We start from the raw sequence: 144,179 nt of genomic DNA on the forward strand, positions 1-144,179 counted from the left end.
TGATTTCTTCTTCTCCATTTGCTACTTAGACCTTAAAGGGGTGGTGTAATGCCATAGGAGTACATTTCAACCAATCAATGGCTGATTTATTGACAAAACTATGAGTGCTTGCACTGTCCACAAGGATAAAAACATGCTTCCCATTGATACTGCCTTGAATGCGAAGGGTACTGGGGCTACGGGAACTCGTCCAAGCATCCAAGGAGATTGAGCAAAGCGAAGTGGGAGATGGGTGGGATGTTAAATCAAGTATCTACGAGGGAGCACCGCCCGGGTCAAAGGGAAAACCATCCTCCAGGTCATAGAATTGCTCATGATCAACATCCTCCGTGGGCTCAATTTGATCAATGGCCAGGTCATCCTCTTCATTGTGCCAATCTTCCATGACATACATGCTGTGAACTTTGACCTTAGCTGTCTTGTACCCGCATTTGGAGGCATGATCAGCAGTGTACTTATCTCCACATTTCATTTAAAGCATAGGCCCTTTTTTTTCCGTTCCTTCACAACATCTGGAGAGATGAACTATTGACTACTGGATCCATGGGAAGGTGATGCAATGGACTATTTATTTTCAGCATACCTATTTTCAACAATAGAGCCCAATGCTATCCCAAAAGTACCCATTTTTCTTTCAGCATGGAAGGCGGGGTAAGTGGATACTTTGGGGCTGTTATTAGGCATAGAAGAGCCTCAAAAACCACCTCCGTTATGGGGCTAATCATGAAGGGATGTGGGGAAGTCAAACACCTTGCTGAAAATGCTCATTCTTACGGTACTTTCTTGCATATCTCTCAGCCAGTTCGATTGCATCAAACAGTGTAGTGGGTTTTTGGGCCATGACATCAGCCGATAGACTTGGTTCCAACCCATAGATGTTTTGTGCAATTTAGTGTCATCACTGATGCTTTCCACATACATGGTCAAGTTCATGAACTGATTGGTGTAGTCACGTACAGTGAGATTACATTGGTCAAGAGTGTACCATTGTCTTGCGAACCGTTCTTTTTCCACAAGGGACACAGAAACTTGGACCATATGCATTTTGAAATCTTCCCAATCAATGAACTGTTGATTCTCCTCATTGATATAGTGCAACCAAGTGTGGGCAAAACCTTCCAAATGGAGAGAAGCAAAAAGTATTTTTTGATCATCAGTGCAGGGGTAGATGTTGAAGTAGGACTCCAACTTGGACGTCCATTCTTCTAGGTCAGATGGTGAGGGGGATTGCCCATTGTACTTTGTGAGAATGACCTTGTCACGTAGATCATAGGGGCCATGTTGCCCATGAAATCCTTGATATCCATGCATCCCATGGTGGCCATACATGCCTTACTATCCATACATCCCTTGTGGTGCATTTAGCCCATGTTTTCCATTATAGCCATGCTGTCCATGAATGCCAGGCTAGCCATTTGTACCATATTGTCCTTGATGGGGCTAATTCATATGTGGTGCATGGGGGCTCCTAGGTAGAGCGGGTGAAATTCGACCCAAGGTGGGAGAAGGCCTCAAGGATGGGGGAATTCAATAGGGGCTCATCATGCATATGAGAGGGTTCCCCGATCTCATAAGTAGAAGGGGAAATTCCCTTAGCACCAAGTATACCCTGTGGCCATGCGACGGTTCCTAATGCGGAGGGTGCATAGACTCATATTTAGAGTCATTGGTCTTCTCTTGGGACGAAGCGGTCGCTAGCTGAGCAACAAGGACAGTGACCTATTCCAAGATTTGTTGGATCTTTGAGTTTGAGATAGCCATGTGCTCGATCACTTCATCAAACTTGGACATCATCTGGAGATGGTTGGTGACCATATCATTGTGGCGTTCCATATGACGGAGCTCATGTTGGCAAAGGGTATGATTAAGAAGGGCATATGGGTCCGTTTCGGGCATTTTCTCCTATATGTCACCATGGTAATCTTGCGCTGAGCTTGGTTCCTCATTCATGGAGGTCCTGGAGTCTCTAATATCCCTCTGGAGTTCCTCTTGGGCCTTGATTTTGCCTTTCTGGCCAGCCATCTGGGTGCAGTCCACAGGACCTGCTGTCAGTAAAAAGGGCGTAACTCTTAGTAGGAAACTCTGATTGCTAAGGTTTTAGGCTCAAGTCGAAGGGGACAATTGCCTCTTTGAGATGAGCTATTAACCTTTATGACAGAAAATGATCAGAATTTTCTGTAGGGGTTTTACAGTGCCTCGGTCTGCAACCTGCCCACAGTGACCCTAGTGCACAAAAATGGGCATAATTTTCACAGCGTAACTGCGATTGGGGAGATTTTTTATTCAAATCGGAGGGGACGAAGCCCTCTTTGAGATGAGCTATAGGATTGACCCCCAAATTCAAGAAATAATTTTCTGCAATGGGATCTTTGTGACAGTCCTGCAGGACGGTGACCAAAAACACTACCTCTCCCTTAGTGTCAATGTCTTACATGGATAGAGCATAGATCAAGGGGCCTGATCTGCCACATCAATAGCATCTTGAGCATACTGAACATAATCTTGAGCATCATTACATACCCATCAACTTTGCCATGCATGCATAAGCACATTCACTGCCATACATCTCCATTGACTGCATGCACCTCAAGTGGCATACATGGGTGCCATTATCATTGCGAGATATCCAAGAGGGATTATTGGGGCAGGGAAGTGGGGCTTATGGAAGTACTTGCACCTAAAAACCAGGGAGCTAAGATGTGGGCAAAGTTCCCCCCGGGCCGAGTTGTGCACCCCTTCAAGGTCTTAAGTGGTAAGGGAGGGTCACCTCTCTTTTGTCTTACCACCTCGCCTGGCATTGGCCTTTTTCCTCAGCCAGAGTATACATGGAAGACATTTTTAATTAGCAATTAGCATGAGATGCATTGGAAAGAAGACATTGGTCCTTTTCATGAGATGTAAGAAATGATAAAGGTTGGGGTAGGGGTTACCTTGGTAGTCCAGTGACTCACTGGCTGCTACTTACCCAATTTAAAATGGCTAATATTCATCCAAGATCATAAGACAAGGTAGGGATTAATGTCAGCCATTACAATGAAATCCGAGAAGAGCTATGATGCTTGTATGCAATCTTAAATCTCTCCAACAATGGATTAAGTTCAGCAAGTGGCTAAATTGAGAGATTAAGATCAGAATGGCATACCTCTTTAATGCTTGTGTCGACCGTTGAAGCCCGAATCATCATGATGCTGCTTGCTCCATTGATCAAGTTCGATTGTTGGTTGGCCATCCGTGGAAGAGTGCTTCAGCATTTGAGTGCTCTTGATGATGAAGAAGGCTCCCAAGCTTATCCCCGAGCTTGAGCTTCAAGCATGGGAAGCTTCAAGTGAAGCTTTCATGGCTGCCCACAAAGCTCCCATGCATGCTAAGCTCAATGGCTTCATCCAGGCAAGAGGAATCCTTTATGGGCTGAAGGGCTTGTGGGGTTGAGCTCTCCAGGTTAGAGAAAGCTTCACTTAGAAGAATCCATGGCTGCCCCAAACTGTTTCAAACAGTCCCAGCTACTGTCCACCATGGAAGATGATTCCCGGGTGAAGATGCCAAGGGGAAGATGAAGGGGTATGTTGAATTAGTGCCCAAGAGTGATGGGGAAGGTAGCAAAGCAGGAGGAGAAGATCACGAGGGCTGGGGGAAGAGAAAGGGGTATGCTGAATTAGTGCCCAAGAGTGCTGAGGAAGGTAGCAAAGCAGGAAGAGAAGGTCAGGAGGGCTGGGGGAGGGGCAAGCAGGGTAGGGAACAACAGCACAAAATGCGCCGCGATTTTTGGGTTGTTCCCTAGGCCCTCTACCTGGGAGTGCCCCTCCACAAGGGTGCTGCCCTTGGTCAGGGGGAAGTTGGGAAGGCTCCTAGACCCTCAGATGGGGACTTCCATGGCTGCTCCAGAGGGAAAGAGAAGATCTTCACTGCTGTGTGACTATGGCAGCTTGCTTGGGAGGAGAGAGAAAGGGGCTGGAGCAAAAACTACTAACTCAGGTTTTGCCCTCTCCCAACTCCTGGGACCCTAAACTTGGCTTGGAACCCTTAACATTTGCATGAAAAGAAGTGACGACCTGCTATTTTAACTGTTTTACCTCCAGATATATCTGAGTCTCTAGCCATAGCTCCTGCTTGCTCCAAAAAGCTGAAGTTAACTCCAGTCCTTCTTGCTGTACCTGTACTTGTAAGCTGAGTAACTAGGGTTTTTGGGATTTGAAAAGGGAGAAAGGGGAAAGAGGAGAAGGACCAAATCCTGAAGCTTTGATATCGCTTGTAATGAAAGAAGATGAGGGGAGAGAGAAGGAGAGCTGAGGAGAGAGAAAGAGAACAAGAAGAAGAAGGAAGAAGACTAGAAGAGGAGAGAGAAAGAGAAAAGAGGAGGGAAGGGAGAAGGAAGCCATGGAAGCTAGAGATGAAGGTGAAGAGTGTGATCTTGATAATAACTGGTTGCCCTTATCTGGGGCTCTTACACCTTAAATACCCCGGTTAGTGTGACGGGGTGTCTAAACCCTAGTCGCTGTGTATCCCGCTTGTTACACAAATCATACTCTTTGATAGAATCCACAAGCTTTTCCAATCGACTGGGAAATGGGGGCATGACCACTTTTATCTTCTCTTTTTCTTCCAAGAGTGGCAACATTTGTGCTTCTTCTTCATGAGGAGGTACTTCTGTATCCTCTATTTCCAAGACCTCAGGTCCTATCTCTACAACTGGCTTTGTAGCTCTCTGTGGCTCTGTAGTGCTCTGTACTTTCTTATTTTGGATTGCATTGTTCTGCTTTTCTCGAGGGAGGTTGAACTTCACAATCTTGGCAAAAGGAACATTCTCTTTTGGAACTACAGCTTCTCTTTTCTTTGCTCGTGTTCTACTTTTCTCGAGGGAGGTTGAACTTCACAGTCTTGGCAAAAGGAACGTTCTCTTTTGAAACTAGGGGTTCTCTTTTCTCTGCTCGTGTTATTGCACCCACTTCTAATTCCACCAAATTGGAAGCAGGTTCTTGGGTCTTTTGTTGGGTATCAGAAGTAGATTTCATAGGGGATGGACTTGGATAATCTTTTGTTGTATGGCCTTCTCCTTTGCATCGACTACATAAGGACTTGTAATCCACAAGTTTTCTAGGGTTCGAGAAATTTGGTGAGATATGACCCTTTTCTCCACATATGTAATATTCCAGCTATGATCTCTGACCACCGCCAAGACCACCGCCAAACTGTCGTCCTCTATAACTTTGAGAGGGAAACCTCCTTGGATCGAAATTAGGACCAAACTCCCTAGTCTTTGGTCCAATGTCTTGCATTGTCATTTTGGATTCTAGCAAGTTGAATCTTGTGCCTTCATCTTTCTTTCTTCGTTTCTGTATCTCTTTCAGAGAGGAAATATCCTCTGTATGGATTTTCCTCAAATATTATAAACAGAAGGCTCCAAGAATGGTTGGTTTTTGGGTACACTCAATGACTAAATGTCCCGCTTGATGGAACTTTCCACACCATGTATTAGAACACATCACATCTCTCCCACCTCCCATAGGAGTGGATATATTGGTGGTATTTACATTCAATGTTTGTAGCTATTCTATAATCACATCCACAAGCTCTTTCTTAATACTTGCGACTAAGTTGGATGGGTAGTCCTTCAAATTTTTACCTCCTGGAGTACTTATAGTAGGGTTTTGGGAAGCTTCTATTATTACTACATACACTCGTTGGGTTGATCCAAAGGGTTCTCTCTTCTGGTTTTGATTCAACATGCCTATTGAGACTTGGGATTGTTGATTCTAGTTGGTAGGGTTCCACTGTTGTTGAGTCACCATTGGAGGAACTGTTTGAGGCCACTATTGTTGTGGTTGAACCATCATTTGAGGCAGTGTCGTCTGCAGTGGCCACTATGGATTAGGTGATTGTACTGCGACACTATTTGCATCTAGGGATAGGGGTAGGAAACTGTCCGTGGGACTGCATTTGGTGGGTATACCATTCCTAGCATGGGAGGAGGTAAGACTCCTCTTCCTAGAGTCATTGACAGCCTTGCTTCAACTTCATCATATAGTATTGTACCTTTCACTACAACTTGCAAATTGATTGGTCTTCTCAATTCCACGAACTTGTGAACTTCTCGTTGTAGGCCTCTGAGGAACACTCCTTTCAGGATGCCTTCATCCAAATGATGGTTGGTCCATCTTTCAGGATGGATTCCATTCACGATACATAAGCTTCTACCCTTTCTCGAGAGGACTAACTTAGGTTCATGAACTCCTCTCACATCCTCTCTTCAAAACCTTCACACCTGAATTTAGTGAGGAAGGCCAACTTCAGGTCGTCCCATGTGCCAAAAGTTCATGTTGCTTGTCTCTCATACCATTGAAACGACGTGCCCTTGAAAGTGGCAAGGAAGACTGCTAACCAATGCTTGGGGGTTCTGGCATTGTTAGCCACACATGCTACCATAAACTCTGCTACATGAAGATTGAGGTCTTCATTGTACTCTCCCTTAAAAATTGGCAATGGGACTACATTTGTTGTCCTATCATCAATATTTCTAGGACGAATCTGACTAGGAAGGGGACCTTGAGTCTCCATAGGGACTTTTGTAAAGAGTTCTTTTAAGGCGTCAAAGGAGGCTTCTACTGCAAGCTCGTTCTTAGCGTTGATTCTTGCCTTCTCTCTTCTCATGAACCTCTAGAATCGTTCTAGTACTTGCCTCTTGATTGGGTCATTCATCAGGGGGTTGGCTCCAACCAGTTGGTCTGTACTCAACGGAACAGAATCAGAGGGGCTTTAGTCTCTGGAGGACTCTCTAGCCAGCATTTCTTCTACTTCCTTCTTTTCAACATCTTTGAATTCAGCTTTCAAACCACTACAGAGGGAGAGATATTCCGTTCTGAAAGTATCAAAACTCATTCTTCTTAGGATCGTTGTTGTGCCATCATCATAATAATGCCAGCGTTTGATGATTTCAACAGTGTACGTTGTGAAGAACACTCTATCTACCAACTTCCAGTGGGTCTCTAATTGAACAAATAGGAGATTGTCAGTGCACCATGCATCCCACGTGTCTTGCTGTTGAGTATCCACGAACAAATTCCAACTCTTTTCTTTCTTGTTTTCGTCAACCTCCATTGACCACGAATCTTGAAGCTTCTTCACGATCTTCCACTTGATGATGTTTGAAAACTTCTCAATGAATGCCAAATCTTCCATGGATGGTCATGCTCTCTATTTCTACACTTCAGTTTGTTCCCAAACAATTTGCTACCAAGATGCACATCTTTGTTGCTTCAACTGAAAGAGGAAATAGTCTACCACATAGAGCTTGCATCATGATAGTAATATGTTTCTGCCATTGTGGGATGAAATTCTTGTAGAAAGTGGCTTTGGCAATAAGAATATCCAACTCTTCAGTGGAAGAAGGAAACTTTGCAAGCATCCATTAAATTCTCCTCTTCTTGGTAGTGCCATTTCCTTCATTTTCAGCCTCTTCTTATGCTTGTGGATGGCAAGTTTCCATGGCTACACACTAAAAACATGGAGCCCTAAGAGAGACACCAAGAAAAAGGGGTTTCTACTACAAGAAAATCTATCTTGTAACATTAACAAGCTTTTTTTTCATTCTTTTGAGAACCACAACAAGAAAAGAACAAATCTTCATGCAACATCATAGTAGATATCTCCCATGGATTTGATAGAATCAACCATAATATTCAGCATCTTCATAGAATCCATCAATAGGACAAGAAATACAAAAGAAAGACACCACTTTTGAATGGAAATAATCACATAGCATTTATCTTCATTATCTTCATGGTTTTCTTCTCATAATCTCTCATAGAAGGAATACATTGTTTTGATAGAATTGGCTATCTCTAACTCTCTCTCTCTCTCTCACAATCAATAGTACATCATCTCATCACTACAATGCTCAATAATGAATCTCAATAATCCTTATTAGGTCATGGATACACCTCCGAAGAGGGATGGGAGGTATGAAAGGGCACGAGAGACATCATAGTATCCTGTGAGATTTGGCTTCTATCACTGTTCTTCTATAACCTTCTATGAATCTTCATCGGCTACTTCTCCACTTCAATTAGCTTGAATAGAGCTTCCATGCATCCTTTTCTAAAAAATAACACTTTCCAAAACATCCATACATCCAACATAACACTCAACAAAAACAAACAGCACAAACCACAGAATAACAGGACAATAGAAGAACAAAACTACAGAAGCTATAGAGCCTTACAAAAGATCAACAAAGACCATAAAAACCACAAAAACCAAACCAAAACCAATTCAACATTTCATAAACCTTTAAACAAAACCTCAACCATCTCTCAAAACATCCATTCAACCATCTCAACTACCAAAACAGAAACACAACAGAATAAAACAAAATAAAATTAGAACTTACAGAACCAAACAAAGAGAATCACAGAACCCTTTAAAACAACATATCCTCATCAAAAACCAACAAAAACCCTTCAAACATACTCAAACCATTCCAAACACTTCAAAACATATTCAAATTCAAACAATCAATCACCCAAAAAAACCATTCAACAACAAAAACAACAAAAACAAATCATTTCCACACTCAACATGAAGTCATGAGCTACCACTAAGCTAGACTTGAGCTGAGCAATGATGAAGAGGAGATCAAAGAATAGAGAAGGGAGTTGAACCATGCTCACCATGGCTCTGATACTATGCTAAAATGTATGGATCTAGAGCATGGCTATCGCAGATGGAACACAAAGACAATGTTCATGATGACATAGATTGGAGAGACCAACTTTTACTCAAGTGAATTAGGTTCCAAGATCGGGGTGTTCACTATATATATATTCTCTCTATAACGTGCATTCATGGACTATTTATAAATATCCTAATCTGTGAATTTTTTTTGAATAAAAAACAACCCTTTTCTATTCAATCTGTAAGTAACTCCTTTATATGACACCCTTCTGTATATAGAAAATGTATAAAAATGGTGTTTTAAAAACCCCTTATTTTGAACTCACGTTATATATACATATATTCATGAGTGACCCCCCTGAGGTTCCAAGATGGAAGCTTGGAATCATAAACACAATCTTGAGTGTGACACTGAGTATAACTGAAAGGAGAAAGTACAATTGTATTCCATCATTGAATGATGAGAAGGTACATCACTTTATAGGCTCATGATGGTTCCCTTTTTCTCCACTGTGCTTATGGGATTCATGCATCCTATATTTTAGGTATCATCTCTAGTAAACCATTTAAGTCTTGCCCTATTACTCCATACAAAGAGGCTGTCACATAGGTGTAATTGCATAACTCTCAACACCCCTCCTCAATCACAACTTGCAAGAAAGCACTAAGTATATTATAGAGGTTATTATGAGTAGAACCTTGCTAAGTGTGGGTATGCCACAAACATGGTAAACACTAGAGGATGTCCTCGCATAAAAGGCTAAGTGTGGGTACCAAAAAAATGGCTAACATCCAAGGGCTATTACAAGGCCTCACTAAGTGTGTAGGAGCTATTATGGATAGGCTACATGAAGAGTTTTACAAGGCATGTGACAAGAGCATTAATGGCAAGTGTAAAAATTTTACGGCGCAACGAACAAAATCTGAGAAAGAGATAGAGAGTACACAACATATAATAGGATAATAAAGAAATTCTTTAGCTCCAAACAACTGATACAAAGATGGTTCTTTCCACCCATGTACTTCCCTTGTGAAGCTTAGATGGCGATGTAGACAGAAGATAGGTAAAGAGCTTAAGGCTAGCTGGAACAACTCTTGCTGGGTGAAAGATAGATGATATATGGTTGTGAAGGGGTTTAGCTTTTATAGCGCACAAAGGCGGTTAGGTTGGCCTGACTGACCTACCATATAAGCCTCCACTAGTTGGCTAGGGAATATTTCCTTTATAGTCAGACCAAAGATTAGACCCTACAACTTGATGCAATGTGCCTCAAGTTGCTACCAGCTTCACTACTTTATCTAACCCAAAGATTAGACCCACAATGGTCACCTTTTTGCCATCCAATCACATATATCTCATCCATCATACAAGTTAGGACTCAACCAATATCCAAGCTCACATATGGCTTCTCCTCATAATGGGGGCCTTACAACTTTGAGCACCATGGATCATTGGTGGCACCTTATGAGGGTGGAGCATTGAGCATATCTAACACCCCCCCTCAATGTCCACTCGCAAGTGAACTATCTCCTCAGCCGAATGCCGAGTCTCTAAAGATGAACTTGAAGCATATTCTTTGTAAGTCTTTTGATGAAGATATCCACTCCATTCTCCTCTGTTGTAGACCAGTTCCACTATCCCGTCCTTGATCAAATCATGCACATAGTGATATTGGATCTCTATATGTTTGGTGTGCGCATGAAACACTGGATTTTTGGCACAGGCAATGCAACTCTGATTGTCACATCTCAACACAGTTCGTTCTTCATCCTACACTCCCATGTGCCATAGGATCCTTCTCAACCATACTACTTCATATGTAGCAAAATAAGCTACATTGTACTCTACTTCGGTAGAAGACAATGCCACCATTGGCTACTTCTTACTAATCCAAGAGAAAATTCTTGAACCAAATGAGAAACAATAACCAAAACTAACTTCTTGGAATCACTATCTCCTACCCAATCTGTGTCATAGTTCCTCACAAGAGAAGTTCTCGAACTATATATGATAGCATAGCCAAGAGTTTCCTTCAAGTATCTGAGCACCTGCATCCCAACTTTCCAATGACTCTCATGAGGTTTGTTTGAGAACCTACTCAAAACACCAACAACAAAATGGATATTTAGTTTGGTGTTACACAAGTCCCAATGTCTGCTAGTGTTGATGTATCCTCAATGGATAACTTTGCATTCACCTCCATAGGTGTAGCTATCTCCTTGCACTTGGTCATGCCAAATTCCTTCAAGATCTCCCAAACATACTTCTTTTGAGAGATGAAGAACTTTCCTGGCTCTTGCCAAACTTAAAACCCCACACAATAGTGCAACAAGCCCAAGTCTGTCAATTCAAACTTAGAACTCAAAGCCTTTCAAGTTTGTTGATCATATCTTCATAGTCACCTGTAATAAGAGGTCGTCCACATATAGAACAATCACTACAAAATTTTCATCATCTGTGTAAACATACAAATTAGCATCTAAGGCACATCTTTTGAAGTTTAAGCTTAAAAAGAATTTATCTATTTGATGGTACCATGCTTTGGGGGCTTGTTTTAGCCCATACAATGCCTTCTTCAGCTTACACACTTTGTTCTCAGAATGGGAGGCCTCAAACCCAGTGGATGAGCCATGTAAACCTCCTCCTTGAGGTCACCATTTAAGAAAATTGACTTAACATCCATTTGGTAAATTGGCCATTGCAAGTACTGTGCGAATAGTGGTCATTCTGGCAGTTGGGAAAAATGACTCTTGAAAATCAAACCCTTCAACTTGTGAAAATCCATGTGCAACTAGTCTAGCTTTGTACTTTTCTAAGGTACCATTAGCCTTTTACTTTACCTTCTAGATCCACTTGGTGCCAATAACCTTCCACTTTGCTGGCCAGATCCACTAGCTCCCACGTACCATTCTTCATTATGCTATCATACTCGGCTTGTATAGTTGTCTTCCATGCCGGATCTGCAAGTGCTTCTTCTAATTTAGTTGGCTCCTTTATTTCACTCATAATCTCAGCCATCAAGGTCATTTGACTATGTGAGCAAAAGCCCTCCTTTGCTCCTCTATTCTCTGAGACCTCCTTGGTCCTTGTCTGCCTTCTCCTCATCAGATGTAGGCGTAGAATTACTGTGGTCATAGAGCTACTTCACCCAACGTGGCAATGGATTTTCTTGTGGAGTGATGTCAAGTTGATGAACTTTTTCCTCATCATCTGAAGATGATGATTTCTCCTCCTTAAGGATAGGAACAACTTTCGGGACAAATTCATAGTGGACTACTTATTCACTTGATGATAAAGTGGAAGAACTTGCCTTCTCCTCCTCCACTATATGTGGTTGCTCCTTGAATACCACATCATGGCTCGTGATGATCTTCCTTGTCTCTTGGTCATATGATTTGTAAGCCTTCTGCTTATCACTATAACCCAAGAAGATACATTTTCTGCTTTTTGGTTTTAACTTGTTTCTCTTCTCATTTGGAACATGTGCATAACATTCACATCCAAAAATTCTAAAATGTGAGACAGATGGTTTCTTACCAATGTAAGTCTCATGAGGTGTTTTTCCCTTGAGAGCCTTTGTGTAGCTCCGATTTAGAATGTAGACTACAGTATTAATAGCTTCAGCCCAAAAATGGTTAGGCAATCCCTTTCCCTTGCCCTTTAGGATGCATCTTGCCATCTCCAAAAATGGTTAGGCAATCCCTTGCCCTTTAGGATGCATCTTGCCATCTCCAAATTGTGTGATTCCTACATTCCACAACGCCGTTTTGCTGAGGTGTGTGAGGCATCATCAATTGATGCTTTATCCCTTTGCTCATGCAAAAATCTTCAAACTCCTCAACTCACCACCACCACTTGTTCTAAATTTATTTACACTTTTCCCTCTTTCATTCTCAACAAGCTTTAGTCCTTCTTTACTTACCAAAATCTTGAGCTTTATCACAAGGGAAGTACACCCACATATTCCTACTATAGTCGTCGACAATAATATAAAATAAGATCCCCCCAAGGCATGTGTAGGCATCTTACCGCACAAGTCAGCATGCACCAACTCTAGAGGAGCACGTGCTCTATTCTTGCTTTCCTGTGGAAATGCCTTTCTCTCTTGTTTGCCTATCATACAAGCTTCACATGGTTCCTTCAATTCAATCACTGTAGGTAGGTGAGCAACCATATCTTGCTTGTGCATCTCCTTCAACACCACAAATCCAATGTGTCCGAACCTTTCATGCCAAATCTTACTTGTGTCTACTCCAACGGTGGCTATAATAGCACTTAGCTCATACAGGTTGTTCCTTCTTTCTCCTTTGCCAACAACTTTACTAGCATTTTCGAGAATTTCTGCACCTGTCTTCTTGAACCTCACTTCATGGCCAAGATCAGTTATGATAGCAACTGATAATAGATTTCTCCTAATTTTGGAAACATACAATACATTTGAAAGTTTTTTGACTTCACCATTTGTAGCAAGAAAAGAAATGGCACCTGTGCCTGCAACAGGGCATTTTGCATCAATTCCAACAGTCACAATGATGGATTCTTGTAGAGGTTTCATAGAACTATATAGACCTTTCTTGTTGGTCATGTGACGGGAGGCCCCACTATCCAACACCCATGAGTCAGTGGTAGATTCTTCTTGTGCCGAGGAGCACACTTCCTCAATGGTTGCCATGAATAACTCCAACTCTGCTTCAGCTTCTGTATTGGCTATCTCTTTCCCTTTACTTTTAAGGGTACCATTCTGTTCATTTGCCTTCTTGACATGACAATCTATGATTTCATGTCCTTTCTTCTTGCAGTAGAAGCACTCTCCTTGAAACTTCTTCCTATTGCCCTTTTTCTTTTTGTCACCATCATTTTTGCTGGAGGAACCAGCTTTGCCTTTTGCATTGGTAGAGAAAGTAGCATCTCCATTATTGTTTCGTTCTCAAGCTTTCAGCCTCAACTCCTCCATCAATAATGCACAAAACTTCTCAAAAGTCAAAGCTTGAGGTCTCACTTGAGTATTAAGGGCAGTTACTAGTGCATCAAACTTTTGTGGACAAATCCAAAGACACCTTTGAGCTAGCTCATTGCTAGTCTTTTGTATCCCAGCTCCAACCATCTCGTCGTGTAGATTCTTAATTCAAGTGATGAATGCTCCAGCCATCTCTCCTTAAGCAAACTTCTCCGTTGCTAGTTGATTCTCCAAGATTTGAATCCTCGTTTGGTTTCACATTTCATACTTGACTTCTCAGTACATTCCAAGCCTTTGATGCTTTGGGTTTGTATGTTGAATCAAAGTCAGAACATTGTCACAATAGCTTGTAACCAAGGCACACAATGCATATGCATTCCTTCGTTTCCAAGCTTGTAGAAGATTTACATTCCGAGGAATCATCACACTAGAATTTGATGGGTTGGGAGTAGGCTCTTGTTCTGCGTCAATCCCCATCACAGTCTCCAAAAGCTCATATGAATCAAGGATAATTGCAATTTTGAACTTCCACAAGGTGTAGTTTGTACCATCTAGCTTGCCTTCACTGTAGGTTGGTGGACGAATCCTTAGTGTTTGAATAGCCGATATAACAACACCACCTCCTGCACCACTTCCTGATGTGCCAAACCCACTTCCGAAAGACAACATCGTTTCTCTTTCCTATTGAAGCCTTTGCCTCTTGTGCACTCTTTGATCCCTAGAGCACCCTAGGCTCTGATACCATGTAAAAATTACATGGCGCAACGAACAAAATCTGAGAAAGAGATAGAGAGTACACAATATATAAGAGGAGAATTAAAATTTTCTTTAGCTCCAAACAATTGATAAAAAGATGGCTCTATCCACCTGTGTGCTTCCACTGTGAAGCTTAGATGGCGATCTAGACAGAAGATAGGTGAAGAGATGAAGGCTACCTCGAACAACTCTGATTGGGTGAAAGATATATGATAGATAGTTGTGAAGGGGTTTAGCTTTTACAGCGTGCGAAGGCGGTTAGGTTGGCATGACCGGCCTACCATATGAGCCTCCAGTAGTCGGCCAGGGAAAGATTCCATTTACCCTCAGGCCAGGGGCGCTACCCGTGGAACCTTGGTAGGGGGGCCGCATGCCCCCTTGGGAACCCCAAGCGAGGGGCCACTTCTATGGCCTCGGACCACAAAACAGGGACCCTGGATAACTCCCTTACCCTGCAACTCAATGCAATGTGCCTCGAGTTGCTACCAGTTTAACTACTCTGTCTAACTCAAATATTAGACCAATAACAATCACATTTTTTCCATCCAATAACATAGACCTCATATGACATACAAGTTATGACTCCACCAATATCTAGGCTCACATATGGCTTCTCCTCATAATGGGGGCCTTATATCTTTGAGCACCATGGATCTTTGGTAGCACCTTATGAGGGTGGGGCATTGAGCATATCTAACAGCAAGTACATATAATAAAAAGTTCTTGTGAAAAAATGGAGATAAGGACCGATATGTCTTTGCGGTTTTTTTCATTAGATATGCAATGGTAGGCATAACGAATCTTCTTTTCTTTGTATTCTTCTTTGATGTAGTCTATTTTTCTTTATTTGATGCTCTTCTTGTCTTCATGGTTTTCTTTTTCTTAGTATTTTTCTTTCTCATGTGTCTAGTCTTCTTCTTCATTATGGTCATTATGGTCTTTTTGGTCTTCTTCTTCATTAACTTTGTCTTTTTCTTTATGATCTTTCTGGTCTTCTTCTATATTAAATTTCCTTGCATTAGTTTTCATGTCTGTCTACCTCAAGAAAAAATATCACAATTTTTTAGATTTGCATGATGACTGAGGGAGATGGAATGTCTTCAGAATCTTAAAATGAAATCATTGATTGCACTCGGATGTAGGTTGCTACATTTCTTTCTACAGATATAATAAAAGCATCTTCTATGTAATACAATTTGACAAGGAGAATCCTATTACTCTTCATAACAACCATCTTCATAAAGGACTTGATTTTGGTCATTCCCGTAACTGAGAATGGGCTTCAAATTCTGTGTTTGCACCACCGTAGAAGAGTTATACTTCAATGTATCAATAGAAACAATAAGATTAGTGTTTATCAACATTGAATGAGTATAAACAAGATACTATGCTGAAGCTTGGTGTTGGATGCTTGATCTTGACATCTTCAAATCTTCCAATAAATCTCCTAGATGATTTGAGTGGTGAATCTCGCTAGAAAATGAGCTGGGATTCAGCTTAGAGAGTGTGTCAAACCCTTAGAGGATCTTGATGACACTTCTTTGATGCTTTGGAGCTTGTAGCTTATGGCTGCTACAATAGGGTTTCAACCAGTTGACTAGTTTTTTCTTGATTATAGCAACTACAGTAAAGCATTTGCCATAAGAGTTGGTGGGGGAGAAGCTTACATAACAAGCTTCAAATGATGTATGGCTGCAAATTGAATTGTGGCGTGTGTGAGTGGAAAAAGTTGTATGATTGGGATAGGGCATAGATCTGGTACTAAGGATGCTCAGAAAGATGAATCGTGTAAAGAGAGATCTAGAAGCTCCAAGGAGGTAGGGTGTAGGTTCGCTATGGGTGCCCTAAGGTGGAAAATGAAAATGAAGTTGAATATAAAGTCATGAGATACCACTGAGCTGGAGCAATGATGAAGAGAAGTTGGAAGAGTAGAGAAGGGAGATGAGCCATACTCACCATGGCTCTGATACTGTAACGTGTCCACCTGTTGTCTTCAAGACACGTCTTAGCAGTCCATGGGAAAGGATGTCTAGAAAGCTCCACCCGGAACTCCCATGGAATGTTACGGGGTTTGCGATCTAGGACTTTCCGCGTCTGCCACATAGCGGAAGTATTTTGGCCATTTCCACTTAGGACCGACCTGAATCAGGGTTTTTCCTATTGGTCATTTCCTAAACGGCAACTAGCATCGAACCCAAGCGAACTACTTTACGCAGAAACGCCAGGTCTGAAGTAGATTCACGCTGCACTTGGTTCAAGGAGAATGAGAAATGAGAGGGATGCAAGGCTCGACCTCTTTGCCATAAGGCATAGTCCCATTCTGTTCCCCTAAAACAGCGTAAATCGAGATTATTATAACTTAGATTCTAGGTCAGCGCCCTCTCTGTTCGTGTTCTTTGAACGATCTTCTTGCTGTCCATCATGATTGAGAAAAGTTCCCGGCCAACCGGAACCACCCATCCGTAGGACGGATCCATGGCCACATCCTCCGCACTTTCCTCAGGTTGTTTAGTTATTTAATTACCTAACACATTTAGTTGGACATGTATCAATCAGCTTCCTTAATTAGCCTAGTTCCTTCATGTAATCATAGCACTTGACATAGAAAAACAATGTCAAACAAGTTCCTTTTCAACAAGTTATCATATTTATCTTTGAAATACATAAAGTCCAGCCTGTAGGCTTATCCATAATTCACCCGAAGGCTATCCAGCAATCCACAGGGATTACTAATCCAAGATTCTGCCCGTAGACTAGTATGCGGGCCTCGAGATCCAATCCTGAGTCACGTTGGCCTCTTGTGCAAGGCCCGGAAGGCGAGGGATTTACGACCAAAGCCCCCCTGGCACCCAAGCGTCCTCCTACTCCAAGTAGCACTCAACGGAGAGATCTCTTGTGGTGGGTTCAGTCCATCTTTTCGGTGCGGTTAACGGCCCCCTTGGTTAGGGTCACGCAGGCAGTCGGGGGTAGCTGAAGCTTCCTCTCCCTTCAATCATTTAATTCTTTGAGCAAACAAAGCAAAAGAGTGCTCTTAAAACTGTTACAAGCACAATCATTTCTATTGGTCGTTATTTTTGGCCAACTACTAAGGAGCGAATCCTTCTTTCCGAATGCATCCAGCACTCGATCTGGGGTCAATTGCGACTAGGCAAGATTCCCGAGGGTTTGTTTGTTGACCCTTATCCTTGGGTTAGGGCCGTACCCTATTAACCCGATTTAACCAATACCTTAAGTGCTATTAGCAGTAAATATGTTATTTCAATTTACTAATTGGTCCTTTGCTTCCAAGTAATTTATCTAATCCCCGTATCTTGGTCACTTTACCCAAGAAAGGTACTATATCAGGACAATTATTCATCTTCTCGCAAGATAAACTTGGGTAAGAATCTGCCCAATCTCATTCCGAGGAATTGGCCATTCCCTTGTGATCAAATCACAAGATCATGCGACTCTGCAACTTGTTGCACAAGTGTCACATCAAAACTATGGGACTATTTACCCATCGAATGGATCTTATAATCATGGAATCATGATTAGATATAACAATCCGTTCCTGATTTCATTAGGCCAACATTGTCGGTCCTAGGGTTCCGATTTCAAATCGAATTTGATCTTTTTAGCAAGCAATTCTTAGGGTGAAAACCCTAGATCATTTCTCGCAAGTATGTCCTACTGTCCCTACATTCCATGAATGTGGGCAAGTCTTTAGGGTAATGGAGTTTCAGCTTTGGTAATACGAGCATCTAGGTCACCTCCTCAACGTGTTAAATTCTAGTTAGCTCTTTGGGATATGTTACATTGAATTAACCCTTCCTAAATGACTTTCTTGCGGTTTTTAGGTGTTTAGGTTTAAACCAATTTAACTTGTCTAATCTTGAAGATAATTACGCTACCATTTCTGTAACCACATGATTCATTGTCTACGTATAAGTTGTTTTATAAACCCTAACTTTTCGGGTTAAGATCAAAGCATAGGTCTAAGTGTTGCAGGTAAAGACAGAGAGTTTGGATGATGAGATTTGCATTCCTTCAATCACATTACCAAGTATATAGAGAGGTGAAATAGCCCTAATCCCATTTCAATATCCTAAGGAGCAACCCAAAGAAGAACTCGGTTCTAGTGAAATATTAAATGAGGACACTACTCCCTTGAAGGAGTTGGATTTGTATCCAGAAGCAGTCAGTGGGACCTTCATCCATGAAGTAGAAGGTGAAAGACAGTTGACTTTTGTGGATGTAGATGGCTCTGAACACCACCTAAAGGTGGTAGTAGCTTGCCAGAAGAGGAACTATCGATTCTGCATAACTTATTGAAAGAGAACTTGGACATGTTTGTGTGGTCTTATAAAAATTTTAAGGGGATTGATCCCACAATATGTCAGCACCACATTGATCTAGAGCCTGATGCCAAGCTTGTATGGCAATGACAGAGGCAAATGAACCCAAACTACTCTACCTTGGTAAAAGCAGAGTTGCTGAAGCTTCTGGAAGCCGAGTTCATTTATCCAGTGGCTAATAGTGAATGGGTTTCACCCATTGTGGTCGTACCCAAGAAGAACGGCAAACTTTGAATATGTATAGACTTCTGAAAGTTGAATTCAAAGATGAAGAAGAATCACTTTCCTATCCCTTTTACTGACCAATTGTTGGAGACAGTGGCATGCCATGAGCTTTACTCTCTCCTGGATGGATTCAGTGGTTATGACCAAGTGCAAATAGCAAAAGAAGATCAGTCCAAGATAACCTTTACAACAGAGTGGGGGACCTATGCCTACAGAGTGATGTCATTTGGGCTCTGCAATGCCCCTGCTACCTTCCAGCGAGTCATGATGGCTGCATTTCAAAATCATCTGCACGACTTCATTGAGGTATACTTGGATGATTCTGTGTTTATAGTTTGATCCTTAAACATTGGGGACATTTCCTCAACCCCAAAAAATGTATATTAGGGATAGCAATAGACCCTACAAAGATTGAGAAGATTACAGCCTTGATATCACCAACCAACCTCAAAAAGTTGAGGGGATTTCTAGGCCATGTGGGCTACTATAGAAGGTTCATAGCCCATTTTGCAACAAAGGCAACCCCCCTGCGTAAGCTTCTAAGGAAGGATTCAAAGTTCATTTGGATAGAGGATTGTGATCAGGCCTTCGACACTCCGAAACATTGCTTGATTGAGTTACCTATCTTGCAACCTCATGGTTGGACGAAGGATTTCCATGTGCACACTGATGCATCGATTGAAGGCTTAGGCACAGTCTTATGCCAAAAAGGCTCCTCGAAGTTGGATCAGCCCATCTACTATGCAAGACAAAAAGTCACTGATAGAGAGCATAATTATACAGTGACCGAGTTGGAATGCTTGGCAATGGTGTTTTCCATAGAGAAGTTTCGCCACTACTTGCTGTCAACTCACTTCAAAATTTATATGGATCATGAGGCCCTATTCTTCCTGATGAACAAAGCATATGTGAAGGGAAGAATGATGAGATGGCTCCTTCTATTCCAGGAGTTTGACTTCAAGGTAATCACCAAACCTGGTCGCTCCCATATTCTGGCTGATCATCTATCGCGTATCCCACAGACTGCAAAAGACGAGCAGGATGATCCAGACCTCCCTGATGATGCATCCTTGTTTCTGGTCAGCACTGTCACCCCCTAGTATGCAAACACCACCAACATACTAGAAACCCAATAGTATCCTTGTGGCATCTCTAGTTGGGACAGGAAGAAGCTTTTGTTCGAATCATCCCCCCCTACACCTTGTTAGGCGGCACACTATACAAGAAAGGCAAAGATGAAGTGCTCAGAAGATGTGTTGCACAAGATGAGATTGAGATTATTCTTAAGGCTTGCCATGACGAGCCATGTGGAGGCCACTTTGTAAGAGAAGCAACAGCCAAAAAGACTCTGCTCGCAGGATAGTGGTGGCCAACCCTCCACAAGGATGCCTATGACTATTGTAAGTGATGTGATGCTTGTCAACGAATGGGGAAACCCACCAAGACTAGTGCCGTGCCATTGCAACCTATCCTTCCCTTGAAGCCATTCAAGAAGTGGGGCATCCACTTTGTAGGTTCAATCGATCCCCCCACAAGACAAAAGCAGAACAGATACATCTTGGTATGTACGGATTATGTCACCAAGTGGGGTGAAGCTAAAGCTCCGAAGTGGGATGATGGTAATAGTGTGGCCTTGTTCTTGTACGAGAATATCATCACTTGTTTTGGCAATCCCCTAGAGCTTGTCAGTGTGACAGAGGCACCCACTTCCTTAACAAAATCATGGAAGAGTTGATAAAGCTGTATATGATCCGCCCTATCAGAAGTCCACTCCTTATTATCCCAAAGCCAACGGCCAAGTTGAAGTCACCAATCGCATCCTCTACTCGATCTTGATAGGGACGATTGTCGCACATCACTGTGATTGGGATGATCGACTCATAGAGACCCTCTGGGCATACAGAACCTCCCATAAGGTAGCTACAAGATAGACCCCCTGATGTATGAAACAAAATCCGTCTTTCCTATTGAACTCGAGCTACTCTCTCTACGTGTGGCCATCAATGATTGCTTGGGAGATGTCGAGTCCATGGCAACACCATCTATTGCACTTGGAGTGTCTTGATGAGATCCATAGGTGGCCCTACAATGCATGGAAACCACACAAACTCACAGAAAGGTTTTCCATGACAGCTTCATAAGCACAATAGTTCAAAGAAGATGATCTCGTCCTGGCCTATGACCCAAGATTTGGAAAGTTTCCAGGCAAGCTTCAACAACGTCGGATGGGTCCTTATAAGATATTTTCCATCAATCTGAATGGCTTAGTCCAAGTCCAGATAGTTGATGCCTCTCATGATCCCTTCCTGATCAATGGCTATCGCCTGAAGAAGTACTTGCCTCCCTGGGGATCTTAACAATCACAGTCAACCCACACTTCCCTTTTTGGGTGTCACATTGTCCTTCTGCTTGTGCTATTGATAGCCATTATGTTCTTCTTTACGAGGCGACATCCTTTTGCTAGCCCCTCCCAGACACCTCCCATATCTACTATGTTTTCCTCTTTTTTGATCTAGTAGTGATAGTGAGGATGGTCCTGACACTTAGTATTTCTACCATTCTCCTTATTTTTAAAAAAAAAAGAAAAAAAAGATATATTGATCATGGGAGGAAATGACTTAGGTCCATGTCATGCCGACCTATTCTTCGAGAAAAGGTGGAAACACCCTCGGGAGTAGGAAAGGCAAAAAAAAAAAAAAAACAAACTGCTATGGGAGAAAAGGAAGCAATTCCCTATCATAGCAGGCCTTGTTCCAAGAAAAGGTGGTAAAAACCCTTGGACAGAAAGTTGGCTGTGGAAAATGTGAAAACATCCTGTAGTCCAGAACAGTTGAATCACTAGTCGAACCTTTTGAGACACAACTTTCCAGAGCCACCTCCCTTGGTGCGCTGTATCAGCCGTCTCATTCGAAGGACTAATTCCCTACAACAAATTGCCTTTTCCAAAGACAACATGCTCTACAGATATAATCAAGTATAAGATCTATTGGCTACCTCCTTGGATATACCTTTTCATCGTCACCTTGTCAACTACCAACCAACGATCTTCATTGACAACCCATTGAGTGATGTGAGCTTTCATCCTAACCGGATCGGGATGTGAGTATAGTCTGCCCTCTGTATCTATCAGTGAGCGTGAGATAGAGGGTGGGGTGAGTAACCAGTCATTTCCCTTCAATTCAAATGAGAGGTGCGATGTGTGAATAGAGTGTTGCCTTGGGCTTCTCAATGCACAAAGCACAATCTATTCTTGTGCACTGCATTATAAAGCTCCCTGGCCTTCCTTCTTGCACTGTATATTGACACAGTACGGGATGCATAGTTGCACCATCAAATGCGTACAAGGCATATAACCTCTGCACAAGTGACTGTGAGGCTAACATCAATGGGTTTTAAGAACAGGTTGCCCTTCTATATCTATCAACAGAGAGTGAGATAGAGGGGGGGTTGAGTGTGATTGGTGTGTCCTCACAATAATCATTGAGAGGTGAGATTGAGGGACGTTACGACACTTGGCGCAAGGTATGTTTTCCTTTCCCTATACACCCACAGGATTGGTCTCTACGATCACCACAGGACACATCATCCTCTTTTGTACACTGCACAACAAAGCTCCTTCCTACTTGCACCTATGTGTTAGATGGGGTTAGACGCACTAATGCACCATCAACTGTGCACCCTGACATACTCCTTCTGCACCATTTCCCTTGTCGATTCCTAAATAGGGTGTGAGATTTGCGTTTCCATCAATATTACTTTGAGTGATGTAAGTTATGGGGGGAGTGATTGTTCTCTCATCCCATCTGAGTGCCCCTGAGCTGAGTGACTATCCTTCATCAATGACACCTACCCCGATGGGCTTTATCAACCATCTACCTCCCTGGATGTTGTTGCATGGTCCCTGCCATGCTTGCTGAACCCTGGAGGGAGCCGTGGTTGTAAACGCCCCGAACAACGTAGTATGCTTAACAATTATGATATTCGCTTGTTTTCGAGATTTAATATAAAAGAGAATGAACACTTAAAGCTGAAAATGAAAATTGCTCACAAAATTACAGCCATGAAAATGTAAAAGTAATGGAGACAAAATTGAGGGTTGAAGATGGGCAACCCCCCCCCCCCCCCCCCCCGAAGGAATGTATTTCTGCTCAACCCAAGTCCCTTAGGGAAGAGCTCAGTTACAATCAACCTGAGAGTGAGAAGTAGTAATTCTCACTCTCACAAGATCATGCAAAGATGTACAAACACACATGCATTATCTATTATGCAATGATAAGAACTGATTTCTCTACAATATGAGAGAAGAAAAAGGGAAATTCAGCCTTTCTCCATCGTGATCAGCAGTACATGGATAGGGCTTACTTCTTGTAGCTAAAATGGAAGAAAGAGCTCGAGAAGGAGGTGCTGTAATGAATTTACAGGCTTGATGTCTTGTAAAAAAAAAACAGTGATAGAAGAGGGAATATGGAGGAATTTGATAATGGAGAAGTGGGGGATGATGATGGGGATGGATGGGGCTAGTTTCTGGCTATTTGTGGGTGCTGTTCATGAGTTTACAGCAAAGAAAAATGATGATGAATGAAGAAAAACGAGCTCTTATTTATAGGAGAGGGGAGAGCTAGTACAAAAGGGGAAAGTGGAGTAGCACAAGACAAGTGTCCAGCCACATGTCATGAGATGTGACAAGTGGTGGGACACTTGGAAACTTGTGTGACAAGTGTCTTGACACTTGTCTCTTCTCTATGGCCTTCCTTTTTGGGTTGAATACTGTCAAGAATAGAAACAACCAAATTTACTAAGCACAGTCAGAGTACAGAACTTACTATTTTTAGAATGACATCCCTATTTTTTAGGACAAGCATTTTTAGGCTAATTCGAGGCTCCTAAAATTTAGGGACCTCCTAAAATTTAGGGATCTCCTAAAATTTAGGGACCCCCCCAATATGGGTATCATATGAAAGCTTTTTCCGTGTACATCTCAATGGTATCCGAATCTTCATGTGACTTTCCTATGTAAAGAAATGTGCATTTCAAGCTTTCAGCCCACACATGCACATTATACAAGCATTTCATGATCATGCCATCTTGTTGATTGTAACTGTCTGTTCCGGTGGATCTAGCCCACACTTCAAGGCATCAATCCTTTCTGTGTGCGAGTCTAACCCTGATATGCGTGAGTTCTAGTCACAGGTGCCCAATCGGGTCATATAGGTGGAAGTGTGAACTATCTTTTCTCTAACCCACCGCGTGGGTCCACCATAACCTGTGACCACTCATCAGTGGCTAGCTCCAATGCACTTTTCTTTATATCTAATTAGTGCAAAGGAGATAAATTTAATAAATCATTATATAGACAAATTAATGCAAAAGGATACAAATTCTGTTTCTATAGAGTTGTGACAGCCCTCTGGCTTTTATTCAGCTGTCCTCAGCTGAAAAGCTTCTTGATATTGCTGTAGAATATTTGGGTAATCCTTCATGAATTTTTCATCTACCCACTGTGCATCTGTTGTGGGTAGATTCTTGAATTTTAGTAAGAATTTTCGTGTCACAAGGCCACTTCTCGTGGTTCGATCCTTGAGAAACAAAATCTTTTCAGGTTCCAAGAGTTGCTCTGTTTCTTCAACTTCTGGGGGATCTTCAGTAATGGGTTCCTTTGGTTCTGGTCCTATGTAAGGTTTTAGCAAACTTACATGAAAAGCATTGTGTATTTTCCAATAAGTAGGAAGCCCAAGTCGATAAGAAACTTCATTTATTTTCTCAATCACTTTGAAGGGTCCAAAGTATCTACTGGAGAGCTTTGGAAAAGATGAATTTTGACCAGAACCTTGTTTGAGCCTGCTTTTATCAAACTTTAGCAAGACATATTGACCTTTTTCAAAAGCCAAATGTCTTCTTCGTTTATCTGCTTGCTTCTTTTGTCGCTCTTGGGCCACTTTGATAGTGGCTCGAACTTGATCCATTGTTGTTTTTAAATCTGAAGCAAACTCATCAGCAGCAAAAATCTTATCTTTAGTGCGAATAATTGGAGGAGGAATCACTTTACCCTGTACTATTTCATTTGGAGCTTTCCCTATGGATGAGTGCACTGTATTGTTGTAAGCAAACTCCAATAATGGAAGATATTTCTCCCATTGTGACTTATGTTCACTAACATAAGCTTTCAACATATCCAAAAGAGTGAGATTCATCACCTCTGTTTGGCCGTCAGTTTGAGGATGAAAAGCTGAAGAGAACTTTAAAGTGGTTCCCAAATTCTCAAATAAAGCATGCCAAAAGTTACTTGTGAATTTGGAGTCTCTATCTGAAATGATCTCAGAAGGCATACCATGTAATCTGAAGATATGTTGAATGAAAAGTCTTGCAGCTTGTGCGGATTTCAATGTTTTATGACATGGAATAAAATGTGATTGTTTGCTGAATCTATCAATTATGACCCAAATCATATCATGACCTTGAGGTGTTCTTGGAATACCTGAGATGAAATCCATTGTGATAGATTCCCATGGATCTTTGGGCACTGGAAGAGGTTGTAACAATCCTGGAATCTTCTGCCTATCATATTTGGATTTTTGGCATACCAGACAAGCCTCAATGAAGTTATGTGTATCTTTTCGTAATGTTGGCCAATAAAAGTAGCGCTCAATTGCACTTAGAGTGGCTGCCCTCCCTCTATGCCCTGCATAAGGGGGTTCATGACTTTCTTTAAGCACCTTTTGTCGAATAGGAAGAGTGACACAAAGGCGATTGTTCATGAGAAGGTAACCGTCTTTGATGGAATAATCTGGATGAGAATCTCCTTGCTGTAAATTTGACCAAATTGCTGCAAAATCAGTATCTTCATCATAAGTATTCTTCATCGTTTGAAAATCTTCATGATGAGCCACTGTAATAGTTGCAATGCGAGGCACTCTAGAAAGTGCATCAGCAACTACATTTTGTTTCCCTGGAGTGTACATAATTTGAAAATGAAACATAGACAAGAAATTTTCCCATCTTGCATGTTTCTCCTGCAAATGCTTTTGAGTCTTGAAATACTTCAAGCTTTGATGATCGGTTTTAATAAGGAATTCATTGCCTAAAAGATAATGTTTCCATATCTTTAAAGCATGAACCACTGCTAAGAGCTCCTTTTCATAAATGTCATACCTTTTCTCCACATCATTTAGACGGCGGCTTTCAAAGGCTACGGCATGGCCTTCTTGATTTAGCACTGCACCAATACAATCACCGCAAGCATCTGCTTCCACCACAAATGGTTTTACCAGATCTGGAATGATAAGAACAGGTCCAGAAGTAAGAGCTGCTTTTAGCCTTGTGAATGCTGCCTTCTCTTTTTCCTTCCATTGGAAAGAGATCTTCTTCTTTGTAAGGTCATGAAGTGGAGAAGCCATATGTGCAAAATGCTTGATGAAGCGGCGGTAATAAGAACATAAGCCAAGAAACGATCGCACCTCATGTACATCACGAAGATGAGGCCATTCTTGGATTATCCTGATCTTTTCAGGATCCATCTGAATCCCTTCAGAAGAGATGACATGCCCAAGGTAATTTATTAGTGTTGATGATGCTCCTCTTCATTCTTGCTAAAGACAAGAATATCATCAAAGAAAGTACCGACATATTGTCGATGCTCTCTAAAGATGCGCTCCATCATTCGATTAAAGGTGGCTGGTGCATTGGTTAATCCGAAAGGAACCACCAAGAATTCATAAAGACCGTATGAAGTGCGGAAAGCAGTTTTGTGTACATCTTGTGGTATTACCCTAATTTGATGATAACCACTCTTTAGATCAATGCGACTGAAAACCTTTGAGCCTCCTAGACGATCCAAAATGTCGTCAATTCTAGGAATAGGAAACCGATTCTTCACAGTGATTTTGTTGAGGGCTCGATAATCAATGCACATCCTGAATGTGCCATCTTTCTTTTGAACAAGAAGAACTGGTGAACAAAATGGTGAGCTACTTGGCCTAATTAGCCCACGGTTGAGTAGGTCTTCGACTTGCTTTCTGATTTCTTCTTGTTGAGGACAGCTCACACGGTATGGTGCTATATTAGGAGGAGAACTGCCCGGGATAATATCAATATGATGGTCTTCTGGCCTTTCTGGGGGAAGCTGATAAGGAAGATCTTCCGAAAAACAATCTTTATACTTTTCCAAGAGCTGAAGTTGCTCTTGGTTTTCAGCATTCATATTATCTTTTACATCAGTGACATAAAGCAGACAACATTGAACACAATCCTTAATTGCTCTAGAGACTTGCATATGGCTTACCATAGGTATGGTGTCTCCAGAAACTCCAGCTTGGATCTCGTACTTCTTGCCTTTGTTGTTGAGTTCTACCTTCTTTTTCTGAGAGAAGATGGTTGAATCTACTCTATGATTCCAGGGCATGCCAAGAATCACATCGCAACCATCAAGGTCTCCGATACAGAAGGTATCTTCGTCACTGTAGCCTTGAATTTGAAACTTGAGCTTGCCAATGTAGGGTATCACAGTCTTTACTGTGTCACCTTCATCAGCATTTAAAGCTTGGCGAACTTCTGCCGGAGTGTCCATCTCTTCATTCTTTAATCCAAGCTCTTTAGCTAATTGCAAGGAAATGATATTTTCATTCGCCCCAAGATCTATCAAGAATAGTGCTTGCTTACCTTGTAACTGTCCCCAAGCTTTTAATAATTTGCGCGTCTCTGGAGTGTGAGTTGTGTTTGCAACTACATCACTGATAGCATTGATTTTCACTGGCGACTTAGGCTTGTTGTCAGAAACCTTGCTTTGTCCCTTGTTTGGACATTGCTTCGCTATGTGGCCTGTTTGTCCACATTTAAAGCACTTTCCTTCTTTCATGAAGCGTTGCTTTTCTTCTTCGGAAAGTTGCTTTGCTTGTGGGTATAGATTGGAGCGAAATTGAGGAGCATTAGGAGGTGCATAGGGCTTAATCTTCTTTTGATTTGATGGCTGCTTTTGCGACTGTTTTTGTCCTTCATTTGGGGCTGAATACTCCTCATCATCAGCTACTCTCTTCTTATCATTCTTTTGGAATGATTTGTTGCCATTGTGCTCCATTTCCCATGTCTCAGCATGGTCAATGAGTTCCCTAAGACTAGAACAATGATAATGATTAAGAGCAGTACGAAGTTTAAAATGCAAACCTCCTTGAAACTTCCTAAGCTTTTCCGAACTGCTAATCTTCTTGAAATGTTGGACCTTCAAAAGTAGCTCCCAAAATCTCTTGGTATAGTCACCAAGTGACTCATTTTTCCTTTGCCAAAGCCGATCCCATTCCATTTTTACATCTCTTTTGAAATGAACAGGAAGAAATTGGCTTTGTATTAGGCGAACAAAGGACCGCCATGATTTTGGGGCAGCATGATCATATTCCAACCCCGTCCACCAAGTATGGGCTAAGTCGGTTAAATGTAAAGCTGCAAACTTAATCTTTTCTTTTTCTTTATACTTGTCACGACCATACAAAATTTGAAATTGACGAATAAACTTCAGAAGAAGATCAGGATTTCGGGAACCATCATACATACTGAACTTGATCTTCTTTTCAAGTTGAGATAGTGACTTAGTCTTCTTCTTCTTCTTATGCCTTCGTCCATGCTCGGATCTTGAGGTTGAAGATGATGAAGTGCTTGATGGGGACGGAGATGGAGACGAGGGTAAAGAATGTCGACGCCTTTGACGATGATGAGGTCTTCCACGAGAAGGGTGTGACTCTTCATTACTAGAAGAGGATCCATCAGAATAGGCGCCAGATGACTTTGAAGAAGAGGATGAGCTTCAACGCGATCTCTTTCTTTGTCTTGAAGTAGAATGGGACTGCCTCTTAGAAGTAGTTGGACTTCTTGATCGGCTCCTTTCATTGGTATGGCTTTGTCTCCTTGAAGTAGAGGGGCTTCTTTCCTTGAATTCTTTGGGATTCTCAACTTTTTCTAGTTTGAGAAGTTGCTCACGAATTTGCTGATTCTCCTCTCTAAGACTTTGAATGGCTTGAAGGATAGCACTCGATTGATCCATTGAGACTAAAGAAAAAAAATATATGCTCAAGCACTCAATGCAAGGGCTGAAAACAAACAAACTTATAGTTGTAAGCACTACCAGTGTTGGGGGTGAGGACCGAGCCAAAGCTCTGATACCACTGTAAACGCCCCGAACAACGTAGTATGCTTAACAATTATGATATTCGCTTGTTTTCGAGATTTAATATAAAAGAGAATGAACACTTAAAGCTGAAAATGAAAATTGCTCACAAAATTACAGCCATGAAAATGTAAAAGTAATGGAGACAAAATTGAGGGTTGAAGATGGGCAACCCCCCCCCCCCCCCCCCCCCGAAGGAATGTATTTCTGCTCAACCCAAGTCCCTTAGGGAAGAGCTCAGTTACAATCAACCTGAGAGTGAGAAGTAGTAATTCTCACTCTCACAAGATCATGCAAAGATGTACAAACACACATGCATTATCTATTATGCAATGATAAGAACTGATTTCTCTACAATATGAGAGAAGAAAAAGGGAAATTCAGCCTTTCTCCATCGTTGATCAGCAGTACATGGATAGGGCTTACTTCTTGTAGCTAAAATGGAAGAAAGAGCTCGAGAAGGAGGTGCTGTAATGAATTTACAGGCTTGCTGTCTTGTAAAAAAAAATAGTGATAGAAGAGGGAATATGGAGGAATTTGATAATGGAGAAGTGGGGGATGATGATGGGGATGGATGGGGCCAGTTTCTGGCTATCTGTGGGTGCTGTTCATGAGTTTACAGCAAAGAAAAATGATGATGAATGAAGAAAAACGAGCTCTTATTTATAGGAGAGGGGAGAGCTAGTACAAAAGGGGAAAGTGGAGTAGCACAAGACAAGTGTCCAGCCACATGTCATGAGATGTGACAAGTGGTGGGACACTTGGAAACTTGTGTGACAAGTGTCTTGACACTTGTCTCTTCTCTATGGCCTTCCTTTTTGGGTTGAATACTGTCAAGAATAGAAACAACCAAATTTACTAAGCACAGTCAGAGTACAGAACTTACTATTTTTAGAATGACATCCCTATTTTTTAGGACTAGCATTTTTAGGCTAATTAGAGGCTCCTAAAATTTAGGGACCTCCTAAAATTTAGGGATCTCCTAAAATTTAGGGACCCCCCCAATATGGGTATCATATGAAATCTTTTTCCGTGTACATCGCAAAAATGGTATCCGAATCTTCATGTGACTTTCCTATGCAAAGAAATGTGCATTTCAAGCTTTCAGCCCACACATGCACATTATACAAGCATTTCATGATCATGCCATCTTGTTGATTATAACCGTCTGTTCTGGTGGATCTAGCCCACACTTCAAGGCATCAATCCTTTCTGTGTGCGAGTCTAACCCTGATATGCGTGAGTTCTAGTCACAGGCGCCCAATCGGGTCATATAGGTGGAAGTGTGAACTATCTTTTCTCTAACCCACCGCGTGGGTCCACCATAACCTGTGACCACTCATCAGTGGCCAGCTCCAATGCACTTTTCTTTATATCTAATTAGTGCAAAGGAAATAAATTTAATAAATCATTATATAGACAAATTAATGCAAAAGGATACAAATTCTGTTTCTATAGAGTTGTGACAGTGGTACCTCCTGTGGCCGACTTCCATCCTTCTGTAGAGCAGTGACGGTTCTTTTGACCATACGTGAAACGGGCCAAGTTTTTCTAACCTTATCCTTATGATTGCAAGTGTATGTTATGTGTTAAGTGTGGGGATATTAGAGTCTAGTCGATTGACAAGTCCTAGGCTATGTTGATGAATCTAACCCTATCTGTTTAGGTTTTTAGTGTGGGGACGCATCCATACACGTCTATGATGCATACCCCCTGCATATGCCTCAATTTGATCATGCATCTATGCCATGACTCAATTTTACGCCCACCCATCCACTTTCAACCCACCCTTGGGGTCGTTCCTTCTCTATTTTTCTTTATCCCTTGTTTTGAAGGTTTTCATGTGAACGAATCCTACGTTCACTGAAACCCAAATCCAACTTTACAGCCCTCTTTGTCCCTTTGAATTGAACATTTTTCCTTTTTACCACCCCCTGTTCTGCTCGACGGTTCTTGAGTTATTAATTTTTGACCCATTTTTCGTCAATTGGATGTGTTTTCATGTGAACACCTCCTTTTTGCTTCGGAACAACAATCTGACATGACAGCCTTACCCTACACCTTTCCTTTGCAAATTTTCCTTTTTACCACCCATCATTTCGATGAATGATTCATCGATTATGAAATTTTGCATGTTTTCACGACATTTTCGTCTGTATCTTTACATTTTTCCATGTAAACATGCCCTATTTTCACCAACATTCCAGCTCAAATTGATAGTCGTGTCCAGACCACTGCAGCTACCGCCACCTCGCCCACTGCTGCCGCCTCTGCCTCTGTCGCCACCACTGCCTGCTCCACCGCTACCATTACCTCCTTGGCCCTCCTCTCCTCCACCTTCCACCCCCCTCCTAAGCCCCCCCTTCCCGCCCTGTCCCTCCCCCCCTTACTAAGCCGCCCTTCCCCCTATAACCCTTACCCTCTCCCCACACCCCCTTCCTAAGCCCCCTTCCCTCCCGTCAACCCACCTCCTCCTAAGCCCCCCTTCCCACCTTTCCCCCATTCAACCTCGTAGACACACCCTTCTATCCATCCCTCCATTCCAACTGTTGACGTGTGTTTGCGTGGTTCGTGCGTGATTACGCGTGTGTTCGTGCGTGGTTCGTGGGGGATTGTGTGTCGTTTTCCATGCGTGGTCGATGTGCTCATGGTCTTCCCAGGTGTTCACATGTGAGGACATGCGTCGGACTTGTTCATGGGTGTATGAGGTCATTGTTGTTCACACGCACGTACCCGGATATTCATTTTTTAATCCCAAAAATCCTTTCAAAATCATTAAATCCATTTAAAAAAATTTGAAATTTTTAAAAAATCATTAAAAAATTCCAATTTTTTTAAAAAAAATTGGAAAAATTTTCCCACATTCTAAAAATTTTTCTTAATGAAAAATGCCATTAAATAATTTTTGAAAAATCAAAATTGGCCAAAATCATTCAAAAAATGAGAGAAATTCATAAAAATTCCAGAAAAATACATAAAATTGAGGAAACAATTTTCCAAAAAAATCCAAAAAATCATTTTTATATTCTTTCACATTTTGGATAAATTTTTGGAATGGAAAATGTCAATATGTTTTTTTGGCACATATTTTTTTCCAGAAAATCTTATAAACATATACTTATAATTTAAAATCCTTTGAGAATTCAAAACCATGATTGACAATTTCCTAAAAAGTTGAAACAAAATGGTTTTCAATCTTCGTGTTGGGACACATCTGTTTCTTGGTTTTTTTTTTTTTTTTTAACAAAACATATCAAACAAAACCACACAACCATCCCATCATATTTCTGCAAATTCTTTCCATTTAATGTTTTAAAACAAAAAACACAAAAATAAAACATCTTCATACTATACCGTCATGGTATGAAAAAGTAAAATAAAATAAAAACAGCCAAACCAAACAAATCAAAACATACAAAATAGAATCCAAAACATCCATCTTTTCATTTATTTTGGTCATGGTATCATTTTTTTGTTTGGTCCAGGTGTTAGTTGGTTTTTGTTTTTTCTGTATGGCAAGACGACTATTGTTAGTCGACCTTCTGTCAGTTTTTTGTGGATTTTCGTAGATTGCGCATTCCATATTTGAGGATGTGGTATTAGACTTTGCAAATAGACCCACACATCACCATGTTTTTTCTCTCTCCCTCTCTCATGTTACACCATAACACACATTTAATTGTAATAAAAATCAACTAACCGTTGCACACACCAAATTAACAGAATGCACATCATAAAACTATAAATAAAATAAATCATACGTTAATTGTAAAAGGAACCCTGCTATTGCACAGGCACCTTTGCACTATAACCCACTTAATTTTTATAAATTAACAACCATTCACAAGTGCACATGCACACGCGTTACAAACACATTTAAATTGTAATTAAACTGAACCCCCCAAAGTCACGCATGCATGCACTCAAGTGCCACACATCATCTAATTATAAAAATGAACTGCATTAGTAGAGACCCACTCAAGTTAAGTCGTGTCTAGTCAGAGCGGGGCTCGGCTACGTTTTCGACTCACCATGTATTAACTGATTAAATTAACAAAATGAACTATGCTTAATTGATCATTTAAAAAATGAGTCGTTAGTTTCACCCACCCACTTCACCGCACTATAGGCCATTGTTACGTGGGATTTGGGATTATTAGTCTAGTTGATCAGTGTTCTTTCTATTTTCGGTCATAGTTTTTGGTTTAGTCATAACTTTTTGAGTCTGTGTTTGGGTTACAGTATGCGTGACACTTTTGTTTTTTGTTGTTGCTGTCTACGAGGATCAGGATGCTTGATTGTTTGCATATCATGAAGCTTTCGATCGCATATGTGCGTACGTCATGTCAATTTTTCTGTAGGATGTGGTTTGCTTGGGATGGTCTGGTCCAGTCCAGTCAGTCTTGTAAAAAATCTTTCTCCTGTCGATGGTCTCAGTGGTGGTTTTGTTTGTGGATTTTGCAGGTTTTCTCTTTTTATTCCTGGTTTTGTGTGTGTATGGGTTTTTGATATAGTCTGAATGGCACCTTCTTCTCCCCCCCCCCCCCCCCCCCCCCATTGTGGTACAGCATGTTCACCTTGCAGTCCATGATTATTCTCTCCTTTTAGAGGTAGATTGCATCCGATATGCAAGCCTCCGCCCATTTGTTGCCCTCACATTGCCGCTTGTGGATGAGAAGCTTTGTTACTCCTTCTTGGCTTCTTATAAAAATCAATGTGGTTTGGTTTATAACCGCACCTTTTGTTTATCTATAGCTAATATCAATGAAGCACTGTGCTTGCCCATTTCTACTTCATTTGTGCCCAGTGGTAACTAATTACTTACTGCTGAGGAGATTGCCACTCTCTTGAAGAAGGAAACTTCTACCCCCTTGGTTCTCAACCAGCTTATTAACAGTTCATGGGAATCTATTGCCCATATCTCTTCCCACGTATGGAAGCAGGTATATCAGCTCCTCCAGGATCGGGCAAATCTGTATCTAAGTATCTATCCAAGGAATTGTTCACAACTTTCTATGAAGATTCTAGAGGGTACTAAGTTCAATTGGGCAGGCTTTCTACTATCCAAAATGGATCAACATTTTCAACAAGTACGAAAGGGTCAACTCAGTAATGTCTCCAATGGTACCTTCTTACAACACATTATCACTTTTGCACCTCCTCTTGGTGGCGTACTAGTGCCTAATCTTGCTCCTTTACCGGTGCAGCCTCCACCATCCCTTCTCCTCCGTCCATGCAACCTAATTCAGAAGATGAAGAGTCCCTGTTGTTTTTTTCGATAGAAGTGCCTTCGTATGAAGGGTCCTTCTAGTCCTCTTATATTAGATTCCCATGTACAAGCATCTGTTCCTGCTATTTCTGGCAAGGCCCTTCCTTCATTCCTCTCTTATACCAATTTATTTGTAGCACAAAGGGAAGGACAACTAGATTCGTGGATCCCTTCATCTTTACAAACCATATTATCTGGACCCATGGTTCCACACATGGTTTCAAGTGTCCAGTCTACTTTGGAAACCTCCCTCAGTTCTTGTCTTCAGACACTGTACACAAGTGTTTACACTTCCATGCAAGACAAGGTGGATTCCTTAACCAGTCAATTGAGTAAGGCACTGGAGGATCTGTCTTGAGAAAGGGCTACACTCAGTGATATCCATAAACAAATGATTGTTGCCACAGCCTTAATGGATTCACAGAAGGCAACCCATTAAAGAGCTGAAATCTAAGGTCGCTAAATTGGGGGAGGAGAATGCATCTCTGATGCTTGAGAAATATTTTGCCCTTGAGAAAATGGTCACTTTGGCCAGCAAACTTGGTATTAGTGAGCGTCAGTTGTAGCACTCTTGGGAAACTGCAGAGTCCCAAAAGAAACTTATTGAAAAACTTCACCAAAAGGTGGATGTTCTTTCTATTCCTCCTCCAGCTCATGTATCTTCTTTTTTGTCTTTCAAAGAGGAGCTTGATTAATTGCAACATAAAGCTAAATTGTGTGATGGATTTTTTGCTAAAGTGGACTACCTTCAGCACCGTATGGATTGCATGCAACAAGATTTTATTCACTATACTAACTTGGTGTCACCTCCTCCATCCTTTTGGATCAAATATAATCAGCAAAGGTTTTCCTTGTATATTTCTTTAAGCAACGTGGATTTGGAAGAGGATGGATGGTCAAATCTGTGGTCTGTGGATCTCTTGAGGGCGGTATTTGATAGTTTCATGGATGAGCTGGTTTCCCATGAGGTCCAGTTGTTATCTTTCATGTATCTTACAGGCCATTTCCAAATCCCTGATGAGGAGGACTTGAATATTTATGTGGGTGATGTTGTAACGTGTCCACTTGTATCTTCAGGACATGTCTTAGTAGTCCATCAGAAAGGATGTCTAGAAAGCTCCACCGGCACTCCCATGGAATGTTACGGGGTTTGCTCTCTAGGGCTTTCCGCGTCTGCCACGTAGCGAAAGTATTTCGGCCGTTCCCACTTAGGATCGACCTGAATTAGGGTTTTCCTTATTGGTCATTTCCTAACATCAACTAGCGTCAGACCCAAGCGAACTACTTTACGCAGAAATGCTCAGTCCAAAGCGGATTCATGCTGCACTTGGTTCAAGGAGAATGGAAAACGAGAGGGATGCAAAGCTCAACCTCTCTGCCATAAGGCATAGTCCCATTCCGTTCCCCTAAAACAACGTAAATCGGGTTTAATCATAACTCTAGGTCAATGCTTTTGTTGTTTGTGTTCTTTGACGATCTTCCTGCTATCCATCGTGATTTGAGAAAAGTTCCTGGCCAACTGGGACCACCCATCCGTAGGACGGACCTATGGCCCATCCTCCGCACTTTCCTCGGTTGTTTTAGTTATTTAATTATCTAACACATTAGTTGGACATGTAACAACCAGCTTTTTTAATTAACCCGTTAGGCACTAGTTCCTTCACGTAATATTATCACTTGACATAGAAAAACAATATCAGACAAGTTCCTTATTAACAGGTTATCATATTTATCTTTGAAATACAAAGAGTCCAGCCCGTAGGCTTATTCACAATCCACCTGGAAGGTTATCTAGCAATCCACAGGGATCACTAATCCAAGTTTTCGCCCATAGACTAGTATGCGGGCCTCGAGATCCAATCCCGAGTCACGTTAGCCTCTTGTGCAGGACTCGAAAGGCAAGGAATTTACGGCCAAAGCCCCCCTGGCACCCAAGCGTCCTCCTGCTCCAAGTAGCGCTCAACAAAGAGACCTCTCGCGGCGGGTTCGGTCCACTTTCCCAGTGCGGTCAACAACCCCCTTGGTCAGGGTCAGGCAGGCAGTCGGGGGTAACTTAAGCTGCCTCTCCCTTCATGCCTTTAACCTGAAGTATAGATATCCATTTATCTTTTAATTCATTGATCAAACAAAGCCGAACAGTGCTCTAGAATCTATAGCAAGCTTAAACATTTCCATTGATCGTTTTTGTTGTTGGCAAACTGCTAAGGAATGAATCCTTCCTTTCGAATGCACCCAGCACTCGATCCAGGATGACTTGCAACTTGAAAAGATTCCCTATATCCTGGGTTAGGGCATACCCTATTAACCCAACTTGGTCAAACCTTAATTTTATCGATTGGTCTTTAGTTTCCAAACAATCTTCCTTACTCAAGAAGGATACTAAATTAGGATGATTATTCATCCTCTTGCAAGGTAACTTGCGTAAGGACATGCCAACTTCATTGCGAGAACTTGGCCATTCCCTTGTGATCCAATCACAAGATCATATGACTTTGCACTTGTTGCGCAAGTGCTGCATCGAACTATGAGACTATGGAGTCATGAAACAATCTGTTTCAGGTTTTTTTAAGCTGACATCGTTAGACCTAGGGTTTCCAAGCTTCATCTTTGTAAGATTCTCAGGGACAAACCCTAGTTCCTTTTATGATTACAATGCACTGTCCCTACATTCAGTGAATGTGGGCAAGTATTTAAGGTATAGGCATTTCTTGGAATTTAACTCATTCCCAACGAGTATTTCGCAGCTTAGGTGTTTTAAGTTTATGTCAATTTGGTTAACTCTAGAAGATAATTTTGAGATTACTTCCACATGATTTGTTGTCTATGCGTAAATTGATTTTTCAATCCTAAACTTAATCAATTTTGAGGTTAGGTTAATTCCAAATAATCTTCCTACACTTTGCGAACAAAATTCATGCTAAACAAGCAACCTTTTACTTGATAATTTATGCTATTGACAAACGATATTTTCCTAGAGTTTATGCATCGTAAGAATCATTTCATGCTTGCACTTTCCATGATGATTCATTGTAAAGAGGATATGGATTAATAGTACGAGATGTAGTTTACACTTTTAGGCTTAATCGAAGTATACTATTTCAATGGATAATAATCTAGCTTATAATTCATTTCAATGCATAAAGCTATTTGCTAGAAATGCATTTATGCTTTCTTTATTTTGCATGTTCCATTAAATGTATTAATGACTAAGTTCCCTCGTCGTGAAAAATAGGATAAAAATATATCCTATTTCTAACAATTAACCTTGCATGATTGAATTACAACAATATCAAATAAAAATTAGGAAGGAAAACTTGGGTCTGGGGTGAGATATCCACGTGGATGCCCGGAGATGACCCTCCCGCGGTTGCGCTTTGGATTTTCTTAGTAGGCATTTCTGCTGTGGAAGCAGCTTTACAACTCCTTTTAGATATTCCACCATGGCTCTCTTTCGCAATAACTTGCACCGTCCGTCGAAAGAAGATTTAGAAGGCTTCCTCCTTGGAGTCGGGAATTCGAAAGGGGTGTTTCAGAATCTTTCACGACTAAGGCTCATTAAGCCATGGGGAAGGCTTAATGGCCTTGTAATGACTCATTCAAACAAGGAATGAAAAGGGGTGGAAAAGACACAAGGTGCGGGAGAGCTCCAAGGGAAAATAATAACCGTAAAGGTTATAAGTAAGGGTCTAAGGACCCTTAGGCAAATTTGGAGAAAAAGGGGCTTATGAGGGTTTACACACGGAGGGGGGGTAATGATTCCGAGGCCAATGAGGAAGGTCTAAAGGAAAATTAAAAAAAAACACAGGGATTGGGTTCCAACTATGGAAAGGGGCATATAATGCTTTAAACACGGGGGGGGTGAGTAGTTTTGAAGCCCAAGGAAAAGGGGCTTATAGGGGGTTACAACTGGGGAGAAAAAGGGTTTTTAAAGTTTAAGGGAAAGGCTTAATGGGTAAAACATGGTGGTTCTAACACCCATGGGAAAGGGGGGGTTTAGACATGGGGGGGGGGGGGGGGGTAAATTCCAAGCCAAGGGAAAAGGGGGCTTAAGGGTTTTTAAAACATGGGGGGTGTGTGGGGGGTATCAAGAGCACAAAAAGGGGGGCTTGGAAAGCCCAACCTTGGAAGCTTCCAGCTTCCAAGGCCTCTTGAAGCAGCACGTGGCAAGTGTAGAAGGCATCGATGATGGCGGCAAACAACAGCTGGGCGTGCGGACTAACGGCAGAGGCGATGGCTTCGACAACGTCTCCTCCTTCAGCAGCACCGTGGCATCCTCCTCTCTCCCTTGAAGCGGCACAAGAAGCTTCTCTCTCCCATGGCGGCAGCCCTCACTCCTCACGTATTTAGCCCTCTCTTCATGATCTCTCCACACGGCTCAACTACCGCCTATGGCAGAGCCTCCTCCTGCTTAAATAGGGGAAGGGAGGGGGATCCTCCCTCTCCTATGTGTCGCATCACCATGGCAGCTAGAAGCATCGAGTTCCACTGAGGAGCTTCTGTGACCTTTCTATTTCCCTCCCCTTCCAGCACAACAGTCGGCTGGGGAGGGGAATAATATAAAAAATTTGCATTATCCTTGGGCAATTATCAAAATTGATATATCATTATCCCTATTACCTAAAAGGGTTAGTTCACGTGAAGAAGAAATTTAAAACTTTATATTCTCTCCCCCTTAGAGGAATCGAGATGTCCTCAACTCGAGATAAACTGGGGATATTGATGGTTGAGAGTGCCTTCATCTACCCAAGTGGCATCCTCTTTGGGATAATCTTTCCACTGGACGAGGCATTATCTCAAGGTTCGGGATCTTAATTGTCGTCTCTCCCTAACATCTAAGATCCTGTCAAGCCTTAGTTCAAGGCCTCCTTGACTAGGCATTACAACTTGTTGGTCATCGAGTATATGGTTAGGATTAGGTACATATTTCTTCAATAAGCTGATATGGAATACATTGTGAACCTTTAGGTTCTTAGGGAGTTGCAATTTATAAGCATTAGGTCATAGGCATTTGAGGATCTTGTATGGCCCACAATACCTTGGACTTAGCTTCTTGCAATCTCCTAAGGATAGGGAATACCTTGGACTTACCTTGGACCATGTCTCCTTCTTTGAAGATTCTATCTTGACGCTTCAAATCTGTGTATGCCTTCTGTCTATCCTTGGAAGCTTGGATGTCCTGTCTTATTGACTTTATTTGGTCATCCATCTCTTCCAACATCTGCCTTGAAGCTTCAACCCTTAAGGTTGGATCTGAGAAGTTTAGGGGACTTCGACAGTCATGACCATACAATGCTTGGAAAGGGGTCATCTGAATGCTTTATTGGTAATAAGCATTGTAGGCAAATTCAACCATAGGCAAATATTGAATCCACCTCTTCGACTCACGACACCAGTATACCCTTAGCATATCCTCCATGACTTGATTTACTCGCTTGTTTGGCCATCTGTTTGGGGATGGTAAGCGGTGCTAAAGCAGAGTTGAGTCCCAATAGCTTCAAAGATAGCTCTCCAGAACTGTGACGTGAAGAGAGAATCATGATCACTAATGATTCTTCTGGGTAAACCATGTACCTTGAATATCTCCTTGATAAACAATCTTGCAATGTCTGAGGCTTTATAGTTTGTCTTTATTGGAATAAGGTGTGCAACCTTAGTAAGCATGTCAACCACAACCATGATGGAGTTGTATCCTCCCTGGACTTGGGGTAGGCCTACAACAAAATCCATACTGATGAATTCCAATTTCATTTGGGGAATGTCAAGCGGTTGCAGTTTCCTTGGCATCATGACATGTTCGGCTTTGATACGTTGGCAAGACAAACACTCAGGGACATATTTGAGAATGTCACCTTTCAGCCTCTCCCAATGGTAGCTCTTCCTAACTGCATTAAGAGTTTTGGCATAGCCAGGATGTCCTGCGAAAGGGAAATCATGAGCTTCCCACAATATCTTCTGCTTAAGTGACTGGCTTGCTGGTATACACAGCCTTGTTCTATAGTAGACAAGCCCACTATTGATAGAAAATTCATGATACTTAGCATGGAGCTTTTGGTTCTGATCCTTGATAGAGATCTCTCTTAGCATTGTTTGGTAGGCCGGATCATGGCATGCATCCTCTCTAGCTAGCTAGTATAGAGATCTCCCTTAGCATTGTTTGGTAGGCCGGATCATGGCATGCATCCTCTCTAGCTAGCTCAAGTATAGGGTTGTTTGGCATAGATACTTTTGTAGCTAGAGATCTGGCTATTGATGGATTCTGCAAGATTAGGGAATTAAGGAATTCCTTGCAACTAAGTGCATCGGCAACTACATTCTCTTTTCCTGGTCGGTACTTAATTTCAAAGTCATATTCCTCCAACACTTGAATCCACCGACATTGCCTCATGTTGAGCTCATTCTGGGTAAAGATCCATTTCAGACTCTTATGGTCAGTTACCAGAGTAAACTTGTTACCCAACAAGTAGTGTCTCCAAAGCTTTAGAGCAGAGATGACAGCTAACAATTCCAGATCATGCGTAGCATAATTCTTTTCATGACTCTTCAATTTCCTTGAAGAGTATGCTATTGGATGACCTTTCTACATGAGTACACACTCCAAGGCAAGAATGCTAGCATCAGTTACTACCTTGAACTCTTTATTGAGGTTTGAAAGTTTTAGAATAGGTGCTGATACCAAACTTTGCTTCAATCAGTCGAAGCTATTTTGTTCGAGAGTTGACCATGCAATGGAAGTTTGCTTCTTCAGTAAGTTCATCAGAGGTGCTATAAACAAAGCATAGTTTTTTATGAAGACCCTATACCATCCTATCAATTCAAGAAAGCTGCGTATCTCTTTGACGGATGTTGGTATTGACCACTCAAGCACATCTCTGAGGGTCTACTGAGATTCCTTCCAATAATACTATGAATCCCAGGTATTCAATCTAATGCTTGAAGAATGCACATTTCTTCATCTTAGCATATAGCTTATGCGACCTCATTGTCTCAAGGACAATCCGAAGTTGGGGTTCATGATCTTCTTCCTGTTTAGAATAGACTAAAGTGTTGTCGAAGAAGACAAGCACGAAATCATCAAGATATGGCCTAAAGATATCCTGCATTAACCTGTTGAAGGTGGCAGGTGCATTCGTAAGTCCGAATGACATAACTAAGAACTCAAAGTGCCCATATCTTGTATTGAAGGCCGTATTGGGGATATCTTCTTCCTTGATCCTTATCTGATAGTAACCTGATCTGAGATGAATCTTGGAGAAGATCTTTGCACCCTGAAGACGATCAAGAAGCTCATCTATTCTAGGAATAGGGTACTTGTTTTTGACCGTTGATTGATTCAATCCTCGGTAATCAATACATAGACGAAGTGTCCCATCTTTCTTTTTCTAGAATATTACTAGAGCTCCCCACGGTGAACTGCTAGGCCGGATGTAGCCCTGATCTAGTAGTTGCTTGAGTTGCTCCTTCAGCTCAATTGCTTCTAGTATGGATATTCTATAAGGTCTTTTTGCAATTGGCGCAGCTCCTGGTACTAACTTAATCTCATGATCCACTTCTCTTTGAGGCGGAAGTTTTGTCAACTCTTTAAGGAATACGTCAGTGTATTCCTTTAGCCAAGAAGGTTCCTCATTAGACTCTTGCTTCTGATCTAACTTGTTGAGTTTGATCAAGTAGACAGGTAATCCTTTTCTGACTCCTTTTATGATCCGAGATACTTTGGCCAATTGGATTCTTGGCACTCCAACTTCACCTTGGGTTGTGACTAATTCCCTTTCAGTGTTTCAAAAGGAAACTTGATCCTTTCCACAGTGAATGTGGGTGTCATTAGGCTTAAGCCAATCCATTCCGAGTAGACACTCATGGATACCTAAATTCATGACTCTGAATTTGACTGAAGTCTTCTTTCCTCTTAGGAAGAATTCCACCTTAGCAGTTTGCTTGGTACAAGTAACCTCACGACCATTTGCCAATTCCACAAGTAGTGTAGGTGCTTCTACTGTGGCTATTCCTAATCTTTTTGCACATGATGGTGAGATAAAGGAATGTGTACTGCCACAATCAATCAAGGTCTTGAAACTTCTACCTTGATAGTCCGACGGTGTCTGAATCACCGAGAACTGGCGATTCGGCCTTTTCTTATGTAGAGCGGCATGGACTGTCGCCCTTTCAAACTCTGCTTCCATGGTCGGATCTTCTTCTTCTTCTTCTTCTTCTTCACACATTTGCTTATTGGCAATGCAAGCGGTTCTTCCTCTACCTCGGGTAGCAGCTCCTTGACCACGGCCCGTTCCTTGGAAGGGTACTTGGCGGTGTCCCCCACCAAGCTTGGGACATTGCCTCTTAAAGTGACTGGGTTTGTTGCAAAGGAAACAACGGAGGTTTCGGCCATCGCCTTGAGTAGGAACAAAGTTGTTGACGTTATTAGTCCTTGCTTTCTTTCTTTGTCCTTGATTATGACCTTGAACTCTCTTTATCTGAGGTCTGAATGCTCCTCTATTCGGGTCATTATAAGACCAAGCTTGGTTACCCCTTGGTCTAGATTGTACCTCCTGAATTATAGGTGCCACTCAAATGAGTGTGTCCTGAAGATCTGATGGACGCATAGATTCGAGACGGGTATTTACTGGTAGATTTAAACCTGCACAAAATTTGGACACTTGCTGTGTCATGTCCATCTGTGGTGCATCCTTTAAAAGTGAGATGAATTTAGAGTAGTATGTGTCAAGAGTGAGTCCCAGCTGTTTTAGCTCATAGAACTCATTCATTTTCTGCGTGCGATATGCAGGTGGCAAGTATCTTCCCTGCACGGCTTTCTTTGGCTTCTCCTAGGTAATGGATCCCTCTGCGATCCCTTGATCCCTGCACCATTGCTTTCACCAAAGCCTGGTTTCGCCGGTGAGCTTTAACTTGGCGAGCATAGCCTGATTGGCGGGTGCAGTACCGACTGCTTCAAAGTAATCCTCCATGGATTCAATCCAAATTTCAGCATCAGCTTGAATGGACCTGCCTCTCCCGTCAAACTCGGGCGGCTTGATCTGCTTGAGAAGAAACTTCTTCTCTTGGATTACAGTAGTACTTGATGTAGGAGGCGAACTAGGAACTTGTACCTGGGGTTGTGCCTGGATAAAGGTTTCTTAACGTTATTATACAATAATCGTTATTGATTACATCTTCAATTCTGCTATTATGTAGGCAATGTAGCTACTTAACTTTTTATCAATTCTCATGCACAATCAGACATTGATAAAAAGATTTCTTATTTGTATTTATATGGGCATAGCCCTTTTGGAATACAACATTTCTTGCGAAGATAAGCCAACTGTTACATTTAGTTTGGGGAGAACAACGTTGTATTACATTTATCTACATGAACTGTATAGTAGTATGGTTTCGGGTCATGAATCTTTAGGAATCGGTAAGTCATTGGAAGTTCAAGATATCCTTTCCGTTGGAATCCATACTTCTCATGGCGGCCCAACACTTTAATCCTGTCGGCGGGGATTACACGGGTTACTCCAGCTTCACGACTTTCAGGTCTTCCAACCACTTGATCCTTTTTAAGTTGGTTTGTAGGTAAACAAACTGGTGGGCGGCTATATAGTAGATTCCTGAAGCACCCGTCCATCTTCGTTCCATGTACAAGGGTGATGGATTATAGATTTTCTCTAGGATGTTGATCATCTCAACCCTTTGTCGATAATGCGGAGAATGCATTGCAATCATAAACATGACTTGAAATACCAAGAACTTGTTCCACGCTTCGTAATTCTACAAGACAGCATTGAAGGTAAGGAAATGTTTGGAACATCAACATTTGCTTTACTTCTTCTTATTAAGATTTCATAAAACAATTCCGTTGTTGGTTCGCTTTGATACCAATTGTAACGTGTCCACTTGTATCTTCAGGACACGTCTTAGTAGTCCATCGGAAAGGATGTCTAGAAAGCTCCGCCGGTACTCCCATGGAATGTTACGGGGTTTGCTATCTAGGGCTTTTTGCGTTTGCCATGTAGCGGAAGTATTCCGGCCATTTCCACTTAGGATCGACCTGAATTAGGGTTTTCCTTATTGGTCATTTCCTAACAGCAACTAGCGTCAAACCCAGCGAACTACTTTACGCAGAAACGCCCGGTGTAAAGTGGATTCACGCTGCACTTGGTTCAAGAAGAATGGGAAACGAGAGGGATGCAAAGCTCAACCTCTCTGCCATAAGGCATAGTCCCATTCTGTTCCCCTAAAACATCATAAATCGGGTTTAATCATAACTCTAGGTCAACGCTTTTGTTGTTCATGTTTTTTGACTGCTGTCCATCGTGATTTGAGAAAAGTTCCTGGCCAACCGGGACCACCCATTCGTAGGACGGACCTATGGCCCATCCTACGCACTTTCCTTGGTTGTTTTAGTTATTTAATTATCTAATACATTAGTTGGACATGTAACAACCAGCTTCTTTAATTAACCCGTTAGGCACTGGTTCCTTCACGTAATCTTATCACTTGACATAGAAAAACAATATCAGACAAGTTCCTTATTAACAGGTTATCATAGTTATCTTTGAAATACAAAGGGTCCAGCCCGTACGCTTATCCACAATCCGCCCAAAGGCTATCCAGCAATCCACAGGGATCACTAATACAAGTTTCTGCCCCTAGACTAGTATGCGGGCCTTGAGATCCAATCCCGAGTCATGTTAGTCTCTTGTGCAGGACCCGGAAGGCGAGGAATTTACGGCCAAAGCCCCCCTGGCACCCAAGCGTCCTCCTGCTCCAAGTAGCACTCAACGAAGAGACCTCTCATGGCGGGTTCGGTCCACTTTCCGGGTGCGGTCAACAACCCCCTTGGTCAGGGTCAGCCAGACAGTCGGGGGTAACTGAAGCTGCCTCTCCCCTCATGCCTTCAACCTGAAGTATAGATATCCATTTATCTTTTAATTCATTGATCAAACAAAGCCAAACAGTGCTCTAAAATCTGTAGCAAGCACAAAAATTTCCATTGATTGTTTTTGTTGTTGGCAAACTGCTAAGGAATGAATCCTTCCTTTCGAAAGCATCCAGCACTCGATCCGGGATGACTTGCAACTTGGCAAGATTCCCTATATCCTAGGTTAGGGTGTACCATATTAACTCAACTTGGTCAAACCTTAAGTTTATCGATTGGTCTTTAGTTTCCAAACAATCTTCCTTACTCAAGAAGGATACTAAATTAGGATGATTATTCATCCTCTTGCAAGATAACTTGTGTAAGAACATGCCAACTTCATTGCGAGAACTTGGCCATTCCCTTGTGATCCAATCACAAGATCATATGACTCCGCACTTGTTCCGCAAGTGCTACATCGAACTATGAGACTATGGAGTCATGAAACAATCTGTTTCAGGTTTTTTTAAGCTGACGTCGTTAGACCTAGGGTTTCCAAGCTTCAACTTTGTAAGATTCTTAGGGACAAACCCTAGTTCCTTTTACGATTACAATTCACTGTCCCTACATTCAGTGAATGTGGGCAAGTATTTAAGGTATAGGCGTTTCTTGGAATTTAACTCATTCCCAATGAGTATTTCGCAATTTAGGTGTTTTAAGTTTATGTCAATTTGGTTAACTCTAGAAGATAATTTCAAGATTACTTCCACATGATTCGTTGTCTATGCATAAATTGATTTTTCAATCCTAAACTTTATCGATTTTGAGGTTTAGGGTAAACAAGCAACCGTTGTCTATCCACACTTTGCGAACAAAATTCATGCTAAACAAGCAACCTTTTACTTGATAATTTATGCTGTTGACAAATGATATTTTCCTAGAGTTTATGCATCATAAGAATCATTTCATGCTTGCACTTTCCATGATGATTCATTGCAAAGAGGATATGGATTAATAGTATGAGATGCCATTTATACTTCTAGGCTTAATCGAAGTATACTATTTCAATGGATAATAATCTAGCTTATAATTCATTTCAATGCATAAAGCTATTTTCTAGAAATGCGTTTATGCTTTCTTTATTTTGCATGTTCCATTAAATATATCCTATTTCTAACAACTAGGATAAAAATATATCCTATTTCTAACAATTAACCTTGCATGTTCCTTCGTCTTGAACAACTAGGATAAAAATATATCCTATTTCTAACAATTAACCTTACATGATTGAATTACAACAATATCAAATAAAAATTAGGAAGGAAAACCTGGGTTTGGGGTGAGATATCCACGTGGATGCCCGAAGATGACCCTCCCACGGTTGCACTTTGGATTTTCTTAGGAGGCATTTCTGCCATGGAAGCAGCTTTACAACTCCTTTTAGATATTCCACCGTGGCTCTCTTTCGCAATAACTTGCACCATCCGTGGAAAGCAGATTTAGAAGGCTTCCTCCTTGGAGTCGGGAATTCGAAAGGGTGTTTCAGAATCTTTCACGACTAAGACTCATTAAGCCATGGGGAAGGCTTAATGGCCTTGTAATGACTTGTTCAAACGAGGAATGAAAAGGGGTGGAAAAGACACAAGGTGTGGGAGAGCTCCAAGGGAAAATAATAATCGTAAAGGTTATAAGTAAGGATCTAAGGACCCTTAGGCAAATTTGGAGAAAAAGGGGCTTATGAGGGTTTACACACGGAGGGGGGGTAATGATTCCGAGGTCAATGAGGAAGGGCTAAAGGAAAATTTAAAAAAAACATGGGGGTTGGGTTCCAACTATGGAAAGGGGCATATAATGCTTTAAACACAGGGGGGGGGGGAGGGTGAGTAGTTTTGAAGCCCAAGGAAAAGGGGCTTATAGGGGGTTACAACCGGGGAGAAAAAGGGTTTTTAAAGTCTAAGGGAAAGTCTTAATGGGTAAAACATGGTGGTTCTAACACCCATGGGAAAGGGGGGGTTTAGACACGGGGGGGGGGGGGGGGGGGGGGGGGGGGGGTGGATGGTGGTTTTGAGGCCAAGGGAATGGGGACTAAGAAGGCTTAAGCACGGGGGGGGGGGGGGGGGGGGGGGTAAATTCCAAGCCAAGGGAAAAGGGGGCTTAAGGGTTTTTAAAACACGGGGGGTGTATGGGGGGTATCAAGAGCACAAAAAGGGGGGCTTGGAAAGCCCAACCTTGGAAGCTTCCAGGAAGCTTCCAAGGCCTCTTAAAGCAGCACGTGGCAGGTGTGGAAGGCGTCCATGATGGCGGCGAATAGCAGCTCGCCGCGCGGATTGACGGTAGAGGCGATGGCTTTGACGGCGTCTCCTCCTTCAGTAGCACCGTGGCATCCTCCTCTCTCCCTTCAAGTGGCACAAGAAGCTTATCTCTCCCATAGCGGCAGCCCTCACTCCTCATGTATTCAACCCTCTCTTCACGATCTCTCCACACGGCTCAACTACCCCCTATGGCAGAGCCTCCTCCTGTTTGAATAGGGGAGGGGAGGGGGATCCTCCCTCTCCTATGTGTCGCATCGCCATGGCAGCTAGAAGCATCGAGCTCCAGCGAGGAGCTTCTGCGACCTTTCTATTCCCCTCCCCTTCCAGCACAACAGTCGGCTAGGGAGGGGAATAATATAAAAAATTTGCATTATCCTTAGGAAATTATCAAAATTGATATATCATTATCCCTAGTACCTAAAAGGGTTAGTTTACGTGAAGAAGAAATTTAGAACTTTACAGATGTGATCTTACAAGCTATCATGTATGTGCATTCAATTGAGCTTCTACTAGCAGAGAGTTTGAAGACTTATCATGAGCAGACATCTTGGTGTAGAGGACATGCGTGACACCCACCTTTGGAGGCTGATACTTTGGAACCTCGCGGCCTCAGGACTGTATTTCATAGATCCAATATCCAGCCCTTACAAACTCAGTTGTGTTGAGCTTTATTGCTGATCATCTGTTATTTATTGAGTCCTTTTTTCAGGATCTTAATTTTTGTTGTTTTTTTCATTCGTTGGATCCTGCTGATCTCCTTTTTTATTCTCTTATGGCGTATCGTTTCCCTTTTTATGTTTCCCTTCTTTCCTCCAGTCCTGATACCATTTCATTTTTATCTTTTACCCCTTTTGGATCTCCTCATATCCCTATGTTTACCATTTTTCCTTTTATTGGCGATCCCACCTTATCTCCTACCCCTTCTGAACCTCAACTTATTGTTCCTCCTATTCCTTCTGTTTTCTCGATGGATTCTCTTCGAACCTTTTTGTTGCATTCTCCATCTTTTCCATCTTCCTTATCTCTTCATTTACCCTCATTTTATGATTTATCTTATCCTCCTTTACAATGCTCTCCTCTTATTCCATTACCCTCTCCCTTCGATTACATTGACCTTCCTCCCCAGATAGTGTTGGATACTCCTCGATATGATCCTGACATACTTCGTCAAAGACAATGGATGCTGCATGATTCTGTGATAGGACCGATATTTAATTGGCCTCTTATTCGAGGGTCTTGAGATACGTTTGTAGCATGTTCAAACTCTTACCTTCATTTTGCCAGAGTGCATGTTACTTCTAAGGATACCACTGTCTGTCTTGCAGCTCATTTTTGTTGGTATCTTTCTTTTATGCATCAGTAGTCAAATATGCTTACTCAAAAGAGTATCCCCCCATTGATCATCAATCCAAATGTGGATGCAGTTGCTGCTCAAATGGATGTACTATACTACTTTGCACAAACCTTTCCTATCAGGTTCATAATCTTACTAGAGAGGATATGTTGTTTATAGTTCCTCTAGAATGTGCCTTAGCATTTTTTTTATGAGAGTAAAGCTTTAGAGCGCCTCAAGCTTAGTATGCAATTTAAGAAGAGATACCTTCATCCTACTTAGTAGAGGATATTTTCATGATTGTATCATCTTTTTATTAATGAAAATTTCTTTTTGCTCTCCAATTTTTGGGGATCCATGCCATTCAGAATATATTCGTATATGGGTAATTTTTTGTGTTGGGTGATGTGTTTTTTTCTTTTTTGATCATGTGGACACAATGAAGAAGAAGCTATGAAGATTGATGATATTAGTTACAACATGGTTGTTGTTGAAGACTTGGATGCCAAAATCTTATATCCTTTAATAGTTTGAGTTATTTTGGTTTTATGATGTTGGAATGGTTCTTGGTATTATTGGTTTTCCTTTCATATGTGTTCTAGATACAGGTTATATGAAGCTGATATATTGGGGACGTGATAGTAGTTGGTGACTAGTGATGGATTGAAGATTATTTTTAGTAGATATCAGAGCTTTTCTATATTCTCCTTTTCTTTCAAAGGTTGCGAGGACGCTTTCTTTTTAAGTGTGGAGATATGGTGAGTGTGGAAATGATTTGTTTTTTGGGTTGATTTTTTGTTGTTGAATAGTTGTTTTTTGTGATTGATTGTTTGAATTTAAAGATGTTTTGAAGTGTATGGAATGGTTTGAGTATGTTTGAAGGGTTTATGTTGGTTTTTGATGAGCATATGTTGTTTTAAAGGGTTCTTGATTCTCTCTGTTTGGTTTTATAAGGTCTAATTTTCTTATGTTTTATTCTATTGTGTTTTTATTTTCATAGTTGAGATGGTTGAATGGATGTTTTGAGAGATGGTTGAGGTTGTGTTAAAAGGTTTATGAAATACGGAATTAGTTTTGGTTTGGTTTTTGTGGTTTTTATGGTTTTTGTTGATCTTCTGTAAGACTCTGTAGCTTCTGTAGTTATGTTCTTCTGTTGTCCAGTTATTCTATGGTCTATACTGTTTGTTTTTGTTAAGTGTTATGTTGGATGTATGGATGTTTTGGGAAGTGTTCTTGTTTTAGAAAAGGATGAATGGAAGATCTATTCAAGCTAATTGAAGTGGAGAAGTAGCTGATGAAGATTCATAGAAGGTTACAGAAGAACAGTGACAGAAGCTAGATCTCACAGGACACTATGATGTCTCTGGTGCCCTTTCATACCTCCCATCCCTCTTAGGAGGTGTATCCACAACCTAAGAAGGATTATTGAGAGTCATTATTGAGCATTGTAGTGAGGAGATGATGCACTATTGATTGAGAGAGAGAGAAATAGAGAGAGAGAGAGAGAGAGAGAGAGAGAGAGAGAGAGAGAGAGAGAGAGAGAGAGAGAGAGAGAGAGAGAGAGAGAGAGTCAAAGATAGCCAATTCTATCAAAACAATGTATTCCTTCTATGATAGATTATGAGAAGAAAACCATGAAGACAATGAAGATGAATACTATGTGATTATTTACATTCAAAAGTGGTGTCTTTCTTTTGTGTTTCTTGTCCTATTGATGGATTCTATGAAGATGTTGAAGATTATGGTTGATTCTATCAAATCCGTGGGAGATATCTACTCTGATGCTACATGAAGATTTGTTCTTTTTCTTGTTGTGGTTCTCAAAAGAATGAAACAAAAGCTTGTTGATGTTACAAGATAGATTTTCTTGCAGTAGAAACCCCTTTTCCTTGGTGTCTCGCTTGGGGCTCCATTTGATATTCAACTTCATTTTCATTTTTCACCTTGGCGCACCCATAGCCAGCAACTTGCACCATGCCTCCTTGGAGCTTCTAGATCTGTCTCTACCAAGACTTATCTCTTAGACCATCCTTTTGGAGTTCTCTTCCTTGACTTCCTATGCAACTCTGTGTCACATTGCAGCACAACATTGTGGCTTCCTCTACCTGACATTGTGGATTTTCAAGCTCGCTTCCAAATGTGTGCCCTATCTTAGTCATAGAGCTTTTGCCACTCACTCACACCACGATTCAATCTATAGCCATAGGGCATTTGAAGCTTGCTATATAAGCTTCTCCCCACAAACTCTAATGGAAAATTCTTAAGTGTAGCTACTATAATCAAGAAAAAACTAGATATGTTGAAACCCTACTGTGACAGCCATAGCCACAAGCTCCAAAGCATACATCATCAAGCTCCTCTAAAGTTTTAACACTCTAAGTTGAATCCTAGGTCAGTTTCTTAGCAAAATGAACCACTCAAATCATCTAGGAGATTCCTTGGAAGATTTGAAGATGATGCTAAGAGGCATATTCCATGGTGGATTCCATGAGACCAGGATGGATTTTGTGAGTTTTTTATTCCACGGTGGATTCCGTGAGGTTTTGCATTGGATTTCATAAAACTATATTTATTTGCTGGGGCTCGTACATAAGGTGGACTTCTTGTGTGAGAAGTTGACGGGGATCCTTGTCCTTTTCGAGCGTCATGTTAATTTAATGTGTACATGGGTGACTCCACAGCAAGTGATTCTGCAAAATACATATTTAAATTAATGGACATTTATGAGTTTAGAGTGCACTCATATTAAATTAAGGTTAGAACAGAGTTCCAATCTATTTATTTATTTTGTAGCTCAAGACTACTCAGTATTCACTTTGTCGATTTAATTTTATTATTTTCTAACAATTGTGAATGCTTTAGTTGATGTGTAGAGCAGACAGCGGTGGCATTGGGAAGCACTGAGCAATAGCATGTATTCAAATTACCTAGAAGAAATGATCATTTTTTATGGGCGTGCGTCTTATCATTAAAGGTGTGGCGCTAATATTTATTTAGGCGCACTTATTTATTGAAGCGTTTGATAAATATTTATTATTTTGTATGCGCATGGACGCACGGTTTAAATATTTCATTATTGGACATTGTATTTGGTCACAGCTCGACTCTCGAGCTGCCCAACTGCTTTATTCTTTATTTGGAAAAAAGCAAACACAAAAGCTAAAGCATGCTTATTGTAAAATTTGGGCTATTTTTGAGCTTTGAGATAAATATATTTATAAATACATGCCTTGTGAAGTGCTCACACAAGGCATGGGAGGAGATTGTACCTGATTGGTCTTTTTGCCTCATGTCGTGTAAGTCTATCCTCTTGATTTTTAAGCTTAAAGTAGAGTTCTTTGCTCTTGGGGACCTTTCGATGCTCGCTACATACGCATCCAGCATTCGATTTTCCCAAAGCAAAGCTGAGATCAAGGGCTTCCAATCACTTACCATCTCATGCGAAGGCAAAGCTCTTGGAACGAATGGGCTCTACAGTTAGTCTTGCGACGATCCATCAATATCAACATGTTCTTGGCGGTGAAGAACCCCCTGCTACGCCGTCAGATTGCGAAGGACCACTTCCAGATGACAGAGGACCACTTCCCAAGCTCCTTTGCAAGTCCTTTCATACTCAGAGAAGCAGATAAGAAATTATCATTAAGTTTTAGCTTATAAGCTTAATAAAGATTAATAAAAGCGTAAAGCCCCAAAAACTCAGTCGTTTGCGGTGGTAGGACATCCTCACTAGCAACGATTGTGGCCAGTACATACAATCGTCCTGATTATCAAGTTAAATCCTATTAATATTTTCTAAAGCTTAAGGCTTTAAAGCTTTCTAAAGCTTCAAAATTCAATCTTTAAATTCCTCCTTATCCATTGTTCATACCAAGCTTACCTCAAACTACCATCAAAAGCCTCAGCAAGCCCCTATTCATACCTGCACTCTGACAAAGATAGTTTTCAGCCAGCAAACTGACACACATAGTATATTTTCTGCTTGGAAGAAGGATTTCATCAATTACCATACTCATAAAAAGAAGAAAGATCGTAAAAATCTATTTAAAAAAAACAGAGAAGCAAGCCTTGTAAACCCAACTTTGAGCTACGCCATCCCACTAACAAGATTTCGAGTGTGAGGTTGTTTGAAATTTCGCAGGATGACCGATCAAAATATGGAAGATTTTATGGCTGAAGGTGATTTACTAGAACCAACGGTGGAGCAAAAATTGGACCTAATTATGATGCAACTTCAAGAGGAATGAAGAGCACGTCAAACTTTGTAAGCCCAATTGGCTACTCTTTAACGATCTACTATCAAACAAGATGGACCACAATGCGAAGATGTAATACAATGCACAATCAATGTGACACTTGATATTAGGAAAGAAGCCAAGATAAGTAAAAGAAATTTCAAATTCCATACTTTTAATGGGCTACATGGAAAGATTGTTCTCGCTTTTATCAGTCAGTTTGATGATTATTTCCATGAAGAATAGTATGTCGAAAAAGACAAACTCAAGTGTGTCACTAACCATTTAGTGGACAGAGCATCCCTATGGGGTGGACTGTTGTCCGCAAAAGTATTGATTGTCCTACTACTTGAAAGGCTTTTCAAAAGAATTTTTTGCAGAATTTTATTCCACCTCAATTCCACAAAAAGGCAATCAAATAGTGGGATCTTCTGCAACAAAGAGATCATGAGCCTATTTCACAATATACCGAGTGTTTTTGGAATGCCTTATTACAACTTCGAATGCTCGAAGATGTACTTGAGGCGATCCACAAGTGCAAGTTTATGTTTGGTTTGCTTGGTCACTTTTATGCGGAGGTGAACATGTTCAAGCCAACAACTCTCGAGGATGCGATTTCTTTGGCCCATGATGCTAAAGACAAAATTCGAGGACGAGAAAAGTGATCACAACAATTCCCAACTAACGGTAACTTCGATACAAAGCAATTCAATTCTACCTTTCAAAGATTCAATCAAAATCACTTTGTTCCATCTTCTTTCCATAAATATTGGACACAACCCCCTGCTTTACCATCAAATACAAATCCAAATCCTAAGCCATCTTTCCAACCAAATCCCAACATATCTAAACTTCCAACTATTACCAATAATGTTTCCAAAACCAAACCCATAGTCTGCTACAAGTGCCACCAACTTGGACATCTAGTAGTGAATTGTCAATCCAAAATACCAACTGTTCACATCAATTACTTGGGAGCAACTGAAGATGAAGACCATGAAGAAATGCCTGATTTCACAGAAGATAATGACGATATCGGTATTACTTCAGATACTTTATCAAGTATGCCAAATCCTCATTCTTTATTAACAATGAAATGCCTTGTGCATGGTAGAGAAAAGATTGTTTTACATAAAGACGGGAGCACACACGATTTTATTTCTGCAAAATCGGTCAAAGAATTGAATTTACATACTGTTCCAACTCATTATCGCATCAAGGCTACATTCTTAGGCACTAGATACAATGGTACACAAGAAGTTCATGACTTAGAAATTAAAATTAGCGATTATGTTGAGCACAGAAATTTCTTAGTTGTGCCTTTGCAATCTAGTGACATTATCTTAGGAATGCCTTGGTGTCATAAATATAATCCCAATATAGATTATTCCATGCACTCAATGAAGGTTCATTCTAATGGAAAACAAATCACATTACATGGTACGCACACTTTAGATAAATTTCCATCGCTTAGTCACACACAGGCTAAATGTGCATTAAGAAAAGGTAGCAAATCATACTTAATATGGGTGAATGAAATTGAAGTTAAGGAAAATCAGATGCATCCTAGGCACACACACAATTTCCTTCACAATTTAAAGATTGTTTTGCTACTGACTTACCATCTAGCTTACCACCTACATGTCCTGAAGATCATAAAATAGACTTAATTCCAGGTTCTCAACCACCATGTAAAGCACCTTATCGACATAATCAAATTGAACATAAAGAAATTCAAACCCAAGTTGAAGAATTGTTAACCCGAGGACTCATTAGGCCTAGTAGTTCTCCTTTTGGTGCACCTTGTCAAGATTGTGGGAGAGAAGGAAGGAGTCTCACTTATAGCTTTCTTGCTTGCACAATGGGGGAATACACACACAAGTGGAGGCTGAAAATAGTTTTCCTCATCTTAGTTGTGTAAGCCAAAAAGAACTCTAGTACAAAGAAATATAAGAACCCTATATATGGGTCTCAAACCAAACTCAACTAACTAAGGTGGCATACTAACTGAGCCATGAACTAGAGTAGATAAGGATAACTATCATCCAGCTATTATTCATGGGCGGTGTACCAACCACATCTGCAGCTAACAAGTTGGTGATATAAATGCACAACGGTCACCCTGGCATATCACGAGTAGAGCTTGATATCTCAACACACCTATCCTATTAGTTAAAAAGAAAAATAACACCTATAGGATGTGCATTGATTATTGTGCCCTAAACAAGATTACTGTCAAGAATAGATATACAATCCCTAGGGTAGACAACCTCATGGATAAACTACAAGGGGCCACAATATTTAGCAAGACAGATCTTAAATCTAGATACCATCAAGTACGATTGGACATATCTAATATTTTCAAAACTGCATTTAGAACACAATTTGGACATTATGAATTCCTTTTTATGCCTTTTGGTCTAACTAATGCACTAGCCACATTCAATCATATGATGAATCGCATATTTTTGAAGCATCAGAATTATGTAATTGTTTTCTTTGATGACATATTGGTTTTCAGTAAGGATGAGAATGAGCATTATGAACATCTATCTTTGGTTTTCAAATTATTGAAAGAGAATCAATTATATGCTAATCCTGAAAAGAGTGAATTTTTCCAAACCCACATCGAATACTTAGGACATATTGTTTCATCTGACGATAATAAAGTTGATCCTAAAAAGATAGAAGCAATTCTGAATTGGCTGATACCTAAAAATATGCATAAATTACATTCTTTCTTAGGTCTTGCTAGCTTTTATAGAAAATTTGTGAGAATTTTTTCATTGCTTGCATTGCCTTTGAAAAAATTATTAAAGAAAGATATTGTGTATCATTAGTCTGATAATCAGCAAAAGTTTTTTGATTTACTAAAACATGCCTTAACACATGCTCCTGTATTGCAACTACCTGACTTTAATAGACCATTCTTCCTAGTAGTCACATCACTGACACTAGTGGATCTGGAATAGGAGTCGTCCTTATGCAAGATTCACATCCCATAGCCTACTCTAACTACAAACTTAAATCATCTGAACTCAAGTATTCTACCTATGATAAGGAATTGCTAGCTGTAGTACAAGCTTTACCTCAATAGAAACACTATTTAATGGGATCTGAATTCATGATCAAAACTGACCAACAAAGTATCAAACATCTCCTTAGTTAGCCACAAATCTCTGACCGTCATATTAAATGGGCTGTTTTTATTCAAAACTTTCACCCACTTATCCAATATCAACCCGGAAAAGAGAATGTTGTTGCCGATGCCTTGAGTAGAAGACCAACTATTCATAATATATATGTTATATCTTTTGATTTCCTTATCCCTATGAAAGATACCTATGACCAAGATCCCATTTTTCAAGCTGATTGGAATAAATTAGTTGCAAATAATTGGATTCCAATAGATTCATTGTCTTATATTGATGGATTTATGTTTTATGAAAAAAGGTTGTGTGTAACTATTCCATTTCAATAATTTGTGTTGCACGAAATTCATTGTCCCCTATATCAAGGCCATAGAGGTATTATTTCTACTTTGCATACATTGGTTAAAGATTTTTGCATGCCACAAATGGAATCTGATGTTTCTAACTTTGTATCTGAGTGTTTAATTTGTCAAAGAGTTAAATGACACCATGGTAAGCAATATGGTTTGTTAATGCCTTTACCAATTCCTGAATGACAGATTGATTTAGCAAACAAGCATATTTCATTCCATGCAAGAAAACATTAATTGCATCTCACGCTTCTCAATTGTTTTTGAAAACTGTTTTCACTAACTATGGTTTGCCAAAAGTTATTATTTTTTATCGTGATTCTAGATTTTGTAATAAATTTTGGACTACTTTGTTTGCTAATTTAGATACAAAGATTGATTTTTCATCTGCATTTCATCCTGAAACAAATGGGCAAACAGAAGCTACTTACAGTACAATTTTAGATCTTTTGCGTGCATACACAATTTCAAAATCACAAACATGGGATACACACTTGCATTTACTTTAGTTTGCATACAATAACACACCACATATAGCTACACAGAAAGCACCTTTTCAAATCATTTATGGTCATACATTTCTTACACTTATTACATCATTGTCAAACAAAGTTAAAGCTACAGATGATATTTCCAATATGTATGCTACTATTTTTGCTGAAGTCAAAGACATGATTGCGAAAGCCCAGCAATCATACACTAAACAAGCTAACAAGAAAATAAAAGCTATGAGTTTCATAGTTGATGATTATGTTTGGTTACGCATTGAAAAGAGAAGATTACAAAGTATTGAGAAACACCCTATTGTTAAGTTAGCCCCTAGATTTTATGGACCTTTCAAAATCATTCACAAAATTAATGACAATGCATTTAAATTACAATTACCCCAACACTAAAAAATCCAAAATACTTTTCACATCAGTTTGTTACTGTTAGCTATATATTTTCTGTCTATATATAGCGTCCCAAATCCCCTCTATATATTCATATCATGTGTGCTCAGTTGACACACTTCTGGGGTTCCACTTCCGGTGTCTCATATCTCTCTTCTCTCCTCTCTTCCTTTCGTCTTCCTTGCAGTTTCCAACATGGTATTAGAGCGCACAAATACGCCCGAGCTAGAGGAGAAGGAATGGGTACTCTCCATCAAGGGCATGCTCGACCCCTACTTGTGCGGGCCGTGGGACTCCTCCCCCTCCATCTTCATGGCCTCCAGCCCCCTCCGCAGCCTCAAGCACGATGCCTTCATTCCCCAGATCCTCGCCATTGACCCGTACCATAGCAACCTCGGTGAGCCTAGCAAGAAGATCGATGGCTGCAAATGTGTCTATCAGTTTGCATTCGCGGGGCCTTCGTCCACTCAATCGCAACTTGCACAGGCAGCATCTACCAGTGCGCGCAAGATTTATGTGGTGAATGTCCCCCGTGACATGCCAGCTGAGAAGCTCGTGGCTGCATTCTCCAAGTACAGAGAAATTTAAGAAGGTCCTCTAGGGTTTGATAAGTAGTCAGGTAAGTCAAAAGGATATGCTTTGTTTATTTACAAATCAGTAGAGTTTGTTAAGCGTGCTTTAGAAGAGTCTACGAAGACTGTGGAAGGACACCAGATGACTTGTAAGCTTGCAGAAGGGCAAAAGCAGAAAGATGCTGCTGTAGATAATCAGACTGCAGGGCTAGTAGCTCCTGCATCTAGCTTGATTAACAGCGCTGCTCTTTCTGGTTTATTGCCACTTAATCAAGGGCTTCCCTATCCCTGCAAGAAGAGGAGTTCTAGTATTTGTTAACGCTCAAGGAGCATTTGCTTGGGATCCCAAACTTGAAGCTTGATATCTGCCCGAACATATGGGCTTCTTCCAGATTCTGCCCAAAAGTTCCCCTTGGTGGTGGATTTATGTCTTGGCAATGAAAGCTTGCTTGAAGTGGCACAGTTTCTCAATAAGGATCCTAAATTGTGTCTTGAATCATTGGGCCAGTATCAACTCTCTCTCTATTTGGCATGGGCTATTTGGCATGGGCCAACAAGCACAGGGTTTCTTGATCTTCATAGTTCTTAAGCTGGCTTATAAGTGGTACTGCAAGCTAGCCTGTGCATCTGTCAGAGAAAGAAAAGGCAAGAGAGAGCCATGGATTGTTGAGACTCGTTTTGGTTGATCGCCAACCCACTTTCCATCTACAGTTGATCTTCACAATTGTGGTATCAAATTTCAACCTGTAGCACCAGGTTACATGACCTCAGTCAGTTTCGATGCTAAGAAGGCCATTCTGTATTTGCCCAAAATAAGAGTGGGAGATGATACAGAGAGGTTTTTTAGAAACCTGGTAGCTTACGAGAGCCACTTAGCAGATAAGCTTCCTCTCTCTCTCTCTCTCTCTCTCTCTCTCTCTCTACATTTCAACATCAACATTACTTTTGGATGTTGATATTGCCATGCTTCATGATGATCATCCTCGTTCGTTATTCCATTGATGAGCGTCTATATTCTAGCTGATGATACATTGTTTCGTTTATATTCTTTCCAGCTGATGAGGGTCTATATTCCAACTGATGACACATTATTTCGTTTATATTCTTTCCACTGATGACACATTGTTTCGTTTATATTCTTTCCAGCTAATGAGCATCTATATTCCAGCTGATGACAAATTGTTTTATTTATATACTGTTCATGGGGTCCCACATGTGTTATGTTGTCTATAGAGTGGCGTCGTGAACCATCTCTATAGACCTTGTGTTGTTCTAATGTCATTGTACCATTTTTCTTTAAGTTTTGATGTGACAGATATACTGCTTACATCACAAGTTCAGTTGAAGGAATTTCTTGAAGATTTTATCTTTTGCAGTGATGTCGCTTATCCTTATTATACATAGGTTGTTGTAATTCAGGAGTGATGTAGCTCTGAGTGAGAGCGACATCCTTATTTTACATAGGCTATTTTAATTCACGAGTGATGTAGCTCCTTCTCCGTTGATGTTGTAATTCATGAGTGATGTAGCTCCTTTGATGCCTATGAATAGGCTCTTGTAAGTTCAACATTGTAATTTTATATTTTGAATATTAATATAATAGTAGGCCTATATAGAGCTGCCCCCAAGGGTTTTTTCATCCATAGTAAGGGACCTTTATTTGAGCGGGGGTGTTAGCTATATATATTCTGTCTATATACTGGACTCTCTTCCCGATGGGCTGCTAAGACGTGTCCCACAAGAGGACCGGGGGACACGTCACATATTCATACTATTATCTATATTATAAATAGAACTCCCAACCTGTAGTTCATGAGATGACCACGAAAAAGAATGCTTTACAAGAAAGAAACTCGATGTGTCCCACTTGAAAGTTTTTGGCTATATTGCATATATTCATGTGCTAGATGAGTTGTGTAGTAAGAACCTTGATCCAAAGGGTAAAAAATGTATTTTTATTGGATACTCTGTAGAGCAGAAAGGGTATCATTGTCATATCCCTGTCACAAGTGAGTTGAGAGTAAGTAGGGATGTTATTTTTTATGAGATGAGTAGTTTGTATGCATCTAGTGGTGATGTATTAGATGATGATCATGATCATGATAGTTATGTACATAAAGAAAATAAAGAATCATGAAGCCTTAATGGACCAGAAATATCATCTCGTACTACATCTATAGTTAGTCCTTGATTTGGGAGACTAAGGAGTAGCCCCACATAGTGCCCCAGGTCCCCTCTATATATTCCTATCATGTGTGCTTAGTTGACACACTTCTGGGGTTCCACTTCCGGTGTCTCATATCTCTCTTCTCTCCTCTCTTCCTGTCGTCTTCCTTGCAGTTTCCAATAGTTACGACCTTTTAAAGGGCAATTACCTATTCACCCTGTCTATGAAAACCCTTCTTTGTTAGAAGAAGAAACTGAAATCCTTGAACTTGAAACTATTCTAGACACTGACTTTATGACCACTAGAACTGGCCGTAGGTATTCTAGATATTTGGTTAAGTTTAAAAATCATCCTGTTAAAGAGGCCGAGTGGATGCAGAGTCGCGACCTAAGTGCTTACCCCTCACTGCTCGGTCCACATTGAGCTAATAGCAATTGAGGACAATTGCTATCCCACCTCGGGGGTATGATGCCAGGAGGCATGTTCCACTATGGATTCAGTGAGTTTTTATTCCATGGTGGATTTCGTGAGATTTTGCGGTGGATTTCGTAAAACTATATTTATTTATCGGGGCTCGTACACAAGGTGGATTTCTTGTGCGAGAAGTTGACGGTGATGCGTGTCCTTTTGGGGCATCATGTTAATTTAATGTGCATGTGGGTGACTCCACAACGGGTGATTCCGCAAAATACACATTTAAATTAATGGACATTTATGAGTTTAGAGTGCACTCGTATTAAATTAAGGTTAGGAGAGAGTTTCAACCTATTTATTTATTTTGTAGTTGAAGACTGTTAGGTGTTCATTTTTATCGATTTAATTTTATTATTTTCTAACAATTGTGAATGCTTCAGTTGATGTGTAGAGAAGGTAGCGGTGGTGTTGGGAAGCATTGGGCGATAGCGTGTATTCAAATTACCTAGAAGAAATTATCATTTTTGATGGGCGCACGCCTTATCATTAAAGGTGTGGTGCTAATATTTATTTAGGCACACTTATTTATTGAAGTGCTTGACAAATGTTTATTATTTTGTATGTGCATGGGCACATGATTTAAATATTTCATTATTGGACATTGTGTTTGGGCACAGCCTGCGACTCTCAAGCAACCCAACCACTTTATTCTTTATTTGAAAAAAAGCAAACACAAAAGCTAAAGCATGCTTATTGTAAAATTTGGGCTATTTTTGAGCTTTGAGATAAATAAATTTATAAATACATGCCTTGTGAAGCACTCAATCAAGGCATGGGGGGAGGTTGTACCTAATTAGTCTTTTTGCCTCATGTCATGCAAGTCTATCCTCTTGATTTTTGAGCTTATAGTAGAGTTATTTGTTCTTGGGGACCTTCCAACACTTGCTACGTACGCATCCAACATCTGATTTGCACACCAGAAGATCTCAAGATTAAGCATCCAACACCAAGCTTCAAGATAGTATCTTTTTGATACTCATTGAGTGTTGATAAACACTAATCTTCTTATGATCAAAATCAAATCGTTTATAAAGATGCTTGTTATATTGAAGAGTGATAGGATTCTCCTTGCCAAATTCTACTACATAGAAGATGCTTTTATTCTATATCCAGGAAGAAATGTAGCAACCTACATCCAAGTGCAATCAATGATTTCATTTAAAGATTTTGAAGACATTCTAGCTGCCTCGGTCATCATGCAAATCTCAATAATGATGATATCTTTTCTTGAGGCGGACATGGACATGAAGACTAATGCAAGAAAATTCAATAAATAAGAAGACTAAAAAGATCATAAAAAGAAGAAAAAACAATGAAGAAGAAGACCAAAAATACCATACTGAAGAAGACAAGACAAAACAGAAAGAAAAAGATCAAGAAAAAGAAGACCATGGGGATATATACTTGCCAATTGGGAAGAAGGAAGATTGTGCAAAAGAGAGGAAAGAGGCAAAAAGTTGGGCGCCAATTTTTTGTTCATTTTTTTATTACTACGTGTAGCATGCACACAATCTTGCACTTGTGAATGCATAAACAAAGTATCATCATTGAGCTCTACGTGATGACATCAATCTTATACACTGATTTGAAGAAATGAATGTTGTATGTACTCACCATTAATACTCTTGTCATATGCCTTGTAAAACTCCTCATGTAGCCTATGCATTAATAGCCCCTACACACTTACTGAGGCCTTGTAATAACCCTTGGATGTTAGCCATGTATTTTGGTACCCACACTTAGCCTTTTTTGCCACAACCTCCAGTGTTTACCATGTTTGTGGTATACCCACACTTAGCAAGGTTCTAATCATGACAACCTCTATACACTTACTGCTTTCTTACAGGTTGTGATTGAGGAGGGGTGTTGAGAATTATGCAATCACACCTATGTGATAGCCTCTTTGAATGGAGTAATAGGGCAAGACTCAAATAGTTTACTAGAGAGGATGTCTAAAATATAGGATGCTTGAATCCCATAAGCACAATGGAGAGAAAGGGAACCATCATGAGACTATAAAGTGATGTGCCTTCTTATAATTCAATGATGGAATACAATTGTACTTTGTCCTTACAGTTATATGCAGTGCCACACTCAGGATTTTGTTTATGAGTCCAAGCTTCCATCTTGGAACCTAATTCACTTGAGTAACAATTGGTCTCCCTAGTCTATGTCATCATAAACATTGTCCTTGTGTTCCATCCACCATAGCCATGCTCTAGATCCATGCATTTCAACATGGTATCAGAGCCATGGTGAGCACAGCTTAGCTCCCTTCTCTGCTCTTCCATCTCCTCTTCATCATTTCTCAACAGCTCAAGTCCAACTCAGTGGTAGCTCATGAATTCATATTCAACTTCATTTTCATTTTCCACCTTCGGGCAGTTATAGCCAACCTATACCCTGCCTCCTTGGAGCTTCTAGATCTCTTTCTACAAGCCTTAGCTCTCTGAGCATCCTTCTAGAGTTCTCTTCCTAAACTCCCTACACAACTATGTGTCACATCACACCAAGACATTGTTGCTTCCTCTACCTGGTATTGTGGAGTTTTGAGCTTGCTTCCACATCTGCACCCTATCCTAGTTGTATAGCTTCTGCCACTCACTTGCACCATGATTCAGTTTGTAGCCGTAGGGCATTTGAAGCTTCTTACGTAAGCTTCTCCCTCACCAAATCTTGTGGCAAATGCTTTAGTGTCACTACTGTAATCAAGAAAGAACTAGTCAACCTGTTGAAACCCTAATGTGGCAGCCATAGCCACAAGCTCCAAAGCATCAAAGAAGCATCATCAAGCTCCTCTAAAGGTTTGAGAATCTCTCTAAGTTGAATACTAGGTCAGTTTCTAGCAAAATTCACCACTCAAATCATCTAGGAGATTCATTGGAAGATTTGAATATCTCAAGATTAAGCATCTAACACCAAGCTTCAAGATAGTATGTTTTTGATACTGATTGAGTGTTGATAAATACTAATCTTATTGTGTCTATTGACACATTGAAGTATAACTCTTCTACAATGCAAACTCAGAATTTGAAGCCGATTCTCAGCTCTACGGGAATGACCAAAATCAAGTCCTTTATGAAGATGCTTGTTATAAAGAGTGATAGGATTCTCCTTGACAAATTGTATTACATAGAAGATGCTTTTATTCTATTTGCAGGAAGAAATGTAGCAACCTACATCCAAATGCAATCAATGATTTCATTTGAAGATTTTGAAGGCATTCCAGCTGCCTCGGTCATATTCATGTAAATCTCAAAAATAGTGATATCTTTGCTTGAGAGGGGGACATGGACATGAAGACTAATGCAAGCAAAGGCAATAAGAAGAAGACTAGAAATATCATAAAGAAGAAGACAAAGTCAATTAAGGAGACCAGAAAGACCATAATGAAGAAGAAGACTAGAAACACCAAAAAGAAAAAGATCAAGAAAAAGAAGACCGTGAAGACAAAAAGAGCATCAAAGAAAGAAAAAGCAACTACATCAAAGAAGAAGACCAAGAAAAGAAGATGCGTTATGCCTATCATGACATATCTGATGCAAGGGCCCATGGGTCCTTCTATCCATTTTTTCACAAGAACTTTTTTGGGTTACCTTTCGTAAAAGGATGGACAAAACTATGTAGGTATCTTGGAAACATTTGGTTTCTATTGCAAGCAAGTTCACAAAACTTTCTCCTCCTCGTCATCATCACCATCCTAATTTGTCTCATGATCACAATACCACCTGTTGTTTCTTTGCTTTACTAGATCCCTTGCTTAGCTCTCTACAAAAGCCAATCAATAAAATTTGAGGTGGAGTCTTGTGGGTGGCTAAATGCATGGAGACCAACAATAGCTACAGCTAGTACAATACATTTACTTGATTATATGATAACATCTTATACTAGAGTAGCTATAGTAAGTAGGTCTACAATAGCTGCAACAAGTAGAATATATGATTGGAGCTAACAAGACTTGACTCTTCATCCAAACTGTTCCTTTTCATGGAGAGGAGATCTTGCCCTGGTCTACATCCAAGCAATTTGAGAAACATGGGCAATTCCCCATTTGCATTCACGAAAGCCAAAGAGATGTTCAAAGCAGCCATTATCCATGACCCTAGAAACCCTGCCATAGTACACATCAAAAAACTTTTATGTACTTGCCATTAATGCTCCTGTCACACACCTTGTAAAATTCCTCATGTAGCCTATCCATAACAGCCCCTGCACACTTAGTGAGGCCTTGTTACAGCCCTTGGATGTTAGCTTTTTTTTGGTACCCAGACTTAGCCTTTTCTGGGATAGCCTTTGGTGTTTACCATGTTTGTGGCATATACACACTTAGCAAGGTTCTACTCATCATAGCCTCTCTACACTTAGTGCTTTCTTACAGGTTGTGATTGAGGAGGGGTGTTGAGATTTATGCAATCACACCTATGCAACAGCCTCTTTGTATGGAGCAATAGAGCAAGACTCAAGCATTTTACTAGTGAGGATGCCTAAAATGTATGATGCCTGAATCCCATAAGTACAATGGAGAAAAATGAAACCATCATGAGCCTATAAAGTGATGTACCTTCTTACCATTCAATCATGGAATACAACTATACTTTTTCCTTTTAATAATACTCAGTGTCATACTCAAGATTGTGTTTATGAGTCCAAGCTTCCATCTTGGAACCTAATTCACTTGAGTAAAAGTTTGTCTCTCCAGTCTATGTCATCATGAACATTGTCTTTGTGTTCCATCTACCATAGCCATGCTCTAGATCCATGCATTTCAACATGGTATCAGAGCCATGGTGAGCATGGCTCAATTCCCTTATCTGCTCTTCTAGCTCCTCTTCATCATTGATCAGCTCAAGTTGAGCTCAATGGTAGCTCATGACTTCATATTCAACTTCATTTTTGTTTTCCACCTTAGGGCAGCCATAGCCACTTGCACCCTGCCTCCTTGGAGCTTCTAGATCTCTTTCTACAAGCCTTATCTCTCTAAACATCCTTTTGGACTTCTCTTTCTAGACTCCCTATGCAAATCTCTGTCACATCATAGCATGACATTGCTGCTTCCTTTGCTTGGCATTGTGGATTTTCAAGCTCGCTACCAAATTTGCGCCCTATCCCGATCGTACAATTTCTGCTACTCACATGTATCACATTTCAGTCTACAGCCATAAGGTATTTGAAGCTTATTATATAAGCTTCTCCCTCACTAAATCTTGTGACAAATGCTTTACTATAGCTGCTATAATCAAGAAAGAACTAGTCAACCTATTGAAACCCTATTGTGGCGGTCATAGCCACAAGCTCCAAAGCATTAAAGAAGCATCATCAAGCTTGTCTAAAGGTCTGATGCTCTCTTTAAGTTGAATCTCAGTTGAGTTTCCAGCAAGATTCACCACTCAAACCATCCAGGAGATTTATTGTAAGATTTGAAGATCTCAAGATCAAGCATCCAACACCAAGCTTCAAGATAGTATCTTTTTGATACTCATTGAGTGTTGATAAACACTAATCTTCTTATGTCTATTGGCATATTGAAGTATAGCTCTTCTATAGTGCAAACTTAGAATTTGAAGCTCATTTTGAGTTATGGGAATGATCGAAATCAAATCGTTTATAAAGATGCTTGTTATGAAGGATTCTCCTTGCCAAATTGTACTACATAGAAGATTCTTTTATTCTATGTGCACAAATAAATGTAGCAAACTATATCCAAGTGCAATCAATGATTTCATTTAAATATTTTAAAGACATTCGAGTTGCCTTGGGCATCATGAAAATCTCAAAAATGGTGATATCTTTGCTTGAGGGGGACATGGTTATGAAGATTAATGCAAGCATAGTCAACAAAGAAGAAGATGAGAAAGATCATAAAGAAGAAGACAAAGTCAATGAAGAAGAAGACTAGAAAGACCATAAGGAAGAAGAAGACCAGATGACACACTAGAAAGAAAAATATCAAGAGAAAGAAGACCATGAATAAAAATGGACTACATTAAAGAGAAAGACAAACAAAGGAAGATCTGTTATGCCTACCATGACATATTTGATGAAGGAAACCGCAAGGGAATGTCGGTCCTTGTCTCCATTTTTGCACTATAACTTATTATTGTATGTACTTGCCATTAATGCTCCTGTGATATGCCTTGTAAAACTCCTCATGTAGCCTATGCATAACAACCCCTACACACTTAATGAGGCCCTCGGGGAAGTTACTATATGTATATCCTCTACATCACGTGTGTTCAAGGCCAATTTATAAATATCCTTATCTATATATTTTTCATGAATAAAAGATAACCCTTTTCTATTCAATCTGTAAATAACCCCTTTATATTACACCCTTCTGTATGTAAAAAATGTATAAAAATGGTATTTTAAAAATACCTTATTTTGAACCTAGGTGATGCACACATATATTCATGAGTAACTTACCTAAGGTGAGGCATTCTAAGAGCCCCTAGATGTTAGCCATGTTTTTTTGGTACCCACACAGCCTTCTCTTCAAAAGCCTCTCGTGTTTACCATGTTCGTAGCATAACCACACTTAGCAAGGTTCTACTCATGACAACCTTTGTACACTTAGTGCTTTCTTACGGGTTGTGATTGAGGAGAGGTGTTGAGAATTATGGAATCATACCTATGTGACAGCCTCTTCATATGGAGCAATAGGAAAACACTCAAATGGTTTACTAGAGAGGATGCCTAAAATATATGATGCATGAATCCCATAAGCACAATGGGGAAAAAGAGAACCATCATGAGCCTACAAAGTGATGTACCTTCTTATTATTCAATGATGGAATACAACTATACTTTAACCTTTCAGTTATACTCAGTGTCATACTCAAGATTGTGTTTATGAGTCCAAGCTTCCATCTTGGAACCTAATTTACTTGAGTAACAATTGGTTTCTCCAATCTATGTCATCATGAACATTGTCTTTGTGTTCCACCTGCCATAGCCATACTCTAGATCCATGCATTTCAACACCAAGTAGAAAAGCAGGATTTTTCAATAAGCAGAGCCCTGATATAAAAAAGGACAAGAAAAAATTGGGCAATAGCAAAAATATCCCTTGTAAACCATGATTTGGCGGACCCAAGGCTAGGAAGTTTATATCTCCATCTCAAGATGAGGAAGGAAATATACTTGTAAAACAATCATAGAAGTATTAAGCATGGAAAAATTTGCACCTTACTGTTCCAAATTGGAGCAATGGGGGAGGAACAAGGATTGCGAAGGCAGAAGTGGTGATATACCTAGATAGATTAACAGCTCTATTACAAAATTTGAGGTTTAGGGATGGTGATGCCAATACATTTAAAGATACAATTGCTAAATTTCATAGGTCCATGGTGGAGGCATGGACTACAAACAGCATAACACACTACATGGTCAGTATTGTCACCATTACAAAAAAATATCATCATTTCAAATTAGTTTGTGTTTTTAGTCTCTCTTCTTGTGCAGCATATACTTGAAGCACATGATCCATACTTTGTAGATCAAGGAAGTTTGGTAGTATGGTCACTCAAGGCATGGAACGATCTCACTAGCAAGCTCGTTGTGCTTTTCAAACGGTAATTGATCATGGAGGTGGTATCAATGATTCCAAATCTATGAGGCAATTATTCCAATGGTGGTATAGGAGTTTAGAGATAAGATATGAGAAAAAAGAAAAGAAGTCCAAAACCTCTCAAGTAGAATTTATAATTAGGAAAATATATGAAGTGAGAAAAGCAAGATCTAAAAATAGCACAGCTAGACAATGCCACGCAGAATGATTGGCAACCCAAGATAACAAATTTGATGCATTTAGAGTCCATGAGAGAGCACAGGTATTAAGGATATGACACATCAATACTCCTATCTTTAACATAAGATGTATTACAAATTTTGTTTAAAATTTTGAAGGTTTGTCACTACATTTTTCAAAGTCAATTTTGAACTACATTTGATTATGACAAGCTAATTTTGAAATCCTAAGACAAAGATATGAAAATTCCAAATCTTGGAACATTCACTGGACTAGAGAGAGAGGGGCATGAGGGGGTGGTAGGAGGCAAAGAGAGGTAGGGATGGGGTGGAGAAATGAAATGAAATGATAATTTTAAAAGTTTCATATTTAAGTCAAGTATCTCCTTTCATTTTTTTCCATCACTCTTCACTCTACCCTCCACCTTTCTATCCTTCATCATCACAACCATGACATGTTCCAAGCTTCCTATCAAGAAGGTTCTTGCAAGAGCAAGATCTCAATACTGTTCTGAATCTAGTGAGCATATTGTGAGTGACAAAGTTCCCATGGTGGTCAAGAAAGGTGGCCCTATTGTAGCTAATAATAGTGGTGCTATTGTGGCCAACAATGGTGGTCCTAGTGTGGTCAATAATGATGGTTTCCTGTTGTCTAGAAATGGTGGTCCACATGATCCAGGTACTCCACCTCCGACTACTACTCTAACTAGTAATACATGTTCTCCAACACATAAGAAGTGAAGATGGAGACCAAGCATAGCTACACTACGTGAGATAAGGAAATTTCAGAAGATTTCCAACTTAATTATTCCTAAGGCACTATTCTCTAGGTTGGTGCAATAAATATTGCAAGATCTATAGTCAGGGCATCATCACAAGTTCTTTTCAAGGAACTAGGCAAGGAACGTAGGGCGATGGTCAAGCCAAGCCTTGCTTTCTCTCCAAGAAGTAGCTGAAAAGCTACTTAATTGATCTAATGAGTGATTGTCAACTTTTAGCCATTCATGCCTGACGTATCATTATTAAGCCTATAGATTTGGTTCTTTTTTGTAGGATCCACAACAACAAGGATGCATTTAATCTTAATGCCAACAATATGCTTTGAGAAACTACCTTGTAATTGGATCTATGTTTTTAGCTGAGGTTTGGTTATAGATTATAAGGAGCTTAGTTTTAGGTTATCTTTCCAGTAGACCTTCAAGTATTTGATAGTAGTGGCCTACAAAATGAAGCTAAATTTTGCTTAGCTCTAGTTGTACTTGGTGCGATGCACTATCTACCGTGTATTTCATGGTTTTGTAATGCTAAATTTGATATGTGATATTCTATTTTGACCATGATTTGCATTGTGTGAATTTTCAAGTTTCCAATTTTGTAAGTAGTTTTGTTGAGGATAAATTCAATGTGCAATCATGCACACGTCAGTGATCAGTTGTACATAAGCTAATGCACTATATCTTTACTGCATTTAGTGGTTTGGCAACACTATAACTAATATGTGATATTCCATTTTACCCATGATTTAATTTTTGTGAATTTTTAAGTTTCCAATGTTTCACATAGTTTGGTTGACAATACATTTAATATACAATTGTGCACACTCGTTGGTGAGTTTTTCTGTTATCAGTGAAGTATAATCTAGTTAATGCATTTTTGAAAAAAGATTAAACCATCAATTTTATCAATCAAAATTTGGTGAAACTTCACCCACATGCCGGGCATCACAAAAACTCATTGATATTAAAAAATTGGCCCCATTAGAAGCCTCTGGGACACCTATCCGGAGGCTTGCATCTGGGGCTCTGAATCTCTAGGTGAGCCTCGGGATTCAGGACCCTAGACGCGAGCCTCCAAACAAGTGTCTCAAAGACTTCTAATGGGACCTTTTTTTGTGGTTGATGTGTCCTAGAGGAGTCCACAAGTAGAATTTCACATCAATGGAATCGTTGGTCATATTTTTCTAAACGTGGATGCATTAATTCAAGTTTAAGGGTTTTTAAAAAGTTTGGCTATAAGCTTAAAGTTTCACCTCATTTTACATATTTTACTTTTCAATTTTGAGTTTTCTCTCCTAGAGGACATGGCACATACCAAGCAAGTGGCCTGAAAACGCCCCCTTAGAAATCCCATGTATAGGCCATCTCCCCTAGCTCCACCACTACCACCATGCCAGTATCACAAGTGTCGATGGAGGCTAGGCACATTAGCTCTTTGTGAGATTTGTCATTACTAGAATACCACACACCTCTTGATACCAAAGGCTTCATTCTAGAAGCTAGTGTAAGAGATTATGGACAATATACTAGTTAGGAACGATAAGAGGCACTTCCAAGATGGATCATGCATGTGCAACAACTTGATCATTGGTGTAATGAAAGAAGCTGAGGGGAGAGAGAAGGAGAGCTGAGGAGAGAGAAAGAGAACAAGAAGAAGAAGGACGAAGACTAGAGGAAGAAAGAGAAAGAGAGAGAGAGAGAAAAGAGGAGAGAAGGAAGGAGAAAGCCATGGAGACTGGGGATGAAGGTGAAGAGTGTATCTAAACCCTGGTCAGTGTGATGGGGTATCTAAATCCTAGTCGGTGTGTATCTCGTTTGTTACAATTCATCCCCACTCGAAATAATTTTGCCCTAAAAAAGAAGGAGAAATAGAGGGGAGTGATGGGTGGGCTAAGGGAGGGTTGCAGAGTACTACTCAGAGCCCTTTGACAATGAAGATTAGGTGTGGAGAGACTAGGGACTGCATGCAGTCCGGAACCAGTCTACTGAAGTAAACTGGTCATAACTTTTGATAGGTTGCTCGAAATAGGGTGTACCATATGTCAAAACGGAGCTTATGAGGAGTAATTTTAGCCTTTGTGGAATTCACATGCATGTGATTTGAGTAAGTACAAAACTATTCTAAAACAATGTGCAGTCTACGGGCGGAAAATGGGCAATTTGGGGCATGACCGGCTAGTCTTCCAGTCGGTGGGATTCACGGAGGTAGGAAAATTCATTGAGGATGGTTGTTGGGTGCCAAGAAGCTTCTTCCAAGGGTAGGCCTTGCCATTTGATGAGGTATTCTTTGATGGATCAAGATCATAAGTGCTTATCTCGCTGCCCAATGATTGCTTCAGGGACATATTGAGTGATGCCCTCTTCATCTATGGGGGGAAGTTCTTCCACATACTCCACTAAGGAGCCTACAAAGGGTTTCGACTGACTCACATGAAACACATTGCGGATTTTGGTGGTAGGGGGGAGTTCTAAGCGATAGGCCAAGTCACCAACTCTCTTCAGAATCTATTATGGGCCATAGAAGCAATGGGCTAGCTTGTTACTGCTGCCCTCTTTGAGAGTTGAGTAGCGGGACTTAGGCACTTTCAAAAGGACCAATTCCCCCTCTTGGAATTCCAAATGCCTTCGTTTTTCATCAGCATAGAGTTTCATGTGTGTTTGGGCCTTCCAAAGATTCATTTTGAATTGTTGAAGTAACGCTTGCATGCGATCCAATTCAGCTTGACTCTGAGGATTGATATTATCAGTAAACAAGACTGTAGGAAGGGGAACCTTATACCCATATAAGGCCTCAAAAGGGGAAACTCCAATGCTAGAGTGTGTGGAGTTATTATATGCAAACTCAGCCAAGTGAAGTCACGTATCCCAATTGTGTTGTACATCATGGCAAAAGTGCCTCAAATATGTCTCAAGCCATTTGTTCACTCTCTCAGTTGGCCATCAGTCTGAGGATGGTATGCAGTGGATGGCGCAAGCTTGGTCCCCATGGAGGTGAAAATTGTCTGCCAGATGTTGCTCATAAACTTTGCATCCCGATCATGTACTATGACTTGTGGTAAGCCATGCAGCTTGAAGACATTTTCCATAAACTAAGTGGCCACCTGAGAGGCAGTATATTGGACCTTAGTGGGGATAAAGTGGGCACCTTTGGTGAGGCAATAAACTACCACATAGATACTATTCCACCCTTTCTTAGTCGCAGGAAGGCCAGTGATAAAGTCCATTGTGATGTGAGTCCATTTCCCTTCAGGGATAGGGAGAGGTTGCAAGAGGCCAGCGGGCCTAAGTGTACTATCCTTGTTCTGTTGGCATGGAACACATTTGGTCAGAAAGTCCTTGGCATCCCTCCATAAGCCTTTCCAATGAAAGCTCTTGGCAATCCTATCATACGTTTTGAAAACACCCAAGTGACTGGCAGTGGGGGCAAGAATGCATTTCTTCCATGATCTTCTGCGTGAAGGGGGACGTGTGTGGGATGAAAATCTTGCCATGGGACCAAATAAGGCCATGCTTGAGCTGATATTGGGAGTTTTCAGCCATAACCCCATGCTGTAATTTTTGAAATGTGCGGCTGAAATGATCATCTAACAAGTAAGCCTCTTGGAGCTCTTCAACCCAATCACTTTGCAATTCTGAGATAGAGGAGACTCTGCATGCCCACATTCGAGAGAGAGAATAAGCCACAATATTATCCTTACCACGCATGTGTGAAATGTCAAAGTCATAGTTCTGTAAGGTTGCCACCCATCGCATTTTCTTAAGAGTCAAAGTAGAATAAGTCAAGAAGTATTGGAGGACTCAACGATCGCTTTTCACTTGGAAGCGACTGCCATACAAATAGTGGTGCCATTTCTTGATGGCATGGAGGATGGCCAACATCTCTTGGTCGTATACATTCATTTGCATCTCCTTCTCATCAAGCTTGCAGCTTTCAAATGCAATCACACCATGCTCTTGCAACAATACTGCACCAATACCCCAGCTACTAGCATCACAATGAATGGTAAGTAGCTTAGAGAAGTCAGGATAAACAAGGATGGGGGCTGAAGTAAGTGCGTCCTTTAACTGTTTGAAGCTATGATCTGCAATGACATCCCAAAAGAATGACTCTTTTTTCAAGCGATCAATCAAAGGTGCTGCAATGGTAGCTTAATGAAGCATCTGTAGAATTAAGAGAGACCAAGGAAGCCATGCAAGGAAGTGGTGGTGGAAGGAGTGGGCCAATCCTTAACACATTGCACCTTTTTTGGGTCAGCTTGCATACCATTTTTTCTCACAATGTGTCCCAAGTACTCCACAGATGTCTGCATGAATATGCATTTTCTCTCCTTAGCAAGAGTCGATGCTCTATCGATATGTCAAATACCCTCTGAACGTGTGTCAAGTGCTCCCTAGATGACTTGTTGTAAATGAGGATGTCATCAAAGAAGACAAGCACAAACTTGAATAGAAAGGGCTGTAGGATTTTGTTCATGAGGCTTTGAAAGGTGGCAGGGGCGTTAGTCAACCCAAAAGGCATCACAAGAAAATGGTAAAGTCCACAATCATTCCTGAAGGCCGTTTTGACCTCATCTCCTACCCACATACGAATCTGATGGTAGCTAGAGCGCAAGTCAATCTTAGTGAAAAAGCATGCCCCTTTTAACTCATCTAGCAAATCATCAATCCGTGGTATGGGGTAGCGTTTCTTCACTATAATTTTGTTCAAATCCCTGTGGTCAATGCACATGCGAAAGGAGCCATCTTTCTTTTTGACTAAGAGGACAAGGGATGCATAGGGGGAGGAAATCGGTTCAATGAAACCCATCTCCAACAACTCCTTGATTTGCTTTGCAACCTCTTCACGCTCACACTTGGAGAGTCTATAGGGGGGTTTGTTCTCACTAGCTTGGAGTGGGGCTCTAGGTCAAGTGTGTGGTCCACTTGTCTCTTGGGAGGGAGGGATGTAGGCATTTGAAATAAGTCAATGTATTCCTCAAGTAAGGCCTGCAATGCAGAGTCATGTGATACTGCGGAGAGCTTATCAAAAGTTTCATTTAATTGCAAAACAAATATTTGTGAGCAGTTCTTAAACTCCCGTTTGAGTTGCTTTGGTGTAATGAGTTGAAAATCAGCATGATCTCGAACTCCTACTCCCTCTAGGTGGATAGGCTGTCCATGCATCATAAACTCCATGTAAAGCTGAGAGAAGTCCATAGCAATTTCCCCCAATTGTTTCAACCAATCACAGCCCAAGACAACATCAATGGGGCCCATATCTAGGGCAATCAGGTCAACTAGTGCCACATAATTTTCAGCCAGGCATAAGGGAACTGCAAGACATACATGTGTGTTGATTTCTTCTTCTCCATTTGCTAGTTGGACCTTCAAGGGGTGGTGTAATTCCATATAGGGGTACATCTCAACCGATCAATGGTTGATTTATTGAAAAAACTGTGAGTGCTTCCACTATCCACAAGGATAAAAACATGCTTTCCATTGATATTACCTTATATGCGAAGGGTACTAGGCTTGGGAACCCATCCAAGCATCCAAGGAGATCGAGCAAAGGGAAGTGGGAGGTGGATGTGATGTTAAATCAAGTATCTGTGAAGGGAGCACCACGGAGTCAAAGGGAAACCCATCCTCTAGGTCATAGAAATGCTCATGATCAACATCCTCCGTGGGCTCAGTCTAGTCAATGGCCAGATCATCCTCTTCATTGTGCCAATCTTCCATGACATACATGCTATGAACTTGGACCTTAGTTGTCTTGTATGGGCATTTGGAGGCATGATCAATAGTGTACTTATCTCCACATTTAAAGCATAGGCCCTTTTCTTTCCGTTCCTTCACAATATCTGGGGAGATGAACCGTTGACTGTTGGATCCATGGGAAGGTGACGCAGTGGACTGTTTATTTTCAGTATACCTATTTTCAGCAGTAGAGCCCGATGCTGTCCCAAAAGTGCCCATTTTTTTTTCAGCATGGTAGGTGGGGTAAATGGGTACTTTGGGGCTATTATTAGGCATAGAAGAGCCTCAAAAACCACCTCCATATGGGGCTGATTGTGAAGGGATGCGGGGAGGTCCAACACCTTGCTGAAAATGCTCATTCTTATGGTACTTTCTTGCATATCTCTCATCTAGTTCGATTGCATCAAACACTATAGTAGGTTTTTGGGCCATGACATCAGCCGATAGACTCCAACCCATAGATGTACTTGTGCAATTTAGCATCATCACTAATGCTTTCCACATACATGGTCAAGTTCATGAACTGATTTGTGTAGTCACGTACAGTGAGATTACGTTAGTCAAGAGTGTAACATCGTCTTGCCAATCGTTCTTTTTCCACAGGGGACACAAAAACTTGGACCATATGCATTTTGAAATCTTCTCAATCAATGAACTATTGATTCTCCCAATTGATATAGCGCCACCAAGTGTGGGAAAAACCTTCCAAATGGAGAGGAGAAAAAAGTATTTTCTGATCATCGGTGCGGGGGTAGATATTGAAGTAAGACTCCAACTTGGACATCCATTCTTCTAGGTCAGATGGTGAGGGGGATTGCCCATTGTACTTTGTTAGGATGACCTTGTCACGCAGATCATAGGGGCCATGCTGACCATGAAATCCTTGTTGTCCATGCATCTCGTGGTGGCCATACATGCCCTATTGTCCATGCATCCCTTGTGGTGCATTCAGCCCATGTTGTCCATTATAGCCATGTTGTCCATGATTGCCAGGCTGGCCATTTGTACCATATTGTCCTTGATGGGGCTGATTCGTATGTGGTGCACGGGGGCTCCTAGGTAGAGCGGGTGAAAATCGACCCAAGGTGGGAGAAGGCCTCAAGTGAATGTTGGCAGCATGGTGGACGAGAGAATTCAATAGGGGCGGAAATTCCCTTAGTGCCAACTATACCCTATGGACCATGCAACGGTTCCTGATGTGGAGGGCATCTAGACTCATGTCTAGAGTCATTGATCTTCTCTTGGGATGAAGCGGTCGCTAACTGAGCAATAAGAGCAGTGAGCTGTTCCAAGGTATATTGGGTCTTTGAGTTTGAGATAGCAATGTGCTCGATTGCTTCATCAAACTTGGACATCATTTGGCAGTAGTTGGTGACCATATCATTGTGGCGTTCCATATGACAGAGCTCATGTTGGTAGAGGGTGTGATTGAGAAGGATATATGGGTCCATTTTAGGCATTTCCTCCTATATGTCACCATGGTAATCTTGCGTTGAGCTTGGTTCCTCATTCATGGAGGTTTGGGAGTCTCTAATCTCCATCTGGAGTTTCTCTTGGGCCTTGCTTTTTCCTTTCTGGCCAGCCATCTGGGTGCAGTCTACAGGACCTGCTGTCAGTAAAAGGGGTGTAACTCTTTGTAGGAAACTCCGATTGATGAGATTTTGGGCTCAACTCAGAGGGGACGACAGCCTCTTTGAGATGAGCTATTAAGATTTATGACAGAAAATGATCAGAATTTTCTGTAAGGGATTTACAGTGCCTGTCCTGGAGCAGTTTGCATCCTATCCACAGCGACCCTAGTGCACAAAAATGGGCATAACTTTCACACCGTAACTCTGATTGGGGAGATTTTTTATTTAAATCAAAGGGGACAAAGCCCTCTTCAAGGTGAGGTATAGGGTTCACCCCCAGATTTAGGACAAAATTTTTTGCAATGGGATCTTTGTGATAGTCCTACAGGACTATGACCAAAAACACTGCCTGTCCCTTAGTACCAATGACTTACATGGATAGAGCATAGATCAAGGGGCCTGATCTGCCACATCAATAGCATCTTGAGCATACTGAACATAATCCCAAGCATCATTGCATACCCATGAACTCTACCATTCATGCATAAGTATATTCATTGTCATACATCTCCATTGACTGCATGTACTTCAGTGTCATACATGGGTGCCATTAGCATTGTAGAGTATCCAAGAGAGATCATTGGGGTAGGGGAGTGGAGCTCATAGAAGTACCTGCACCTGCAAACAAGTATTAGGCTCCAGATCACCAGGAGGTGGGCAAAGTCCCCCCGAGGCCAGGTTGTGCACCCCTTCAGGGTCTTAAGTGGTAAGGGAGGGTCACCTCTCTTTTGTCTTACCACCTCGTCTGGCATCGGCCTTTTTCCTTAGCCGGAGTATACATGGCAAACATTTTTAATAAGCAATTAGCATGAGATGCATTGGAAAGAAGACATTGGGCCTTTTCATGAGATGCAAGGAATGATAAAGGTTGGGGTAGGGGTTAGCTTGGCAGTCCAGTGACTCACTGGCTGCTACTTACCCAATTTACAATGGCTATTACTCATCTAAGATCATAAGACAAGGTAGGGGGTTAGTGTCAGCCATTACAATGAAATTCAGGAAGAGGTATGATACTTGTATGCAATCTTGAATCTCTCCAACAATGGATTAAGCTCAGCAAGTGGCTAAATTGAGAGATTAAGATCAGAATGGCATACCTCTTTAATGCTTTGGAAGACCATTGAAGCACGAATCATTATGATGCCGCTTGCTCCATTGATCAAGTCCGGTTATTGGTTGGGCATCCGTGGAAAAGTGCTTTAGCATTTGAATGCTCTTGCTAATGAAGAAGGCTCCCGAGCTTATCCACGAGCTTGAACTTCAAGAATGGAAAGCTTCAAGTGAAGCTTTCATGGCTGCCTGCAAAGCTCCCATGCATGCTGAGCTCAATGGCTTCATCAAGAGAAATCCCTCGCAGGCTGAAGGGGTTGTGGGGTTGAGCTCTCCAGGTCAGAGAAGGCTTCAGTTTGAAGAATCCATGGCTTCCCCAAACTGTTTCAAACAGTCCCAGCTGCTATCCACCATGGGAGTTGATTCCCATGTCAAAATGCCAAGGGGAAAGGAAGAAGTATGCTGAGTCAGTGCCCTCCACTACTTGATCAGTAGCTTGGGGGGTCAGGGAAGGAGTCCCAGGGCTGGTTGATGTCGGGGAGCACCTTTAGGTCAGATTTTTTTGGGTTTCTTTGGGTTGACAGCCATGACAACTTGCAGGAGAAGAGAGAGAAAGAGAGCTGGGGCAAAAAGTGACAGGGGTTTTGCCCTCTTCCAAATATAATTAGGCAATAAGTACATCTACTCTCTCCTAGGCTTCTTCGAGCTAGACTCCCCCTGGTGAGAGCTATTCTTGATCATAGGTAACATTACATTTTGCCCTAGTATTTCCTATCTAATGACATTGGGGTCTTCAACACCAACAACCATGCCATAGGCCACCATGGAAAAAAGTGGGCCAACAGACCTACAACTAGTTAATAAGTAGAGCAGCTTCAAACGTCAAAGCAACACTACTTTCTTGAGGTTGGAGTTGGTTGGGATGGATTTGAAGGGTCCATCCTTCATTATTAGTACCCCCAACTGCAAGAAGTTCTTTCACCCTTCCTTAGCTACCAGATTGGCCACCTTGCCTAAATGAAAACTCATCTATAAAGATAATGTCCTCCATCACACAAGTTTAGTTTCAAACTCACTATGCATGGAGTGTGCTAAAGATATGTACATCGGATTTACGTACAACTTCATGAGTAGGGCCTCTAGGGCATCGGGACCCTCCCTTTAAAATTTTGTTGAGATGAGGCCCCTAGACGTGAGCCTTTGGCTCAATCCTGATAAAATTTTATATGGAGGGTCCTTGTTGAGATATCGAGCTCCACTCGTGATACGCCAGGGTGACCGTTGTGTATTTATGTCACCGACTTGTCAGTTGCAGACGCGGTTGGTACACTGCCCATGAATAATAGCTACATGATAGCTATCCTTATCTACTCTAGTTCGTGGCTCAGTTAGTATGCCACCTTAGTTAGTTGAGTTTGGTTTGAGACCCATATATAGGGTTCTTCTATTTCTTTGTACTAGAGTTCTTTTGGCTTCCACAACTAAGAAGAGGAAAACCGTTTTCAGCCTCCACCCTTGTGTGTATTCCCCCATTGTGCAAGCAAGAAAGCTACAAGTGAGACTCCTTCCTTCTCTCCCACAATCTTGACATGGTATCAGAGCCTTGTTCGTGGTAAGGAGCTCAAGAAAGCAAGCCAAGCTCGCGGTGTTCTGGTAAGAGGAGCAGTGTTACTTTCATTTTCTGTTTTGGGAGCAGATCTCTACAGGTAGCACAGCCGGAAAGTGCAGGAGTGCATTGTCTCAGGTTGAGACGCCCTTCGCGGTGAAGCAAGAGGGCAGTATATGCTGCGGGTTATGGCTTTAGCCCTCGACGACCTTGTTTTTTTGATTTGAGGCCATTTCGGGGCCTGTTTTGGAGGCGAAAGTTTTCTGCACGCACTCAGGAAAAGGCCTAGTTTTATGCTGTGCAGCCACTGTTCTACAGGTCGGTGAATAGTTACTGTAAAAATTGCATTGTATGCTTGTGCGCAGAGACATTGGGAGTTTCAAAATCATCCTTGGTTCCTGTATATGCAAAATCGTCACTAGGAAGTGACTGTGTGGTCAAATACCACTTTTGCCAGTTTTGCAGATTTGCCCTTGTGAGGGTGAAGCTGTGTCTTTTGCAGTGACAGAATTTTTTGTAGTGTTCTGTAATGGCGTCTGATTCTCTTTCACAGATTGTCACTGAAAAGCTTGACAAGAACAACTTCCAAGCATGGAAGTTTAGAATGACGAATTTCCTCATGGGAAAAGGATATTGGGAATTTGTTGCAGGAAATGAAGAAGAACCAGCTCTTCCTGATGTTCCCAATCAACAGCAAATGCAGGCATTTAAAGCATGGCATGAGAGAGCCATGAAAGTTATGTATTGGCTATCTATCAGCATTTCAGACTCTATGATTGTGCATATTCAGGATGCAAGTACGCCAAAGGAGGCATGGGATACTTTGTCAAAAATGTATAGCACAAATACGCAAGCCAGGAAAATGCAGCTCAAGCAAGAGTTGCATAATGTGCAAAGAGAAAATATGAGCATCAATGACTACCACATGAATGTGAAGAAGATTGCAGATGCACTTGCTTCCATTGGGTCGCCAGTGGAAGATGATGATTTAGTTTCTGTGACCTTGAATGGCCTAAGAAAGGATTATGCACAGTTTCGGACATCCATTTCAGTTCGTGAAAGATTTCCTAATTTTGAGGAGCTGATTGCTCTTCTAATTTCTGAGAAGCAAAGAAATGGTGGTGCATCTTCTTCAGGAGGAACTTCAAAAGAAGCTGTCTTCTACTCAAATGCTGGAAGAGGTAGAGGCAGAGGTAGAGGAGGCCGATTTGGAGGCCATGGTAGAAAGCAGAATATGCAGCAAACTCAAGAAAACCATTCCTATGGAGGAGGACGTGGTAACTCTAGAGGCAGGGGGAGCCAAAGAGGTCGTGGTGGATGGCAAAGAGGACAAAATGCAAACAGTAATGTTGAATGCTACTACTGTGATAAAATGGGTCATATGGCTAAAGACTGCTATAAAAAGTAGAATGACATCATGAATGGAAAACTGCAACAAGGGAATTATGCATCTTCTAGTAGACAGGGTGATGATAGAAATGAGCACTTGTTTATGGTGCAGCACATGAACAATTTTGTGACAAGTGCAGAAGAAAGCAATGATGTATGGTATGTTGACTCAGGTGCGTCAAACCACATGACAGGTCATGCAGAATGGATGGAGGATGCAAGGAAAATGGAAAAACCAGGATTTGTGGAGACTGGTGATGATACTGCACATCCTATTGTGCAGATTGGAAAAATTCCTTTGTCTATGCAGGATGGGAAAAAGAAATACATGTCCGATGTGTTTCATGTTCCCAATATCACCAAGAATCTGGTTTCGGTTGGTCAAATGGTTGAGCAGGGCTTGCAGGTCAGATTTTGCTGTTCATCCTGAGTTTGTTTGTAGGTTGAAGAAAGCCTTGTATGGCTTGAAGCAAGCACCTAGAGCATGGTCTGACAAGATAGGACAGTATCTTGTCACTATTGGCTTTCAGATTTCCAAGGCAGATTTCTCACTTTATGTGAGAAAAACAGAGAAAGGTATTATGCTACTTGTCATTTATGTTGATGATTTGATTATGACAGGTGACAGTGATGAAGATATCCTTCATGTGAAAATGCTATTGAAGCAGAAGTTTGAGATGAAGGATTTGGGAGAGCTGCGTTATTTCTTGGGCATTGAGGTGATTAGATCACCAAGTGGGATACAGCTCTTGCAGAGGCAGTATGGATTGGACATGCTGTCCAAATATGGGATGACAGGCTGTAAGTCTATTTCAGTTCCTTTGGAGCAGAATGTGAAGCTGAGCACAGATGCAGGTGAGCTTCTAGAAGACCCTACTATGTACAGACGCATAGTAGAAAGTTTGATTTATATGACTATTACCAGGCCAGATTTGAGCTATGATGTTGGATTGGTAAGTCAGTTTATGCAGGCTCCAAAGAAACTACATTTGGATGCGGCTAGACGCATACTCAGGTATGTGAAGTCCACATTGCAATATGGACTATTTTATGAGACTGGGGTTCAGATACAGTTGCATGGATACACTGATGCTGATTGGACTGGTAGTATTTCTGATAGACGATCTACCAGTGGATATGTGTTCTCTTTTGGGAGTGCTGCAGTCACTTGGAGCAGCAAGAAACAGCCTACAGTTGCCTTGTCGAGCACAGAGGCTGAGTACAGGGGTGCAGCAATGGCTGCATGTGAGGTAGCTTGGTTGCATAAGCTACTTTATGATATGCATCAGTCTACAGATGGGCCAGTTGTCATTTATTGTGACAACATGAGTAGTATACACTTGGCAAATAACCCAGTCTATCATGCTAGAACAAAGCACATTGAGGTGCATTATCACTATGTGCGAGAGAGGGTTTTACTAGGTCTTATTGATCTAGTTTATGTCAGCACAGAGGATCAGGTAGCTGACATATTCACGAAGGCATTGGGCACAGAGAAGCTGCGCAAGTTCAGAGACCTGCTTGGTGTGCAGGAATTGGGATTGAGCTCGAGGGGGAGTGTTGAGATATCGAGCTCCACTCGTGATACGCCAGGGTGACCGTTGTGTATTTATGTCACCGACTTGTCAGTTTTGCAGACGCGGTTGGTACACCGCCCATGAATAATAGCTACATGATAGCTATCCTTATCTAGTCTAGTTCGTGGCTCAGTTAGTATGCCACCTTAGTTAGTTGAGTTTGGTTTGAGACCCATATATAGGGTTCTTCTATTTCTTTGTACTAGAGTTCTTTTGGCTTCCACAACTAAGAAGAGGAAAACCGTTTTCATCCTCCACCCTTGTGTGTATTCCCCCATTGTGCAAGCAAGAAAGCTACAAGTGAGACTCCTTCCTTCTCTCCCATAATCTTGACAGTCCTGATGCCCTAGAGGCCCTAGTGGTGAAGTTGCATGGAAAACCAAGAACATTACCTTCTCTGCATCATCTATCCATTGCTGTAATGGAGTATCTAGGTCTACTCCTACAACTAGGCCACCCTTTTCTCTCTCTTGGGAAGGTTCTATGTAGTCGGGTCGAGGACCAAAAGGCTTTCTTGCAATCGCTCAAACTCCTCATCAGAGATCTCATACTATGGTGCCACATCCTCAATCTATTCTTAGATACTCACAATGACAGAGATGTCATCAATGCTTATGCCATCATATCGAGCCACCTCACCAACATATGCTAGGGCATCGTGTTTATCAAAATCTATAAAATCATCGGATGCATCATGCACCATGATTCAATATAGTTCTTCTTCTCCTACCTCCAAAATCTCTAATACATCTTGCATGAGTAGATTTTTTACCACCTCGATGGTGACAACATGGAGAGAAGTGAGGGGTGACTCATCACTCGTCAATATCTCATCAGGGCAAGGAGGTGGGTGCACAATGGCTAAGCTTTGTGCTACCTCTACACTCAAATCGAGAGTGATCTCCTCAGGCTCCCTCTCAAAATACTCTAGTTGTGACCGAGAGGGTGCGTCGATATCTTGATTACGGTTCTCTTGCACCTTAGTGCACAAGACATATATGACAGGCTAGATCGTGCTCAATGAGATCCATCATGGCATGGTCCTAGGACAAGGTGGGCCACTGATCTAGCGTAGAGATGTTGTCCCACATGCACCAAGGCTTGATTTATCACATTTGCATGGCTCGATCCGGTGGCATGTAGACTATACAAGAAATCTATGGGAACCCACCTAAGAGCAGAGTCCGAAATAGAGCAAGTGAGAAGATTTGCCGCATCACAAAACGATGCCACTATACTAGAGCTAGGGTCTACAGTGAAAAACGATATCTCTAGACTCAAGGTCACGCAAAACCTATGGTATACCTAGTCTCTTATGTGCTCGTAGCGTGTGGAGCTAATCCATGCGGAGAAGTTGGAAGTGGTAGCGATGGCACACAAAGAGAGAAGGAAGGAGAGTACAAGTGTTGGGAAGTAGAGACTGAAAGTGAAAATGAGTTTGGAGTTATAGCTTTTATGTATCTAGGGTTTTAAATAAAAGTTATTATAAAAATTTTAATCCTAAAGTTTTAAATTAAAACTCTTACCTTATTTTATTCATTTCAGTACTTTAAATTCACTGTTAAAATTACATAGACAGACAAACACTTCATTCTACATTATTATAAATAAAAAAGAAATATATAAGACCTTCAAAATCCCTTTGGATCCAATGTAATATTTAAATTTAAGAAATGAGTAGAAGAGATGAGCTACAATATATCATTATACAAAGATAATATTCCATAGATTATAGAACTCCAGTCTACAATTTAATTATGATTGTTTGTAACCAACACAATTGACTCATTACGATATGTATTATTACATCCTTCGATCGCAGTAAACTAATATTATCAAAATTGAAAGTACTCAGAAGTTTAAAAAAGGTTTGTATTCGCTCTTTATAAAAAGAAATTACAAGGATTCCACTATCTCAAGGATATGTGGAGAAGCACATTGTTTACGTGTCATGGATTGCTCACTACAAGTCTTAACTTTTCTATTATCTAACTTGAAATAGAAGTTGTAGAGGGTCTCATTGGACATTAATTGGACTTACACAACTAAGAAGAGGAAAACTGTTTTTCAGCCTCCACCTCTGTGTGTATTCCCCCATTGTGCAAGCAAGAAAGCTACAAGTGAGACTCCTTCCTTCTCTCCCACAATCTTGACACTTAGAGGGTTGGGGTATTTCGGGATCACTCTCCGTACTGACTTCTGACTCTAAGTTAAACTCACATCCCTCGCTTGAGGAAGGAGTTTCGCCAGGGGGTCGTAATTTAGTAGGTGTATTCGTCTTAAGCATTGGAACTACCAATCGTTGTGCCACTCCTGCTTGCTCGTAATCCATGGCTTCTATGTGCTCCAACCAGGATCTATCGCACTCCATCCGCATGACTCCTCTTTCATTCCAGCCTGCCCTTTCCCTTCTACACCTAGATTTTTCCTTGATCTATTTGATCGTTCTCCCTTCAGTGTCATATTCTATTGTGTCTAACTCTTCTTCACTCTCATCTCCAATAGAGCAGTAGTCCTCATACTCCTCATCATTAGTGTCTTGCCCCTCTGACTGCTCGTCATCCCCCAGGCTTTCCTCTCCAATCTCCTTTTCGTCAATTACTAAAGTCCAATTGTATAATAGGTTCAGATTGTGAATTTTGGTCCATTTCCACTCAGGCTTAGCCAAAATATCACTTAGGGGTTTTAGATTGGCAGCCATGTTGTCCTTCAGTTTATCGGTCAGGTACTCTATGATTTCCTGAAGCTCGAGCTTATTGGTGGGGATATGAAACGAGACCGGTTTCCCTGGGTTACATGAGCTTCCTGCCATCATGCAGAGTGGCACGATGGGCTCCCTTGCTGGCATGCTTGGGGATTTAGCAGCTTGCCTATATAGCTCTTCCTCATCTGAGAATGGTAGGTCAATGGTTACCAAGACGTGCATCCAATACCGCTCGTCCTCAGGGCAAGGGATGTACTTGGTCAATGACCCATAGAGTTTGCTTGCTTGTGCATCACCTTTTAGCATGGTTGAGATAGCATCAAGGTTAGCTGGGGTAGTCTTCCAGGTATCCATCTCAACCCTTACCGCTTCTGTTCTATTCCCCAAGAAGATGAGATTGTTATCCCAATCTTCAATAACTCGAGCATTCCTCATCCAGGGTCGGCCTAGCAATATGTCCTAGTCCACTCCCTTCATGACAATGAAGTTCACAAAAAACGGCACCCCTGCGACCTTCACTGGCCACTTCTTTAGGACCCCGAATGGTCTGACCTTCATTCCGTTGGCCAATGTGACATTGAACCTAGACGTTTCCACGGGTGGGTTTCCCCAGGCTTGTAGAACTGCGTGGATCAAGACACTGACACCGGCACCTGTGTCTACGATTCCTTTTTGTGTTACATACCCCAAGGCTAAGATAGGTAAGACTGCATGCATCTCAGTGCCTTCCCAGAAAGCATTAACGTGCAGTGACCTTGGAACTAAGTGTAGCATTAGGCTTAAAATCTGCATGACTGTGTCCTACTCTTGCAAGTCAGCGGAGTGTGCTCCTCTTTTCCCTCCACCTAGTGCTTTAATTCTTGCCATAAGGAAGGGTACTGTCAAAGTAGATCTCCTAGGCTCAAGATTATTGGCGTGGTTACTAAAGTGGTGAGGAGGTTGTTGGGTGATTGCCTTCCTCCTTGGTGGCCATATGTCTTGGTTAGCTTGCTGACATGCTTCTTCCTAGTCATGCCTGTGTGGCATCTCATGTGGTGTGGGTGCATTCCCCGATTGAGTTTGCGACGGTGAAATGGTTGTACTCACACTAGAGAGGTCTTCAATTTGGTCTTCTAGTATGGGCTCTATGTCCTTAAGGTGTTACTGGGCATCCTTGACCCACTCCTTGACTTTGGCTATAGCCTTGAGTTGCCATTTGGGGTGGGGGTATTCCCCTACCTTGGCACTCCCTAGTTCTGCTGCCTTAGGAGCTGAGGTCTCTGCCTCTGCATCAGTGACCCTCTTTTCTATATCACTAGCATTGTAGCTTCCTTAGTCTTAAGGGTAATCTTTGCATCTGTTCTCTTTCTCCTTCTCCTCCGACTTTTCTTTCCCAATGAGGTTGCATCCAGGTTACTTGGCCCAGGCAATGAGATGCATGCATGTTTTATTTATACTCGCGTCATGACATGTAGTGGGATGGGTGTATCCTCACTATCAAAGGTCTCCACACCGAATAGCCCCAAGGGTACTAAGGGCACATTGGCAGAACTAGTTGATGGCTTCCGTCTAGGACAGTCAGGATTCCACACTCGGTGCATTGAAGGTCAGCTTTGTCCTTGTTTGCCTGTTTCCTTTCCGAGCAACATGATGAAATATGGCTTGGATGACCGTAAGTCCAGCATGAGATTGGTTGGTCCTCCAAAGCCTCTGCCTCTTCCTCTACCTAGCGCCATCACCGGTACTGGTCGGTAGTCCATCAGGACAAGATTGCCTTCCTCATCATAGGATATGTATGGGTTCACGTAGATCTCCTCTTCACTAGGTTCTTCCACATAGTGAACAGGAGCGTCACTTGGTGGATGGGTTATATAGGGCCCTGGTGGTCTGGGTATGCCTGTTGGGTTCATCTCTAGCCTAGGAATGGTGGGTCATTTGGTATTGGAAGCGCCAACTGGGCTCCCCTGCCAAAGACGTTAGGTGGCCTGTTGCCTAAGTATGGAGGGTTGTATTGCTACGCATATGGGAATCTCCTTGGCAGTCTGCAATGTAATGTGTCATGACCGAACCTACCGCAGTTTGAGCACGACCTAGATATAGGATCTTGGCACTCGGCTAGCAGTGGATGTATTGTACATGAGCCGCTTGGCTACGAGTTCACTCAACGATAAGTCAGTCTCTGCTGCTCATTCTTGTCAAGAATCGCGTGGTGGGGGGACTTGCTCAAGATGCTGCGCTGAACACACACAGAATGCACAAGGAGAAGCTCACTCAAGAGACAAGAAGAGAGATGGAGGCCAAAAACGTTTTCTTGCTAGTTTCTTCTTCTTCTTCCACACTCTTTACCATGTACACAAAGTATAGATAAGATACAACATAAAGGAAAGTGGCCTACTAAGTCAAACAATGCATAACTGACTATACTAGTCGATTGGCGCTATAACTATGCCAGCTGTAAATAGGTGTAACAACCTAAATATAATAAGAGATGAGTTAGTGGCCATGTGAGAGTCATAATAACCATTGACGTGCTAAGTGTAGACGTGTGGACCCATCTAACCAGGCGGTCCATCATCAATGTCCGCATGTGTTGAGCTTGTTATCTCAACACTCCCCCTCAATCTCAATTGTATCTCTGCAACTCCAAGTAAGCTTCGAAACTTTTGAAGCTTCTCTGTACCCAATGCCTTCGTGAAGATGTCAGCTATCTGATCCTGTGTGCTGACATACACCAAGTCAATCTCACCTGCTAGTACCTTCTCTCTCACAAAGTGGTAGTGTATCTCAATATGTTTTGTCCTAGCATGGAACATAGGGTTCCTAGTAGCCAACTGTATACTGCACATGTTGTCACAATAAATGACAACTGGACCTTTCACCTGCACATCCAAATCAGTCATTAACTTTTGTAGCCATACTACCTCACATGTTACAACAACAGTACCTCTATACTCAGCCTCTATACTCGAGAAAGCAACTGTAGATTGCTTTTTGCTGCTCCAAGCAACTGCTGCACTACCAAGAGAGAACATGTATCCGCTGGTAGATCTTCTATTAGACATACTACTAGCCCAATCTACATCTGTGTATGCAAACACCTATACATCTGTATCTGCCTCATAGAAAAGTCCATAATGTAATGTGGACTTCACATATCTCAATATGCGTCTCACTGCATCCAAATGTGGCTTTCTAGGTACTTGCATAAACTGACTCACAAGACCAACAGCGTAGCTCAAGTTTGGCCTTGTAATGGTCATGTAGATCAAACTCCCCACTATCCTCCTAAACATAGTAGGGTCTTCTATCTCATCCCCAACATCAGCACTCAACTTTACATTCTGCTCCAACGGGACCGAAAGTGGTTTGCATGCAGTCATACCATACTTGGACAACATATCCAAGCCATACTATCTTTGGGACAGCCATATATCATCATCACATCTAATCACCTCAATGCCAAGGAAGTACCTTAGCTCTTCTAAATCCTTCATCTCAAACTTCTTCTTCAAATTGTTCTTGACTTCAGCAATCCCACTATCACTATCACCTGTAATAATCAAGTCATCCACATAGATGACTATGATGACCAAACCTGCATCTCCCTTTCTCACATAAAGTGAGTGATCAGCATCAGAAACATAAAAGCCAATATTGACAATATACTCTCTAATCTTGTCAGACCATGCTCTAGGTACTTCCTTGAGCCCATAGAGTGCCTTCTTCAACCTGGACACATACATGGGATGCTCTAAATCTTCATAACCTGCTGGCCGATCCATATACACTTCTTCCTACAAAACACCATGCAAGAAGGCATTCTTCACATCCATTTGTTGCAACCTCCAACCTTTGGCTACTGCCAAAGCAATCACACATCTAACAGTTGCCATCCTAGCAATTGGACTGAAGGTTTCATCATAATCTATGCCATATGTCTGGGCATAGCCTTTTGCAACCAGCTTAGCTTTGTACCTACTAATAGAACCATCTGCATTGTGCTTAATCTTATAAACCCACTTACATCCAATAGCTTTCCTTCCCTTCGACAATGATACTAGATCCCAAGTCTTATTGGCCTCTAATGCAGTCATCTCCTCATCCATTGCTGCATCCCAATGAGTATGACCAACAGCATCCTCAAAACAAGTGGGCTCAACATCCTCAACTAGTTTCACCATATAAGCATAATGGTGAGCTGCATAACCTTCAAAACCAAATCTTTTAATAGGGTATCTGACCTTGCTAGATCTGCGTACCACCGGATCACTCAATGGAGCCTTTACATTATTATGAGCTCTCTGTACACATGGTGTCTTCATAGAAGGAATACCAAACTCATCATCTAAGCTCTCTGAGCCACTGGAGTCTCCATCAAGAACTGCATCAATGCCATCTGATACTTTATTCTTTCCTTTGTCTTTACCTATAGTGCTACTAGATGCACCTAAAGATGTAGAGGTACTCCTTAGTCTCCCAGACCAAGGAGTACTAGATGATGTCTTTGGTCCACTAAGAGTCCGTGATTCTTGCTTTTCAGCCTGCACATGAGTGTCATGATCATCATCATCATCCAATGCATCACCACTAGATGCATACCAACTGCTCATTTCATCAAAGATGACATCCCTGCTCACTCTGAACTTACATGTGACAGGGTTATAACAGCGATACCCTTTCTGCTCTAAAGAGTATCCAATAAAGACACACTTTTCAGCCTTTGGATCCAGTTTCTTCCGCAACTCATCTGGCACATGAACATATGCAATGCAGCCAAACACTTTCAAGTGTGAGACATCAGGCTTCTTACCTGTAAAACATTCTTCGGGGGTCATACCATGAACTGCAGCTGTGGGAGTTCTGTTCATAATATAAACAACTGTATGAATAGCCTCAGACCAAAAATGCTTAGGCATATTCTTTTCAGTCATCAAGGTGCGTGCAACTTCTGCAATATGCCTGTTTTTTCTTTCTGCAACCCCATTTTGTTGTGGGGTATACCTACATGTGAACTGTCTCTTTATCCCATGAGACCTCAGAAAATCATTGAACTCATTCGAGAGGTACTCTCCCCCTTCATCTGACCTCAAGCACTTTACTTTCAAGCATGTTTCTCTTTCAACTACAGCCTTGAAAGTTCTAAAGTGCTCAAACGCTTCACTCTTTTCCTTCATAAAATATACCCACAACTTTCTAGAATAATCATCAATGAATGTGACAAAGTATGAACTGCCTCCAAGAGATACATTTTGTGCAGGCCCCGAAATGTCTGTATGCACAACATCAATGATATTTCTGCTTACATCTCTATCATGTGAAAAGGGTTGTCTTTCCTGCTTACCAAACTGACATGCTTCGCATACCTTATGAAATTTTACAACTCTAAATGTAGGCAAACCTGTAACCAACCCTTTGAACTGCATTAATTTCAGCCTTTGTACATTTGCATGTCCTATGTGTTTGTGCCAAATTTCAATATCTGAAACAACACCTTTTCCTTTAGCATACATAGCAGCACTCATAGTAGGAATTCTAGCATCCAGAGTAAACATACACCCAACTCTACTTCCCTTTGCAACTAACCTGCACTTGTCATTGAAGTCTTTTACAAAGCAATCCTTTGCATTAAATCTGACTTGCAACCCTTGCTCTACCATCTAACCCAGTGACACTAAGTTCTTTGTAATAGATGGCACATGTAATATATCTGAAAGACTCTTTATCTTACCATCATGCAAGGATAAGGGAACTTTTCCAATGTGTGAAATCGGAAAAGTTCACACATCACCCGTCTACACATAACCTGCATTTTGCAAATTCTACATCTCTCCAAACCATTCTGCATGGCTAGTCATATGATTGGATCCACCTGAATCAACATACCAAACATCATCATGTATTCCCTTTCCTGTAACAGCATTCAACATATCCTGCATAACAAACAGACATTCATTTTTGTCTTCGTTCTGTCGTGAAGACGATGCATAGTTTCCTTGCTACAACTTACCACTGCGAATATCATCTTTCTTAGCATAACATTGGGCTGCAATATGACCTGTTTTGCCACAATAGTGATACACAATACTGGAGTTATTAGAACCTCTGTTCTGCCATCTACCTCTACCTCTAAAGCTCCCCCTGCCTCTAAAGTTACCACGACCTCCTGAAACCTACATATCGCCAAATTGCTGATTCAATCTGTTTTGGTGGTTGTCACTACCACGTCCTGTACCACGGCCTCTTGAAGAGAACCTGCCACGTCCCCTTCCTGAATTGGAGTAGAAAGCTTGGACCTGTTCACCACTTCTTTCAGATGTCTCACTCTGCATGTTGATCTCTTCAGTGATCATAAGGGAGACCAACTCATCGAAATCTGGAAATGGCTTTCTAACATATACAGAAGTTATAAAAGATTTCCAAGCATTTTCATTGTTAAGTCCACCCAAGGTAGACGATACCAAATCATCATCATCGGGCATTGCATCAATCGCTGCCAAGGCATTTGCAATGCTCCTTAACTTCAGTGCATACTCATTGATAGACATCTTCCCTTTCTTCAATGTATTCAACTCTTGCTTGAGTTGAATCTTTCGTGCCTTTGTATTTACAGAAAACATATTTTCAAGTATGGTCCAAGCTACATATGAATTCTTTGCATTTCTAATATGTCCCAGCATATTATTGTCAATTACTGCAGACAACCAATACGTGACCTTTTTATATTTTGCATTCCATTCCTTCTGTGCCTTTGTCTCTTCTACAGTTGGAGGATCACTCACCTCTGGCTCCTTTTCTTCACCTGAAACAAACTCGTAGAGGCCTTTTCCAATAAGGAAGTTCGTGACACAAAACTTCCATGATGGGTAGTTGTTCTTGTTGAGCTTCTCAATGATGGGGCTTCCACTATTCTCTACCATTATCACAAAACTAATACCAAACAGCAAGCAAATCTTCTGCAACCTTCGACTTGTAGTGCACAACAATACACCAGACAGCCTTTTTCACTATCTGCTCATCAACAATACATGTAATCTACAACCTGTTTGCAGATAAAACTTATGTTTGCTTCCTACAAACACCTCAAGAATTACAGATTCGCAATCTGTAACCTGCGCACCCACTTTCGATCAAAACAGCCGAAATCACAGTGTACCCTGAAACTGCTGTCCGCAACCTTACGGCTCTAAAACGGGGCCTGAAACGGCCTCAAATGCCCAAAATAACTGCGAGAAAGCCCTACGAAGCTGGTCTGTAGAATACACAGCGCTCTTCACGCACACCAAATCTCACTGCAATCTAAGATTTTTGCTCGACCCTGCTTTTGGTGCCTCCACAGGCTCTATCCAAGAGAGAGAGTGGAAGAATGGGAGAGCTTCTTACCCGTGGCTTGCTTGCTCGAACCTTGCTTCTTCTCCTTCACTTCAACCTTCGAAATCAGCCTCTCTCAATGGCACGGCTCTAATACCATGTCAAGAATCGTGTGGTGGGGAGACTTGCTCAAGATGCTGTGCCGAACACACACAGAATGCACAAGGAGAAGCTCACTCAAGAGACAAGAAGAGAGATGGAGGCCAAAAACGTTTTCTTGCTGGTTTCTTCTTTTTCTTCCACACTCTTTACCATGTACACAAAGTATAGATAAGATACAATATAAAGGAAAGTGGCCTACTAAGTCAAATAATGCATAACCGACTACACTAGGTCGACTGGCGCTATAACTATGCTAGCTGTAAATAGGTGTAACAACCTGAATATAATAAGTAATGAGTTAGTGGCCATGTGAGAGTCATAATGACCACCGACATGCTAAGTGTAGACGTGTGGACCTATCTAACCAGGCGGTCCATTATCAATGTCTGCATGTGTTGAGCTTGTCGTCTCAACAATTCTCTCTCTGCATTTGGCCCTGCTTTGGTTGCACTAGCCAAGGCTAGCACACGCCGGGCCTCATACATGTCTACATCTTGTTGGAATTTCCTAGCCTTATGCTCATGGTTATAGGCAATTATGCTCTCTAGCGCCTTTCTCATCGCCTTTCTTTCCTCCTTTAGACTTGCTACCACTTCCTCTACTGGTCTGCCCTAAACTATTGTCCTAGTCAACAAGTCGTACTCATTGACTAACTCCTACACTAAGACTAGGAATTCTCTCAAGTCCAATCAGTCCTCTTGATGGGACCTGAAATGGGCCGGCACTGGCTATAGCACTAGCCGGACCTCATGCTCATGACACACAAACACCCTCACGGCCTCGCGAACCAGGAGTGTCAATCTAATGCTAAAGGACAAATTGTCCTAAAGCTTAATTCTGCATTTATAGTTTATAGTCCAACATTTCCCTAAAACTCCTCAGAGGGAGAACCCTTATACATTTGCAATGCCACGATCACACACACATAGGAGGCACTCCACCGACTAATAGTCGGAGCCCCACTGCAGCTCTCCTACATCTCAGGGATTGGCCCTTTGATGCGCTGCTAAATATATAACACAAACGAGCACAAACTCCTCTCCTTTATATTTCTCATATTTCCAGGAGATATACCATGCTTCCTCACTTCACAGTCCCTTAGGAAACTGACCCTCTACCCTACGGCAAGGGATAACCTCACACTCTCAATCGTGGGTCAAATTCCTAAGAAAATAATTGCTATGCAGTCCAGAAGATTTTCCTTCGATACCATGAACCATGCATAGTGCATAATGTGAATAGTTTAGTGCACAAACAATAGAAAATCAGCATTGTGCATCGTACGAAACCAATCTTTTCATGATTTCCATGCTAACATTTATGTATTGAAACGAGGAGAGACACCGAGCCTTACACTCATGCTGCCTTTTCCTTTATTTTAAAACAACGTCCTATAGCCATGATGCAGCACATGAATCATATTTAAGATTGTACTTTGACGCTCAAACTCCCCTCTCACCCTACTGTTTAATGTTTTGCAATCGTTGATAGGTGTAAGAGTCGTTTTATGTGTATTTCTTTGTAGAGAAAGCAATAAATACGAACGAAAACATAGAAACGAGGGTAAACCGAGGCTAACCTCGTGCTCTACCTTCATTATACATTGCACAAACACTTATGTGATTTTCTAGAATTTTCCTTTTATCATTTCCTAATTTTCTCCCACTTAAAACCCATTTTCCACAATTTTTGGTATTTTTCCTCTATTATCTTCAATAAGAAATGACTAGAAATTGAGATTGATTGTGGGCTGTGGCCCTTAGGTTCTTTGACAACAAAATTTCAAGTTTTGTTGATGTTATATCTCATGTTTCCCCTTTATTTTGCAAAAAACCCCCCTTTTGCCTCTTAAACGTATGTTTTACGGGTTTTATACCATTAATTTCAGCCATAACGCTTATGATTTTTTGATTTTCTGAGCATAAATTGATAAAACTCATAGAAAACAACAACATAATGCATAATTAGCCCATGTGAACAATATTTCATCACACAAATAGCATAAAAACTCATTTTTTCTTCATAAAAATTGAATTACCACTTAGGCTTTGTGTCTCGGGATCTCGGTTTTGCTATGGGACTGCGTGTCAGTCCTCATTCAATGTCCAGCATCTTCAAGAATAGCACTCTTCATGTCTTCATCCACCCAGAAGCAATCTGGTCTCATCCGGACAAGCTTTCCTCCATCATTATTCATTGTCTTCTTCCACACAAGAACAGCCCCTTGAGGGAGAGAGAGCGAGGAGAGAGAAATACTAAAATCAGAGATCTCCATTGAGGCCACCATTTGACGGGCAAAGCATGGCGATAGAGTCAGCATCTAGAGGGGAATCAATGCCCATGATCATTGGGGGGGGTTGTTTGCATGATCAACATGATCAACATGATGGCGCTTTTTTCGGCCGCCTGATGGTGCCTTCATGTTGAGGCCTCACAACTAACAAGAACTCCTAGAACGGCTGCCTAGCAGACTAGCAGAACAGGGTCACTAGGATTCCCTTCTAAAATAGGTCTTTTAATGCATAGCAATGTCTTTACAGGAGGCAACGACTACTCAAACCTCCCTCAGACATACTGAACCTAAACCTCGGAGCTTCATGCCTCAATTTTCCGATCCCCAACAAGAAACGAAAAGCCCCTTAACAAGTACACAAACACATATAGCATAAAAACCACAGTACTCATAAAGGAAAGATATCACCTGGATAGGGCCACGAGAAGCTTCCGCGCAACAAAAGGCTCCTTCCAAGCTTTGTCTAGCACAAGACTAAAACAAAAAACCATTAACCGCACCTACACTAAATAGACAACTGGCCCTCTTGGCCTAATGAGATCAAACAGAATAGCACCTACACATCCCTCCCTGAAATAATATAGATATACAATAACAAGCTCCTTTCCAAGGCGGAAAACACAGGGCTCATAGCCCTAAACCAAATGCATAAGGTTATGACCCTTCCCTCCTACATATATAGCAAGAGGCGTACGCATAACATGTTGTCTAATCAACCTATGGGTCCAGGATAATAACGGTAGATTGGTCTCGGCTACTCTTTGCATCACCCATATCAACCATCGTCTGCCATATATTGCATGCTCTGATAACATTTCCCACAAGTGATCGGGTCCTGTTTCATCATTGATCACAATATCCAAACTAGGACCACAATTGAATAAGAAGTCTTCCTCATAAGCAAGATTTGCCAGTGAATCTGCAAACTGATCCCAGTAACGTGGAATCAGCTGAAAAGACACTCTCTCAAACTCTTCAAGCAGGGTCATCGCAGTTCGATGATACATACAAAGAATGGGATTCCGCACTGTGTATGTCCCATCTAGCTGATTCACGATCAACTGGGAATCCCCTTTTACTAACAACCGACGAATACCACCTTTTTTGGCAATATGCAGTCCCATAATCAAGGCTTTATACTCTACCATATTGTTAGTGAATCCTACCCCGAGATAACTCTACATCGGGGATCTCGGATTACTACTCCAACACTCCCTTTTTTTTATTAGGGCCCCTGGATGCTCCGTCAAAATATAATGTGTACGTCCACAATGGGTTTACACAACCTGCCATCACGAACTCCTCCATTCGTAATTATGATAGTCAAAGTTTAGCATGTTGAGAGGATGAACTGACGGCTCCATCCCACCTTCTTCATTGAACTCAACAGGGATACTTGTCAACAGTCGTAAGCAGTGATGGCAGAAAACTTTGATCTCCCACACAAAGGTTCCGTCTTCTTGCTCAATCACTTTGTATCCTTTGCTCCACCAGATGAGTTTCCCCTGATGGTATCTCTGCTCCAGATATGGGTGCTCCAAATAAGGGATTAACCACCCCATCAACCAGCTTTAAGCTCTTTTGCAGGTCTCAAATCATCCCCAGCATGGACCTGCAATGCATTTCTCTGTATTAGCATACTTAGAAATAATAAGGTTTAATCTTATTAAGATTAACCTTATTTTTAAATTCTACTCCCTGTAGATCAGCTAATAGAGCCGTAGACCTATTTTTCCCTAACCTGGCAATCTTGTAGGGGCCATCCCATTTAGGTTCTAGCTTCCCTGGAAACAGCTCCCTACGTGCATCGTAATATAGGACTAATTGCCCTTTTTTAAAGGTATACTTCTTCGCTCTAAGATCATGCAACTGCTTTATCCGACACTTGGCTATCTCCTGGTGTAATAAGCTCTGCAACTTCAGATCATCCAAGTGGGCTATGGTCGTGAAACGTTCAAAAAGGAAATCATCATCTCCCAAAGAGTGGTTAATTGCAAACCGTATGGTTGGCAACTCGAATTCAAGGGGTAACACACACTCTTCCACATAAACCAATTTAAATGGAGTATGGCCGGTAGCTTGCTTGAACGTGGTATCATACGCCCATACTGCCACATACAACTTCCTGTCCCAGTTTCGTTTCTTCTCAGAGACTATCTTAGACAAGATACCCACAAACTGCTTATTAGTACTTTCAACTTGTCCGTTTGCTTGCGGATTATCAGGAGTCATTTTATTATGCTTGATTTGCGTCAGGCTTTTGATCACTTTGTTCAAAAACTGCGTTCCACAGTCCAACACTAATTCTTTCGGGGGATCGAAACGGCAGATAATCTGCTCTAAAAGGAAACTTGCAGTCTATTTTGCATTGTCCTGCCTCGTCACCTACACTTCTGACCATTTGGTAAAATAATCAGTTGCTACTATAATATACCTCTTTTGGGTAGTAGACGACGGAGTAATAGGACCCACAAAATCAGTGCCCCACTTCTCAAATGGAAGAATAGCCATGATAGGCATAAGTGGGAATTTCCTATTCTCTCTACTGTCATGCCTTTGACAGGTGTCACATCTCTTAACATACTCAAAAGAATCTTGGAAGATAGACGGCCACCAATATCCGGCTCTTAAAGCTTTCTGTGTCGTCAACCATCCTGCAAAGTGCCCTCCACATGCAGAGTCATGATACTCCTCCAAGATGAAAGGGACCTCGTCAGGCATCACACATCGGCGATAAATATCATCAACACCTTGCCGATATAGCGTCCCTGCGATCAAGGAAAACTTCAAAGCCTGTTGTTTGATTTTCCTCTTTTCAGACTTTGATAAACCAGCTCCGGTCTCTCCTGTTGATAGATAATGCGTAATAGCAGCATACCAAGATGGAATAGAAGCTGTATCAATTTTAAAAATTTCCTCAATATCACTTCCTTAAGCCAAAATCTCTTCTGGCTCCCCGAAATCCACAAGGCATTCCACAATACCCTGCAACCTTGGTGGCTTACTCTTGATATCATAATCGAACTCCTACAAAGTGATTAACCACTTTGCCAAACGATCAGGCTGCTGCAGCTTGTTCATAAGCAATCTAAGTCCTTCCACCTTCGTATAGAATACTACCTTTTCATAGAGGATGTAGTGCCTGAATTTCTTAGTCCCAAAGACCATCGCAAGACACAACTTCTCCATGTAGGTATAGTTAATCTCTGAAATGCCCAATTTTCAACTAGCGAAAGCTATCGGATGATACCACTTGTCCTCCCAAATTTGGGCTAAACAACTAATACTATGCATGGTGGCTGCCAAAAATATATAGAACACCTCACCTCTTTTAGGTGCCTTTAAAACGGGTGCTTTTACTAGCTCCTGCTTCACATCCTCAAAAGCTACCTTGCAAGGGTCGCTCCACTCAAATGAACAGCTAAAGGATAATAAATTCATTAATGGAAACATTCTTTCTGCCAAGGCATTTATAAACCTCCGATAGTACCCTATTGATGACAGAAATCTGTGAACCTCTTTCAGGGTGCGTGGTGGACTCATAGTGACTATAACCTTGATCTTTTCAGGGTCACTTGCTTTCCCTACTGAACTGACCACATGGCCTAGTAATAGCCCATAAGGTACTCCAAAGACACACTTCCGTGGGTTAAGAGTGATACAAAATTGTCTGCAGCGCTCAAAGCACTTTCTCAAAATAATCAACATCCTTTCCCTTACAGTGGCTGCCCCCAGGTCATCAATAAATACTTTCAACTCATCTGGGAAGATGTCACCAAAGGTCTTGTTTGCTGTTCATTGCCACGATCCAGGTGCATTGCATAAACCAAAGGCCATCACATGGTACGCAAAAGTACCAAAGACAGTAATAAAAGTTGTTTTCAACTTGTCCACCTCTGCAATTGCCATTTGGTTGTATCCTGCAAAGCAATCCATGAACGAATATATTTTCCTGCCCGCTAATTGATCCAAAATCTGGTCAATGAATGGCAACGGGTAGTAATCTTTAACCGTCTGCTTATTCAGCTCTCTAAAATCCACACATAATCGAATCTGGTTATTTTTCTTCTTCTTGATACAACTGGTGAACACCATTCCATGTGTTGTACAGGGAAGATTAACCCAGCTTTCCGTAACTTCTGTAACTCCTCAAACAACCCGTCCCTCAATTCAAAATGCATATGCCTTACCTTCTGACGCACAGGACGACTGCCATCTTTTACAGGAATAGTATGAATAGCTAGGCTGGGAGGGATGCCTCTCAGCTCATCATAACTCTAAGCAAAGATATCGCGGAATTCTTGAATCAAGGACACATAGTCCTCCCTTTCTGCTGAACTGAGCATGGAACCTAATTTAATTGGCCACGAATCATTCGGTGTGCCAAGGTCCAACTCAATTACATCCACATCTCTTATCCTATCTTGCAGCTCTATCGGCTCATTCAGAGTTATCTGATAGATATCCTCTATAGTGGACCCCTCTTTAGATTCGTCACTGGATGATGTCTCACTACTAGATGGATCGTCTGCTGTCTCTAATTCAGTAGAAGATAAAGGAGCTCTCTCACTTTGAGGAGACTCAAGATAAGCATCGACTATTACTCGATTAGCACCTCGACCTAGAACCACTCGACCAGCGGGTATATCAACTTGACAGTCTGTTCGTAAGATCCAAGGCCTACCTAGCAAGACTCGATAGCTAGGACGTCCTGCAAATCTGATCACCCTAAAGTCCAAGAAACATTCTACACTCGCAACTGTAACATGGACCTTAGTAACGTAACCTTCTAGTTGTCTTAGACTATCATCAGCAATTCTCAGAAGGGTGGAGCTATCTTTCTGGATGCCTAGACCCAACCTCTCCATCAATTCTGAACTCATGATATTGATGGAGGATCCAGTGTCTACAATGGCATGTTCGACCAATCTTTCCCTACCCGTGCTATGCCCAAAGGTTCTACAATATACCCAATACGCAGGATCTTCTTAAATTCCTTGCGTACTCCTGGAGATAATTTGATCAATTGCAAGAGGTTCACATCTGGTTTAACTTCACAGAGAGAACTTGCTAAATCAAAGTCATGATAACTAGCCAAAGCTCTCTTTTCCCGCCAAACCATCCTCTCCTTTGGTCTTTGGACCGGTTTTGGTGCTTCTTTCTTAGCTCTTGCCTTCTTTTTGGGCACTTTCTCATCCTTCTTAGGGTCACTTTTTCTGTCAACCGGCCTTAGCGGTCCCCCTTCCATGCTAGGATTCTGGACTTGCGTCCCCTTATCCCCTTGTTTAGGGTTTGCCTCAACCGATTTTGTATTATCTTTGTCAACCTCTTTAGTCTTTTGGCCTCTTGTCATGGCTCTTAAGTTAGAGGTTTCAGCATCATGGACTCGTATAGCCTCAATAAGGCTGACTCTGTTGCCTTGTGGCAACTCTTCTATAGTTGTTTTTCCCCTCTGCAATATTTGCCTGGGTGCATCATTCTGCTACAAGTTAATTCCTTGCGCTCTATGATTCATTGGGCCCGGTTGTTTACTCCCTTGTTGGAGAGAGCTAATCTTACTCCAACCGGTAGCAACTAGATGGCCTGACTTTCTACAAATGTTGCATTTCACATTTGGACAGTTTCTAGGGAAGTGTTGTCCGCCACACCATTTACAACTGAATCTAGAGGGTCCACCCTCTTCAGGGCGTCGACTCCCTATCAAATTTTGTTGCTTCTTCAAGAAATTAACGTCGACGGCTATTTGTCGATATTGTTCGGAAATCATATCGATATAATGCTTCATCATATCCTTAACTTCGCCAAGGACATTAGATGCACTCGACTCGTAGCCTCGATCGTCAACCCGCCGTTCCATTGGCCTAACAATCTAATTTGGAATTGGCTATTGACCCACAGGAACAGCGTTAGGATTTGAACCTTGGACTCCAACATTTGGTGGAGCCAACTGACTTGCCATGGGCATAGTCACACTGGGAGGAGCTGGCAATAAAGGTACATTCTGAACCATACTCCCTCTCCCATTAGGGTTAGTCATAGGCATCCCTTGACTTCCATTCGTCAATTATGGATTGCCGCCAGGTGTACTAAACCCCTATTAACATTCATTCGAGAGGAGTAGGCCGTTTGTAATCGTGCTTCTACTCCCTCTGCCCGAGTAATAGCAGTGTCTATATCTGCCAAGGCCACACTGCTCAATTGTACTTGGATATTAAAGTCCAACCCATGCAAAAAGTATTGCAATTGGGCATCCGACAGAATGGGAATGTAAGTTTGCAACTTACGAAATACTTCCTTCAACTTCTTGGCATATGCTTTCACATTCTCGTGAGGATCTTGGCACGTTACATTCAAGACCCGCAACCAATATTGGCCACCTCTTTCAAGGGCATATTCCGCTTGGAAAGCTACATAGAATTGATCAATGGTGGTTATGGTTCCAGACTCTATGGTGTGATACCATACTGCAGCCCTTCCTTTTAACGTCATATTGAAGAGCATCATGAGATGTCCCTCATCTTGGATGCGATAATTGAACATCAATCTCTGAAATTCACAAATGTGAAATTCTGCATCCTCTTCCGCTAACCCATTAAAAATGGGCAAGGAAACTCCTAAGGCTGGTAAATCCGGCGTCCCTGCAGGAATCGCAATAGGTTTGCCATGGTGACAATCAGATTAGCAGTAGGAGCTTGAAGTGATGGATTCACACCCCCACTTGAAGTGGGTAGATTTGGTGGAGGAGAGGAAGAACTTACACTTCCTCCTGCACCTAATGGAATAGGTAGAGCAGTTAAGTGACTAAGACCACTGCTTCGTATACATACTGGGCTACTCCTTTGAGGAGAATAACGGCTCACGATCTCTAACCGCCATCTAGCCCTCTCAGCACGTTTTGCTTTTTGGATTTTGGCTTAACGGTCCTTGTCAGAGGACATAAACCAACTTTCTTTTGGTCCCTAGAAACCCTAGATCCGAAAACCACCACTTATAAGCGGATCTCGACAGACGCACCACTGATGGGACCTAAAATGGGCCAGCACTAGCTATAGCACTAGCCGGACCTCATGCTCATGACACACAAACACCCTCACGACCTCGCGGCTTAGGAGCGTCAATCTAATGCTGAAGGACAAACTGCCCTAAAGCTTAATTCCTGCGTTTATAGTTTATAGTCCAACATTTCCCTAAAACTCCTCAGAGGGAGAACCCTTATACATTGGCAATGCCACGATCACACACACATAGGAGGCACTCCACCGACGAATAGTCGGAGCCCCACTGCAGCTCTCCTACATCTCAAGGATTGGCCCTTTGATGCGCTGCTAAACATATAACACAAACGAGCACAAACTCCTCTCCTTTATATTTCTCGTATTTCTAGGAGATATACCATGCTTCCTCACTTCACAGTCCCTTAGGAAATCGACCCTCTACCCTACGGCAAGGGATAACCTCGCACTCTCAATCGTAGGTCGAATTCCTAAGAAAACAATTGCTATGCAATCCAGGAGATTTTCCTTCGATACCATGAACCATGCATAGTGCATAATGTGAATGTTTTAGTGCACAAACAATAGAAAATTAGCATTGTGCATCGTGCGAAACCAATCTTTTCATGATTTCCATGCTAACGTTTATGTATTGAGACGAGGAGAGACACCGAGCCTTATGCTCATGCTGCCTTTTCCTTTATTTTAAAACAATGTTCTATAGCCATGATGCAACACATAAATCAGATTTAAGATTGTACTTTGACACTCAAACTCCCCTCTCACCCTACCGTTTAATGTTTTGCAATCGTTGATAGGTGTAAGAGGCGTTTTATGTGTATTTCTTTGTAGAGAAAGCAATAAAAACGAATGAAAACATAGAAACGAGGGTAAACTGAGGCTAACCTCGTGCTCTACCTTCATTATACATTGCACAAACACTTATGTGATTTTCTGGAATTTTTCTTTTATCATTTCCTAATTTTTTTCCATTTAAAACCCATTTTTCACCATTTTTTGGTATTTTTTCTCTATTATCTTCAATAAAAAATGACTAGAAATTGAGATTGATTGTGGGCTGTGGCCCTTAGGTTCTTTGATAGCAAAATTTCAGGTTTTGTTGATGTTATATCTCATGTTTCCCCTTTATTTTGCAAAAAATCCCCATTTTGCCTCTTAAACGTGTGTTTTACAGGATTTATACCATTAATTTCAGCCATAACACTTATGATTTTCTGATTTTCTGAGTGTAAATTGATAAAACTCATATTAAACAACAACATAATGCATAATCAGCCCATGGAAATAATATTTCATCACACAAATAGCATAAAAACTCATTTTCTCTTCATAAAATTTGAATTACCGCTTAGGCTTTATGTCTCGGGATCTCGGTTTTGCTATGGGACTATGTGCCAGCCCTCATTCAATGTCTAGCATCTTCAAGAATAGCACTCTTCATGTCGTCATCCACTCGGAAGCAATCCGGTCTCATCCGGACAAGCTTTCCTCCATTATTCTTCATTGTCTTCTTCCACACAAGAGCAACCCCTTAAGGGAGAGAGAGGGAGGAGAGAGAAAGACTGAAATTAGAGATCTCTATTGAGGCCACCATTTGACGGGCGAAGCACGGCGATAGAGTCAGCATCCAGAGGGAAATCAATGCCCATGATCATTGGGGGGGTTGTTTGCAAGGCCGAAGATTGTATGATCAACATGATGGCGCATTTTTCGGCCGCCTGATGGCACCTTTATCCTCCACGATTTGATGCATCCTCTTTCCCAAAAGTTTCATGCTACACCTAAAATTTGGGCTCCCAAGGGTCACTTATCCATTTGGCCATCCACCTCTTCGCATCTTGACCGTTTTCCTGGCCATTTCCCCGTCCGGTGTCCGAATCGAGCTCTGGAAAATCCTGGGCGTCCAGCTTGACATCCCACATTGGCCGGCAACTCGTGACAACCCACACGGCAGTCTGAAAAATTATCAAAAATTAACAAGTGTCGCTCGGGTGCCTTTAAAGCACTTTGACGCTTAAAATCGTCCTAGGTCGAGCCGCCGCCTTCGACGTTGAATATTTTTCCCTTGATATTCGTAATTTTTAGCTATTTTTAAGCACTTCTCGGCATCAAAACTTTGCTGTTACCTCTCCTTGTCAGCCTCGTGATCTGACATTGCTCCCACTTCTAGCTCCACAAGGTCGTCGATCAATTTGAGTAGCTCCGACAGCGTCTGATCCTCTATATTGTCGCCTTCTGGATCTTCGTGTCCTCTTAAGGTCCTACTAATGGGGCTCTCAAGCACCCAACTATGTTTTGGGATCTTCTCCTAATAGTGGGTTCCTTGATGTTATTATATCTCTTGATGAGTTCCTTGTTATTGAAAGCAGTTGTCAATCTTATTCACAAGTTGTGCTTCGTGCTTTCTAGTGCTTAGTGCGAAAACATGCTTTTTCTTTTCTTATAGTGCACCTTTGGTGATAAAATCAAAAGTGAGGTGCGGATGCAGGAAATGCTCAATGCAAACTCCACTCTTTCCCTCACGTTCGTAGCTTGACATGGCTCTAAGCGCAGGTTTTGGCTGATCTAAGGTCTTACTGAAAGTCCATGTTGTGTTCTCTATTCTGCTTCAGGGTTGATTGGTTGGTTACTGAAAGTCAAGTCAAGTTCTAAATTCAGTCCACTCAGTGTCTAGCTGTTTGGGGTGAATCCTCGGTTATCCTATCTAGTCTCTGGCTTCTAAGGGCTAAATTGGGTTTCCAGGGGGGGTCAGAGATATGAACAGGGTGGCCAGGACTGTCACGCAAGTTTAAAACCCTCTATTTTAAGTTCTGGTAAAGTGGTCCAATTCTCAGAATCGGACGGGCTGGTCCGATTTTGAGACTCGGACAGGGTGGTTTGATTGTGAAAATCGGACAGGGTGGCACGATTATGAAAATCGGACAACCTGGTTTCTACTTTGGTCCAATTTCCCTAGTCGAACAGGGGGTCTGACTCCTAGGATAGGAGGAGTGGTCCGATTGTGGTACTAGGTGTTGAGATATCGAGCTCCACTCGTGATATGCCAGGGTGACTGTTGTGCATTTATGTCACCGACTTGTCAGTTGCGGATGCAGTTGGTACACCGCCCATGAATAATAGCTAGATGACAGCTATCCTTATCTACTCTAGTTCGTGGCTCAGTTAGTATGCCACCTTAGTTAGTTGAGTTTGGTTTGAGACCCATATATAAGGTTCTTCTATTTCTTTGTACTTGAGTTCTTTTGGCTTACACAACTAAGAAGAGGAAAACTGTTTTCAGCCTCCACCTTTGAGTGTATTCCCCCATTGTGCAAGCAAGAAAGCTACAAGTGAGACTCCTTCCTTCTCTCCCACAATCTTGACATGGTATCAGAGCCTTGTTCGTGGTAAGGAGCTCAAGAAAGAAAGCCAAGTTCGCGGTGCTCTGGTAAGAGGACCAGTGTTGCTTTCATTTTTCTGTTTTGGGAGCAAGTCTCTGCAGGTAGCACATCCGAAAAGTGCAAGAGTGCATTGTCTCAGATTGAGACGCCCTTCGCGGTGTAGCAAGAGGGCAGTATATGCTGCGGGAAAGGGCTTTAGTCCTTGGTTGCTCTGTTTTTTTTATTTGAGGCCATTTCGTGGCCTATTTTGGAGGCGGAAGTTTTCTGCACGCACTCAAGAAAATGCCCTGTTTTATGCTGTGCGACCACTGTTCTATAGGTCGATTAAAAGTTACTATAGAAATTGCATCGTATGCCTGTGCGCAGAGATATTGGGAGTTACAGAATCATCCTTGTTGCCTGTTGATGCAAAATCGTCACTAGGAAGTGACTGTGTGGTCAAATACCACTTTCATCAATTTTGCAGATTTGCCCTTGTGAGGCTGAAGCTGTATTCTTTGCAGTGACAGAATTTTTTGAAGTGTTCTGTAATGGCGTCTGATTCTCTTTCACAGATTGTCACTGAAAAGCTTGACAAGAACAACTTCCAAGCATGGAAGTTTAGAATGACGAATTTTCTTATGGGAAAAGGATATTAGAAATTTGTTGCAGGAAATGAAGAAAAACCAGTTCTTCCTGATGTTCCCAATCAACAGCAAATGCATGCATTTAAAGCATGGCATGAGAGAGCCAGGAAAGTTATGTACTAACTGTCTATCAGCATTTCAGACTCTATGATTGTGCATATTCAAGATGCAAGTACGCCAAAGGAGACATGTGATACTTTGTCAAAAATGTATAGCACAAATACGCAAGCCAGGAAAATGCAGCTCAAGTAAGAGTTGCACAATGTGCAAAGAGAAAGTATGAGCATCAATGACTACCACATGAAGGTGAAGAAGATTGCAGATGCACTTGCTTCCATTGGGTCGCCAGTGGAAGATGATGATTTAGTTTCTGTGACCTTGAATGGACTAGGAAAGGATTATGCACAGTTTCGAACATCCATTTCCATCCGTGAAAGATTTCTTGATTTTGAGGAGTTGATTACTCTTCTAATTTCTGAGGAGCAGAGAAATGGTGGTGCATCTTCTTCAGGAGGAACTTCAAAAGAAGATGTCTTCTACTCAAATGTTGGAAGAGGTAGAGGCAGAGGTAGAGGAGGCCGATCTGGAGGCCATGGTAGAAATCAGAATATGCAGCAAACTCAAGAAAACCAGTCCTATGGAGGAGGACGTGGTAACTCTAGAGGCAGGGGGAGCTAAAGAGGGCGTGGTGGATGGCAAAGAGACCAAAATGCAAACAACAATGTTGAATGCTACTACTATGGTAAAATGGTTCATATGGCTAAAGATTGCTATAAAAAGCAGAATGACATCATGAATGGAAAATTACAACAAGGGAATTATGCATCTTCTAGTAGACAGGGTGATGACAAAAATGAGCATTTGTTTATGGTGCAGCACATGACCAATTCTGTGACAAGTGCAAAAGAAGCCAACGATGTGTGGTATGTTGACTCAGGTGCATCAAACCACATGACAGGTCATGTAGAATGGATGCAGGATACAAGGAAAATGAAAAACCAGGATTTGTGGAGACTGGTGATGATACTGCACATCCTATTGTGCAGATTGGAAAAATTTCTTTGTCTATGTAGGATGGGAAAAAGAAATACCTGTCGGATGTATTTCATGTCCTGAATATCACCAAGAACCTGGTTTCTGTTGGTCAAATGGTTGAGCAGGGCTTGCAGGTCAGATTTAATTCTCATGGATGCTTTGTTGAGGATATGAAAAATAAAGATCGCTTGATAGCAAAAGGAAAGAAGAAAGGCAAAATGTTTACGTTGGAAGCAGACATGCCTGAATTGAGTGCAGCAATGTTTGCACATGGGACCGGTGTAGTTGCATATATTGATATCTGGCATAAACGCATTGGTCATGTTAATGTACAATGACTTAAATCAATGCAAGCCCAAAATATTGTTGCAGGATTGCATAAGGTATGTAAAGCCTGTCAGTTTGGAAAACAGGCAAGGAAACCATTTCCTAGACATGTTCAAGAGAGTAAAAAGCCATTAGAATTAATCCACTCTGATGTGTGGACTACTAAAGCTGCATCTCTTGGAGGCTGTCATTATTTTCTCACTTTTATTGATGACTATAACAGAAAAGTTTGGGTGTATTTTATGAAAAATAAAAGCAAAGTTTTTGGGCATTTCAAAACTCTTAAAGCTATGGTTGAAAAAGAAACAGGCCTACAAATAAAATGCCTAAGGTCAGATGGAGGGGGAGAGTACCTCTCAAATGAGTTTGCAAGATTCCTGCAGGAGCATGGCATAAAGCAGCAATATTCATGCAGTCATACCCCACAACAAAATGGAATTGCAAAAAGGAAAAACATGCATATTGGAGAGGTATCTCGTACCATGCTCAACGAAAAAGACTTGCCAGATTTTTACTGGGCTGAGGCAGTTGCTACAACAGTCTACATAATGAATAGGACTCCCACCGCAGCAATACATGGGATGACTCCAGAGGAGAGGTATACTGGTAGGAAACCAGATATTTCTCATTTGAAGATTTTTGGTTGCATTGTCTATGTTCATGTGCCAGATGAGTTGAGATCCAGGTTGGATCCAAAAGCTGAGAAGTGCATCTTTATTGGTTATTCTCTACAGCAAAAAGGGTATAGATGCTATAACCCTTCTACTCGTAAGTTTACAGTGAGCAGAGATATTTTTTTTTATGAGATGAGTAGCTGGTATAAACCAGTAAATGTGATTGATAATGTAGATGCACAAAATGGTAATGCTACACAGAATTCACAGCAGTAGTCACAAGATATCAGTGGACCAGGAGCGTCCTCTAGCAGTGGTTCACATTCTTCGCCATGGACAGGCAGATTGAGATCAGGAGAATCTTCTCAAAGCAATGCAGATAGTGGTATGCAGGTATCACGAAAAGGAAAAGAGAAGGTAGATCAGCCCATGTTTGATATGAATGCATGTCACTCTTATGTGGATGGTGAAACTAGTGGCTCAGAACAGAGCATTGATGATGAGTTGGGTATTCCTTCTATTGTTACACCTGGAGTAAGGAAGACCAGGGATGTTTTAAGAGCACCTGGGAGTGAACCTACTTTGCGCAGGTCTACCAGAGCTAGGTATCCTATGGATAGGCTGAAATATGATGGATTTACAACCATTCACTATGCATATATGGTCAAAGTGATACAGGAACCAAAACCCACTTCTTTTGAGCAATCCATGAGAAAAGAAAAATGGGAGAAAGCCATTGATGAAGAAATGGATGCCTTGGAAGCAAATGCTACATGGGAATTGGTACCTTTGCCTAAAGATAAGAATGCAATTGGTTGTAAGTGGGTTTATAAGGTGAAACACAATGCAGATGGTTCTGTGAATAGATACAAGGCAAGATTAGTAGTCAAGGGGTATGCACAAACATATGGCATTGATTATGAATAAACATTCAGTCCAGTTTCAAGGATGGCAACCGTAAGAGCAGTCATTGCTATGGCTGCATCAAAGGGATGGTCTTTACATCATATGGATGTAAAGAATGCCTTCTTGCATGGTGATTTGCAAGAAGCGGTCTATATGGAGCAACCACCAGGTTATGTGCATGCTGTTCACCTTGAGTTTGTTTGCAGGTTGAAGAAAGCCTTGTATGGCTTGAAGTAAGCACCTAGAGCATGGTCTGACAAGATAGGACAGTATCTTGTCACTATTGGCTTTCAGATTTCCAAGGCAGATTTTTCACTTTATGTGAGAAAAATAGAGAAAGGTATTATGCTACTTGTCATTTATGTTGATGATTTGATTATGACAAGTGACATTGATGAAGATATCCTTCATGTGAAAATGCTATTGAAGCAGAAGTTTGAGATGAAGGATTTGGGAGAGCTGCGTTATTTCTTGGGCATTGAGGTGATTAGATCACCAAGTGGGATACGGCTCTTGCAGAGGCAGTATGGATTGAACATGCTGTCCAAATATGGGATGACAGGCTGTCAGCCTATTTCAGCTCCTTTGGAGCAGAATGTGAAGCTGAGTGCAGATGCATGTGAGCTTCTGGAAGACCCTACTGTGTACAGACGCATAGTAGGAAGTTTGATTTATATGCATATTACCAGGCCAGATTTGAGCTATGCTGTTGGATTAGTAAGTCAGTTTATGCAGGCTCCAAGGAAACTGCATTTGGATGCGGCTAGACGCATACTCAGGTATGTGAAGTCCATATTGCAGTATGGACTACTTTATGAGACTAGGGTTCAGATACAGTTGCATGGATACACTGATGCTGATTGGGCTGGTAGTTTTTCTGATAAACGGTCTACCAGTGGATATGTGTTCTCTTTTGGGAGTGCTGCAGTCACTTGGAGCAACAAGAAACAGCCTACAGTTGCCTTGTCGAGCACAGAGGCTGAGTACAGGGGTGCAGCAATGGCTGCATGTGAGGTAGCTTGGTTGCATAAGCTACTTTATGATATGCATCAGCCTACAGATGGGCCAATTGTCATTTATTGTGACAACATGAGTAGTAGACACTTGGCAAATAACCCAGTCTATCATGCTAGAACAAAGCACATTGAGGTGCATTATCACTATGTGCGGGAGAGGGTTTTACTGGGGTCTTATTGATCTAGTTTATGTCAGCACAGAGGATCAGGTAGCTGACATATTTACAAAGGCATTGGGCGTAGAGAAGCTGTGCAAGTTCAAAGACCTACTTGGTGTGCAGGAATTGGGATTGAGCTCGAGGGGGAGTGTTGAGATATCGAGATCCACTCATGATATGCCAGGGTGACCATTGTGCATTTATGTCACCGACTTGTCAGTTTACAGATGCGGTTGGTACACGCCCATGAATAATAGCTAGATGACAGCTATCCTTATCTACTCTAGTTCGTGGCTCAGTGAGTATGCCACCTTAGTTAGTTGAGTTTGGTTTGAGACCCATATATAGGGTTCTTCTATTTCTTTGTACTTGAGTTATTTTGGCTTACACAACTAAGAAGAGGAAAACTGTTTTCAACCTCCACCTTTGAGTGTATTCCCCCATTGTGCAAGCAAGAAAGCTACAAGTGAGACTCCTTCCTTCTCTCCCACAATCTTGACACTAGGACCAATGGTCTGATTCTCACACTAGGAAAAGTGGTTCGATCCTTGTAGTTGGTTTGATTTTAAGAATAGGACATGTGGTCCAATTTTGACACTGGGTCTGACTGTTGGAATCGGATCGGATGGAGTGGTCTGATTCTCGCAGTTGGACGGTCCGATTCTCACAGTCGGATGGTCCGATTCTCGTCGTCTGATTCTGGGAATCAAACCTAGACAACTTGGTCCTACTGTGCAGATGACAACCCACGGGTTGCGCGCGATGACTCAAGCTCATAGCCTACTCCATGGAATCATCCAATGCCTTCCAAATAGGTGCAAAACACTACAAGGAAATGGCAGACATACCTGGAATCACTGTGGTGCTCGAATCGAACAGCACTACAAAATTTGTGCCCCTATTTTCCTGTTTCCAATAGTAGTAGAACCCTTTCTGTTTTCCTTCTTTTTCCTATCCTAATCTTAACCTAATGCAACAAAAATAAAAAATAGAGATGGAGATGGATAGTCCTACTCTAACATTCAACAACAAATCAAAATACTTGCTCCAAGGATTAAAACCTCCTAAATTGCCTAACTATCTCGAGCATCGGTTCGGGCTGCAAACCCTACTTCTATGCTCAATTCGATGCGTGCGGCGCTTGAGGCTCGATTCCATCAGTCCTGGCAACGGAACCAAAATGAAGGGGAGCTACGGAGATCTACCCCGAGACCTATGGACCGCTTGATCAAGCGTTTCAAGCCGAGCAGCCATGGCTACCTCTCACATAGCCGATGTGCAATGCCTACCTTACGGGTGTAGTGAGCTTACCTTGATGCTCGATCGAGTTTCCTTCTCTCTCTTGCACTCCAGTAGCTCCACGATCCTTGTGGCAAGCTCAAGAAACCTCAAGCCCTCTCCGATAAGCTCCATCCTCCATAGCCGCACTAAAAAAGAGAAGAGAAGAGAAGAAGAGAAGATGAAGAGAGAAGATGGGGAGCTTCTTCTCCACGATCCCTCATTCTCGCATACTCACTCCCTCACACTCCCTCAATCCCTCACTCAAGCACAAGCAAGAAGGCAAGAAACAAGAGAAGAAGAAGAAGAAGCTTTGGCTACACACAAGAATGATCTTCTCATTCACTTTTGAACTTTATATACATGCCCTACTTTTTGGGTGGTCATCCCCACTTTTTACATGGTCGGCCATTATCCTAGGCTCTCTTTTCCTATTTCCCATAGTTCTAACTTATCACATTCCCAACTAGTGTATACAATTTGCACAGAGTGAGTCTTGCACTCTTTTACAAGGATTCCAGAGCGCTTTCACAATTAATGGTGCACTTTTACTCTTTTCTTTTCTCGAGGTGACATTGAGGCCTTTTGGAGAGGTCGTCATTCAAAATTTTTAGGGTCTGACTTCCATCCTGACTTCCATCCGGGGTGCCTTTTCCTTCCTTTGTCCTATGCCCTTTCGGTTATCTTCTTTTTCCATTTTTCCGCTCCTCTGTGCTGCAGTAAACACTCTACCATCTCTCGAGTCTAAGCTCTTGAACCCCCATACATTCTTCTCATTTGAGAGAGAACTTTGAGCATGTGTTCAAGCCTATAGAAACCTTCTTTATTTGATGTGTCTTTTTAGGAAGAGAAGAGGGAAACCTCTAAAAATGTTATGGGATAGTGTTTAACATGATTTTGATTTGTCATTTAGATAAATAGGAGGGTAGCCTGTAAAGATGGTGGAACAGAGCTTGATGATGCATCTTTTAGGTAGAGGGGAGGGCAACTTGTAAAGATAGAGTTTGACCATGTGCTCAAGCCTATATAGACCCATAGGTTGATTAAGTCTCTATCAATATTCTCTCTATACAAGAGGAGGTTGGTAACATTTTTTTCTCTATATCATATTAATAGATTTGGTTTTGAAGGTTATGCAACTCACCATCATGCTTACATTGTAAAGGTGGTTGAGGATGTTGAGCCCACTTTCTTTGAGGATACTATTGGTCATGCCCATTGGAATATAGCAGTTGATGAGGAGATATGGTTGCATTAGAAGTCAATAGGACTTGGGATCTAGACCATTTCTTAAGGGCAAGAAAGCTATTGGCTATAAGTGGGTTTACAAAATCAAGCATAATGCAAATGGTTCTTGTTGAGACAAAAAATGGGCCCAACATTGGCTCTGGGGCTCTATCTGCGGTCTCCTATGCTCACCAAATCACCCTCATGGCCTTGCAACCAAGAGCATTTGGAGGCTACACACTACTCTAAATAAATCACATGTTTATATCACCTTGTAGTCCAACAATTTTTCCTATGCCAATTCCAACAAAGGGAGTATACCACACATAAAAGTGATCAATACCTCATTGCACACACATACCGATCACACCCTAGCCAATCGTTGTGGCTCCTACAGCTTTCCTATACCCCAAAGATTGGCCTGGATGCCCGGATGCGAATTCGAGTCGATTTGCCTCTCCAAAATGAAAAAATCCACTTTGTTTGCAATGTAAACATGAGAAACATGAGCTTGATATTTTATAAATAAAATGAAATTTAATGAAACTTTTAGAAAACCATGCAAAATATGCTCGACAGGCAAGGAGGGGGCGCAAATGTTTTTGCGCCCAAAAAAATCATGAGATCGTGCCTCTTCAAGGCTGGGGATCATCAATGAATGATGGCACATCTCTAATCTACTCATCAAGGGCTTCAATTTGATTGTTGATGCGTAGATTATCATGCAAGGAATAAAATGTTAATTTTCAATCTTTCTCTCTCCTCTCTCCTCTTGTTTTGTGTTTCCATGGTTGATTCTATGAGAGAAGGGGATGGGCTGAGATGAGAGGTTTTGATCATGGGATGATCCTGGAGCATGAAGGAGCATAGATTAAAGTTGGAAGGATCATTAGCGGCTATTAAGAAGCAACAATAGGCCTAACATAAAGCACAGTTCTATGAGTAAGTCGTACATTTAATTATTTTATGATAAATCTCGGTTGCAAATGGTTGTATTGGTTTTTGATGATTGATTGATCAGAAATGTTAAGAAAATAAAGAAAAATCAATCATTTAATAAATTTTTTATAAACATGCAAAACTCTCAATATTATTGTTTTAAGAAAAATCGTGCGATTTTGGGGTTTTTGCGTATGGTGTTTATATGGGATGGAATATGATAGAAAATAATTCTTGATAAGATCAATCAGTCAAAATCAATATTTAAAAAATATGGGTATTTATTAATAAATAAAAAACAAAAAATAAGAAAAAAATTTGTGTCTAAAAAATAGAAAGAAGTAATATTCATGTTTGTGAATGTATGATAAAACTGAGGCATGAGGTTCAATCATATCTTTATGTTAAAGTGGGTATTTATTGCTTTTATAAAGGAAAAATACAATAAAAATTGCTCTCTAAACCTACCATCGAATGCACAACCTTAAACAGTAGGGGAAAGTCAAGGGCTAATAATACATTGAATTCTGATGTTTTTCTATGCATGGCATATACGACACGTTTTTAAAATTAAGAGGGTCCAATAGCATGAATATGCTCAATGTTGGCCCTAGGCACAATGCAACAATCTCATTTGGAGTAAAGGCATGATAAGAAATGTTTTTGCACCTTCATAATGCTAGTTGTCAATAAGGAAAAATGTTTCAGTACTATAAATCATACACAATTACATTACATGCAATGCATGGTATCATCTCGGAGATGCACAACAATTGTTTTCATGATCAATGGCCCACGTTGATGAGGGGAAGTACCCTAAGCTGTAGGGTTAGTGGTTCCTTTCTTTGGAAAATTTTCAGTGAGGACTATTTATTATCTCTTAGATAGATCCATTAAAAGAGTGGATTATGTTTCGTATGTGCTTTATGTGTTCAAGCGCATCCTGGGGCCAACTTGCGACATGTAGGAGAGGTGTAGTGGAGTCGCGGAAATCAATCGATGGGCACTTTTTTTATTTGTACTTATGTGGTGTGTAACACTGATATGTGTAGGGACTCCCTCTAAGGAGTGTGGGAAGGGTTAACTGTTGGATTGTAATCCATACAAATGCAAAGTTCTATATTAGAGGTTAGGGTAGTAAACCCCTTAGATGCTCTTGGCCGCGAGGCCATGAGGGGTGGTTTGGGTGTATAGTAGAGGCATGGCTAGTGCCATAGAGCCAGTATTGGTGCCCGTTTTAGGTCCCAATAAGTGGTGTGTTTTTCGAGGGCTACTAATAAGCGACAGTTTCCAAATCTTGGTTAAGAAGGACCAGTTTATTAGTATATGCCAAAAAAGATAGTAAGATAAATTCAAAAGACCGTCAAGACGAGCTTCAGAAGCAAGAAAGAGCTGAACATGCTAGAAGGAAAGCTAAAATTATTAGAAGATATTCTCCACAAAGGAGTGGTCAAATATCCCTACAAGGCAAGGGTCTTCATAACCCTAGTCCCATGCATAGTCCATTAGGAGGAGAAAGTCCTAGTACTTCCCCTCTTCCAGTTAGTTAGCCCACTTTGAGTGGAGTAATAGTTTCCATCATTCAAACCCCTTTAGTGAATCTGGTTTTTACTACGATGCAACCCATTGCAATCCCAGCAGGAACACCAGACTTGCCTATCTTAGGATTTCCTCTATCCATTTTTAATGGGTTAGTAGAGGAAGATGGGGAACTTCTTATTAATGAATTCCAAAAGTTAGTTTTTAACTGTTGAATCCAATATGAAGGACACTTGATGATGTTCTTGATATGACTTTGAAAGGACGAGCTACAGTATAGTATCATAGCCTAGAGGATGGAACCATAACTACAATTGATATATTTTTTGTAGCTTTCCAAAGAGAGTTTGCGCCTAAAAGGGGAGGTCAGTATTGACTATGTATTCTCAATGTAACACGTCAAGAACCTTACAAAAATGTTTGAGGCTATGCTAAGAAATTGAATGAAGTATTTCGTAAGTTGCAATACATTTTGCATGGGTTGGACTTTAACATTCAGGTGCAGTTGAGAAGTGTTACTCTTGTTGGCGTTGATATGGCTATTACACGAGCGAGGAAGTAGAGTTACAATTGCAAGTGGCCTATACCTCTAGGACAAATTGGAACTCGAGTTTAGACATTGAAAATACTTTGGCATTGACAAATGGAGGTCAAGGAATGCCCATGAGTACTTCTAATGGGAGAGAAAGCATGATTGTAAATGTACCCAATGTTGCAAGATCCTCCCAATGTGACCATGCCTATGGCTAGTCAGATGGCTCCACTAAGTATTGGAGACCAAACCATAAATCCTAATGTTGTTCCAAGGAATCAGTAGCCAATTCCCAATCAAGTGGTTAGGCCAATGGAATGACATGTATATGATCGTGGCTCTATAAGTTAAGTGCCTCAAATGTCCTTGGAAAAGTTAAGGATATGATGAAGCACTATACTAACATGATCTCCAAACAATATAGGCAAATTGTTGTTGATGTCAATTTTCTTAAGAAACAAAAGAATTTAATAGGCAACTGATGCCCTGAAGAGGGTACCCTTGAAGATTCAATTGTAAGTGGTGTGGTAGCCAACATTTCCCTAGAAAAATTTAATAGGCAGTTGATGCCCTAAAGAGGGTACCCTTGAAGATTCAATTGTAAGTGGTGTGGTAGCCAACATTTCCCTAGGAATTGTCCAAATTTTAAATGTGACATATGTAGAAAGTTTGACAACCTAGCTAGTATTGTTGGAGCAAGATTAACTCTCTCTAGTAAGGAAGTAAATAGCCAAGTCTAATCAACCATCAAGCATAAGGAAATAATCTCAGCAAGATGAGGCAGTGAAACAAATATTGCAAAGAAGAAAAGCTATTGTAGAGGAGCTACCTAGTGGTATTGGAGTCAGCCTTATTGAAGCTATTTGTGCCAATGGCATTGAAACTTCTAATCTACTAGTCATTACAAGAGGTCAAAAGGGTAAAGGTATTGACAAAGACAAGGTAAAACCTGTTAAGGGAAAGCCTTAGCAAGATGATAAAGGGATGCAAGTCCCTAATCATGACATGGAAGATGAATCTAAAAGCAGTTGAACGGTAAGGCTAATGCCAAGAAGGATAAGGAATTGCTAAAGGAGAAGGCAAAAGCTGAGAAAGAGGCACCAAATCTTGTTGAAAGACCAAAGGAGATAAGAGTCTGGTGAGAAAAGAGAGCCATTGCTACTTATCATGAATTTGATTAAGCAAGTTCTCTTTGCGAAGTTAAGTCAAATCTCATGTAGTTAATTAAGTTGTCTCTAGGAGTGCACAATGAATTTTTTAAAAAATTCAATGCACGGGGTATATCATGGAGCCCTTGGGAATAGCACGGGTAGGAAATGATTGGTTTGAGCATGCTGAAAAGCATTGCCCAAGGGTAGCAGCATATGTTGATGGAATACTAGTGGATCATGCTATTGTGGATATGGGATCCTCCGTCAAGACAACATGATAAGGGTACATTACTAAAGTCCATGTGACAATTGCCAATGTGAAATGCATTTTGGACTTTATGGTGATTAGGTTGGAAGGGTAGCCTAGCTAAGTATTCCTAGAGATAGGCCATGGATCTTATAAGAAAACTATCAGCTTAATATACCCACTAGTTGGTTGATCTTTGGTAGAGGTATTAGACGTGTAGTAGTAGATGCCTACCTTGAATCTCCTCAAAGTGAGAGAGTTTCTTTATCCTCTTCAGAGTTAGATACATTATATGCTCCATCTACTATGTGACATCACTAAGTGACGAGTCCAACGAGGGATCCACTATAGAGGATATCTATCAAGTCACTTTGAATGAGCCAATAGAGGCTTAGGAGAGGATAAGAGATACAGGCATAACCGAGTTAGACTTTGGTATGTCGAATGATTCAGGGCCAATTAAATTAGGGTCCATGCTCAATTTGGAAGAAAGGGAGGACTATGTGTCCTTAATTCAAGAATTCCGCAGCATGTTTACTTGGAATTATGATGAGTTGAGAGGTATTCCCCCCAACTTGGCTGTTCATACCATTGCCCTAAAGGAAGGTATCCGACCTATGTGATAAAAAGTAAGGTATTGATGGACCTAAAAACGGGCCGGCACTGGCTCATGCACTAGCCGGGCCTCGTCACTATGCACAAGACAACCCCTCGGCCTCGCGGACAGGAGCGTCTATCAAAATCTCTGCCTTCCTAAACATTGCGTTTGTAATACGTTGTAGTCCAACTGATCCTAACCCAATATTACTCCTCAGAGGGAGTCCCTTTCACATAGCCAAAAGGCTCGAATCACATACACATGGGGTTCCTCCTATGGCTAAATGCCGTCAACCCTCTGCGACTCTCCTACACCTTGGGGATTGGCCCCTCGATGCATCGCTCAACAAATAGACACATCGCACAAAAGTCGCTCAAGGTACCAAATAAGCGTGTCCAGGAATGTACCATTGTCCTTATTTCTCTTTCCCCTGGCCCCACGACTAGCCTACAGCATGGGTGCCTCACTGCCTCTCATCGTAGGTCATGTTCTAATAAACCAATTGTAATGCATGTCCAGGAGCTGATCACTAATACTTTTTAAATTCTTTTCATGCTCTATGCATTTGGTGGATGCCTAGTGCTCAAACATTTAGCAAAACAGTATCGTGCACAAGTGCAAAAACATTCTTTTAATGGCTTCCAACTACCGTTCGTGCTTCGTTGCATGGGCCTAGCACCGAGGTGATCCTCGTGCTACTAAGCTCTTAATTTTAATTATCATCCGTCCTAAATGCTATGCATAGAAATCAGCAACTTTTCCATCATTTCACACGGCATTTAGACATATTTCAACTTCTCTACCCTTCCCCGTTTAAATATTGCATCGTTGGATAGGTTTATAAGGTATTTTGACATCCTTTTATGTGAAAAAAACGGAAAAAGACACACTAAAACAAGAAGGTGGGGGTGAACTGAGGAAAATCCTCATGCTTCAGTCCCCACCAACATTCACAACCATTGTTCTTATTTATCCTTATTTTCCGAAACCCAAAATGTATTTTTTCCCTATTTTTTAGGGTTTTTCCACCATTTTCTTGTATTTTCCCTTATTTTTCTGCATTATTTAATTACTGAAATTTCAAAACAGGTTATGGGCTGTGGCCCTTAGTTCCCTCTTGTAGAAAAATAAAAGTTTAGTTGATGTTCCTATTTACTTTCCCATTTTTATGCCAAAAACCATCATTTTCCCTTGATTTTTCATGTTTTACGTGTTTTAATGTATTATTTTGAACCACAAGATGCATATTTTTCCTGATTTTCTGATTATGACCAACAAGAACTCATGGAAAACAGCAACATGAACAATTTTTAACCCACATGAACAACATTTCATCAATCAAAAGCTATAGAATCTCAAATTTCCTTTGAAAATTTTAAATTACCGCTTATTTGCGTGTTTCGGGTTTCATGTCCATGGCTGCAAATTTGGAAATCAGCAGCACTTCATGTCCAGCACAATCACCAATCACCATTTCCAGCCCGTGGAGCAATCCGATCCATGCCGGACGAGCCTCCATCATTCTTTCTTCTTCCTTCTTCTTCCCACATGAACTTGCCTTTAGAAGAGAGAGAGGGAGGAGAGAGAAATACTGAAATCAGAGATCTTCAAAGAGGGCATCATTGCGCGAGCAAAGGGCGGCGATAGAGTCAGGGTTCAGAGGGGAATGACTGCCAATAATCATTGGGGGGGGGTTGCATTGAGGTTGCATGATGCACCTCCATCATCCAAGCGCATTTTTCGGCGCCATCCTGCGTGCTCTCTCTCCACGATTTTGCATCTATCATTTCCATCTTCCTTTCATGTGACATTTAAAATTGGGCTCCCAAAGGTCATGCCCACTTTGGCCAAACTTTGGTCCACCCCTTCGTATCTTGACCGGTTTCTTGGCCATTCCCCCGTCCGGACTCGGAATCGAGCTCTGAAAAATCCTAGGCGTCCAGCTTAGCATCCCGCATTGGCCAGTAGCTCGTGTCAACCCGCACGACTGTCTGAAAAATTATGAAAAATCAACAAGTGTCGCTCGGGTGCCTTTAAAGCACTTTGGCGCTTAAAATCGTCCTAGATCGAGCCGCCACCTTTGACATTGAATATTTTCCCCCTGATATTCATGATTTTTAGCTATTTTTAAGCACTTCCCGTCACCTAAATTCCGATCTCAGGTATATAGCTTTTGAACCAAGGGATGGATTCTTCGAAGAGTTGACAAAACAATGGAAAGTTGGCATGATATTTCTAATTCAACACATAGAGTGGTGTTCAGTAGTCGTTATCAGGAAGAAGAATAATAATCAAACTTGGCTTTGCATAGATTTCAGAGAGCTTAAAAAGTATAGGATTAAGAATTACTATCCGTTACCATTCATTGATAAGATTTTAGATCAATTACTGAGTAGAAAAATTTATTCATTTATGGATTGCTTTGCTAAATACAATCAAATGGCTATTGCGGAGGAATATAAGCTAAAAATGATGTTTATCACTATCTTTGGTATAGTTGCGTATCATGTGATGGCCTTTGGGTTATGCAATGCACATGGGTCTTGGCAACGTACAACTGATAAGACTTTTGATGGCATCTCCGTAGAGCGGAGTTAAAAGTCTTCATTGATGATCTGGGGGCAAGATTTGGGGGCAACCATCACAAGGGATAGACATTTGATTATTTTAAGAAAATATTTTGGGCACTATAGACAGTTCTACATTGCTCTTAATCCATGAGAGTGTGTTTGGGGTGCCCCATGGGTTGTTAAGCTATTTTCTAATAAACTAGAACCCAAATGGGATGTGTCGTATAAAATTGCATGGATAGAAAAGAATGGCTCTACAGCTCTTTTAGCAGATTTTTAGGAGGTAGAGTTTAAAAATAAAGTTGACTTTAATAAGATGAAGCCTTAATACGTATAAGGGCTATTTTTGGACTTGGTGCCTATGTAGGCCCTTTGTGATTTGGCTTTAACTTGTAGTAGGTACCAAGACAGCTGGATGGGAAGATTTATTCATTATCTTCAGCATCTATATTTAGAGCAACATTACCACCAAGGTCGAGTGATTTGGTGGAGTAAAGGTTATCAAGTTATTGAGTGGCTATTGAAATGCATGGATCTAGAGCATGGCAACTATGGAGGTTGGAATATGAAGACTAAGTTCATAGTGAAATGGATAATGACCAGACCAAACATTACACAAGTGAATTAGGTACCAATATAGTTTAGCTTGGACTCATGCACACAATCTTGTGTAAGATAGTGATAATGACAATGACACTAACCAAAAGTACATAGCATCATGATATTGCATTCATCATTATGAAAGTGATAGTCAAGTACAATGCTTTATAGAAGTTGCATTGTTCCACTCTCCTCACTATGTATATGGGATTCAAGACATCTCTTCCTCGAGCATACAACATTTTTCTATTTCTCAACACCTCCCCTCAAATGATGAGTCCCTACACTTGCTGGCTTCCCCCCCCACATGGTGACATGGCTCGGGAGACTAGCTCATAGGCAACCTAGTCAAGTTAAAGCTTGAAACTTTACATCTGTTGGCAAGGGTTTTTTTACAAACAAAATCCTCTAAGCGAAAAACATATGAAAGATGCAATGAAATTCTTTAGAACAATCTGTCGGAGTTGTTGATGGTAGCGGAAGCATCTTCTTCTTCTTCATTCATGAACTAGTTTTGGTGGTGATCATTCTGCATCTACTCTGCTCTTTTCTTGTGGAAACATTCATTGTTTTTTATGGCCAGACTTGCCACAGTAATGACATATAATCTGATCCTTGTTGTTGTTGGTGTTACTAAGTCGTCGACCGATCACGATCTCTTGCTCCATAAGTGCCCCTAGTGTACAAGAGACTATTGTTGGCGGTGTGTTCCTTTGTATACTTGCTTTTAACATTGCTTTCTCCATCAAGTAGTGAGTGCTCAATATCTTTAAGTGAGAGACTTCGAACATTACTTAGGGCGAACACAAGATTCTGATATGGATCCTTATTTACACTTGCAAGTAGTATGGCTATTGCTTCATCTCATCAAAATTCTTCTTAAGAGTTACAACTAAAGGAGGTGTAGTTATGGAGATCAATGTTGCTGGTTTTATTGAGATGGTCTTTTAAGTTGGGTTCATTGTAGAAGGGTGTGTGTACTACCTAAGGGGGCATCTATCTCACTATGATGTGACTTTGTGCTTGTGCCAATGCAACTGAGAGATGAGTCAAATGGCCCCAAGTAGGCTTTGAGTGTGTTGTCTTGCACTTGAGGACCCAGTTATTAGTGCTAGGGGAGGTACGGTGCAAAACCTAGGATAAGATGTCTTACCCTTGAGGGGCCCTAAGTTTGTGAAGTGGGCAGGGGCTAGGGGTTACAGCCCCTAGGTGTTATGATTGTGTGTAGCTCTCACTGTTTTTCTTTTTCTTTCTCTTTTTTTTCTTTGTCTTTTTTTTTTGAAGAAAATTGTACAAGTAAATGAGGAGGACTTCATTGGGGCTCTTTGATTCCTTGGTGCGGTAAAGCTAGTGGCCACAGGTGTGTTCAAGGGCCTATTTCTAAATATCCTTATTTGTGAAATTTTCTTGAATAAAATATATCCCTTTTCTATTCAATCTATAAATAACCCTTTATATTACACCTTTCTATGTATAAAAAATGTATAAAAATGGTATTTTAAAATTAACTTATTTTGAACCCACGTGATGCATACATATATTCATGAGTAACTTACCCGAGGGTGGCTACAACAACTGGTAAATTGGCTAACATTCATATATTCTAGTAGCTCAAAATAGTATGTCGCTAGCAATATAGTAGGAAGGAGCAATCTCACAATGTTATATCTATCTATCCATGCTTCCATGTTGTCATCCAAGTTATTCCTTCTCTATGGAGGTTGAGACTCGTAACCCTTCATAGTCCTTGACACCTCAAACACCTTCTCATGCCATTAATCTACTGGTTCTCACTACCACAATCCAAGGTCCTAAATTTTTTGCTCCTTCCATTTTTTCCCTAATGTTAGTAATACGTGAAGCACCTTCTACACAACTGTTAAAGACACACCCTTTTTCAATCCATGAGGAAAATTAAATGTGAATTGCATAAGTGATTCTTGAGCCTCATATTGTTCCCAAGTGATGAGCTCCCTATCCTAGTTGATTGATAAGTGCTTCTCTCTCTATCAAAAGCATATATCTAAGACTACTTGAGAAGTGGTAGTGTGAGCGCCTTCCTTTTACCTTTCTTCTTTTTGCATGACTTTTGTAGTATCTTTTGGAGAGGTGGGTTTTTTTTTTTTAATGGTAGCTGTGGTGGTGTGGACATTCGCTACTCATGTTCTTCATATTACCTACTTATTTCAAGTGTGAGGGGTGATGATGGTGGTCTTTTCATAGTTTGGGCAAGTTCTTTAATGAAGACTATTCAGCTCTTCTGTGGAGAATCGCATTTCCTTAAGCTTTTGGTTCTATTGTTCCTTAGGCATGTTGTACTCTTATTGGTGAACTATCACTTGCAGATTGTCTTGAGTGCCTACCTGGTGAGTTATAGCTTCTTCTTGAGATTGTTCATTATATTGTTCTCACATGGCTTCCATTCCTGAAGCAACGTGTTAATGAAGCTTTTTTGTTGAACCTACATCATTGCCTCTACTACTTTGCTTGCGCTAAAAGCGGGTGGCCATGTTTTGTAATTCATCCACATTCTTTTCTTCTCATTAACTCACCTTTTCCTTTGCTATCTCTAGCCTCTAGTTCTGCCATTTAGTAAGGATTTCTAGAGTGGTTTTCGATTCTTGCTATGTTTGGGTGGGCAAGGATGTTCCTTTGTTGCACTTCATATTCTAACTACTTTTGGAGTTGTGGGCATAGTGTGTGGATTTTTCTATCTAATTCTTCAACTCCACTAACTACTTGGTCTTTTATTGGGCCTCCTCTTTGGCTTGCTTTGCTTCCTCCATCTCTCTTATTCGTTGTCCTTGGAGTTTCTTTATCTCCTCAATTTTCCTTCTAACTTAGCTTTGTATTTCATGGCTTGGGCATATTGCCCTTTGAGTGCACACAATTTTCTCTTTCTACTTCACACTATTCCTGAAACTCTTCATATCCTATCCTTGTCATTACCTTTTCTTACAATAGCCAATTCTCTCTTTAGGTTGAAAACTTCTCTTGTTTTTTGTTGTCAATGTGTGCAATGTACTCTCTTTTTCTTCTCTAAAGCTAATAAGGTTGGCTTTCTCTCCTCATCTAGCCAATCCCTTTGCTCTTTTAACTCTTTTAATAGCTCTTTAAAACTTTGTTCTATGCTTAGAATGAACGTAGGTAAAGAAGCTAATAACCCTTTCACCCTTGGTATTTTGGGTGCTTTGTGACCAAACTCTACATCTGGAATCACTAACCATTTAGTACTAGTGGTAGTGGCTTCTTTTGGTGACAACTTGTGTAGTAAGTTGATAAAGTATACTTTCCAGCTTGCATCTAGCTAATTCTTCGGCAATGGGGGCTAGGATGGTTGATGTGGTGGCTACAAGTGAGGGGGGAAGCATTTTAGTGGAGCCTTGCCCTTTCCCATGTTCATTGGTGGCCTAGCCAAAGGTCCTATTGCATAGGTTCCTACTTCTAAAGAGCCTCCTAGGTCAAGGCCCATCAAAGATAGCTCTTCTAGTCTTGAGTATTGATAAATATGCAATCACACTCACTCTATAGCCTCTTTGTAATGAATAGCAAGGCAAAGGATCACATTGCAAATAAAGCCTTATACTAGGTCATGTATGCATGGTCTATTAAGTCCACAGTTCGTGAATGCTATGATTCTTTTTCACCTTTTTATACCTACCAATACCACCTACTATAAGACTAAAAAAAGATCTCATCCATACAATCACTCATCAATCATTCTCATTCGATTGTACTTGCATTATGCTTGAGTAATATCACCTGCTCTCTTTTGTCATTTCTTATGGTTCATTATGATTGTCTACTTGCTCATTAGTGATCGACCCTAGCATCCTCAATATTTTTATATGGTATCAAAAAGACTTTTACTTGTTAGATATGATCAATGCCCCACACTCATTAGGTGCTAACATTGGTTGAGTCCTAACTTGTATATCAGATGAGGTCTATGTGACCGGATGGCAAAAAGGTGACCGTTGTGGGTCTAATCTTTGGGTTAGACAGAGTGGTTAAGTTGGTAGCAACTCGAGGCACATTGCATCGAGTTGCGGGGTAAGGGAGTTAAAAGGGGCCCCTATTTTGGGGTCCGGGGGCTGCGGAAGCGGCCCCTGGCTGGGGGGTCCGATGGTAAAGGGAATATTCCCTGGCTGACTATTGGAGGCTTATATGGTAGGTCGGTCAAGCCGAGCTAACGGCCTTCGCAGGCTATATAATCTAAACCCCTTCATAGCCATCGATCACTCATCTTTCACCCAATCAGAGTTGTTGTTCCAGCTAGCCTTAAGCTCTTCACCTATCTTCTGTCTAGATCGCCATCTAAGCTTCACACAGTGGAAGCACACGGGTGGATAGAGCCATCTTTGTATCAGTTGTTTTGAGTTAAAGAATTTACTTATTCTCCTCTTATGTGTTGTGTACTCTCTATCTCTTTCTCAGATTCTGTTCGCTGCGCCGTGTAATATTTTACATGGTATCACAGCCCAGGGGGCTCTAGAGATCGGAGAGTGTGCAAGAGGCAAAGGCTTCAACAGCAAAGAGAAGCTATGTCGACTTCCAGAAGCGGTTCTGGTACATCAAAAAGCAGTGCAGGAGGTGGTGCTGCTGTACCGGCTATTCAAACACTGAGGATTCGTCCACCAACCTTCAGCGAAGGCAAGTTAGATGGTACAAACTACACCTTGTGGAAGTTCAAAATTACAACTATCCTTGATTCTTATGAGCTTCTGGAGACTGTGCTGGGGACTGACGCAGAACCACAGCCTACCCCCGACCCATCAAATCCTAGTGTGATGATTCCTCCGAATGCAGATCTTCTACGAGCTTGGAAACAAAGGAATGCAGATGCATTGTGTGCCTTAGTTACAAGCTATTCTGACAGTGTTCTGACTTTGATTCAGCATACAACCAAAGCGTCAGAGGCTTGGAATGTACTAAGGAGTTAGTATGAAACACGAAACCAAACAAGGATTCAAAACTTGGAGAATCAACTAGCAGCGGAGAAGTTTGTTGAAGGAGAGACAGTTGAAGCATTCATCACTCGGATTAAGAATCTGCGCGATCAGATGGCTGGCACTGGGATACAAAAGAGTAGTGAAGAGCTAGCTCAGAGGTGTCTTTGGATTTGTCCACAAAAGTTCGATGGACTAGTAACTGCCCTTAATAGTCACGTAAGACCTCAAGCTTTGACTTTTGAGGAGTTTTGTGCATTATTGATGGAGGAGGAGTTGAGGCTGAAAGCCCGAGAAGGAAGCAACAATGGAGATGCTGCATTCTCTGCCAATGCAAAAGGCAAAGGTGGTTCCTCCACCAAAAATGATGGTGACAAAAAAGAAGAAGGGCGGCAAGAAGAAGTTTCAAGGAGAGTGCTTCTACTACAATAAGAAAGGACATGCAATTGCAGATTGTCGTGTCAAGAAGGCAGATGAAAAGAATGGTACCCTTAAAAGTAAAGGGAAAGAGGCAGCCAATACGGTTGAAGCAGAGTTGGAATTATTCATGGCGACCATTGAGGAAGTGTGCTCCTCGGCGCAAGAAGAATCTACCACTGACTCATGGGTGTTGGATAGTGGGGCCTCCCGTCACATGACCAACAAGAAAGGTCTATACAGTTCTATGCAGTCTCTACAAGAATCCATCATTGTGATGGTTGGAAATGATGCTAAATGCCCTACTGCGGGCACAGGTACTATTTCTTTTGTTGTTGCAAATGGTGAAGTCAAAAAGCTTTCAAATGTGTTGTATGTTTCCGAAATCAGGAGAAATCTCTTATCAGTTTTCCTGCCATAACTGATCTTGGTCATGAAGTGAGGTTCAAGAAGATAGGTGCAGAAATTCTTGATAGTGCTGGCACAATTGTTGGCAAAGGAGAAAGAAGGAACAACCTGTATGAGCTAAGTGCTCTTACAGCCACCGCTGGAGTGGGCACAAGTAAGCTTTGGCATGAAAGGTTTGGACACATCAGATTTGCAGTGTTGAAGGAGATGCAAAAGCAAGGTATGGTTGCTCACCTACCTACAATAACTGAATTGAAGGAACCATGTGAAGCTTGTATGATGGGCAAGCAACAGAGAAAGGCATTTCCACAAGAAAGCAAGAATAGAGCACAGGCTCCTCTAGAGTTGGTGCATGCTGACTTGTGTGGTAAGATGCCTACACAGGCCTTGGGGGGATCTTCTTATTTTATGTTGATTGTCGACGACTACATTAGGAAGATGTGGGTGTACTTCCTTCGTGATAAGGCTCAAGCTTTTGGTAATTTTAAAGAATGGCTAAAACTTGTTGAGAATGAAATAGGGAAAAGTGTGAACAAATTTAGAACAAATGGTGGTGGTGAGTTCAACTCAAAGGAGTTTGAAGGCTTTTGCAAGAGCAAAGGGATCAAGCGTCAATTGACGACGCCTCACACACCTCAACAGAACGGTGTTGTGGAACGCAGGAATTGCACCATTGTGGAGATGGCAAGATGCATGCTAAAGGGCAAGGGATTGTCTAACCATTTTTGGACTGAAGCTATTAATACTGCAGTCTACATTCTAAATCGGAGCTACACAAGGGCTCTCAAGGGAAAACCACCTCATGAGGCTTACACTGGTAAGAAATCATCTGTCTCACATTTTAGAATTTTTGGATGTGAATGTTATGCACATGTTCCAGATGAGAAGAGAAACAATTTAAAACCAAAAAGCAGAAAATGTATCTTCTTGGGTTATAGTGATGAGCAGAAGGCTTACAAATTATATGACCAAGAGGCAAAGAAGATCATCGTGAGCCGTGATGCCAAGTCCAGCTCTACTAGTGAGGGCTGTAGATGTAAAATATTTTTTGAGATATAGAGAGCATTAAAGCCTAGTATCTCGAGTAGGCTAAGAAAATTTGTTCAAAAGAGTAGAGAGAGAGAAAGGGAAAGACTCCATATCCATGAGCCTTCAGGCTCTCAAGCTCATTCCTTCATTTCCACACACTCACTGAAAAGCACACACCCACTACAAGATAAAGTGACTAGTGTAAATGTAGACTAGACTGACTAACTCTAGTCAGGTCACTGACTGACTACTAACCTGACTTATTTAATGTAGTCACATGTAGACAGCTGTACACACTAGCTGTCATAGATGTCGGTCATAGATGAAGACACACTGACGGTGAGCTTGATTTCTAACAAAATTTACTTTGTTCATGCCTATTAATATATTTGTGGACTTCTTTTCTAATGTTGAGATAAGAAAATCAAAGGCTATGCTTTCAGTGATGAAGAGACTAACACATGATCATGTTATACAATTTGTTGATGAGGGATGGGATACTAGGATAGAAGGAAAAATTATATGTAAGACAAATGAAGACTTTATAGCTTGTAAATATATAATTGCTACTCAAAATTTCATCCTTAGCTTTTATTACAGTAGATGGAATTATGTTGGCGGTAATCTGGTTGCTTTAGAAACACCATATTAGGGAATATGGGAATTTTCCATAAGTTTGGGACACATGGTCAACTCTTTGGATTTGTCATAACTTGAACACTATAACTCCAAATTGAGCGGTCTATAGCTCAATAGATTCCATTTTTCAAGCACTTTCCTATTGGGGTAAAAGGCCCTTGGGCCTGCCCGTGTACAGTGATCGCCCATATTCTTTATTCATATATATATATGAAAGTACAATAAGGCTGTCATAACATTGTTAACAGCACTTACATTGTGTGTGCTCTTCTCTCCCACCTCTCCTGCATCCCTTTCAACTGGTATCAAAGCCACTCCTTCGTGATATCTTCCCGACATCTACACGTGGTATGAGATCTTGTTCTCTCTCATTCTTCAGTCCACACATGAACAGCAGGGTTTCATGAAGAGGCAGCCATAGCTTCCATCATTAAAGCTTGTTCTCTTCACCTCTTGCTTGGACTTGTCCTAGGCTTGTATAGGCCTATTGTAGGCCTTCATTGGGCTCTTGCTTATCCCCTATCCACACTGATTTGGCCCCTCAAGTATAGCAGCATGCTCACGTTTTATTTGTGCTTGTTTGTAAAAATGGTTCAAAAATCACTATTTTTGTCATATCTCGGGCATTCAGAACTCGATTCAGGCAAGGTAAGAGTCTAAGTTGGGGTTTTGGCATGCTTTGAACACAATGACGGTGTCAAATTTTCTAGATTATGATGACAGGATATTCTACAATAGATTTTAAGTCTGAGATAGTATGTATTTGTATGTCTATGGCTTATGTGATACTTCTACTGATGTCTATTGATACCAGATCACTTGTGGATGTTATGCCTCTTATGTGAGAAGCATTTAGAGCTGATTTAGCTCAGCCATTAACTATTTTGAACAGTCCCAGATCTTTCCAAAACAGGGCAACCACCTGTTACTTTAATTTTATGCTTAGAAGTCTTGGCATTTGATGCCCGATTATGCCCGGTTGGTGCTTATACATACGAGAATGTATGCCTATGGTTTGCCTATAGAGTTGAGATTGGTTTGAGCATTATTTTTCTTAGTTTTGGAATATTATTTACTACTGGAAACTTCAGGGCAGCTGAAGCTATTTATGCTACAGTTGGGTTATGCCTATTGGTCACGGGGTGCTCTCGGCTACTCGGTATGATGTCATGATGTATTTGGACTATGCCACATGTATTTTTTATGCTTTGGAATGATTTTGAGCTGAGATTAGAGCTCGATTTGGGTTTGACTGTCACTTCTTTGCAACTGGCATTTCATCTATGACATGGTTTATGCCTAGGCTACCCAGTACGGGTTATGATGTCTTGGTGAATGCTTTATGCTTTGGCTGTGGATGGCAGTTGTTTGAGTTCATCTCGACATTCATTTGAGTATTCCCTTGAGCAGTTGGGCATTGACTTGGCTTTTTCCGTTATAACTTGGCTTTTTTCGTTACGACCTTGGATGCTATATGGGATTTGATGCTCTAATTATGGATCTTGGCTATTACTTGGATGCACTTACAGGTATTGAGTAGTGAACTGCTCCCTTGTTTTGGCAGTTGCCTATTGAGCTGTGATTGCTTGTTTGCATTTGATATGCATGATACTTACTGATCAGTGGACTTGGATAGTGCTTGGGATTTATAGTTATGGCCGTCCTGCTTCTCTGTTGTATGGTATCTATGCTATTTGGGATGTTATTGACCGTGTATGTCAGGGAGCAGTTGATCTTTATGGCCACCTGTGTAAAAACATGGTCTGCTGCTATGTATTTTACAGAGCTTCTTACATGGATGCTTTTACACAGATATTTGGGCTTTTATTGGAGCTTGATTCTTGTAAGTTTATTTTCCACCTCCCATTCTTGGCTGGACATGGTTGTTTAGAGATTTGCAATAGTTAGGTGAGAAGTACCCATAGCTACATTGCTCAGAGGCTTGAAGCAATAAGTTGTCCATAAGTCCAATAGTCTAGCTCATGAGAGTGATGATAGACTAAGAGGAAAAGTTCACATGTGTACTTTTTGGTATTGTGAGTGTACAAGAGAGGGAATAAAGGGTTGAGTGTGCCTATTCAAAAGGAAACCCTATGTATATAATCTATCACAATGAATAGATATCGTGTTCTTGTGTATACAAACTTGTCAAATCTTGCTTCTATCTTCCCCCTTCATGCTTGCACCATACTGAGAGAGAGAGAGAGAGAGAGATGAGTGTATGTATGTGTGCATAAAATTGCCCATAGAAAGGTTACTATGCAAGTGAACATGTAATATCTTAGATAATTTTGTTGAAGTTACAAACAAAAAATCAAAATTGAACTATTTACTTCTAGCGTACAGACATCAATTATTGACCCTTAAATGTCGTGGCCTTTCCTAACCCAAAACTATCATGCACTATATTTTAATTATAGTTTAGGTTGAGTGAATAAGTAAAATGATCTTGATTAAAATGGTGTATCAAAAAGTAATAATTTTCTATTTGTATATGATAATTCTAGATACAATGTGAAGCACATTAGTGTACTATCACAATCATATTGAAACATTATGTATATTTAAAATGATATTGATTAAAGTGATATAGCCAAAAAAGATTTTACATTTTTGTATGATAATCACTATATAAAATATGAAGCATAGTAATGCACTATCATGATCATGTTGAAACCTTCCATCCAAATTGCATAAGTTTTTTTTTTTTTTGTGTCATTTGTCTCTATCATGTTTCATCTTACCAACTATTTATCATCAGTAATAGGACTTAAGTGAACTTTTTGAAGCAAGGCTATAGATATTAGTGTCTATGTAAGTTGGCTATAGGTTTTATTGATTATTGGTGTACTTGCAAAAAGATAATTTAGATAATTAACATTATTATATCAAGTCTACTTGAACCTCTAATTGTTATCATGTACTAAATAGAATTCACATCATGCAATAAAAATTTTAGATGTTTCTTTGGTACAATAACATCTAATGCATAAAACACATCTACACATAATACATATCTAAATCAGCCTTCTTTTTTAAAGTATCTCTTACAATAGTTTTTATTAATAATTGAATAATGTTTGGATGCTAACATTTTCAAGTTTACAAAGCACAAATATATCTTAATTGTCCAAATTAGGAGAGCACAATTGATTTTGAGGGTTCATCCTCATTAATCTGATAAAAACAATTATGAAAAGCTAGATTTGAAGTTTATGCATTCGAGGGATGCACTTCAAAAGATGTAATGTACCAGGTGTAATAAAAATAATGACTATTCTATTTATCATGTAGGATTAGTTTACATAAGGGCTTTTTTAATTGCGATTTTGAAAAAAAAAAACTCTTAAGTTGCTTGAGAAAAAGAGGTCAACATATTGTCTTACAACATTAAGCAAAGGGTATTTTTTAATACCCTTTGAACGCACTTGATATGGATAGTTTCTCATAGGTGCACACACCACCCCCACCCGTGAGGTTATGCAACTTAAAACAATAAAATAAATGTATTATTGTTGACATTTAAGCACCACAATAGGAAAGTGTAATTGCTTTGAAACTTAAGCACCACACTAAGAGCCATTTTCATTGACATTAAAGCACCACAATATTAAAGTATGATGATTATGAAAGCATAAACAAGAACTACTAAATAGATGGCAATGAGATGGCATGGGAAGTTAACTATATGCCAACCCTTACTATCACATGTATTCAAGGCTAGATTTAAAAACTTATCTATGAGTTTAGCATTAATAAAGCACACCCTTTTTCTAAACAACCTATAAACATCCCCATTTAATGGTACCCTTATGTAGATGAGAAAGTCCTAAAAAAAGGGCTTTTAAAATTTTCTTGTTTGGAACATAGACCCTTGCGGATGGCATCGGCATTTAAAGAAGGTGATGATGAAGTAAACCTGTAAATCAGAAAAAGGAAAGAAGAAAAAAGCATTAATCCACCAATGGCTTAAGTTGATGAGTAGATGACTTCTTTGAAATTATTCATACAATTAAGTAATGGACATGCATTCATTGCTACCAATACATTTCACCCAATCATGATAACCCTCGTTACCGTGTTTCCCGCAGCACAGAGGAGCGGAAAATGGAAAAAATAAAAATAGCAAAAAAGGCGTAGGATAAAAGCAGAAAAAGGCGCCTTGACCGGTAACCAGTCCCTGAAAAATTCAAATGTTCGGGCACGACCCTCAGAAAGCCGCGGTGTTGGGCCGAGACAACAAAAGAGAAAAAGGACGCACCATTAAAATGTGGGAGTGCCCCCGAATCTTTGTAAAAGAGTGCCAAGCTCGCTCCTGTGCAAAGTGTATGCATTAGTTGGGAATAGGATAAATTAGAATGGTGGGAAATGGGAAAAAGGGCCTAGGCTATGGCCGGCCATGTAAAAGAGGGAAAAGGGGATGACCGCCCAAAAAGGATTTAGGACTTTGTATATAAAGTGGAAAAGTGAATGAGAAGCTCATTATTTGGTGTGTGGCAAAAAGAGTCTTCTTCTTCCTCTCTTCTTCTCTCCTTCTTGCTTGTGTGTGCTCTTGAGAGAGGGAGTGTGAGAGTGTGAGGGAGTGAGTGTGTGTGAGAGTGAGGGATCAAGAGGGTGAAGCTCTTCACCATCTCCTCTCCTCTTCTTCTCTTCTCTTCTCTTCTCTTGCGCGCGCAGCTATGGAGGATGGAGCTCGGAGATGGAGGAGGTTTGAGAATGCTTGAGCTAGCATCACGAATCATGGAGCTATCGGAGTCCAAGAGAGAGGAGGGTACTCGATCGAGCATCAAGGTAAGCTCACTACACTCGTAGGATCGACGGTGTGTCGGCTAGGTGAGAGATAGCCATTAGAGCTCACTTGGAACGCTTGAAACAATAAGCGGTCCGTGGGTCTTGGCAGTTGAGCGAGAGCTCCCACATTTTGGTTCCATTGTTGCCGGGACCAATGGATTCAAGCTTGAGCACTTGTGCGCCTCACATCGAGCATCGAAGTAGGGTACTCATCCCCGAAACGTAGCTTGAGATAGGTAGGAAGTTGGGTGCTTTTAATCTTCAGAACATGTAAGTATTTTGGGATATTCTGGTTGTTTGATGATTGGAAAACATGAAGAAATTAGTTCAGTGTTTTACTTTCGATTCATGTTGTGTTTAGAGTAGGTTAACAGTAGGAAATCACACCCGAGAGAGAGGCAGAGGGTTTGCTGCTGTAAAACAGGGAGAAAATCGGAGAAAAACAAGGGAAAAATGGAGGAAATGCGCATTTGAATGTGTAGGAATCGCTAGGAGAGTGATTTGTAGCATCCAGGGAATGACCAGCAGGGTTATAAGTTCTGGAAGGGCAAGGGAATCCTCATTTGCAACCAGCTGAGAGTGAGAGAGAGAGAGAGCTTGCGCGACCGTTCGATCGATCAGGGTATGGAGTGACATTGCATTCGGCGATCCCCAGGTACATAGATCTCTCCCCCACCACTCCAACATCATTACTAGTGAATTTTGTGGTCTACAGTCATAGATATCTGGAGATTTTGGACGAATCCGTACTCGAAAGTTCATCGGGTCGGCGGAATCGGACACCCGACTCAATGTCCGATTCCTAGAATCAGACGTCCGATTTTGAGAATCGGACGCTCGGACAACCGTCTGATCGGACCAACCCGTCCGACTTGGACACTTGGACACTCAGACTTGGACACTTGGACACTCAGACTCGGACGCTCCAACTCGGACCAACCCCGTCCGATCGGACGAATTAGGACACGTCAGCAAATCGAACCACCCTATCCGGTCCGATTCCCAGAATCGGACCAGCCCATAATCAGACCACCCACAATCGGACACTTGGACCAACCCCGTCCGATCGGACCACTTGTTTGATTTTCTAAAATTGGACACCTAACCCCCGTCCGATTCTAAAACTCAGACCCACCTGGTCCGATGGAAGCGCAACCTGCTCCAGGACAACATGGCAAACGCCTTGTAGGCAGTTCTCGACGTAGGAGTCAAGACCAAGGGACAGTGCTGGAGCACTCCCCAACGACCTACCCCCTAGTGAACGGTAAGAAGCAATGCAGACCCTAAAACCCATTAGAACGGCCAGGACTTGAGCAAAAAAGCCTATCAGGCTCGAAACGAGTGAGAGTGAGTAAGACGCCGAGGAATTGCTTACGGCACTCACATTGAATTTCCGCACTTGAAGCACACTTAAAAAAGCTGAAAGCTTGATTAGGCACAAGCGGACGAGAAACAACACACTCACCGAGTGACCATAACTTGAGGTTTGTATTCAATAATCAAAGGAACTCACTCAGATAAATCACTCAAGGAACCCACCAATAGGAGAGGACCCAAGACATAGACAAACAAGTGAAGCACAAGGTAGAACCAAGCAAGGAGCGCCAACAACGAGGATCTGTCATCACGACTATTCAACTTGATCGACAACGCAGCGAGGTGCAAGAATTCGACCATGACGGAAGAAAGCTTAGACCATCGGTCTAATGAGGATTTGAGTGTATTCCCAGATGCTATACAACAGATGGTGAGCAGTTACGACGCACACGCTCGGTACAAGCACCGCGGCAGGATGGCAGACGCAATCATTGCAGACCTAGAGGAGGAGAGAAGGCTAGCATGTAAGGAATTGCAGGGCATAGCTGATTATAATAGGGATCAACAGGCTAGGAGCCAAAGGCAAAGCATAGAGCTGCATGAGGTGCAGCGAGTACTGAACTTGGCTAGCCGAAACCGAATAGACCATGAGAGAGCACTAGAAGGAGACCTGACATTGAGCGAGCTCCTCATGAAACGGCTGCTCGATAACACCGCAGTAGAGCAGAGTGCCACCACACTAGCAACGTCTCTGCTTGCAGGATTAGGGGCAAACCAAGGCTCAAAGAGCCAAGCCAAAATACCGATTGTTGCCAAGCAACTCGACAAGTACCAACCGCATGATGATCCATACAGCTTTGTTGTGCAGTTTGAGCAAGTCTGCGAAGCCAACGGCCTCAACAACCAGACTCAACGTTCGCAAGCATTCGGGCTTTGCGTAGGCGACAAGGGTAGGACGTGGTATATAAGCCTGGATGCCGTGGAATGAGCCAACTTCAATAATCTCAAGGATCTCTTTGTCAAGAGGTCCACCGAGCTTGGATACTCCGATAACCTGCTAGTATGCTTGATGAATGTCAAGCAGAAAGAGAAGGAGGACATCCACGACTACGTGACCCATGTGAGAAGTCTCTTTAAGAGAATCCCTCTAGGCGAGCGATCGACTGACAGAGCAGTTTCAACTGTATTCATCATTGGAATTAGAGACGAGGAGTTATATAAGGCATTGGCAGGCAATTCAAGCTTGTAGCGGGACGTGGCAGCTAGAGTTTTTTAGGAAGCCATCAGAGTCGATGACCAGCTGAAAGAGCGGAGCTCTAGGAGCTCAAATCTAGAAGAGACCAACCCACGAAGCTTAGAGAGAACGTCAGCCTCTAGTGAGTGGTCAAACCCACCATCTGAAGATAAGGGGAAGGCCACCGAGACAGACCAAGGCTTGGCTGAGGTCAAGATGGAATTAGCCAAGATACAAGACATGTTGAGATGACCAACGCGCCCGCACATCAAGTGCATGTACTGTGGTGGAAACCACTTGTCGGTCGAGTGTCAAGACCCTAGGTCAAGACCTTGCGCTAACTGCGGTAGGTTCGGCCACGATATCGCACATTGCAGACTACCAAGGAGGCTTCCATACTCGCAACCCTACGGCCAACCTTATCTAGCTAACAGTCCGCAGCCATTCTTCGGAAGGGGAGCCCCATTGCCTCTACCCACGCCTAACGATATGAAACCAGCCGTCCCTAGAATGGACATAAATCCCACAGGCATTCCTAGACCGCCTGGTCCTTATGTGACCCACCCACCGAGCGACGCTCCAGTACATTACGTGGAGGAGCCGAATGATGAAGAGACCTACATATACCCTAATTTCTCGCATGACGACGAGGGAAAAGTGGTCCTCATGGATTATCGACCCGTGCCGGTGATGGCGTTAGGACAAGGACGGGGTAGAGGCCTAGGAGGGCAGCCACAGGATCCAGTCACTTGTTGGACTTGCAAACACCCCAGTTATGTCTCATCACGTTGCCTTGAAAGAGAGCAGTAAAACAGGGACAAGACTGACCAAAGGTGCGTAGAGTGTGGAATCACCCATCTTTTCATTGACTGCCCAAAGCGAAAGCCGTCCTCTAGCTCAGCTAATTTGCCAACCGTCCCATTGGGGCTGTTTGGTGTAGAAAACCCCAATGGGGAGGCCACACCTATTCCCTTGCAAGTTATGACCCGAGCCCAAACAAAGCAGGCTGGCATCTCTCTGCCAAGACCTAGCAATCTTGATGCAACCTCAATAGGAAAGAAAAGACGCAGGCGGAAAAAGAAGAGATCAGAAGCTAAGGTCGCATTGAGGACCGAGAGTGCTACGACTTTACCTACTGGGAAGAAAGTTTCAGATGCGGAGGCAGAGACTTCAGCCCCTAAGACAGCCGAAAAGGGAAGCTCTAAGATAGGGGAATACCCGCATCCAAAGCAACAATTAGAGGCCATAGAAAAGGTGAAGGAATGGGTGAGGGAGGCTCAACAGCATCTCAAAGATGCTGAACCCATCATAGAGAACGAGATCGATGATCTCTCCACCATAAGCACGCCAATGTCACCGCCTCAACCTAAGTCGGCCGAAGCCACTATGCCACAAGCAGTGCCGTTGAGACCAAGCCTAGATGCAACAGAGCCGCAGATGAGCCGCGGCCATTGGCCCGGACAGTCTAGGCTAAAGGAAGGACGAGTATTTAACGATCTCTTGACCACGCTAGTGACCACCCCTGTAACACTTAGCTTGGGAGATCTGCTTAAGTAGCACCCTGCCCTATGGCAAGACCTTAAGCAGTGGGTCGAGGGATCACAAGAGCAGGTCATAGTAGACCCTCAAGACCAGGATGCAGAAACACAATTGCCCAGTCTGACGCTGCACCTCGTGCCTAAATCTTTACACGTCAACGCCTTTTGGGAAGGCTCTGAGATGCACGCAGTCCTGCCGGTCCTAGCCCTGGGTGACACAACAAGGAAGGGAATCATAGACACGAGAGCCGGGGTTAGTGTGCTTAGCCACGCAGTGCTGCAGACTTGGGGAAACCCGCTTGTCGAAGGTGCTAGGTTTAACGTCACACTAGCAAACGGTATGAGAGTGAAGCCATTCGGGGTCCTGAAGAATTGGTCAGTGAAGATCGCAGGTGTCTAGTTCTCTGTCGACTTTATAGTCATGAAGGGAGTGGACTATGATGTCCTATTAGGCCGACCTTGGATACGCAACGCTAAAGTCATCGAAGATTGGGGTAATGGCTTGATCTTCCTTGGCAATAGAACTGACGCCTCAAGAATAGAGATGGACACGTGGAAGACCTCACTAGTCGACCTGGACGTCATCTCTGCTATGCTCAAAGGGAACACTCAGGTCATGGAGCCCTATGGGTCCTTGACCAAGTATATCCCATGCCTAAAGGATGAGCGGGATTGGATGCACGTCCTCGCTACAATTGACCTCCCATTCTCTGACCATGAGGCGTATGAGCAGGCCATCAAAACGATCGGCAAGACAAACGAAACACTCTCTACACCAGTCTAGATGATGGCAGCAAGCCTCCATGGAAGGCCTAAGCCTGGTATCTTCCAAGTGCCATCCAACAAAAGGGAACTCCAGGGGGTACTGGAATACCTAACGGACCAACTAGCTGGCAACCCAGCTGCCAACTTCAAACTATTCCAGGACCTCTTAGAGGATTCCAAGTAGCAATGGACCAGGGTGCACGAGCTGAACCTCATGTATAACTGGGCCTTGGCTCTTGACTAACGACACGAGGCATACCAAGCCCTAGGAGACGATGAGCAGTCGAATGACAAAGATTCCTGCGATGAGTACGAAGACTGCCAATCCTTCAGTGTTGAGAGTGAGGGTGAAGTGGATACCATAGAATACGACACTGAAGGATGAGAAATTGAGCAGATACGAGTAGACGCCAAGCCACAGAAAAAGCAGGCCCTTAGAATGAACCAAGGAGTCATGCACATGAAGTGTGATCGTGCTTGGTTGGAATGCATAGGAGCCGTAGACTTTGAGCAAGCAGGCCTAGCCCAGCCAGGAACGACATCAATACTTAGAACCGAATCGCCATCTGAATTGCGGCCACCAGGGAAGACCACCTTTTCTAGCGAAGATGGAGGGTTTGACTCTGAATCGGAAGTTACTTCGGATAGCGACCCAGAGATCCCTAGGCCGCCCATGACCAGATGCACCAAGGGGGACTTACCCGTCCATCTGAGGCGCAGACGGTTAAGGCAGGATAAGGCAAAGCACCCTAGGGATGCACGATCAGAAGAAGAACGAAAGCCGCAGGACCTCCCTAAACGCTTCACTAAATTCAAAAAAGGGGATAGGGTAGTGGTTCTGCTAGGTGCCAAGCGTCAAGGGCAGACGAGCGAACCAATCGAAGGACCAGCCAAGGTCAAGGAGATAAACCTAGCCCTGGAAGGGGAGATACCCCGACCAGTGTTCATTGCCGATGACTTAACTGGTAAAGAAGAGTTGACTCTTGTCGCTCTCCTGCGGGAGTACATAGATGTATTTGCATGGTCCTTAGAAGAGCTACAGGGGGTAGATCCGAGTGTTGTGACTCACAACATACCCATGACGTCGGATGCAACGCCGGTCAAGCAGCGACCGTACCCCATGAATCCAAAGCACGCTCATGCGGTCAAAGAGGAAATTGATAAGCTTATGAGAGCTGGATTCATTTACGAAATTAAGCACACAGACTGGGTATCACCCATAGTCATTGTGATGAAGAAGAATGGTAAAATTCGAGTGTGTGTCAATTATAAGAAGGTGAACGCTGCTACGAAGAGAGACAACTATCCCTTGCCGTACACCGAGCACATGCTTGAGAGGGTGGCAGGCAAGGAAGCCTACAGTTTTCTGGATGGCTTCTCAGGGTACAACCAGGTGCAAGTGCATCCTGTAGACACCGCCTTTGCCACTGAGTGGGGCATCTTTGCATACACAGTCATGCCCTTCGGGTTGACCAATGCCCTTGCCACCTTTCAACGTCTCATGTGCACCATCTTTAAGGACATGCTTCGCAAGGAGTTAGAGGTCTTTGTCGACGATCTGTGTGTCCATTTGACCTGGATCGAACACTTAGACAAACTTCGTGCAGTCTTTGAACGGTACCGCCTATATCGTCTCTCTTTGAACCCCTTGAAGTATCAGTTTTGGGTGAAGCATGGATGCATTCTAGGACATGCGGTGTCAAAGAACGGCATTGCCACTGACTTCTCGAAGGTCAGGGTTATTGTTGACTTTCCACCACCAATTAACTACAAGGGAGTTCAATGCTTCTTAGGTCACACAGGATACTATCGGCGGTTTGTGCTGAACTAGCACTGATTGCCAGGCCATTGTACAAGCTACTGATTGTCTTCGAGTGGACCAAGGCATACCAATGGGCATACGAAGAATTGAAAATGGATCTAACAATAGCACCAATTCTACGAGCCCCAGATTGGACCATTACCTTCCACGTGCACATCGATGCTTCTAAGTTTGTCGTGGGGGTAGTGTTGTGCCAACTTGGTGAGCATAACTTAGATTACCCAGTGAGTTTTGCTAGCAGGCAGCTCACAGAGACCGAGATGAGCTACTCCATGACAGAAAGGGAGGGGTTGGCCATGGTATTTGCGGAAAAGAAATTTAGGCATTACCTATTGGCCACTCCCTTTGTCTTCTTTGTTGACCATCAAGCCTTGCTATATCTTGTGAACAAGCCTTGCGCTATGGGACGCATAGCTAGATGGTTACTCCTTCTACTGGAGTTTGACTTCTCTGTGGTTATACGCAAAGGAAAGCAGCATTACATGGCTGATCACATGTCCCGCATACCCACAGGAGAAGCCGCTGGACAAGGCATACCTGACGATTTACCAGATAATCATCTCTTTAACTTGTCTAGTGAGAGAGAATTGTTTAAAGCTGATCTGACGCCGTATTGGGCAGACGACATAGTCCAAGTGCTCAAGCACGGACTACCTAAGCGACCAATAGAAAAGGCTCGACTTAGGCACTTGATCCTGAAGATCCAGCCCTACAGTTGATTGCAGGCCAACTCTATAGGCTTGGGCAAGATGGATTGCTACGTAGGTATGTGTGTGAGCATGAGATGCATCATGTACTCTCAGAAGCGCACAGCGGCATTGCAGGAGGACACTTTAGCAGAGACATGACAGCACGGAAGGTGCTGTAGTCCCAACTATGGTGGCCCAGACTTTTCTGTGATGCCAAGTGATTGTCAAGCATTGTGACGAGTGCCAACGGAAAAAAGTCCCGATTCGTAAGGATCAAATGGAGTTAACCCCAATTATTGCTCACCAACCCTTCAAAAAATGGAAAATTGACTTCATAGGACTAATCAGCCCCGCGACGCAGTACTCACAAGCCAAGTACATCGTGGTGGCCACGGATTACCTCACGAATTTGGCAGAGGCAAGAGCCACATGAAAAAATGACGCTAGGACAATGGCCAAGTTCTTATGGGAGCAAATGATCTCGCACTTCGGTTGCCCCATCGAACTGGTTAGCGACCAAGGCACACACTTCATCAACGAAGTGATAGCACATCTCCTATCCACCTTTCTTATCATCCATCGCAAATCCTCGCCATACTACCCTCAGACTAATGGCCAGACATAATCAACTAACAAAATTCTTATCAACGTCCTGACTAAAGTAGTCTCAGCCTCACGAAGCGACTGGGACAACAAGTTGATGGTAGCCTTATGGGCCTACCGCACAGCTTATAAAACGGCTGTTGGCCAAACCCCCTTTAGGCTGACCTATGGGACTGAACCAATTCTACTAGTAGAATTTTTCATCCCTAGCCTGAGAATCACACTCCAAGAACGATGGGAAGGGAAGGAAGCATGGACGCAATGCTTGGTCGAGCTGGAACGCCTATCAGAGACTCGTCTTCTAGCCACCCACGCGCTTATCTGCGAGAAAGCCCGATGCAAGAGCTGGTTTGACAAGCATGTCAAGCAATGCGAGTTTGAACAGGGTGACTTAGTACTCCTTTACTCAGCTAAAGGACATAAGCAAAAGATGAAATTCAGAGGTCTCAGACCCTTCAAGGTTCGGGCAATCAGCCGAACCGGTAATGTCGAGCTTGAGACCCTGGATGGTGAAGGAATAGGCTTCTTCAATGTGGCAGCCGTGTCAAGAAGTACTACCCTCCCACTCATCCTTTGCATAAGCAACCAATGTTAGAACCATCGGTCAAAATACAAGCAGCCACAATCACTGAAATCAATGAGGATGATGAGGAAGTTGTAGAACCCGCCTACCTCCGTGTCACGGTCACTGCCAAGCAAACATGCTCCTTCAACACCTTGATTGATGAGAAAGCAGATTTCAATGTCTTAACGCACAAGCATTTGATCCAACTTGGCAAACCACTACTTCAACCCACAACTGCCAAATTAAGCCCATATGGGGCTCAATCTTACGCACTTCTCGGCAAGTGCAGAGTCGCAATTTCTATCGAGTCTGAGACTGTTCGAATGTTGTTTTATGTGTTGTTGAGTGCTACGGACGCAGGCATGGAGTCATAGTGTGAACAATACCGAGTATCTTCATGTAGCCTAAAGCACGCCGGAATCTTTCCTGGTCATCGTCCTTAAACCCCATCACTTATCATTCACCCAACCACATTGGAAGCAGTGTCAGCCACCTACCTGTTCCACCTAGCAGCCGACCTAACTAGCCACTACGTCCCACCGTAGTGCCATGGGACTGGCACTTGGCTAGGAAGGGGGTAATGTTACCATTTTTCCCGTAGCACGGAGGAGCGAAAAATGGAAAAAATAAAAATAGCAAAAAAGACGCAGGATAAAAGCAGAAAAAGGCGCCTTGATCGGTAAGCATTCCCTGAAAAATTCAAATGTTCGGGCACGACCCTCAGAAAGCCGCGGTGTTGGGCCGAGACAACAAAAGAGAAAAAGGGCACACCATTAAAATGTGGGAGCGCCTCCGAATCTTTGTAAAAGAGTGACAGGCTCGCTCCTGTGCAAAGTGTACGCATTAGTTGGGAATAGGATCAATTAGAATGGTGGGAAATGGGAAAAAGGGCCTAGGCTACGGCCGGCCATGTAAAAGAGGAAAAAGGGGATGACCACCCAAAAAGGATTTAGGACTTTGTATATAAAGTGGAAAAGTGAATGAGAAGCTCATTCTTTGGTGTGTGGCAAAAAGAGTCTTCTTCTTCCTCTCTTCTTCTCTCCTTCTTGCTTGTGTGTGCTCTTGAGAGAGGGAGTGTGAGAGTGTGAGGGAGTGAGTGTGTGTGAGAGTGAGGGATCAAGAGGGTGAAGCTCTTCACCATCTCCTCTCCTCTTCTTCTCTTCTCTTCTCTTCTCTTCTCTTCTCTTCTTTTGCGCGCGTGGCTATGGAGGATGGAGCTTGGAGATGGAGGAGGTTTGAGGATGCTTGAGCTAGCATCACGAATCGTGGAGCTACCGGAGTGCAAGAGAGAGGAGGGTACTCGATCGAGCATCAAGGTAAGCTCACTACACTTGTAGGATCGACGGTGCGTCGGCTAGCGCGCACAAGAGAAGAGAAGAGAAGAGAAGAGAAGAAGAGGAGAGGAAATGGTGAAGAGCTTCACCCTCTTGATCCCTCACTCACACACACACACACTCCCTCACACTCTCACACTCCCTCTCTCAAGAGCACACACAAGCAAGAAGGAGAGAAGAAGAGAGGAAGAAGAAGACTCTTTTTGCCACACACCAAAGAATGAGCTTCTCATTCACTTTTCCACTTTATATACAAAGCCCTAAATCCTTTTTGGGCGGTCATCCCCTTTTCCCTCTTTTACATGGCCGGCCGTAGCCTAGGCCCTTTTTCCCATTTCCCACCATTCTAATTTATCATGTTCCCAACTAATGCGTACACTTTGCATAGGAGCGATCCTGGCACTCTTTTACAAAGATTCGGGGGTGCTCCCACATTTTAATGGTGCGTCCTTTTTCTCTTTTGTTGTCTCGGCCCAACATCACGACTTTCTGAGGGTCGTGCCCGAACATTTGAATTTTTCAGGGACTAGTTTACTGGTCAAGGCACCTTTTTCCGCTTTTATCCTACACCTTTTTTGCTATTTCCATTTTCCGCTCCTCTGTGCTACGTGAAACATAGTAACAACCCTTGAGCTCCACAAGAGAGGAACAAATGCTTGTTAGTGACCTATAGTGGACATCCATGTCATTCAACTAATAGTTAAGATGCACACATATTTAAGTTTCATAACATATGATGTAGAGTAGAGGATGTATGCATCAATATGTGGACTTGATACCTATGTCTCAGACATCACTAGCAAGGTAGTAGCTTTCTCCTAAATCTAAAGGGAAACTTTATCATCACAAAAAGATAAATAATCTTATTAAATTTTTTTGAATGTGATTAGTTAGTGCAATTCATATCCCACATCATAGCAATTACAAGGATGCATTCATGCTTAGATCTCTCTCTCTCTCTCTCTCTCTCTCTCTCTCTCTCTCTCTCTCTCTCTCTCTCTCTCTATTTATCTATGCTCAAATTCTTGTCTCCATATCTACTTATTTTAGCACATTAATAATTTTATGAAATTCTAGAGAGCTTTAGTTGTTTGTGTGGTTTCAACTCAAAAGTTGTTGAATTATAGATGATTTGAATATAATGTATAGATGAGAAATTAATGTCAAAAGAGTGTGTGCCCATGTGGTCAATCCATTTCCCACATGGAGTGTGACTTAGGGTGCAAAGTGCTCTCTATTTTTGCAACATAGTGAAGCATGGATGCACTTACTATATAGATATGTTAAAGCATGTGAAAAGTTGCTTGTCACAATGAGGATTTCTCACCAAACATGCGGTAAGCTTTAAGATAGGAGTATGAAAGAAAAAGGTGCATCCTAACACATACTTCCTTCCTCATTTTGTGATATGCTGGATTCTATCTAGTGCAATCAATGTCATGTACCCAATATCCTACTTATAGGAAAGTGTTAGATATGTTAAATAAACAAATCCTTCTAAAATGCAAGTTTCTTTGTTAACCTTTCATTAAGATACATAGTCATACTATTTTCACTATACATATAGCACAAATCATATTATAAACATATGAGTCTATTTCTTGTGGCTAGGAAGCTTTGGTACCATAAGCATATAGGCATAATTGGAGTACTTAGTTTCTTTTGAC

Source organism: Lygodium microphyllum, chromosome 10 (assembly GCF_053477565.2).
Source record: "Lygodium microphyllum isolate KBCC chromosome 10, Lygodium_microphyllum_v1.1.10, whole genome shotgun sequence".
NCBI classification, from domain to species: domain Eukaryota; kingdom Viridiplantae; phylum Streptophyta; class Polypodiopsida; order Schizaeales; family Lygodiaceae; genus Lygodium; species Lygodium microphyllum.